At 44.0% G+C, this 144,179-nt stretch overlaps 1 protein-coding gene across 1 annotated transcript; it reads left to right on the forward strand.

The window, feature by feature from the left end:
• The first annotated feature begins 31,680 nt into the window (after nt 1–31,680).
• On the forward strand, nt 31,681–91,736 carry LOC149467492 (uncharacterized). The gene is made up of 6 exons (XM_089671603.1): nt 31,681–32,588; nt 61,650–61,741; nt 64,272–64,340; nt 78,497–78,551; nt 89,574–89,610; nt 91,072–91,736. Exons 1-6 carry the CDS (start codon nt 31,931–31,933, stop codon nt 91,094–91,096), a joined length of 936 nt encoding a protein of 311 aa, XP_089527729.1. The 5' UTR covers nt 31,681–31,930; the 3' UTR covers nt 91,097–91,736.
• The last annotated feature ends 52,443 nt before the right edge of the window (nt 91,737–144,179 follow it).

Here is a 144,179-nt window from a genome sequence, read left to right on the forward strand (position 1 = left end):
AGCTACCTCAGAGATCTTGCGCCACACCAAGGAGAGGACTGGGAAAGCCCAGAATGTATGCATCAGAGTACCGGCAAGGCCACAGCCCCGGAAGCATAGGTGGGATGTCCCTTGATACAGGGCATGTAGTCTAGATGGGGTATAATACCATCTGGTTAATACCTTGAGGGCTGTCTCACAGACAGAGAGAGATCTAGAGCTCTTACGTATGTTATCCACCATGGAATCCCAATCTTCCTCCGAAAAGGTGATACCACTATCAGCTTCCCATTTTTGTTTATTTTGAGGGGATGTGGGAAATGAACTAACCAGGAATTGGTGATTCAAATCAGAAATAAGACCCTTGCCCCTGGGAGAGTCACGGCTAATGCGTTCGAAGAACGAAATCGGAGATGAAGGTATAAGGCCAAAATGTGAATTAAAAAAATGTCTAATCTGTCGATAATGATAATATTCCTGAAGCGGGATATCAAAAAGTATACGTAGCATCTCAAAGGTGATATAAGATCTTCCTCTTTGAAAGTCAGATAACTTGATAAAAGATCTATCGTACCACCAACGGAACGCCTGTGGAGAGGAAAATGCCGTAATAACATTCGGGTCACCAAAAAATGATGCACCTGGAGAGACAGAGGAGACCAGATTTAATTTAAGTTTATATCGGGACCAAAGCATCAATGATTTGGCAACAATGGAATTATGAATACATAATGAGCGGGGGGGATTTTGGACCACAATATGCCACGGGATCGGGGAATTAATAGTCGCCCATTTTGATAATTGTGCAAAATGGGCCGACAGGTAGCAAAGCCAAAAATTGGGAAGACCGAGGCCTCCCGTCCGTTGCGACCTCTATAGTCAGTAATAAAGGAAAAATAAAAAAAGGGTTCAAAAATCAACTCGCCAGCCAGCTTGCCAACAATAAAATTAACCTGTCTAACAGTATGCGTTAAAAACAGGGGTTTAGTTAGCACACATTTGCAAATACATACGTGAGCCACATCACGGCACCCTGATATTCTGTGGTCCTAACTCTACAAATTTGAGAGTCTCCATAGTAGAGGAACATGCATTTAAAGGATAGACCAAGGGCAAGTGCACATATAGGGAGCCCACCCCTCTTAAAGGTACAGGAGTGCAAAGAACACCCAGCATATAGCACAATGGCAGCCAGGGCGCCCAGTGCACTCACTCATCTTAAAAACAACAGTAAACTAAAATAAAACATGGCACTCGCCGCGGTATAGAACCGATGAAGTAAAGCAGGGACGTATGTTACTCCAGATAAAATTATTAATCATCCATTGAAAGCGATCTAGGAACGTTTTTCGAGACAGGGATTGGGAGTGCTCTAAATAGATAAAGTAATTTAGGCAAGATATTCATTTTGACTGCCGTGACTCTGCCCAAGAATGAGATAACCATGCCAGATCATCAATAGAGTAAAGAGGCGTGACACACGTGGTGGGTAATTTGCAGCAAATATTTTTGAGTATCTGGGAGTAAGGTTAATACCTAAGTAGGAAATCCGATCTGTGGCCCAACAAAATGGAAAAAATTACGGAGAGATGCACTCAGGGAATCAGGAACATTGATAGGCATAACTACTGATTTAGTAAGATTTACCATAAGACCTGACACTATAGCAAAGTCATTCAGTACTGTGCATAAGTTAGGCAATGATCTTAACGGTTTAGTAAGGCAAAGCATAACATCATCAGCATACATGCATATTCTAAAATGTGAAACCAATATGGTAACCAGAGATATCCAAATGTGATCTTATTGCAATTGCCAAGAGTTCCAATACTAGCACAAATAATAAGGGCAAAAGAGGACAACCCTGACGGGTGCCCCTGCCCAGTGTAAAAAAATCAGAGTTGCAGCCTGGAAGCCTTATTCTTGTTTTGGGGGAGTCGTACAAGGCATGTACGCCAGACAGAAACTCGTCACTAGAGCCCATCCTCTGCAGCAATGAAAACAAATAGGGCCAGAGGACACTATCAAAGGCCTTGTTAATGTCCAGGCTCAGCAACAACACTTCTTTAGAATGCAAATTGATATCCTGAATAACATTTAATGGGAGACGAATGTTATCAGTGATAAGTCTGTCTGGGATAAATCCCGATTGGTCCAGAGAGACCAAAGAGGAGATAATAGGGACCAACCTATCTGCCAGAATGCGGCTGAATATTTACAAGTCATTGTTCATTACCGAGATTGGTCTATAATTTTGAGGTAGATGATGGTCTTTTAGTGGTTTAGGTAATAGAGACATGCTAGCCAACAGCATCTCCTCGGGAAACCTACCTCCCTGCAAAACAACATTAAATAAAGACATTAAAAAGGGAGCTAATGTAAGGGCAAAATGTTTATGATAACTGACAGTAAACCCATCAGGGCCCGGTGCTGTAGAAGTTTTTAGTGTGCTAATCGCACGGGTTATTTCCTCCAAAGTGCATGGGGCATTGAGAGAGGATATATGAGAGGGTGTGAGAGCAAGGAGGGGTATAGAATCTAGCCATGAGCAGTTTGGGGAAACGGAAGTTGATTGAGGGGGAGACACTGCCGAATTTAGTACGTAACTTATAGATGTGTGGGGTCGTATAGAATGGTTTAATTTCCATGCGAACATAGTAGACGCTGAGTTACTATGTAATAAAAAGGAGGCCTTCAACCAGCGTAGAGCTTTTTCAGTTTTCTGGGAAAGTAAAGCATTCAATTCTAAACACTTTTGTGATAACTTTTTGTTAAGGAGAGATAGATTACCAACATGAGTTCTATAATGTGCTTCTAATTCTCAGGTAAGTTTCTGAATTTGTTTCTACCGTTCTCTATTTCTAGAAGAAGCCATGGAAATAAGGCAGCCCCTCAGGACCGCCTTATGGGCTACCACAGTGTGGCCAGAGAGATATCGGGAGTTGTGTTTGACTGAAAGTATTCCTGAATGGAAGTAACTACCTCCTGGCGGGAGTTAGTATCCGTGAGCTTAGAGTCGTTAAGTCTCCAGGAGTAGGGGGTAGGTGCTAATCCTATAAATGTGATGGATAGCGCTATAATATTGTGATCCGACCAGGGGCTTAAATGGATGTAAGCTTTCCTAGAGTTAGCTAGCAGGATGGGGGAACAGTAGATATAATCTAGTCTAGCATAAGAGTCATGTGGTTGGGAGTAAAATGAATAATCTCTAGCTCCTACATTATGTGCCGTCCAGGAGTCCACCAGATGGAGTGTATCCAATTTTTCGGTAAGGGATTTTGGGAAAGCTTGAGAGGATGGTGATAACGAGCATCACTCTAAAAGGGGGTTAGCTACCAAATTAAAATCGCCTCCCACCAGTAAATGGGGTAGAAACCCATCAAGAATTTTGAAAAAACGGGAAAAAAAGGATGGTTGCACCGAATTTGGTGCATAGACATTAGCGATCGTGAGTTCATGACCCGAGAGGGTGCCTTTAATAATGATAAATCTGCTCTCAGGGTCGCAATAAACATGTTGAACATCGAAGGGAAATGAGTTGTGTAAAAAAATGGCCACGCCTCTACTTTTAGTAAGGCCCTGTTTGTAAGATCTATGAAAATATATCTGGTGTTTAGCGGCTGCAAAATGGGATTCCTGTAGTAAAATAATTTTTGCCCCTAGGCGTTTATATTGAAGGAAGGCAGTTTTGCGCTTATTTGGTGAGTTGAAACCCTGGACATTATGTGAAATACACTGGATTTCCATGGCAAAAAAGAATCATATCATTACAGTATTGTATGCATTTGAAAGCTTTCCCATATAGTTTGTCTAAACAGGGGAACATACAGATCCACATCAGACAAGGCTAAATCTGCCAGTATCAATTTATGGAGCATCCAAGCCCCAATATGGGGGCTGGGCCATCCACAAACTGGTGTATAAGCAACATCATGTACCAAAATTGCAAAGAAATAGAAACATAAAACAATAGAATTGGAGCTTTAAGAGCTCCGACAACTAAAGGAAATGCTGTGGATCAGGTGGGCTAACTGACATACCTGAAAAGACATAAGAATCAAACATCAAAGGGCCAATGGGGCCCAAACTCTGCCGTCATGAAACACAGGGAATGGAGCGCCCACCCCACAACTGATGCGGTGACATCTCTGGCCATGCTAGGCAGCAGGGTGGGGTCACGTGTCCAAGAGTTTTAAAACATTAGCATACGGGCGGTAAAATAAAGGTCTGAAGACCTCTGTTGATCTTTTGCTCCACCAGATAGATGAAGAGGAAATCAAACATAATAAATGTATGAGTATGAAGAGATCTCAGCATTGACCAAAAAGCCATCCAAAGGGTGTATGACATACAAATGAGCAGAGATGGAGTATGCCAAATGGGGGATACCCAAGGAGTGGACGGTGGACGTTGAGGTGAGGGAGCGTCCGCCAGGCCTAATTTTGCCAGGATTTCTTGGCCTTCAGAAAGAGATGTAGATACATATGTGCTACCATTGTGTGGGACTATCAGCTTAAAGGGGAAACCCCATTTGTAGCGGATACGAGCTGAAAAAAGGGTAGATGTGATTTCCTTAATTTTTCTACGTTTCTCCAACGTGGCCGGAGAGACATCCGGAAATATTTGCAATGTTGAACTTTCAAAAGTGATCATTGAAGTATTGCGAGCAGCCCTGAGTATATCTTCTTTGGTCAGGAAATCTTTCATACACAGGACAATGTCGCGAGGCGTTTTATGAGTAGAAGTTTTGGGCGCAGAGCTCTATGGATGCGATCACAAACGAAGGACCCAGTATCGTGGTCCGGGAGGAGGGACCTAAATAACTTGGTTGTGGCCTGTGAAAGGTCAGTCACAGTCTCTGGTTCGGTTCACAGTTCACTGGGGCTTCTTCTGCCATTAGAACTGTGGTGGCTCCAGCTGTGGGTGGTTCTTCTAGCCCTGATTCTGAGGCCGTTGGGGGGGATGCGGCTGTTGAGGGTCCTGGGGCTCACGGCGGGGACAAAGCAGTGCTGGGGTTTGATGGGGTGCGTTTGGCAGATGCGGCCAAATGCAAGGTCTATGTGTGCTTTGAGGGGCCCTTGGGGGCTCATCTGAAGCAAGAGGTGAAGGAGCGCATTTGGGGGGGTGGATATGTGGAGATCTTTTCTTTGTTGCTGTTGGAGAAATGCAACTTGGACAAAGTGCGGCCGGATAAGAGTAAGAGGGTAGAGGAGGAAAAACAGCGGTACCGTTTGATCCCCCACACTTTCTCTAATTGGCTTCAGGCTTTTTCCATTCTGGCGAGCGTTATTGGCGAGCGGACGCCAGAACATTGTTCCCCTCTTTTTTGTTACTTGGATGCTATCGGCGAAGTGCAGCGGGTTTATGGGGGCATTGCGTGGTTGCGTTATGACGAGCAGTTTCTGCAACAGAAGGCAGATCGGCCGTCTTTGCTTTGGGACCACAAGGATATAGGTTTGTGGATGAAACTGATGATGCCTGTGCGGACCACAGCTCATCCTTTTTCCGGGGGGGCCAAAGGTGCATCTTCTGGTGCGCATCCGGCCGCGCATAGAAAAGGATACTGCTGGCAATTCAACAGGGGATCGTGCAAGTTTGGATCTAGCTGCCGATTCCGTCGCGAGTGCTCGGGCTGTGGGAGGTTCCATTCCTTGTCCCGGTGTTATAAACAGGGAAGGGGGAGGGGTGGTGACACTGGAAAAAGGGATGACGCCGGTGAGAGTAGGAAGGATGGTACCGTTTTTAAAGCAGTACCCTGATCGGGCAGCGGTTGCTTGTTGCAGCGGGGTTTTGCGAAGGGTTTTTTGATCCCATGTGCGTTGGCAGTTGTTCTTCCCGCGGCGGATAATTTAAGATTGGAGTGGCTGCATCCTTGCTAAACTGGACAAGGAGGTGTCCTTGGGTCACATGGCTGGCCCGTTTGTTTGCCCGCCGATGTCTGATCTGGTCATTTCGCCATTGGGTGTTGTTCCTAAAAAAGAGCCCAATAAATATAGACTAATCCATCACCTAAAGTGAATGATCCCCCTGCGCTCCACAGATACAAAAATGAATAAACAATACCAGTGCCAGCCACTATCACCTCTTCCTTATACCACAGAAAATTGCATACTGATCAATAGTGGTGAAGCGCTATGCTCAATATCATATAAAGTGCAATATATAATACATAAAATAATAAATAAATACCACTATAGTAGGTGTGCAACCCTATGAGCTATGTGCCACAAACCACAAATAAATGTATGTAAACTTAAATAAATTAAATATAAGTGCAAAAAAAATGATTAAATAATGCAAATAAATAATGAATATACAGTGATTACGTGTTATAAAATCACACTTGAGATATTGTGCAAATACTCATTGGTATTTTTGATAAACCAATCTAGCAAATGACTAAACCAATAAAGTGAAATATACAGTGATGTGTCACTTAATCTATTCACACAAAAGTGACAGGTGCTAAAATATATAAAAATATAAAAAATACATAAAGTAATCAATCCACAATAAAGTGACAAGTGCTCCAAATATATATGAAACAATATACACAAAAACAGTCCACAAAAAAGTGCAAGCCAGTATGTGCAAATATTATTGTGCAAAACGTGCTTCACTTCTCCACTCCACGCTTGATATGTGCTCAGGTGACACTCTAGTGTACCTATCCTTAAATGGCTAGAGTGCCTCCTCACCTCCTTAACTTGACCCCTAGGGACCACTGCTCATTTTGATAATAGGAAATTCCACTCCTGGAGGGGTCTTTACCACCTGGCTCCACTGGCTTCATTGGGTCCACATAGACAGTACTGGTACTCCTCTAAAGTTGTGATCAGCATAGTAGGACTCACATATGTGTGGTAAATACTAAGGCCATAGAAGGATACACAAAGAAGACATCCATAGTGTAATACAGTTTAATCTCAGTGTAAAAAAAACGCCAAAAATGCACACTCACATGTAATCTGGTACAGCCCAGCGGTTTCCCATGTGTTATGGGTGTACTTGAGAGACGTTGGGTGTATAAAGATGGCGTCTTAGCCGGAACCGGAAGTGTGTCACCGCTCTCTGACCGGAAATACGTCACCGTGATCTACGGGTTACTCCACGATAGTCACGAGGCTTCCTCAGGATAGTGCGATTGGTGACAAGGGCTTCTATTTATAATAGGATGTTAATTAGACCTAGAGGCGTGTACTTCATCTCCATCTTGTTGTGGTCTATAGTTCAACCTGGCGGCCATCACCTGTCGCATCCGAGAGGGGGTTCGGTCAATGATGCGATTGACCCGGATTTGTGTTCTGTTTCATACACTTCTTTCGATGCAGTGGTCTCGTGGGTGCAGCGGTTTGGTCGGGGTTCCTTGTTGGCAAAAAACGATATTGAGGCGGCGTTTCGCCTCTTGCCGGTACATCCCAGCTGTCTCCGTCTGTTAGGTTGCAAATGCCGCGGGCGCATTTTTGTGGATCATTGTTTGCCTATGGGTTGTGCCATTTCTTGTTCCCTGTTCGAGACATTTAGCTCCTTTTTGGAATGGGCGGTGAGGGATGTTTCTGGGCTTGCATCCGTCATCCATTATTTGGATGATTTCTTGTGCGTTGGCCCCCCGCGGAAGTTCCATCTGTGCGTCGCTACTGAGCACAGTGCAGCATGTGTTCGAATATTTTGGCATTCCCTTGGCTCCGGATAAGACGGTGGGTCCGCATACGGAGTTGTGTTTTTTGGGCATTATTATTGATACGAAGGCCATGGAATGTCATTTGCCTCTAGATAAGTTGTAGGAGCTCTGGGGGTTGGTAAATGCGGTGGGCAAGTGCAGAAAAATTCGACTTTGCGATTTGCAGTCCTTATTGGGTAGGTTGAATTTTGCTTGCCGCATCATGCCCATGGGGCGTGTATTTTCCAGGTGCTTGGCGGCTGCCACGCTTCACAGGGTCCAGCTGAATAGTGAGCTGCGGGATGACTTGGGGGTGTGGAGGTCGTTTCTCGATTCCTACAATGGCAGATCACTGTGGTTGGATGCGGCTGTGTCCAACTTTGATTTGGAATTGTTTATGGATGCGGCGGGCTCTACTGGTTTTGGGGCTTATTTTCAGGGTCAGTGGTGCGCGGGTTCCGTGGCCATTGCAATGGAGGGAGGCGGGTTTGTTGCGCAATCTCATGTTACTGGAGCTTTTTCCGATTGTTTTGGCCATTTTTTTGTGGGGTCCTGTTTTCCAGAATAAACAGATTAGTTTTCATTGTGACAATTTGAGTGTGGTCCATGCCATTAACAATGTCTCAGCCTCCTCTACGCCTGTGGTTCGTTTGCTTCGGCGCTTGGTTCTGGACTGTTTACGTCTTAATTGTTTTGTTTCGGCTGTTCATGTTCCGGGTGTGGATAACTCAATGGCTGATGCTCTGTCTCGTTTCAGTGGGACAGATTCCGTTGGCTTGCACCGGAGGCGGAGCAGCGTGGTATCTCTTGCCCGGATCATTTGTGGAGCGTCGCCTTGCCTATTCTGCAGCCTTGATTCGAAAATCGGTTTGCAAGTCCACTTGGGCCTTTTACAAAAAGGTTTAGCGGGAATGGCTGGATCTGGTGAGTGAGGTTTGGTGTGGGTCCAGGGTGGATGATGCTCGGTGCCTCCTGCTTTATTTCATCGGTCGGAATTTTGAAACTGGTGTTTCTGCATCTTTGATGTCCTGGAAGCTGGCGGGGTTGGCTTTCCGATTGAAATTGGCAGGCCGCTGTGATGTTACCAAAGATTTCCTTTTTTAGCAGGCTATGTGGGGTTATCGGAAAGGCCATTCAATTCCTGATGCTAGGTGGCCTGTTTCTTTTGAGGTTCTGCATGGGGTGGTGGGCCAGTTGGATGGTCTTTGTTCCTCGTTGTACGAGGCTACTTTGTTTCGGGCGGCATTTGTGCTAGCCTTTTTTGGTGCTTTTCGAGTTGGGGAGCTGGTTAGTCGGAACACGCGGGGTGAGGGTGGTTTGGCAGTTGATGATGTGGTCTTGCGGGGTGGTGGGTTACATATTTTTCTGTGCAGGTCAATAATGGATCGATTGGGTCGGGGCACTTGGGTGGAGTTGTCTGAGATTCCAGAGTCCCGGATTTGTCCTGTTCAGGCCGTTCAGGGATTTCTAGGGTTGAGACCCGCTCTACCTGGGGTTTTCTTTTTGCATGCGAATGGGACGGCTTTGTCTCGTCTCCAATTTGGGGCAGTGTTTAAATGGTGTTTACAGTCAGTGGGATTGGGTGCGGAGCACAACTTGTCCCATTCTTTTCGCATTGGGGCGGCTACGGAAGCTGCCCGGTGGGGTTTGGGTGATCACGTCGTTCGGCGCATTGGGCGTTGGGATTTGGCTAGGTTCCGGTTATATGTGCGTCCTCAGCTATTGTGATGGGTGGGTGCTCTGTTGGTTGGTTTGTGTTTTTTGTCTTTACGGTACCTGTCTTTTTCTGTTCTTGTTGTTTTGTTTGTGTTTTGGGAGGGGTTGTTGAGGGTGTTTTTACCTCCTCCCCTCCACCTTTTTGTTTCTTTGCAGGTTCCGCGTCTGTTTGGTGTGGATCCTGGGACATTCTTACATCTTTTGGGGGGCTAAGCGAGCGGCAGTCCGGGAGTAGGGTCAGCAATTGGGTTTTGATAGGAGTGAGACCAGGCTTTGTTGGCTTGATGTGCCTGGGATGTTGTGGTCCCGGGTAGTACCTGAGATCCATCGTTATTACCGGTTAGACTGCCCTCCGGATGTTCTGGTGTTGCATGTGGGCGGTAATGACCTTGGGTTGCTCTCTATGCGTGAGGTGATCTGGGACACTAAATTTGATTTTTTGCGCCTTCGGTCCTTTTTTCCGCAGACTGTTATGGTCTGGTCTGACATGATGGCCCAAGCTGCTTGGCGACAGGCCCGTTCGGTCGAAAAACTTAACAAGGCCCGGATTAAGGTCAACAGGGAGGTGGCGCTTTTTTTGTGTGGAATGGTGGCCTTGCAGTCCGTCACCGTGAGTTGGAGGAGGAGTCCTGGCGGTATTTGCAGGGGGATGGAGTGCATCTCAATGCTGTAGGCATTGATTTGTGGTCATTAGGCCTCTAGGATGGTATCCAGCGGGCATTGCGTGTGTGGCGGGCTACACGAATTTAAGGGTTCACACTCTTGTGCTGCGGCAGGGGTTGCTGGGTCTTTGAAGGCGGTGCTGGAGTGACAAGTTGGTGGATTATGGGTTGGGCCCATCGTAGGTATGGGTGTCCCTTCCCAATTATAAGGTCATGTTGGTAAGGTGGGAGGTCATTGGCTGTATCTGGGACTACGTAACTGTAGTATTGTCCCCGAGGCGGTGTTGTAGCTGCTGGGGGGCCTTTTTGTTGGGCATCAGATACAGCTGAGTTATTGATGTGAGTAACAGTGCCTTCGAAGACCTTGGACCGGTTGTGATTGTTAATGTCAGTTATTATTATTTGATTGTACCAGAAGAAGTGTTATGTAAGAGTTATGTTAAATAAATGGGCTGCTATGTCCGGTTTTTCACCAAAAGGAGAGTTGCGTGGTTATTTAGGTGGGGGAGGTTGAAGGGCGGTGGTTGTTTTATGGTTTAGGTGGTAAGTACTAGCCTCAATGTTCTGCATGTCCCTCATTCATGCACTCTTCAATGTGTTTTATACACATTGCAGACTCCTGCATATAATCTGCATATTTTACTAGTGTTGTGATGTGAACAGGGAACATAGAGAACAATTGATTTTGTTGTGCCCTTGCAGAAAGCATGCAGAAAAACTGACACCTCTGTACCATGGAGGCCTTACTGCTGTGTGCCAGCTCTACTTTCTCAGCATATCACAGCTTGTCAGATCCAGGAAAAAATCTCATCCCCATGATGCAAAATAACTTTCTATATTTAACACTAGCTAAATCCCCAGTCACACTGGATGCGAATTGGCATGCGATTTGTATGCCATACGACTTGCAAATTGAATGTTAGATTCCTGGCACGGGTCAGAATGTAACTGCTCTCAACCAAACTGCCAAACCATCAAATGGCTAGTGTCATAACTGGTCACATGTGCAAGACAATGGCAGCTGAAAATCAAAAATAGGCTAAAATGGCAGCTTCCTTAGCTAAACAAACATAGTTATATAGTTAGTCTGGCTGAAAAAAGACAAAAGTCCATCCAGTTATACATCCATGCATCCAACATAGGAGGGTTTAGTTCCACTTTAAGTTTTGAACAGTTTTGAGAGCGTCAGGTCTGCATATTAGCTGCTGCTTCATCCATTGCAGGTAATATTGATGAGCAAACAAGGCAAAGCTTGGTTCGCAGGAGTTTTGGCAAACCTATGATAAAATATGCTACGCCTGACTATAGCAAGGATCCCTCTTGAATTCTTTTGAAGCTAAATTTGGTTATTTCTGGCCTTTTACTTATATTAAATGGCAGCATCAACCCACCTTTGGGGGCACTATCGAGCACTCTCTCTGGGTCCCCTCTTGGGTGCAGTAAGCCCCACCCACAAACAGGGAATGGGTAACTTTGAGAAGCTGCCTAACAGATTTTTGAAAAAATAAAACTTTTGGGGACAGATTTATTCAATAGTATCAGCTTCAGGAGTTTAATACTCATTGCTGATCTAGTACAGGTTCATTTTAATAATGTGAAATGGTCAACTGTGTTTAGGGACAGGTAAATTATTTCTTCTGTTACAAAACAAACCTGCTACTCTAAATCAACCTTCTGAAAGCACACTGGTCACAGGACAGCCCACCAATTTGATTGCATACTGGGCAGGCTGAGGCCAGTGGTCCCCCTTGACTCCTAGTATTCAAAAGTGGTTATCCGTTCTAAGGGTGTTAACATCTGCCCTTGACCAAAGGTAATCATTGATCATATGGGTTAAGCACTGCATGTGACTGCTGACAGCAGCCTGCCAGAGCTAGGGCTTCATGCACACAGGATGTTTTGCAAACTCTCCTAGAAGCCTTTCCTCCTGGCAGCAGCGTTTTGGCAGAAAAAACGCCTGACGTTTATAATACTGTGTTATACTTTTGGACGTGTTTAGATGCGTTTGCAGGCATCAAGCGTTAATTCATTTCATTGGTCAGAATGTTAATTTATTCTGCTTATTGAAATGAATGAATGCTCAAGCATTAAACGTGCCTAGAGTTAACACTCATTTGATTGTGTGTAGGTGCATTTACAAGCGTTAAGCATTTTTTCTGCCAAAACTCTGCTACTCCTGGATGCACTGGCAGTGGGGTTTTTTTTATTTCTGCCTGTAAGAGCCCCTGATACTAAATGCTGCTAAAAGTCTATGTGTGGATGGACACAGGTTAACATGCAGGGGAGCTTAGAGACAGAAAAAAAAAAATGCCAGACACCCCTAGAAGCAGCTGCAAAAATGTCCAGTGTGCATAAGACTTTAAGCAGCCACAGACACTGCTGGTCCTCATTTCACAAACCTGATGATCTTAAGTATGTTGGCTATGAAGGGGATCCTGCTACTAACTGGAAATTATTTGAAGAGGTTCCTCTACCGCACTTCCAGATGGCTTATGTTTTTGCTTCCTCTGTGATGGCATGCAAGCACTGGCATTTTCCCCATGTAGAGTGGCCAACCAGTATTGGTGCCTCTTCTTGCTGGCCCAAATCCTGAGGTACAGGCACTGCAGCATAAATGAGCCCATTTGCCATGAATTTCTGCTGGGAGAAGAACTCCAGTCTTTGATACAACAATATCCTCAACTATCTCACCCCAGCCACCTAAAACTCTAGGTGTTTTGGAAGGGGTAAAACTTACCAATGAAAACCTACCCCAGGTTGTCCTCCTTCTTAGTGTTGGCACCACAAACATTTTTTTCCGAAATATATCAATAGTAAAAAGGTTATGAAAGAACATATAGGCCTCATAAAAGATTGTCGCAAATGACAAGGAAAAGAGGTATAAATTAATTTTTTTTCTCTTTAGTTTTTACAGATGAAAATAAAGGGTTTGATAGTCTTACCAGTGATAGTATGATGCTTCACAGAAGATACCTCTGTGGTTGATTGAAAACCAGGTACAATGGAGACTAGAGAAACTTAATGTGAACAAATCACCAGGTCCAGATGTCTTACATCCATGAGTCCTTAGGAAATGTATAGCCAAGCAGCTACTTCCACTTGGTAAAGATGCCTCACTGGCTGGAGTGGTACCAAATGACTGGTGCAAAGAAAATGTGGTACCAACTTACAAAAAAGAATCAAGATGTATACCAGAAAACTACATACAGACCAGTCAACCTAACATGAATAGTATGTAAGGTATTTGAGGGAATGGTAAGGGAACCTATACTGAAATTTGCCTGTGATAATGGTATGATAAATGACAACCAGCATGGATTTATGAAAGACTGTCCTCGTCACACCAACCAGTTATCACTCTATGAAGAAGTACATGAAATTGAATTGTGGAAGTCCAATGGACCTAGTATATCTAGATTTTGCTAAGGCATTTGATACTGTAACTAATAAATGTTAAATCTATAAAATAGGGTCTGTGGAAGCTGATGAAACTGTATGCACATCGATAAAAAACTGGATATATGAATGGGTACAGAGATTGGTGATAAATGGCTTAATCTCTGAATGGTCCAAAGTTGTACTTGGTGTGCCCAATGCTATTCAATTTGTTTATTATTGATATAGGAGGTTGGAATCAAAAGCGCAGTTTTAATGCTTGCTGATAATACCAAATTATGCAAGGAAAAAACTTTTGCACAGGATATAGAATAATTATAGGATGACCTTGATAACATAGGGGTTTAGTTGTGTAAAGTAGAAAGACAGCGCTGGGCCCGCAGGTACACTCCACTGGTATTGTTATCTTAAGGAATTAATGTTGGTGTAAATGATCTGGTTTCCCCGGTTTGTAGTGTATTGTAAGAAGAGTTAAAATTGAAGCGCCACACCACTGTTAAGAGGTCCAGATACAATCATGAGACAGTAAAAAAAAATAGAGTAGTATAATAAAAATATTAATAATAATTATATAAAAAAATATTAAATATAATAATAAGGGTAGTCAGTAGTACTGTTATTATTATTAGTATTATTATTATTATCTTTAACATTTTTAATATTATTGTTTTTATTATACTACCCTCTTTTTTTGTTTTTTAAATGCCTCGCGATTGCACAAATCGGATTGTATAATGTATGGTTCCTTTTATACACATACACATTTTGAGCATTTTTATTAAATTTTTTAAAAAAAAATTTTTCTTCTCTTTAATTTTAGATTAGGCCAACATATCAACCATAATATACCATTTTAATAATAATTATAGTTATTATTATTACTATTTTTTTAATACTCTCATTATGATTGACTGTTTGAAGTATGACCCCTTTGAAGGGACATTGTACTGATGTCAGATTGAAATGAAAATCTTATGTTTTTTCTAGCCCTGATGAAGGGGGCACTTGGACCCCTGAAATGCGTTGGTTACTTCTCAAATTATACCCGTGACTTTTTATGGAATAAAGATGTGGAACTTTTAACAGTGGTGTGGCTGTTAAATTTCAACTCTTCTTACAACATAGGGGGCTTAGGCAGCTACATGGTATGCCAAAAATACACATGCAAAATACAAATTAGGATGGAGATCCTTGGGAGAATCTGGATCTGGAAAAGAATTCAGAGTTGCTTGTAGATCACAGACATGCAATAGCATGCTATGCCAATCCACAGCTAACACAGTTAGCAAAGTACTCTCATTCGTCAAATGGGCATATATTCAGGAGATAAATCAATAATTCTACCTCTTTAAAAAAAACATTGGTTTGGCCTCATCTTGAATATGAAGTTCAGTTTTGGTGACCAAGACTGATTACATAGATTACAGTTATTCACTATGGGAAAGGGGGGGGGGATGATTATACTGTAAAAATATATCAAACTTGACTACAGTAACTGTAATAAACAGGTTGCTCTAAGGTCCCTGAAGTGGAGACAATTTGAGGTTAGAAGGTTTAACTTTAGATTTCAAAAAGGGTTTTTTACTGTTAGAGCAGTGAAAATATGACACTCCCTCTTCCAAGAAGTAGTACTAGCTGAGAGTGCTGACAACTTCAAAAAACATTTTAGATGTCTTCCTCTGGAAGCAGGATAATACAGGGCTATGGGGATTGACAATACAAATCACATACACATACAGTACATACACATAGGTTGAACTGGATGTTGCTGTGCTCTAATGGTGTGTGGTGGCATTCACTGTGCAAGGCAGCTAAACATATTGTACAGTAGATGCCAATGCACAATAGCATACCACAATACATATACTATGCATTGTGGTGTGCTGTGTTGCCAAAAAAAATTATGTCCATTTTTCTGTTCATTGCATTGCTTTCACAGCCGAACATAAGGCATGTTAATGCACATCAAAAACAAAAATTCCCAGCCAGCCTGCAACAAACCAAATTGATCCTCTGTAACAGTTCATGTTAAAACAAAGGGTTTAGTAGCACACATTTGCAAATACAGTTGTGCTCAAAAGTTTGCATACCCTGGCAGAAATTATGAAATGTTGACATTGATATTGAAAATAAGACTGATCATGCCAAAAAATGTCTTTTATTTAAGGATAATAGTGATCATATGAAGCCATGTATTATCACATAGTTGTTTGGCTCCTTTTTAAATCATAATAACAGAAATCACCTAAATAGCCCTGATCAAAAGTTTCCATACCCTGGGATGTTGGCCTTAGTACAGACACACAAGGTGACACACACAGGTTAAAAGGGCAATGAAAGGTTTATTTCCCACATCTGTGGCTTTTTAAATTGCAATTATTGTCTCTGTATAAATAGTCAATGAGTTTGTTAGCTCTCACGTGGATGCACTGAGCAGGCTCGATACTGAGCCATGGGGAGAAGAAAAGAAGTGTCAAAAGACCTGTGTAACAGGGTAATAGAACTTTATAAAGATGGAAAAGGATATAAAAAGATATCCAAAGCTTTGAATATGCTAGTCAGTACTGTTCAATCACTTATTAAGAAGTGGAAAACTCAATGATCCCTTGATACCAAGGTCAGGTAGACCAAGAAAAACTGCAGCCACAATTGCCAGAAGAATTGTTCGCAATACAAAGAAGAATCCACAGGTAACCTCAGGAGAAATATAGGCTGCTCTGGAAAAAGATGATGCAGTTGTTTCAAGGAGCACAATACAATGATACTTGAACAAACATGAGCTGCACAGTCAAATTGCCAGAAAGAAGGCTTTACTGCACCAATGTCACAAAAAAGCCCAATTACAATATGCCTGACAACACCTTTACATGCCTTACAGCTTCTGGCACACTGTAACCTGGAGTGACGAGACCAAAAAAGAGCTTTTTGGTCACAATCATTAGTGCTATGTTTGGAGAAGGGTCAAGCATGCTTTTTTTTTTGTAATAACAATTTTTATTGATTTTCAAAAATATACAAACAGTATGTTTAAGAAAAAAAAAGGATAAAAAAAGAAAACAAGCAAAACAGAAAGGTACATCGATGGCAAAACTGCGTAAGGACAGGACCAACAAAAACATAAAATAACAGTGTGAAGGTTATCAGGACCTTACATTTTGGGCCGGCATAGAGGAAATGAAGGTATCCCATGGGAGCCAAATCATCTCAAACACAGCAAACGAACAATTATATAGTGCAGTCAAGTATTCCATCTGTCTAACATCAGCAATAAGTTTGTACAGAATCGACATTGAAGGAGGGGTAGAAGACAACCAACACATAGGAATGCTTCTCCTAGCCGCGGTCAGAACATGTACAGCAAGTTTTCCAGATGGTTTAGGTAGACCCGGAAATGGTAGACCTAGCAAAAAATGTAGTGGATCAAGAGGGAGAGAGGTACGCATTAGTGATTGTAACAGGGAGAGAACATCTTTCCAGAAAGGAGTAATGGAGCTGCATGTCCAAAAGATATGATAGAGAGAACCCTGGTCTCCACCACAGCGCCAGCAGGCAGGAGAAGCATTCGGATTATAAGCATGAAGAACTTCAGGTGTTTTTTACCATAACATCATGAGCTTGTATATATTTTCCTTAAAAACCACACAAACAGAAGATCTAGATGCATTTTCCCAAATTTTCTTCCACGTTAATAGATCAATATCACATTGTACGAATTGAGACCACCTACGCATGTAAAGGTGAGTGTCATTGGATAAGGAGGGGGCATCTAGATGTAGTTTATATGTATTAGAAATAATACCCCTTTGGTGGGGACCCTGCATACATAAACGTTCAAAGGAAGTAGGCTTCCCCAGGGTTAATGAGGGTGATAAGGTGGAAAAGAAGTGGCGTATTTGAAGGTAAATATATAGGTGCTGAGAAGGTAGAAGAGCTTTTTTCTGGAGATCTGGGAATGAGTGTAACTTACGAGTCACCGGGTGTACCAAGTGACGCAATTGAAAAAGGTTAGCTACTACCCAAAGAGACATCCGGGACATGGCCATATTATCTGGAAGATTAGGGTTATGGAGGATATTTATCAGTGGGGAGCAATCAGAGGCCAGTGTAAATTTAGCCTTACATTTCTGCCAAACAGCCAGAGAAAAGTGCATGGGACCAAGGAGTAGGTGGCGAAAAGAAGAGACATCCACTGCTGAGGTCGACCAAAGGAGGGAGCATGGATGAGCCGGAGACAATTGTAAAGATTCGATCTCAGCCCATGTGTTGGGAGGATAGTGAGTAGACCATGACATGAGAAAACGAAGATGAGTTGCATAGTAGTATGTTATTATATCCGGTGCCCCCAAGCCCCCCCTAGAACGCGGAGAAAGCAAAACAGAACGTGCAATCCTGTGCCGCTTGTTGTGCCAAATAAAATGCAGGAAAGACTTCTGGAGGGAGTGAAGTTTGGACATAGGAACGGGAACGGGAAGAGTCGCAAACAGGTATAACAGTTTGGGTAACACGGTCATTTTTAGTACGTTAATGCATCCGAGAAAAGAAATGGGCAGGGCATCCCAGTGTTTCAGAGAGCGAGAAATTGCTATAAATAATGGGGGGAAATTGGCCTCGTATATGGATTGGTAAGAGGAAGTCAGATTAGTACCTATATATTTTAAAGAGTGGTGCACCACCGGTAGGGAAAGGCTTCCTGAAGCGAGGATAAAACGCCAGAAGGGACATGTATCGGGAGTGCCTCAGTTTTAGACGTGTTAATTTTGTAGCCAGATATGGCCCCAAATTGTTTCAAGGTCTTATGCAAAATTGGTAGGGAGGTATGGGGACTCGCAAGCGTGAGGAGGATGTCATCAGCAAACAGCGATAATTTGTATTCATGGTTATGGGATCGTATCCCGCGAATATCCGGATTCGACCTGATGGCGATGGCTAATGGTTCCAGACAAAGAATGAACAGTAAAGGAGAGAGTGGGCAACCCTGACGTGTACCATTTGACATCTGAAAGGGGAGTGAAAAAAAAGAGGCTAATCTGACCTGCGAAAAGGGGGAAGAATAAAGGGCCTTCAAGGCTGCTACAAATTGACCCCTGAAACCAAATCTTTCCAAGACCATGAACATGTAAGGCCAACTTAAACGGTCAAAAGCTTTTTGAGCATCTAAACTTAATAATATAGCGGGAGTGGAGGATCGGTTAACCAAGTCAACCAGATCAATGGATCGCCTGGTGTTATCTGCAGCGTGTCTGGCAGGTACAAAGCCCACTTGGTCCCTATGTATGAGTTTGGAAATAATTCCAGACAGTCGGTTGGCCAAGATTTTAGTAAAAATCTTGTAATCGGAATTAAGTAGGGCAATGGGGCGGTAGTTGTCTACAATAGAGTGATCTTTATCGGGTTTGGGAATAACCGAGATATATGCTCGGGAGAATTCAGTCTGGGGTGTGACCCCCTTGAAAAGATCTCGATAAAAGGAGAGGAGATGAGGAGCCAGGATACCAATAAAAGATTTATAGTAGGAGTAGGGCAATCCGTCCAGTCCCGGGGCTTTACGAGAGGGAAGATGTTTAATTGTGTCAAACAATTCCTCTGGCGTAATATCAGCGTTAAGGGTGGCAATGTCTGAGGGTGAAAGACTCGGAAGTGACAGGGGGTCAAAAAAATTATCAAAAGATAACTGTGTGAGGGGCGGGTGAAGGTCTGGGGTCAAACAGTTATAAAGATTCTTATAGTATGAGCCAAAAAGGGATGCCATGACCTGAGGACATAGGTAGGGCTTCCATTCGGTTGGATTAAAAGATCAGGCATCGTGGAAGGAGACTGAGCTTTGAGTCGATTGACTAACATACGATGAGGTTTGTTGGAAAATTCGTAAAATTTTTGCTTAACCCATAGGAGGGATTGCGCAGACTTACTAGAGTCAAGAGTTTTAATTCGGTCATGTAGAGATGTTACCTTCTGGAGCCCAGAAATGGACGGCTTGGCCAACAACCGTCGTTCTACTAAAGATAGTTGATGGATAAGAGAAGCCCTAGCACTCTCTGAGGGTTTTTTTAAACGAGAACCCATAGAAATACAGAGTCCTCGAAATACCGCCTTATGGGCCTCCCATAGGGTTGAGGAAGAAGCTACGGAGCCAACATTGTGGGTGAAATAGGTATCAAGTCCCCGTGACAGTTCATCCCTAAGATGTTCTGTGGAAAGAAAGGTCTCATTAAGGCGCCAATGACATGGTTTGGGTATAATAGGTGGGAAAAAAAGGTTTAAAGTCAGAGAGGCATGGTCAGACCAGGTAATGGGGTTGATTTCAGAGGAGACCAGGAGTGGAAGAAGTGGGGCAGAGATAAAAAAAATGATCTAGGGGGGAAAAACTACGGTGAGGGGTGGAGTAGAAAGTAAATTGTTTATGGAGGGGGTGTTTAATCCGCCAAGCGTCGAAGAGACGATGCTCCCTTATCAGTCTACGGAAAGATTTTGAAGAGGAGCACTGCCGCTTCGAGGGTGTGGACTCGAAAAGAACTTTCCTGTCTTTATGGGGGAAAAAAAACAAATTGAAATCACCCCCAACAATCACATGCGAAATGGAAAAGGAATCTAAGTTGGCGAGTGTTTGTGAAAGAAATTGCAATTGACCCGAATTTGGGGCGTATAGATTCAACAAAACAAGGGGAGTGTCACCAAGCATACATTCCAAAATAATAAAGCGACCCTGTTGGTCAACCCTGGAGGAAACAACCCGAAGGGAGCAGTGTGACCTAATCAAAATTGCCACCCCAGCCTTTCCGGAAGGATCAAAGGCCGAATAGGCTTGGGAAAAAAATCTCGAGGCAAAACGGAAGGAGCCAGTTGATTTGAAATGGGTCTCCTGGACAAAAATAATGTCTGTTCCTGAGGATCGAAATTCCCGCAAAGCCATCCAACGTTTTTGAATGGAATTGAGACCCTTGACGTTATATGACAAAAACCTCAAACCCATTATAAAATAATAATGAAATAAGCACATGTATTAGCATGAGAAATGAATAATATACCATCGATGTAAAAGAATGGAGAACAAAAAACATTAAACTAACACAAGAAAGGACAAACACAGTAGTTGACATAAGTATCCGCAAGGATATAAACTTGGGAGCATCAATTTGGCCCAAGTCATCTAGGCCTATGGCTAGACAAAATCGGGAGCAACACGACAACCAAGACATCAGGAAGATCGCCAAACCCGGGCAGAAAAAACAAAAGTGAAAAAAAAAACACCCAACAATGGTTCGGCCGGCCAGAAATGAAAAACCTGTAGAAAAAAACATGTATAAACCAAGAGGGAAGGATCAGCACCGAATTCACATCGGAGAATCACCCCAGGGAGTCATCAGACAGGCGGATCAGTTGTCCGAGGATGTCGTGGACGTTGTGGGGTACGTGAGAGCCTCCTCCGGCCTCTGAGGACTGGAGTCCAGATCTTGTTGGGGGTGGCAGATGGACGGGCTGGAGTGGGTGGCAGAGGGGTCACGTCATCTGACAAAGGTGGAAGTCCCAGGCACTTTAAAAAAGAATCCGCCTCATGAAGATCACGGAGCACAACTTGAGTATTGTCCCTAGTTACGATCAGCCTGCAGGAGAACCCCCACCGATAAAGGACACGGTGTTGCTGAAGGTGTGAGGTGCTCGGCTTCAGAGCTCGCCGCTTGGCCAGGGTAATCGGGGACAGATCGCAAAAGAGTTGGAGTCTGTCACCTTTAAATTCCAGAGATGGCTTGTGGCGAACTGCTGATAATAAGGCTTCCTTGCTTTGAAAAAAATGGAAGCGAACAATGACGTCGCGAGGTCTGGTGCCTTCAACAGGTTTTGAAGGAGCGATGAGCCCTGTCCATATGCCAATCAGCTTCTGGAACCAAGGGAGCAGTTGCGGTGAAAAAGGATAATAGGTGACGGTGTAGTTGTGCATCAACAATAGATTCGGACATACCGCGTATACGGATATTTTGGCGCCGTTCCCTGTTTTCTAAATCCTCTTGTTGGAGCTGCATTTGGGACATGGAATGTTTCAAATACGCGTTGTCCTCTTCCAGAACATGAACGTATTGCACCAAATCATCAAACTCATTTTCCAATTTATCCGCGCGGTCACCAATCTGCGCTATTCCCCTCTGAGATCCAACGCCAGTTTTCCAATTTCAGTGGAAATGGATGCGGTGATATTGCGTAAGAATATTTGCAATTTATCATCTAGCGCTGAAATTGTGAGAGATGATGATGTGACGGCCTGCTGGGAAATCTGGGTGGAGGGGTGTTGATTCCCTGAGGCAGGGTGAACTATTGCCCCCCAGTTATAATCTGGGGATCATGATCCTCCATCTGGGGCTGGATCAGAGCAGAGGCAGGCAGAGGAGCTGTGATGCTGGAAGATGCAGTACCCTCCGTGACCACCGGGGGTCCGGGATCGCTCCCTGGGTTCCTGGACATGCCAGATGCCGGGGATTGCGGCCTGGATAAGAGCCGCCGGAGCAATGACGGCCGCGGATCCTGTGGCTGTGGGGAGGGGGGCTTCCAGCGCCCTATCTTCCCCATAGAGGACTCGTTCTTGTGCCGTGCCGGGTGCAGAGGGTGTATGACTCACCCGGAGCTGAAGGAAGGCAGTGGAGCGTGGCGGGTGAGTCCGTGCTGGCCGGGGATGAGCGGAGCTCAGGAACTACACAGCCGCCATCGTCCCTGGTCGCGCATGCGCCCCCCAAGCATGCTTTATGCGACAAGAATACCATCCCACTGTGAAGCATGATGGTGGCTTAGCTCACTGATGTTTTGTGGGTGTGAGAGATCTAAAAGGCACAGGGAATATTGTGAAAATTGGCAAGATGAATGCAGTATCTTATTAAAAAATACTGTCAGGCAATTTGCATTTTTCTGCATGAAATCTACGCATGGGATGCTCTTGCTCTTTCCAGGATGATAATGACCCTAAGCACAAGACCAAGTTGACCCTCCAGTGGTTACAGCAGAAAAAGGTAAAGGTTCTGGAACGGCCATCATAGTCTCCTGACCTGAATATCATCGACCGTTTGGGGAGATCCCAAACGTGCAGGTCATGCAAGACAACCAAAGACTTTGCATGACCTGGAGGCATTTTGCTAAGATAAATGGGCAGCTATACCACCTGCAAAAATTCAGGGACCTCAGAGACAACGTTTACAAAAAGACTGCATGCTGTCATTGATGCTAAAGAGGGCAATACACAATATTAAGAAATAATGGTATGCAGGGATCAATTCATTTGTTTACTTGTTGCCATGTTTTTTTTTTATGATTTTGCCATTCTGTTATTACCTACAGCTGAATATGAATCCCATAAGAAACAAAAGAAATGTGTTTTGCCTGCTCACTTATGCTTTCTTTAAAAACCTACTGTATACATTCTCCATGGTTATGCAAACCTTTGAGCACAACTGTATGCTCCTTTGATGTATTCCATAGAGGGTGCAGGTCAGGTCAGGAGTCTGCCCTGATTTCATGTAATACGCAGAAAAAGGAGAAACGAAATCTCAGCCACCACACACAATTCAAGCCTGGCGTTTGATAAGTGATAGCAGCCTCAGCCTAACTGACCATGCCCCCAACATGTTCTGCCCTGCCCATGGCTGAGGCTGCTGTCAGCTATCACATGCCAGGCTTGTATGTTGTGCAATGGCTGAGATTTTTTTTTATCTCCTTGTTGTGCAATTTGGTAATACTGAAATGTGTGTTACAGAACTGTGAATTTTATTAGCATACGTTAAGGTACATATGAATCTCAACAATCATACTGGAAGATTGTTGTTCTCGTTTAAATTTACTATTAGAGATGAGCGAATTATTCAAAAATTCGATTCGGCTGATTTGCCGAATTTGAGGAAGAAATTCGATTCGATGCGAATTAATTCGCTACGAATTTAACTTATTAAAAGGGTTTCTAGGCTTCAGAGAGCCTTTAAATTAGTGCAGAACACTGTACCTTTAATTTAAATGCCCTTGGAGATGAGGAAGGAGAAGGAGAAGGATGAGAAGAAGGAGAAGGATGAGAAGAAGGAGAAGGAGAAGGATGAGAAGCAGGAGAAGGAGAAGGATGAGAAGCAGGAGAAGGAGAAGGATGAGAAGAAGGAGAAGGATGAGAAGAAGGAGAAGGATGAGAAGAAGGAGAAGGAAACAAATAGATACAATGTTTCAACCGCTGTATGGAGGGAATGTCACAGAACTGTCAGAAATAGGCTATTTCTGACAGTTCTCTGACATTCACTCCATACAGCGGTTGAAACATAGCCTATGTTTCAACCGCTGTATCTATCTGCAGAGCTCCGCTAAGTGTATCTGCAGAGCTCCGCTATTTCTGACAGTTCTGTGACATTCCCTCCATACAGCGGTTGAAACATTGTATCTATTTGTTTCCATTTATGGAAACAAATAGATACAATGTTTCAACCGCTGTATGGAGGGAATGTCACAGAACTGTCAGAAATTGTCAGGGCTCCCAGGTATGACCAGAGGTGTGTGACTGAAGCAGGGAAACGCAGACCTCAGATATGTTATAAACAATATAATTTATTAACACTAACAGTACAAACATAAACGCAGTGCAATACTAAAACATAATACGGTGCAAACAAACCAAACCAAACCACCCACAGATAACAGTATATACAAGCAAGCGTCGTCAGGCAGGCCGGGTCAATATCAATTGGGCAGGTAGGTACAGGGGGAGCAAGCGGAGAATGGTCGGGGTCACAGGCCAGGTTCAGCAGGTAGCAAGCAGCATAGTACAGAGGGTCAGGCAGAGGGATGGTCCGGGTCACAAGCCAGGGATCAGAACAGGTAGCAAGCAGCGTAGTACAGAGGGTCAGACAGAGGGAGAGGGACAGAAACAGGATGCAGGACAGATACAGGGCCCAGGACAAACACAACACCAAGGCAGAGTCTGCAAGTCTGGCCATCCCTTAAATACCCCAGTATCATCAGTTCCAGGTGTTAGCTGGCTGAAAGGTTGAGTCTCTGATTGCTGGGAGCACCCGCTGGCCAGCCCTGGTACTGCAGATCAAAAGGCAGGTGAGTCCCACCATTGCTGGCCAGTCCATTCCTAACAGTACCCCCCCCTCAAGGAGCGGCCTCAGGACGCTCCAAACAGTCCTAGCTGGGCAAAATGTTCCACCGCCCGGGTCTGGCAACTGGCGGGATATCAAAGACTGGCACACCGGGCAGGACTCCGGGCAGCGGCACACCGGGCTGGACTCCGGGCAGCGGCACACCGGGCAGAGGCACATCGGGCAGAGGCACATCGGGCAGGACTCCGGGCAGAGGCACATCGGGCAGGACTCCGGGCAGAGGCACATCGGGCAGGACTCCGGGCAGAGGCACATCGGGCAGGACTCCGGGCAGAGGCACATCGGGCAGGACTCCGGGCAGAGGCACATCGGGCAGGACTCCGGGCAGAGGCACATCGGGCAGGACTCCAGGCAGAGGCACATCGGATTACCAGGCGGAGCAGCAGGCACCGGGCCCCCGGGCGGATCAGCAGGCACCGGGCCCCCGGGCGGGGCTACAGGCACCGGGCCCCCGGGCGGAGCGGCAGGCACCGGGCCCCCGGGCGGAGCGGCAGGCACCGGGCCCCCGGGCGGAGCGGCAGGCACCGGGCCCCCGGGCGGAGCGGCAGGCTCCGGGCCCCCGGGCGGGGCGACAGGCTCCGGGCCCCCGGGCGGGGCGACAGGCTCCGGGCCCCCGGGCGGGGCGACAGGCTCCGGGCCCCCGGGCGGGGCGACGGGCTCCGGGCCCCCGGGCGGGGCGGCGGGCACCGGGCCCCCGGGCGGGGCGGCGGGCACCGGGCCCCCGGGCGGGGCGGCGGGCACCGGGCCCCCAGACGGGGCGACGGGCACCGGGCCCCCAGGCGGGGCGACGGGCACCGGGCCCCCAGGAGGGGCGACGGGCACCGGGCCGCCAGGAGGGGCGACGGGCACCGGGCCGCCAGGAGGGGCGACGGGCATCGTGCCCCCAGGCGGGGCGACGGGCATCGTGCCCCCAGGCGGGGCGACGGGCATCGTGCCCCCAGGCGGGGCGACGGGCATCGTGCCCCCAGGCGGAGCGGCGGGCGCCGGACCTCCAGATGGAGCGACAGGTCTCGGGCCCTCAGGCGGAGCGGCGGGCGCCGGACCCCCAGGAGGAGCGACAGGTCTCGGGCCCTCAGGCGGAGCGGCGGGCGCCGGACCCCCAGGAGGAGCGACAGGTCTCGGGCCCTCAGGCGGAGCGACAGGCGCCGGACCCCCAGGCGGAGCGACAGGTCTCGGGCCCCCAGGCGGAGCGGCGGGCGCCGGACCTCCAGATGGAGCGACAGGTCTCGGGCCCTCAGGCGGAGCGGCGGGCGCCGGACCCCCAGGAGGAGCGACAGGTCTCGGGCCCTCAGGCGGAGCGGCGGGCGCCGGACCCCCAGGAGGAGCGACAGGTCTCGGGCCCTCAGGCGGAGCGACAGGCGCCGGACCCCCAGGCGGAGCGACAGGTCTCGGGCCCTCAGGTGGAGCGGCGGGCGCCGGACCCCCAGGAGGAGCGACAGGTCTCGGGCCCTCAGGCGGAGCGGCGGGCGCCGGACCCCCAGATGGAGCGACAGGTCTCGGGCCCTCAGGCGGAGCGGCGGGCGCCGGACCCCCAGATGGAGCGACAGGTCTCGGGCCCTCAGGCGGAGCGGCGGGCGCCGGACCCCCAGGCGGAGCGACAGGTCTCGGGCCCTCAGGCGGAGCGGCGGGCGCCGGACCCCCAGGAGGAGCGACAGGTCTCGGGCCCTCAGGCGGAGCGGCGGGCGCCGGACCCCCAGGAGGAGCGACAGGTCTCGGGCCCTCAGGCGGAGCGGCGGGCGCCGGACCCCCAGATGGAGCGACAGGTCTCGGGCCCTCAGGCGGAGCGGCGGGCGCCGGACCCCCAGGTGGAGCGACAGGTCTCGGGCCCTCAAGCGGAGTGGCAGGTGCCGGACCCCCAGGCGGAGCGACAGGTCTCGGGCCCTCAGGCGGAGCGACAGGTCTCGGGCCCCCAGGCGGGGCGGCGGGCGCCGGATCCCCAGGCGGAGCGGCGGGCGCTGGACCCCCAAGCGGAGCAACAGGTCTCGGGCCCCCAGGCGGAGCGGCGGGCACCGAGACACCAGGCACGACAGTGGGCTCCGAGTCAACTGGTATGACCGCAGGCACTGGGTCAGACATTGGATGGTCTGGCTGGACAGCGGGCATCGGGTCACCAGGCATCAGGTCATTTGGCTCGACAGCGGGCACCGCGTCATCTGGCAAGGCAGTGGGCTCCGAGTCAACTGGTATGACCGCGGGCACTGGGTCAGACATTGGATCGTCTGGCTGGACAGCGGGCATCGGGTCACCAGGCATCAGGTCATTTGGCTCGACCGCGGGCACCGCGTCATCTGGCAAGGCAGTGGGCTCCGAGTCAACTGGTATGACCGCGGGCACTGGGTCAGACATTGGATCGTCTGGCTGGACAGCGGGCATCGGGTCACCAGGCATCAGGTCATTTGGCTCGACAGCGGGCACCGCGTCATCTGGCAAGGCAGTGGTCTCCGAGTCAACAGGCACGACAGTGGGCACCGGGTCATCAGGTACCGGATTGTCTGGCTCGACAGCGGGCATCGGGTCATCAGGTATGACAGCGGACACTAGGTCACCAGGCATCAGGTCATTTGGCTTGCCAGCGGGCACCGCGTCATCTGGCAAGGCAGTGGGCACCGAGTCACCAGGTACGACAGCGGGCTCTGAGTCAATTGGCACGACAGCGGGCACCGGATCAGGTACCGGATCATCTGGATCAACAGCGGGCATCGAGTCAACTGGCCTAATAGGATCGTCAGGCTGGATCAGTTCATCATGCTGGGTAGAGGCATTAGGCCGAGTAGAGGCTTCAGGCCGAGTAGAGGCATCAGGCCGAGTAGAGGCATCAGGCCGAGTAGAGGCTTCAGGCTGAAGAGAGGCATCAGGCCGAGTACAGGCATCAGGCCGAGTAGAGGCTTCAGGCCGCGTAGAGGCTTCAGGCCGCGTAGAGGCTTCAGGCTGAGGAGAGGCTTCAGGCCGCGTAGAGGCTTCAGGCCGAGTACAGGCATCAGGCCGAGTACAGGCATCAGGCCGAGTAGAGGCTTCAGGCCGAGTAGAGGCATCAGGCTGCGTACAGGCATCAGTCTGAACCACGGAAGGCAGGCTCACCGGTTTGGATACTGGCAGGATGGTATTGGTTGGAAAGAATTTTTGCTTTTTTCTGGTTTTAACTACTGGAGCACTGCAAGTAAACGCAGGTCTGCAAACGAATGGAGCAGCTGGAGACAGAGAAGAACTGGAGGATGGAACAGGAGAGGGAGCAGTTGCTACAGAGGGCTTTTTTACAGGGTTAAAGGCAGGATAGGTGCAGCGAGTGGGAACAGGGTACTGACATGCGGTAGATAGCCAAGTATACTGGGCTGTAACTGGAGGAGCTGGTGGGAATACAGGAGTAGAGTTAGAAGCAGGACTGGGTCTTTGTAAGCTGACTGAGGCTGGGTGCAACAAATCTGTCCATGTCTGCAGTAGGGGTTGAACAAAGCTGAGCTTACACAAAGTCTGTCTGGTCAATGACTGCACTGCGTTTATACAATCTCTCAGTGTCTGTGGTGAACATGTGGAATAACGCTCCAGAAAGTAACCCACATCATCCTCTAATAACCACACCAGGGACTCTACCTGGTCTGCACTAAATGGTGGCAAAAATTCATCCCTGCATTCGGGGGAACCAGATGAAACCAACTCTGCACAAACCTCAATCAATGGCTGCACCTCAGAGAACACTGTGCCCTGATCTACTAGAACATGAGCGAGCCGTATACATTCTAGCAATTCATCCCGGGTATACTCCTTCAGAGTTTGATAAGCATACTCCCTGTCATCAAACACTAGCAGATATAAATACTCAACCTCCTCAAGATCCATCCTTCCCATCAACAAGCCAAGATGGCTTCCCTGTGCAGCCACTTCTGGTCAGGATTGGCCTTGGTGTAATGTCAGGGCTCCCAGGTATGACCAGAGGTGTGTGACTGAAGCAGGGAAACGCAGACCTCAGATATGTTATAAACAATATAATTTATTAACACTAACAGTACAAACATAAACGCAGTGCAATACTAAAACATAATACGGTGCAAACAAACCAAACCACCCACAGATAACAGTATATACAAGCAAGCGTCGTCAGGCAGGCCGGGTCAATATCAATTGGGCAGGTAGGTACAGGGGGAGCAAGCGGAGAATGGTCGGGGTCACAGGCCAGGTTCAGCAGGTAGCAAGCAGCATAGTACAGAGGGTCAGGCAGAGGGATGGTCCGGGTCACAAGCCAGGGATCAGAACAGGTAGCAAGCAGCGTAGTACAGAGGGTCAGACAGAGGGAGAGGGACAGAAACAGGATGCAGGACAGATACAGGGCCCAGGACAAACACAACACCAAGGCAGAGTCTGCAAGTCTGGCCATCCCTTAAATACCCCAGTATCATCAGTTCCAGGTGTTAGCTGGCTGAAAGGTTGAGTCTCTGATTGCTGGGAGCACCCGCTGGCCAGCCCTGGTACTGCAGATCAAAAGGCAGGTGAGTCCCACCATTGCTGGCCAGTCCATTCCTAACAGAAATAGCCTATTTCTGACAGTTCTGTGACATTCCCTCCATACAGCGGTTGAAACCGCTGTATGGAGTGAATGTCACAGAACTGTCAGAAATAGGCTATTTCTGACAGTTCTGTGACATTCACTCCATACAGCGGTTGAAACATTGTATCTATTTGTTTCCATTTATGGAAACAAATAGATACAATGTTTCAACCGCTGTATGGAGGGAATGTCACAGAACTGTCAGAAATAGCCTATTTCTGACAGTTCTGTGACATTCCCTCCATACAGCGGTTGAAACATTGTATCTATTTGTTTCCATAAATGGAAACAAATAGATACAATGTTTCAACCGTTGTATGGAGGGAATGTCACAGAACTGTCAGAAATAGCCTATTTCTGACAGTTCTGTGACATTCACTCCATACAGCGGTTTCAACCGCTGTATGGAGGGAATGTCACAGAACTGTCAGAAATAGCCTATTTCTGACAGTTCTGTGACATTCCCTCCATACAGCGGTTGAAACATTGTATCTATTTGTTTCCATTTATGAGGATGAGGATGAGGATGAAGAAGAAGAAGAAGAAGAAGAAGAAGAAGAAGTAGGATGAAAATAAGAAGAATTCCAAGCCGGCAAAAAGTGAATCTGCAGAGCTCCTCTAAGTGTATCTGCAGAATAGAGGAGCTCTGCAGATACACTTTTTGCCGGCTTGGAATTCTTCTTATTTTCATCCTACTTCTTCTTCTTCTTCTTCATCCTCATCCTCAGAAGAAGAAGAAGAGGATGAGGATGAGGATGAAGAGGAAGAAGAAGAAGAAGTAGGATGAAAATAAGAAGAATTCCAAGCCGGCAAAAAGTGTATCTGCAGAGCTCCTCTATTCTGCAGATACACTTAGAGGAGCTCTGCAGATACACTTTTTGCCGGCTTGGAATTCTTCTTATTTTCATCCTACTTCTTCTTCTTCTTCTTCATCCTCATCCTCAGAAGAAGAAGAAGAGGATGAGGATGAGGATGAAGAGGAAGAAGAAGAAGAAGAAGAAGTAGGATGAAAATAAGAAGAATTCCAAGCCGGCAAAAAGTGTATCTGCAGAGCTCCTCTATTCTGCAGATACACTTAGAGGAGCTCTGCAGATACACTTTTTGCCGGCTTGGAATTCTTCTTATTTTCATCCTACTTCTTCTTCTTCTTCTTCATCCTCATCCTCAGAAGAAGAAGAAGAGGATGAGGATGAGGATGAAGAGGAAGAAGAAGAAGAAGTAGGATGAAAATAAGAAGAATTCCAAGCCGGCAAAAAGTGTATCTGCAGAGCTCCTCTATTCTGCAGATACACTTAGAGGAGCTCTGCAGATACACTTTTTGCAGGCTTGGAATTCTTCTTATTTTCATCCTACTTCTTCTTCTTCTTCTTCTTCTTCATCCTCATCCTCAGAAGAAGAAGAAGAGGATGAGGATGAGGATGAAGAGGAAGAAGAAGAAGAAGAAGAAGTAGGATGAAAATAAGAAGAATTCCAAGCCGGCAAAAAGTGTATCTGCAGAGCTCCTCTATTCTGCAGATACACTTAGAGGAGCTCTGCAGATACACTTTTTGCCGGCTTGGAATTCTTCTTATTTTCATCCTACTTCTTCTTCTTCTTCTTCTTCATCCTCATCCTCATCCTCTTCTTCTTCTTCTGAGGATGAGGATGAAGAAGAAGAAGAAGAAGAAGTAGGATGAAAATAAGAAGAATTCCAAACCGGCAAAAAGTGTATCTGCAGAGCTCCGCTAAGTGTATCTGCAGAGCTCCTCTATTTCTGACAGTTCTCTGACTTTCACATTTACAGCGGTTGAAACATTGTATCTGTTTCCGAATAAAAACATCTGTATCCTAAATGGAAACAAATAGATACAATGTTTCAACCGCTGTACATGTGAAGGAACTGTCAGAGAACTGTCAGAAATAGTGGAGCTCTCTGCAGGGACACTTTTGCCGGCTGATCGGGAAAAATCCGATTCACGCACCCGAAGTAGGCTAATATTCGGATTCGACGCGAATTGAATTTTTCCTGAAATTCGAATCGAATTCCACTTCGCCTGGTTCGATTCGCTCATCTCTATTTACTATGTACCATGTTTATGGTGTTCTGTATGTTTATATTGAAATTATAGTTTTGTCTCCAAATTATCACTAAACTCTTTTAACTAATTAGGCTCTTCACATCTCTCACTCGTTCCATATAACACAGACATTCACACATATACAGAGAGAGAGAAAGTAACAGACAGAAATGCATATGGGTATGACGTCATGTAGAAAGCCTCAAAAGTTCTGAGCATTATTATTAGCTACTAAATTATTATTTAGAAGAGGTTGAAAGGGGTGGTCACAATCAGGATGTTCTTGTGACAATGAAAAGCCCTAGTAGAGACTGATAAGACCTAAGAATAGCTGTCCAATTGAGGTGTCTCTGAGTTACTAGCAAGTTTTCTCAGGGCTGTCTTCAGTGACCTTTTGCACTGTGTGGATCACAAATATGGTCATGAAGGGATATGTGCCATCATCTCTTTCTATATTAGCGGCCTTGAAGAGCTGAAAAAAAGTCCCTTCCTCTGCAGCTATTGGTTCAGAGACAGAAAGTTTATTTTGTACATCTGCTGCTATCAATCAACCAGCCTTGTGCACAGGTCTCTTTTCACAGAGCACTTTTCTTCTTCATCGTTGCTGTTCCCGAGTGACTTCTTGCTTGTCATCTCCCACCCAAGAAATCTTTTTACTGGATTATTTTACTGTGAACTTATTGTTCAAGCTTGGAAGCTGGTTGCATCTATTCTTCATCTTGTGATCTTGTGGATCAAGTCAAAAGACGCAGTGAGTCTGCTGCTGTACAGATCCAAGTCTTCACTACTCTTCTTGTACCAGGATGGCCTCACAAAAAGTGTGGCTGTTGTGCCTTCTGGTCACAGTTATTTGCTCGTTCCAGGCCAATTTATTGCCTGGGGTACATGGACAAGCTGTAGGCCAAGATCATGCTGATGATGATGATGATGATGATAATGATCATGTAACTCATGATGGAGATGACAAAGATGACGATGATGACGACGATGATGATGACGATGATGATGATGATAAAGATGATGATGATGACGATGATAAAGATGATGATGATGACGATGATGAAGACGATGATGACGACGATGATGACGACGATGATGATGATGACGACGATGATGACGACGATGACGACGACGATGATGATGACGACGACGATGATGATGACGACGATGATGATGACGACGACGACGATGATGATGATGATGACGACGACGACGATGATAAAGATGATGATGATAAAGATGATGATGACGACGATGATGATGATGATGATGACGACGACGATGATGACAACGATGACGACGATGATCAAATTGTAAAAAAACATGATGATGATGATGATGACGACGACGACGATGATGATGACGACGATGATGACGACGATGATGATGATGATGACGACGATGATGACCAAGCAAAACATCAGGAAGATGACGATGATGATGATGATAATGATGATGAAGGTAACTAAGACTAAAGTATTTCATACTTTACACAAACCAAACACTAGGGATCATCTCTCAAATGTATTTGCTCACTCTAGTAGAAAAATAGCTTCAATATTTTTCTACATTGAAAAAAACAAAAGAAATCATTCAGTGAAGTGTTAATTGTGTACTAGCAGCATTACCTCACAGGCTTTATTTAACCTATGGCTGCTGGCATGAACGGGATACCTAAATTCAGTTTGCATTGAGCCTTTGCTGCTGTGTGCTGTGTCCTTTCCTGCTTTCATTAATTGCAAACTTTCACTGGGACATTGAATTGGACTGGACTGAATTTCTGAATTACTGGAAGGAACTTGCTTGAGTCCTGGTAACAAAGTTGGGATCCCACAAATAACTTTAATATTCTATTTTTGGGTTACAATAATTTTATGAAAGAATGAATCTGACAATGAAGTTCAGATAGAATCAGGAAATCAATTTAAATATATCTGATTCACCATCTCCCTTCTAACTTGTGCTATCAAAATGATTTGACTGTAAAAATATGGTTTTATTGGCATTTTTCATCTACTATCTACCCTCTGGTCTTAGGTTTTTGGCTGTTTAATGATAACTAGAAAGGTCATTGGGTATTCAACTTTTGAAAAGAAGAGGTTAACCCTGGTGCAGATTGTGATGTTGTTTGTATGGTCGCGAGTATTTTTTTACTGTTCTTGTTGCCTGGAGTTATATATCATATTCCTACATCTTTCATGTGCGAATGCTTGTAATATTTTTCAAACCTGCTCATGGTTTTAAACACAGGATATTATCACACAAGAAATTATTTGTATAAACCCATTTATGCTCATGTTTAGCCCCTTTATAGCTGACTCCCAAAATTCAAGCCATAGGGAACCTTTCAGGAAAGAATAACGGCGCTGCAATTGCTGACTCATTTTTGATGGTGCAAATGTTATCATTATTTTTTAAAATAATTTCTTAAATAAATACCTAGTGAGTCCTGATTCGGAACAAGCATGTGCCAGTGCAGTATTAGGATGCCTGAAATACACCTGCTTGTTCCAGGTCACTGATTTACAAAGTATTGATGAAAAGATAAGGATAGTAGATGGGTAGCCTGCACATTCAAAAATCACCAATAGTGGCTCCAATATTTCAATCTTGATAGATTTGTTTTAAAGTGTATATCAAACCAAAAACTTTTTTTCTTTTTGTTTTGGATAACGTTGGGAAGAACTGGAACCTCTGTTGGGTTTTTACTGCCCCATTAGAAAAGTTTAACTTCACTTCTTGTCCTGCTGACAACAGTACCACTAGACCAGAAGTAAGGCAAAATATGCAACAGGGACATTGATTCATTTTGAATACCGTAAGGAAAGGCAAGACCTCTCTACTTCTTTCTGCATCCCCAATCAGGAGATTCGCCCTCTCCAACTTTCTACTCATTCAGCAGAAAGCGATGATTAATCCAGTTCCTTGAAACAAGAGGTGAGAAAGAAATCTACCAATGGGGACAATGACAACTGTCTAATGGGAATTCCCTTACTTTGGGTAGATTTCCTCTCAGTTCCTGTTATGACACTGGGTTGAAGGAAATGTCCCTAAATAAAAAAAAAAAGGACAGAGGTTTTAACTACCCCCTACTCCAAAACTAAAGCTAACCTTTGGCTATATATACATTTTAGATATGTGTGAGTCTTTTTTAGCTTTTAGTAGCATGAAAGTAACTGCTTAATGACTGTTTCTCACTCTGCAACATACTAATTTCAGTGTTTTGCAAATGAGGCAAATATAACAAGTAGTAAAGCTACTCCATGTTAAATGTTACAATTTAAAGTTCCCGTTGGTGTGAGTGCCATCCTAAACCATCCATTCAATGTGTACATACAAGAAGGCTCTTGCACTACATAGTTGTTAAGAAATCTAGAGGACATTGAAAACAGATTGAACAATCAGATTGTAGGAATTGAGTACACCTATATTTGTTTTCGGAGGGAGGAAACATCCACTGTTACAGGTCCTTGAGGACCCAAATCACTTTGTTGTTTGGCAGGACTTCATACAGGGGCGTTGCCTGGCTGTAAGTCTGACCTGGTTTCAATACTGTCTAAGTAACAGACCAGAAATAAGAATGTAGAGTATAAAGGTTGGAGAAAAGTACAATGTACTTTTGCATACTTGTTCCAGTTGAGCAACCCAAAGTACTGAAGCAAGAGGCTTGACAACCAGCATTTTCAGAAGGTGTGATCAGCATTGGCAGCCTCCATGTTTCTTGTGTTAGGGTCTATGTGACTTACTTGTTTCAAATGGATTTTGCTTTTCCATAAAAGTTAACGGAGATGAAATATTAATTTGAAACAGGTCACATGCAGGTCAAAATTAGGTCTAATGCAGGCCCAATGCCCCCTCAATGAATTATGAATCTCAGAAAGTGATGTCAAACCCATGCCATCTGCACAAGCTCAGAGCATTACAACACAGGATTTCCTATACATGTATATGGGTTTAAATAACTTATAAACGTACAGCATAAGGTATCATACATCTGTACTTTTTTATAATTTTTTGCTATTTTAGTGCCTTGTAAAATATGATGTGGTGCCTAAATTTCAAACCAAAGTAATTCCAAAATCTATCAGCATAGGGCCATCATAATGGCCTGTACACAGGATAAGAAAATAGTGATAATACATACGCATAGTGATAATACAGTAGTATTATCACTATGCGAAATGACTAGTAATTTAGCAATAACATTATTTATATTCTGTTTTGTACTTTATATGATACAACACTGTAAAGCTAATACTTTCTCTCAATGTATTCTGGATAATCTTGGGATACGATAGCTTTTATAACAATTCTTACCTGAGTTTATTCAACCAAACGCATATCACTTAGATTAAACAGAATATCGTGTTGATACCTATAATAATCTTCCTTTCCTGATACTTAAACATGGCAGCATACTATTGGTAGTAGCTTTGTCCTCTACCACCCTTAGGCAAGCACCCTAAAGCCTAGTATACACTATGAGAAAATCCGAAGAATGATCATCCAATTTTCCACAATAGTGCATATCGTGATGTAGGTGGAATGGTATTGACTTCTTGACCTACAAAGGCAAACTTAGCTATGTACTAGTGTATTAGAAAAAAAAGTTCTTTGCTTCTGATCATGTGTGTTTTTTTATATTCATTTATTTGTGTATGAGTAGTGTACACATTAACTGAAATTCAGATATTGTGTTCACGTACAATGAACATTTTACAGCTTGCACCCTCGTTTTTTGTCACCTGTAAAGTCAGAATCAGCTGTTGAAAGCACTATACTAATGGTCAGAATCAGTGATTGTTCCTCATACAGAAATTTTATTACGATTTTCTTATCCTGTGTACAGGCCATTATGATGGCCCTATGCTGATAGATTTTTAGGATATTGTATTATAACAGCCACCGGATTGGATGCAACTGCCGATTGGCCAACAACTTTCTGTTCAATCAAAGGAAATTGAACAGAGGCCAACAAGACTACCAATGAGCTTAATTTTCCAAGGTTTATCAGGAGCTATATGAAACTCAGACAGCGTATGGCCAGATTTATTCTTGTACCAGATACTGCCCTATTAAGTACGGAACACAATATGCTGCTATGTTTGGGAGCCAGGATAGGAAAATTACGGTAGATATTTAAACACGTTTCTGTTTTCCTGTGGCCAACATGAAAATATACATCTCATAGAAGAGGAAATTATACTTTTAGTGAGAGGGTGCTTGTGTTACAGTTTTATTTATAGCCATCCCTGGTCCTGTGAGTAGGTAGAGGGTAGAGCTACTAACAAATGAATACTGCCATGCTGGCTTAGGAAAAACGGGCTAACATATATACATTCTATGGCGATTTTGAGATTTTGGGTTTGGCACTTATTTACTATATATAAACCATTGAAAGAGATTAGGATCAAACTACAAAGTGACACAAAAGTATGATTAAATCTAAAGCCAAGCACTAAAATATCATATACGCTATAGCATGTTAAAGTAATTTCAAAAGGCGTTCTCAATATTTTTAAGTCTGCGACTTTCTTTAAAATAACAGCTGGTGATTCTGCCATGAAGGAATTTCTTCAGGCACTTCCCATTGGTAACATTCTCTCACTGCCTACCAGTTGTGCCCCTGATTTGTCACTTTGTCATTTGCTCCCCTGGTGGGGGCTACTAGCCATGCTGATGCACATTGTGCAAGCATAGTCCACTGTTGTCACTATCAGGAAGCTAATTCAGAATAAAGTTCTGTAGCTGCCACTGGAGCGAGTGTATGCAGACAGGAAATGTCTAAAAAAGATGTTTGCAATTACTTCCAGTTTTTAGCCAGGCACCAGATTGACCTAAAACTGTACCTGTAGCCAAACCCTTGAGCTCTGGTAAAGCTGAAGTTTATTAATTTTTTATTTAACAAAACCAGGAACAGTACTTACAATGAATGAAAAGTGTCCTATATGCTGGCCAGCTATGCCCACCCTTTCCATCCCCCTCCTCCATTCATAAAAGCCGTACTAATACTTCCTGCAATGAAAACTGCTCTTTGAATGGAGGATGCAGATTCCTATTCATCCTCCGATCCTCCATTTATACAGCACCTTTCATTGTGGGATGACAGGCCATCCTTTATGAATGGAGTAGGGAGACTGAAAGGGTGGATATGAGTACCTATGACAGGTCCAACAGATTGTATTAACCCCCACAGCACCAGTAGATCACAGCTGCAGAAGTATCTGGTTTCAGAGGAATGAAGGTTTCAATGAACATAGCAACCACCAGCACAAGGGACAATTTGTATTCATTTTAAGTGCTGATTTGAAAAAACAAATCACTAGCCATAAGCTTTAAAATACAGTGCATTTTGCAGGTGCCTGCACTCCCCATACCTGAAATGTGGACTGGCTTTCAGGTATAGTTAGGCATCATGTCACCCTTTGGGTTAGACCAGCATGGGCAATTATAGTGACCTAACCATGCCACTAAATCTCTACAATTAACTGCTAAGAGTAGTGATTGATCACTACACATAGGATGCAATCTATGATGTAAGTTGCAAAATCAGTATGATTATCAGACTTAGGTGAGCCATACACACCTAAACAAGATGAATTAAATAGCATGGATGGAGGAGTCTTCCCTGACAGCTAATGTATGCTGATAGCTGCTGCTTACATGGCTGTCAGAATACCCAAATAGTGACCATGTTTGATTGACTGCAATCACTGTTCAGCTGAGAATTTTCTCTCAATTTTCAGATCAAAATTTAGCAAGCTGGGTGGTGCTGACAGTCATGTATGAGCAGCATTACTTGCACAGAACTCACATTAAGGTTGTTTTGCTAAAACTGGAGAGTGAAAAATCTGGTCTAGTTGTGCATAGTAGCCAACCAGTTTCTAACTTCAGCTTGTTCAATTAGACTTTGACAAAAAAATCTGGAAGCTGATTCCTTCTCTATTCAGAGCTGCACTAGATTTTGCACTCTCCACTTTTAGTAAATCAATTCCATTTTGTGCAACTAATCACTTCTGCATTCACGTGAGGCCCCTTACACATGAGGAGGACTTCGCTTTGTTCAACCGGGATCAGTCAGATGAGATGATGCTCTATGGGTAGTTGGAGGTTAACAGCCCGGCTGTCTGTTTACACCCAACTGCCCTCCAATCCATCCATCCTTTTGTTTTTTTTAGTGGATTGGATTGGAGGTAGGCGGGTTTAAACGGACAAAACTCTGTTTACACCTGCCACTCCATAGAGGTAAATGGAGGGTCCGATTGGGCCTGCCTGAAAATCTGATGGGCAGGACAGTTTGGACCAATCATGTGAAATGAACCTTATGTAACATACATCATAGAGAACAATTTGTTTTTTCTATTTATCATATGCAGTGCAGTCAAACAGAACTAAATGCATCTCCAAATTTATATAAAACTTCTCAAAAACTTGTCAAAATCTACAGAATTTCTACCCACTTTTTTCTGAGTCACTATTTTTTTGTCCTGTTCACTATTTTGGTAAATAATGACAAAATGTCGAAATTTCTTTAGAGATTTTCTGCTTTTAAACCTGAACAAGTGTTATACATGTTTTTAGATGTAGAGAAAGGGGTGATCATGATGAATGATGACAAAATGTAAAGCCAAATTACTTTAAAAAGCCTTTTTTTTTTAGTTTAAACCATGGAAAAGAAAGGAGTGCCAGAATAAAATCGAAGAAGAATCCATGATAATTTTATTGTTGATTAGTTGATAAAAAAATTCATACAAAAATGTCACTTTGCCAGTAAAAATTCTATTTTACCAGTTTATACCAATACACTGCATTAGAGTACACAAAAAAAGTTAGGCAGACAGCATTTTATTGCACTGTGGGGACATTTCAACGTTCAGTATTGCATGTTTTTCATGCATTGAATTAAAAAGCCAATTCATTTTAATTGGGCTGCAGCGCACCCAAAATGGCACATGCTACTTCTTTATCAACACACATAGGTGTGGTGCATTACAACACACATACACTGCAGTCTGTTTTTTTAGAACATTGGAGTGCTATTCAAATTAGCAGTACATAATTTGCTATACTTTTATGATAAAGGACAATAGGATGCACTTCTATAGTGCCCTACTACAATGCACCAGTGAGCATCAACCCTGAATGGCTGCCATATTTGATTTACATTTTCACAAGGAGTGGTTTAATCTTGTAGTCAAGCTTCCTGCAAGAAACCCATATCCTGTCCATTTAAGTGTTTGCCTTTGACTAATAGCCAACAACTGCAGTGAGAACTTGAGAATCCGGTGGTTAACCTACTGTCTGAAATGGATCTGCAGATCTGTCCTATTAATAGTCCACGTATAAATGAGCCACTTAACTTGTCTGCCTGTAGCCGCTACATTTGTGCTATACAATAATATGCTTAGTACATCAACCATGTTCCTGCATTAGAAGCATACATGAAAACAAGGACAAAGCTGCAGAAAACCATAGGTTCACACTTTTGTATTTTTGCCTGATGCAAGTTCCATTGAATTCAATGGAGAATATCAAAACACGTGTCAACATGGATTGTCATGCATGTTAAAGTGCACGTCAATGCACATCATCATACATCATAATGCACATGAATGCAAGTTGTTGTACATTGATGTGCAATGTAAGCATCTATTAAAACACAAAGCAACGCACGCTAACATGTGTTTTGATGTGTTTCCTTTGGTTTTAATGGAAAATGCAATGGTCATAAAATTGCCAATATGCAAATGTCTGATTCCAGCAAAGGGGGATTGGATCATAATTAAAGGACCATGAAAAGATAAATTATACATTTTTAAAAGGGTTTATGGCTATGCAAATAAGTTGGAATAGCATTCATTAATGATTATGTGAGGGATTTTAATGATATTTATAATCGTATATACTAGAACAATTTTATTAAACACTGAAGTTTTTCCATCCAGTCATCTAGCCTTATTGAAGGAAACTATCAATTACTTTTGTTAGTGCTTCCTATAGCCTAAAGTGGCAGATAACTAGGATCATATCATCATCTTAAGTGTTAGTATTGGAAATGACCAAACAGCCATCAATCACATTCAAATCTGCAGAGTACACTGACAATTACTATAACAGTTTTGAATCTGGTTCATGTGCTAAGGTATAAACTACATAGCAAAATTACAAAATTAAATATTTTTTTTTTTTGTGTGAATAAGGATACCTTTACATACAAATTTGTGAATGTTAATAGCAGCTCTTTTACACAATGTAACTTTTCATTTTGTGTTGTTTTCTTATTAAATATATACTCCGTATAATCCGTAGATTATTGCATTAAGGGTAAATGCTGGTCAGTAAAAACACACCTGAGCTTCTTATCTTCTGGGACTCCAGCAGTGGAATGTCTTCAATTTACAATTTGTCCCAATCCCCACCATGGAGTCTTACTCCTCTTGCTGTTATAGTCCAGCACTCAGAATGAGATTCTTCTACATGGTAGTGCAGGAGCAGAGATCCCATTGCTGAAGTCCTTTATTGATGTAAGAAGTTGGTGACTAATTTGGTTTGATTGCACCAACCCAGCACTGGACCAATGCTATTGCTTTATGCGAAAAAAAAAAAAGTTGGGCAATGGATTAGACTTTTAAAAACTGGTTTCTGGTTTTCATTGAAGTGTGTACAGTCCTCTTTGGAAGAGAATGGGTTAACTTGATTCAGCTTGTGTTTCTGTGTGTGCTTATTTTAAAGTGGAAATATGGTCACAGCGCAGTGCAGCTGTTGCAGCAAATCTCTCTGGCCATTTCAATAAATGCTTCAACTGAGTAACACATTGTCCAGCCTTTTTAATTGTGTAACATGTGCCTATGAACAAGGTGTTCATCTTACTCTGATGTAAATTACTAAATTCTAAAATCATTTGGCCAGATGCAGTCAAACGTTTTTAGATGCAGTTCAAATGCAAGAAAATTGATGTCTTTTAATAAGCCTAGTTCACACCACTGCGGTGCTTTCATGTGCATGGAAAAAGTACAGCAGCATGCTGCATTTTTTCCTCGTGAACGCACAAAAGATGCATGTAAATGCAACTCAGTAAAAAAAAAAGCAAAAAAAAATGCACTGCAATGCATTAGAAACAGAAAGACTGCAGTACAATTTAGCCCTTTTAAAAGCAAACCAAAATGCATTCACTTACATATTAAAATTAACAATTTGTGCACACTTACATTGGTCCAGTTTGTCTTGATATAAGTATCCATATTTGATATCTAAAGGGCCACTGGGGATGCTGTAAATAACCATAGTAGTCTGTGCTACATACAATGAGGGGTGCGATCTTCTGTGTTCTGTGCAAGCATGCTTCCCCTCTGCACGTTGAACACAGGGGGTCATTTGCTCAGCAACTCTACCAATCATAGAACACCTATTTTTTTTTTTTACAATGAATACAAGGCACTCTCTAATTTGAACAATATAGAGAAGAAGGCCGGAGGTGTCAAGATCTCCACCGCATTGAATTTTCTCTGTGCAATATATAAGGTGTCCTATGAATAGTGGAGGTGCTGAGTGAGAGACCCTCTTGTGTTCAGTGTGCAGACGGGAAGCTTCTTGCACAGAACTCAGAAGATCACAGCTTTTTCTGTATGTAGCCCAGACTACCACAATGATTTACAGCAGACCTCCGGATATCAAATATGCATACTTACATCTAGCTGAGCTGGTACAATGTAGGTATTAAAAAATATAATCCCTGGAGTTCAGCTTTAAGCATTCTAGGACATCTCTCACCTATGTGAAACACATCCATGGTGAAATGTATCATTCGCTTGGTAGGCCTGTGTGTATGAGCAACCGAGCCAAGGATACAACTTTTTCCTGTAAGTTATTACCATATAGTTTATTCATATCATTGGTAGACATGCATTTCCTTCATATAATTTTAATTACTCATTGCCACAATATTTTGTTATTTTAGTTAGGAAAATTAATATCAGTAATACGCTGCTCATGGCTGAAGAGAACCCCTCTTGATATTTCTGCCTTTTGGTTGGTTTTGTGGGATTTTGTTTGTGAAACTAAAAAGGACAAATCCATTTCATATGTCATTGAGGATACTGCATTAATGAATTGCAGGGAAAGAACATACTTTAGGGTTATTTTTAACTACTGCTTGCATATGGCAAGTCGATACAACATTTTGTCTGTGGGTGTTCAGAGCCTCTCTTGAGTGATGTGGCTTGCTAGAGGAGCAATATGAAGGAACAGAACTGCAGGGTCAAACATGCCAGGCACTGCAGTTTATGTTTGTTCAAATGCGGCAGAGCATAAAACACAAGTTTGTACTTGGATCTTCACTTTATTGCAATGAACATATTTTTCAGTCACTACACATCATGAACTCATTACCTGTGGCATCTGAATACTATGGAAACCACCATAGGACTAGCCATTTTTTAATAATCCTCTCAGCTGTTGGATTTCTTTTTTTGTGCATAAATTGGACCCCATCCCCCTAAAGCTATCCTGTGCAAAAGTGATACTTGCTTGGTCATGTGATCCTAAGAACTATACTGTTAGTAGAATGGCTAATAACATGGTCAGTCATGCTGGGTAAGTATACAGAGTTTATCCAGATGAAAAGGTCCTCTAGGTTTGGGGTTGGTCAAAATTAGTCACAACCTTTAAGGCTGAACTCCAGAAAAATAAAAATTCTTTCTTGCAGTGGGGCGGCACCAACACTAGTAGCTCAAAATAAGAGTTTCAGTGACAATAATAATAATAATAGGCATAATCATATTTTATATTGTGACAATTGTCAGTGCTCCTGAACACAATTACTCTATAACCCAAATACAAATGTCTTTAAACTGTGGCTTGCAGAACTACAAACTACAAATGTCTTGTCTTTTTTTAGCTGAGATGACACTGAGATTTTTTTTTACAGCTTTTAGGAAGACTGTTAGGCATACTGGGTTATTTTAGAGTGCTGGCCTGGCCAAGCTGATTGCAGGATACTTCTTGCTCAACAGGAAAAGCAGGGAGGAGTTGTGCCTAATGACAATGCTAAAGACTCCTCTTGTGGGTTTGATGTCAGCTCTTCTAGATTGAAGACTTAAAGCGGAGTTCCAGTTGAATTTAAAAAAAAAAATAAAGGTCAGCAGCTACAAAAACTGTAGCTGCTGACTTTTAAAATAAAGACACTTACTTGTCCCTTGGTCCAGCGGTGTCCTCACCGGCCTTCTCTCCCCAGCACTGGCATTTTCAGTGTGAGCACCCGGCTGTGACAGCTTCAAAGCCGGGTGCCCACTGCGCATCCATGAGTAGTGCTTTGTGAATGGACTCGTAGTCTTGTGGGACCTGTCACGTGCCCCAGAAGACTACGGGAGGGAGAGGGGAGGACAGCTTTTGATCTCCCTAGGCAATCACATCAGAAGTGGGAGCGGGTACCTGTCAATTTTGGGTACCCGCTCCCCAAAAGGTGCCAATCCTTAATGGGGAACAGGCGACAAAGCCTTAAAGCAGAACTTCCCCTCTTGGGTGGAGCTCCACTTTATCAGGGGGACAGTGTCAGTGTAAACTACTGCCTCTCTAACCTTTAATGACACAATACTGGATCTGTGTTATCTTCACATGTATTCAATGTGTAATTTGCTTCAATTTGCTCCATTAGTGTCCCTAACAGGGCCCCTCTTCTATCCCTAGACAGCACAGCAGCTATATGGGCTACTGTGGCTATTATAATGCCACTGTCTAGCTTAGGGCAAGTACATTTCTGACTACTGCCTCACTATTGGTTCCTAAGCAGCAATGCACTGCATAGGTGTTACTCAGGGCATGGGTCCTGCATTTTTTTGGGGGGGTGTCCTGGGTGACGAGGTTATGATCTCCCCCCTTTTTTCAACGTAACTTCTGCACTCTGTTATTGACTCCTGTTATTAACTTCTGCACTCTGTGAGCTACACCCTCCTGACCCCTGCATTATTTGCAATACAGACTCCTGATGCCTGCACCCTGTGTGTTACACATTCCTTACCCCTGCTCTCTATGTGTTACATACTTCTGCCCTGGCACTATATACTATGCTGTAAATCTAATTCTCCTGACCACTGCACTATATACACTATGCTGTACATTTCATACTCCCGACCCTTGCACTCTGTATATTACATACTTCTGACCCTGCACTATATACACTATGCTGTACATTTCACACCCCTGATCCATGCACTCTGTACATTACATACTCCTGGCCAAGGTTTGTGTTCTTTCAGCAGTTGCTGGTTGCTAAGAAGCCACTGGCTATTTTAATAATATTCTTCTTTAAGGTAGGCTATGTGCAAAAAAGTTTAATTTTTCAAAAATATTTGTGCTGGGGCTTTTACATGTCTATGAGACTGAGTGCAATTTGATCGCACCCACTATTTCAAGCATTATGCACACCTTCTTATTCCTCTCCCTGGGTACACAAGTATGCCCCTAGCATTTTACAGTCCTGAGGAATCGAGAAAGGAAGGAGTCCAAGTCTTATTAAAGCACTCTATCTTTCATGGGCTAAAGGTGCTCCAGAACATGTTAAGAAGTATGCGCAGGTACTAGATAGAGCCTGAGATACATTTCCTTTGCAGCTTCACTGTTTTTATGTTGGGTACACATACTTAGCTTTTCTGTTCATCCCAGTGGGCTGAAAAAATGAAAGATCATTATACCAATACAAGCGACGTTGGTGCGGTGATCTCCCCTGCTGTATCTTTATATTCTGACATGGAGATCCCCCCCCCAAAGAATACAATGATCAGTGCTTGCAGCCATTGGCTGCAAGCGCTGATCTGATGCAGGTCTACAGAAGTTGCCTAAAACACTGCCTTCAGAGGAGAAGGAATAAAACCTGTGTCGAGTTTGTATTCATAATGAGATTATGTATGAGGGACACTACAAAAGGAATTCAGGAAGAATTTCTGACATGAAAAAGTCTGCTTTTATTTTCAAAGTGTGGCATATACCAACACATCTTAGGGCAGAAAGGTGTCCCTTTCATCAGGGCTACAAACAGCAGCTGCTGAATCCCTCAGCCATGCATAAACTTACAAAAATGAAATCTACAATGTAGCAACCTTGTAAAAGACTTGTGACATCTCTGAAGATATCTAAGCCTAAAACTGTACATAGACATTAGAGAGTCGACAACAATACAGGGGTCATCTGACCTACGTTCAGTATTTCTTCTAGCTATTGATTTTTCTAAATATGAATGGTCACACTGGGAGATTCACTTCTGAAACAAAACAGGCTCATACACTCAGGGATTTATAACCTGTCTTTTCCTCCTCCTTCTTTCCTCCTGATCCTGCAATCAGCCGTCAGTAGCTGTATCTGTGGGTGCCCCATAGTTATTAGATTGTCACCCATCCAGAATGAAAAGAGCTAGATCAGAATCTTATCCAGCATCTGTTGTCTTCTTTAGGGTGGTTGGATCATGCCTTTACATTTGACCAATTCTAAGGTCTATGGCCAACTTTTCTATCCAGAGGCACAACTAGAATCATCAGGGCCCGGTGCAAGAAACAATGGAGGTCCCCCTGGACCCTCTTCTAGGGTCCTAATCACTGATCCCAGGGACCTTTATTTCTGTCATAGGGCCTTTTCTGCAGCAGGCCCCCTTCATGCCATCTTTGCTTCCCCCAGAGTGGCAGAATGCCAGGGTCCGGTTACAAGTAGGACTTTTGCAACCCTGGTAGTTCCACCACTGGTGTCAGTAATTATTTATTTTTTGTTTTTTTGTTTGTTTTTTTTTAACCATATTATTTTGTTATACAATTTAAATTCTTTTATTACAATTTTTTAATTATTATTTTTTACAATTGTTTTAGGAGCTTTGGTGATATATCAAAACAGACCTCTGATGTTCCACCTTTGAGACAGAGAAAGGAGATTGAGGAAACAGCCCTCTCCATCCCTGCAGCCTCAGCAGCACAAAATTAATGGACAGGAATAGCTCTGTACAGGGCTGAACTAACAGTTCAGTCACAAACTGTAGCATAGTAAACACAGTTTCACAGTGATCACACAGTGAACGGTACCGACTCTGTCCATCTAGAAAAGGAAGGGGCCAGTAAATTACATATTTACTGGCCCCTTTGCCACTCTCCATCCTGAAAGCATCCCAGTGGGATGAGGCGAGAGGTGAAATTCGGCAGTGCTGCAGGGACAAGGGGGGCCCACAGAGGCCTAGAGGCAGCAGGACCTGGATAAGAGGGGTGGTGGGGGCGGCATTAAGAGACACAGATCCCCATTTACCTTCTGCAGCTGATGAATGCCTGCGGGAGGGAGAGGAGGAGAAACAGGCTTTCATTGCAGGTGTATACATGGGGTGAGTTGGCGCAAAATTAGATGTCCATAATTAGGTTCATAGTCCCACAGGGGGAGAAAGGTAAAAAAGGGCACAATGGAGGGGATGGGAAGAGGGAGAGGGTGACAAGGCCTACTTGGTGGATCCATTAGAAAGACTACGGAGGACCACAAAACGGTTAGTACCTCAAGGCAGCCTCCAAAGTAGAGCAGAAGCAGAGTTCCAATGTCACATGTAAAAAAGGAATGAAAGAATGAAATAAGACTGAGTGCAGACTGTTAATATTTAATTGTAAACAATGGTGTAAATGAACACTCACATTTTAAAAAGATAGATTAAGGCACATCTGTAGTCCAATGCAATGGTATCCGGGAGCGGTTAGCATGTGCTGCAGGTGATTGGCGTCATTGGAAGTGAAGTAACGACATTTTGGAGCATGGTCACTGACCAGAAGGCATAGTCCTTTATCAAGCTGTATGAAGTTTTGAAGAGAGATCCCCTCTTCCTCAGAACCAGTCCAAAGAGGATCTCCCTTCAAAACGCATCAACCATTCTTCTAGAGCAGGAGTGTCAAACTGGTGGCCCTTCAGCTGTTGCAAAACTACAAGTCCCATCATGCCTCTACCTTTGGAAGTCATGCTTGTAACTGTCAATCTTGCAATGCCTCATAGGACTTGTAGTTTGTCAACAGCTGGAGGGCCGCCAGTTTGACAACTGTGTTCTAGAGCCTTCCTCCATTTGGGACTCGCACAGGACTCAGTATTGGATATAACATGCTTGTGATTTTTGGTGTTTTGTGAGTATACATCTGTTTTATCCTTCAATAAACACGTTGTTGCTGAGGTAAATATGCAAGGCTGGTGCGCCTTCTTTTATTATTACTTTGCAGCAGTGATCTACTATTACCAGGAATATAATGAGCTAATATTTAAATTATATGTACAGCCATTATAAGATTACTATTCCCCAACAAAGATGGAAAGTCAGTATAGAATTAAGGCCAGCAAGGAGTTAGTACTACATGGCTGAGCAAATAAACCATTACACTAATGTTAATATCAGCCTATTGCAAAAGACATGTAGGACTCAAAGACACATCCCCATGTGCAAATTACTCTTAGAGATTAAGTGAAGCCAAAATAAAAAACACAAAAATCAGTACAAGGGACATAATTTACAGTCAGTAGGATGTGTCTCTTGTGATGATGCCTCTTCTCTTTAGTGAAATCCTCCTCCATTGATGACCTTTCCCCACCCCTGTAATCTTCCTGTGTAGTGAGAATAAATAGAACTCATCAAGATCACCCGCTATGCCCACCCTTTTCACCCATACATAGAAACTTACAACAGCATCTATGAATGGAAAGCGATCTATGAATGGGGGAGGTGGATCTTTCAATCATCTGCCCATTCTCCATTCATAGATTGCCTTCATTCATTCATCTATTGAGAAGCTATAGTATGCAATTACATTTCCAGGTCAGAAAGTAAATTATCCCTATTGTGTTGCAGCTGACAAAGTGTGTAGATCACTATCCTTTCCCATTGGCATCTTTTATTACCGATTACAAGAACAAGAGTTGCACATATATGTATGTCTATATTTGCAACATTTGCCTTTGTATCTATGAAAGTGGCTTTGTATAAAAGTGTCTTTGAGTGATCAAGCCTTGTAAAAGTGATTATTTTGGATATTATTGGGTTATCCATTAACAATTCAAATGCTTCTTAGCATTTTCCTCATGAGCCCAATTTGAATAAGGCTAGCTATACTCTTATAGATTTCTCCCCTTTATACACACAGACTGCCTGAATACCCAAACTGTGTCTGCATTCAATATTTTAAATTTTCGCTGACAGGGTGCTGACAGGGAGTTATGGTTGATTCAGCTGGAATCGGCTAAAATTTGAGCCATGTATGGCTAGCTTAACCACTTCCACACCACCCTATAGCAGAAATACTGCTACAGGTCGGCACAGCTGCTCAAAATCACATATACTGTATATATGGGATTTTGCATTTCCACGGCCTCGGCTGTCAATCACCGAGTCCCAGCCGTTGATTCCCCTCTGGCACCCTGGGATCTCAGAGTATTACTGAAGGGGGAGAGACCTGTATGTAAACAATACAGATCTCTCCCCTGTCAGCTCCTGCACACTGCTTTGTATTGCTTTGCATAGCAGAGCAATACAAAGCAGTGTGCTTACAGTGTAAAGCAGACACAGCCCACATAGTAAAACAGCACACAGTTAACCCTTTGATCACCCCAGATGTTAACCCCTTCCTGCCCAGTGTCATTAGTACAGTTTCAGTGCTTTTTATTAGCACTGATCACTGTATTGGTGTCACTTGGGATGTCAGTGACAGTTAGTCAGTTCACCCCAGTGTCAGAATGTGTGCCACAGTCCTGCAGTCCCGCTATAAGTCACTGATGGCTGCCATTACTAGTAAAAACAAAAATTAAAAATTCAAGTATATATACCACCATTTGTAAACACTATAACTTTCACATAAATTAATTAATTTACATGTATTGGGATTTCTTTTAGCAAAGACATGTAGCACAATACATTTTGGCCTAAATTTATGACAAAATTTGATTTTTAAAACTTCTTTACTGGGCACATTTAAGAGCAAAATGTCAAATATAGTTTTTTTTTCAAAATTGTTTTTGTTTATAGCACAAAAAATAAAAAGGCAATCAAATACCACCAAAAGAAAGCTCTATAAGTGGGGAAAAAATGACGTACATTTAATTTGAGTGCAGCGTTGCATGACTGTGCAAATGTCAGTTAAATTAACACAGCGCTGTATCGCAAAAAATGGCCTGGTCAGGAAGGGGAGTAAATCTTCAGGAGGGCAAGTGGTTAAAGTGGCGTTCAAGTGAAAAAAGTTAGTAAATAAAAGTTAGCAGCTACAAAAACTGTAGCTGCTGACTTTTAAAAACAGCCACTCACCTGTCCCTTGATCCCATGGTGTCCACCCCGCAGCCCCTTTCCTGTGTTCCTGGTGCCGGCATCTTAAGGGTGGACACCCAGCTGTGACAGCCTGGTGCTCACTGCGCATGCGCAAGTAGCGCTGCGCTTTGTGTATGGTCCCGTAGTCTTCTGGGACATGTCACATGTCCTGAAAGACTACAGGGAGGGAGGGGGAAGGACAACTTCCATTTCCAATCACCTAGGTGATGGCAGTGGAAATGGGAGTGGGTACATTTCAATTTCAGGTACCAGCTCCCCAAAGGTGCCAATCCTTAACGGGGAGTGGGGGACAAGTCCTTAAAGTGAAACTTCCCCTTTTGGGTGGAGCTCCGCTTTAAGTTTACTGTTTATGTTCCCCTTTGCAGGAAATAAGCATTTCTTTAGCAGTATAAACCCTAATAAGTGTATATTATTTAATCTGTGTCAAAGTTATACCCTAAAAGCTATGAAGAGTGTCATAGACATGTCAGAAGTCTCCTGTTCATGCAGCAAGTGATGCAACTTGCAACAGACTCATGTAACTGTCAACATGGCACCACCTGCCTGGAGTTTGCATGTTCTCCCTGTACCTGCGCAGGTTTCCTCCAGGTACTCCGGTTTCCTCCCACACTCCAAAGACATGCTGGTAGGTTAATTGGCTCCTGTCTAAATTGGCCCTAGTATGTGTATGAATGTAAGTTAGGGACTTTAGATTGCACACCCCTTGAGCGTTAGGGACTGATGTGAATGTACAATACAATATAAATGTAAAGCGCTACGTAAATTGACAGCACTATATAAGTAACTGAAATAAATAAGGTGTATATTAATCTGTTGCTGAATTGCCTCTGACAGTATTTTATACCAGAAAGAATTTTGTCTGTCACACAATGTCACACACAACATGAAAGAGATTGCAGCCATAGCCCCAGAATGTAAAAATGTTGCACGTAAGAACAACTTAGATTTATCGCATGCTAGAAATAGCAAGAAAAATGTCACATGGTTTTATGCATTTGGAGCAGGACTTTCTAATACACCCATAGTATCAGAAAAGTGTTGCAACTACTTTATTGAGTTGCCCCCATGGTGTCTACAAACAATGGTATATACCTTTTGAAATTTATGGGCCTTGATGTTTGTATTACCTATTATTGCCACCCTCCTTTTTTTTGAAAAGCAGACAACCCAAGGTATTTGCTTAGAAGCACACTGAGTCTCTATTGTTGCCACATGTGTTTTTGAAAATTTTTACAAAGATATCATTTTAACAAGTTATTTCTCACACATAACATGGCAATTTTTAGAACTGCACCCCAAAAGTATTAACCTACTCCTCCTACTCCATATGTGGAAGCACCACATATGTAAGACTTTTTTATTGACAAGTTACATGGTGGGCTGAAAATCCAAGGATCACCTTCAGGCTTTCAAGAGGCATAAATTATTCATCTAATTTCCTGACTGCTTATTACATTTTTGGAGTGCCTGGAATGCAAGGACAACACAAGCAATCCCCAAAAGACATCATTTTGGAAAATAGATAACCCAAGATATTTGTTAGGAGGCATGGCGAGTCTTTTGAAGATTTTATTTTTTGGTACAAGTTTTCAAAAAAAGATGACATTAAATGGAAATTGATTTTTTTTTGCTAAGTTTTCATTATAACAAGTTATTACTCGCATGCAGCATGAACATTCGCAGAACTACATCCCAAATGGATTCTGTCATTCCTCTTGAGTATGGAGATACCACACGTGTGTGGCTTTTTTGCGGACTACCAGTATAAGGGAACACAAATTCAAGGAGCACCTTCAGGATTTCAAGGGGCATAAATTACACATATGATTTCCTACTGCCCATAACATTCGGTAGGGCCTGGAGTGCAAAGATGAACAAAGACACTGGACACAGCTGTTTATTAACCCTTAGCGCAACATAAGCAATAGCAATATTGCATTAGCAGAAAATATACAAGATACAGTTTGCACTATACATTCATTGTTGACGTTAAATACACCTGGAAGATAAAAATATTTAAAAAGGCATTTTATGCCATTCTATTCTAAATTCTATGCATTTACATAATCTAAATTTTGCTAACCTTTACTTTTCTTTTCTAACATTATTATTAAAATAGTATACAATATAAATAGATTAGATATACTCTATAAAAGGGGATAAAATATATAAAATAATATTACTAAAAGAGGGTATTGATCTGTATTGATCTTATGTGTGTGGTTATTAGACATGTGCGATTTGTTTGGGTATAAATAGAAAATATAATCATTATTTGGAGATCTGGAGGTAAAATATTCTCCAAATCACAAGAATAACGAATTTCGACTAACTCAAGATAAATGATAAAGAAACAACAAAATTAATTTGTTTCATTTGGATGTTTGAAGCATCTGAAATAATGTGAACATAACGAATGATCTGAATTGGTTTGGATCCATTTAGTTTTTCTTTTGCATTAAATAACATTTTTCATTGTTATAAAAAATTAAGATATGAAATGGAAACATATTGCAATAAATGCAGTAAGGTATAAAAGTGAAATAAGATGATGATTCTTACTTATTGCATTTGGGTTGGAACTTGGAGGTGGGTCCATCATAACCTCCGAATCATAACATAATGAATTAATCCTAAATTAATTTCCTAAATTAATTTTGTTCCATTTGTTCTTTCGGATACATCTTGTTTTTATTCTGCATTAACATTTTTTATTATTATAAAAAAAATTAGTACATTCTGTTTTTCTTTGTGGGTTGGACTAGCAGAAATGACTCAGAGTGGATAAGTAATCTCTTGAAACAACAAATTAACATGTTAAAACGAATATAGCCAATCTTCCAAAATTTACTAAACTAACAAAAATAAAAAAAATGTATTTGAATATAAGAAATTAATCTGAATACACGAAATGAATTCTGAAAACGAATCATACTAAAAAAAAAGAATACGACGAAAATATTAACTTAATGAATTTATTTGAAGCAAAACAAATCTTTTCATTGTTCAGATTTTAAAGTGGTTATAATTAGACAGTTAATAATCAGTTAATAGCCAAAGCCAGTAGATGGCAGTCCAAAATTGCTCATGCTAACGTACTCCATGTGAGTATAGATTACAAAAAGTAAATTAAAACTTTGTATCAATACAAAGGGAGAAAGAGAGAACAGTATGATAACATCAATATAAAAATGTATATATTTGTATATGACTGCAGTAAAAAAGGACTATGTAACAGGCAGGGGCGGACTGACAACTCATGGGGCCCCTGTGTCCTTTCCCAAACTCAAAAAAGCCTATGAAAAAGGTACCAGGGGCATCTCATGGGGCCCCCTGCTGACCCCGGGCCCTCGGGCAGTGCCCGAGTTTCCAAATGGTCAGTCCGCCCCTGGTAACAGGAAAAACAAACAGCACAATAAAATTAATTTATATCTAAATTATTAAAATTAATAAAATATGCAGTCTATAAGGACAATCAATTTAGTAACTCTTATATAGGTGTCCGTTTATGAACCAGCGTAAAAGATCGCTGCTCAGTTCTCCGGAATTCTCGGAGAACACAGTTCTCCTGTGAATGCTGTTTATGAAGCAGTTCTCCGAACGAAGGGAGAACGGTCTCCAAACGCTGGAGAACAGTCTACAAACTCTGGAAAACAGCTGATTTTACTATAATCTCTTGAGATTCCAGTAAAAGATCAGTTTACTAAGCAGAGGTAAATTATCTCTGCTTAGTTTGTGGTCCCTCTGATTCTCCAGCTCTGGGCTGGAGAATCTGGAGGGAGAACACAGATCTCCAGTGAAGGGCTGACATGATCTCCTGAGTGTCATAAACTGTGAATGACCAGAGAATAGCTGAGATCCCTTGAATCGCAGCTATTCTCTGTGTCATAAACGGACACCATAGTATGCACAATTTAATTAAATTATTGTACTCCTTTAGAGGCCATACTGTCAAGAGCAAAAATTCAATACATTTGTTAGGGTAGCTGAAATGGTCTCTATACCAAATAAAGTTAAACCTGCCCTGTTCTTACAGAGATCGGTTAAAAAATGTTGAGGGATACTATGATTTCATCTGTGCTGTTGAAAAGTCATCTGTACTCACAGAATCAGGTTTGAATGAATTGTTTAATATTGTAGTGGTTTCCCTCTTGGTATTGAAAATTCAATTGGCCAAGTATAAAAAATTGACAAGCTAAGCATAGAAGAAAAGTAGATTATTAGTAAAAAGCATCTTTTTAGGCAAAACTTTATTTAATTTGGGGTCTTGCAGAAATATGAGGCAATATTTAGTAAGCATTCGTTGTGTTGCATAGTGTTGATTGTTATACCTTGTCATAAAGGTGGCAGACTTGTTGTACTAGGTTAATCCTTTTTTTCTGGTGGTATTTTGAATGGGCAATTTGCATTTTTTTATAGGTCTATGTTCTTTTTTCCTATTTTTTTCTAAGATATTAGTTTTTAAAAGTAACTAAAAAGTAAGCAAGATATAACAAGGGAGTGAATAAGTTGCCTAGTGGTTTCAGAGGTTAAAAACGAGCGTATCTTGGAGATGTTGCAGAGGTGAAGTCTATAAGATTTGGACAGTGATTGGATTTGGGGCTGAAAGGACAGAGGGGAGTCTAGGATTACACCTAGTACCCTGACATGAGGGGAGGGACTGATGGTTGTATTACTAATCTTGATGGAGAAGTCAGGGGAGGGGGCATGGGCTGGAGGGAATAGTATGAGCTCTGTTTTGGAAAAATGTAGGGCTCATGTACACAGGGTGTTTGAAAAACTCTTCTGACCGCTGGAAACTGACTGCTAGAAAACATAGGTTAAAAATGTCAGTTTAGCCACGTTTACCTATCGCGGCTATGTGTGTTTGTGTTTAGAAGCGTTTTTAAAAGATAACCTGAGGAGACCCTCCCAAATGCCCAGAATGCACTGAAAAATAGTAAATTAACTATTTCACACATTTTGAGAGAAATAGAGAGAGCAGAAGCAGAGAGAGTAGTGTGTGTTGAGATGACCTGTCTTTTCTGGTTGTATTCACTATGGATCCCATCATGAGCATAATGCAGCATGTTCTGCCATTTTTTTTCCTTCACATGAAACCTGGAACTGACTGCACTGGTGTACTGGGTCCATTTGAATACATGGAAAATGCTGTGCATGCATGTTTGATGAAGAAAAAAGGCACCAGAGAGCATCTGGATATGCACCAGCCAAAAGAAGCGCATAAACGCATTTGACGTTTGAAACGCTAGTAAACTCTACTCTACAGCTATATTCTAACATTCTTGTGCACTTCTGCATGGATCAGTTTTCAGGTTTTATTCCTAAAGCTTAATTAAACAAGCTGAGATTAGAAGCTGATTGGCTACCATGCACAAGTGTACAAGATTCTGAGTGAAACCGCTTTAGTAAATCTACCACAGTTTTTGAAGGAAATTAGCAATAGTCAGCAATGTGTTCGTATTTTGAATTTGTTTTCGAATTCAGTTTAGTTTTTAAATTCGATTTGTTTCGAATTTCGAACAAAGTTTTGTTTTGTTAGTTTGGATTCTTTTAAATTCGTTACTATTGTAAATTTGTACACATCTGAATCTCTGAAAAACAAAAAATGTGTTTTTGATTTGGAGCACATGTCTAACTATAACAGTGATTTGTAGAATTGATCCATAAATGTAAAATAATTCTGTTCAAGTGCAAATTTTGTACAGTTAGATTATACTGGAATTATAATGAATTATTGTTCTGTTGAATGTAAAGAAAGTGACTGAGTGTCATGAGTCCAGCTTCATGTGGTATTGTGTATAATGAGTTCACATCCAGGGACAATCATAAATATCTTACCACTCAGTGCTAGTTTTTGAGTACATCCAATAAGTATGAAGAATCTTTGTTATAAATCAGTAATGAGGTAACTAGAGAATATATAAGGAAGTCATTCTGTGGGTTTTTTTGTGTATTTTGAAATAAAGTAGAAATATGGTACATTGTAACAATTCCTTCTAAGGAAGGCTCTCCCTGATGGGTTAAGGATTTTTGACTGATAGGCAGTTATAGTCAGATTGTGTAGGTCATGTTTGAATCCTGGCAGGGGGACTTTTTTTTTAAAGCAGATATGCAGTGGAATCTGAAAGTACTCACAAGTACCAAATAGTCTGAAATACCTTCTTTATCAGCTGGTCACTATTTACAGTATTTGATTTTCATTGAGTGTCCCTAGTGCTTGTAAATCCCCTATAGTTAAATTTTTGCTGTTTCTATTTCCTTTTTTACATTGATTATCTTCATTGCTATTTCAGTATTGCTACTGCTGCTATTATTATCTGTTAATGAACAGCTATGTCCAGTGTGTAATACAGTGTATATATATTGTATGATTTCCTGCTGCCACTGGGCTTGACAAAAGGGAAGTCTGTCACAGAAACCATGGTTATTGGAATTTGGCGTGATCACAGACTGCCAGGCTTCGGCTGCAGTGAGATTGGAGCTGCATCGTGAAGTGCTCTAATAGGCAAGCTGTCTGTATTCCCGATGTGTTGAAGAACATGAAGTGGAGGAACTGATCAGCCATCTGCAGAACCACTGGTCCTGGTTACTGCCCCCTCCTGCAGAGAACTTTGAGCCTGTGTACCTACGGGGTGTTTTAACTACTAAATGTGAGTACATTATGTTTTCATGAATAAAGAGTACCATTTGATATTGGTCCAGATATATGCGCTCTCTCCTTTTTCTACATTCAAAGGTTTACAAAAGGGCATTGCCTGTACTTTTGTCAAGAGAGCTTCAAGGAGGATTGGTACTTGAGGAATATGCTTTAGGGTACAATACATTGTGGAAGAATATCAAGATGGACTATTTGCATGGAACCAATCAGTTTTTTAACTACTTTCAACTGGATTTGTTCTACAGTATTGAAGATGTTTCACAGTGTATACAAGCAGCTACTTGAATTCTAATAAGTGACAGGAACATACTCAGAATATACAGTGGATATCTCAGTCACGTTTATTCGGTCACCATGGAATGTATCAAGGTAGATGTTGATTATCCAAGGACATGATGGGACGTGTGAAAGTTTATTGAACCACTAAGGTTCCATTCATAATCCCATCCCTTGGTACTATTAAATTCAGAAAAGGTATACGTTATTCAAGTTATATGACTGAAATGAACAGCGTGAACTTTTGTCAATACACTGAGGTATAGATTTTAAAATGGCATTTTATGTGAGTGACAGATGATGTTAAAGACCCCTAGCCTTGTTTGAGGATGGTTGTTCTCGGAAGAGCTTTAAAAGTTTGTGGCTAGTCAGACTGCGTTCAAGCAAAGACACAAGGCCATCAAACAGAGAGGGAAAGCAAACCACACAGAGTATCCCATATGTGACTGGAGTGTAAGAAAAACTCAAACATTGCATCCCTGTGTTTTTTTAAGCCCAGCAATACACTGAGACAGAATGTGTACATCCAGAAAGCCCAGCACCGAAACAAAAGCAAAATAGGTTGGTATGTGCAATCAAGTGTAGAAAGAAAGGAAAATACAAAGACCTGTACATTGGGAAGACAAAATAATCTCAACAAATGAATTGCCCAACAAAGGAGGTTAAATTCTACAGGTCAGGATTCAGCAGTATGTCCTAAATAAAATAGACATTGTTTGAAGAACAATGAGGTACACATTTTGGATAGAGGGGACACCTGGTTGTAAAAGAAGCCATCTACATCAATTTGAAAAAAACTTCACAATCTGTCATTCACATACAATACAGTTTTAAAATCCCAATGCTGGCGTTTTTACATCCGTTCAAACCTTCAGTCACTGTAAATCAAAGAGTTAACGATTTTCTGTGCCCTGTTGGAGTGGATGAGGAAAAGAGGTTGATTGGGTGTGAAGTTTCACCTTTGTCTGTATGAACTGGATGATATATGGTGAAGAGTGCCTTCATCATTACTATCCATGCAAAAAAGGAAACAAGCAGTGCCTCTCAGTCAAATATGGCCTATGGAATGTCAGCTCTATGGCTAGGTTCCTACTCACCCTTGTAAAACTTGGGTACTCTACAGCCAAAGAGCTGGTAACTGCTCATCAGCAACCTCTGCAAGGCGGAAGTATCAACTTCCAGGTCCTCGGTATCCAAACAATGCTTTTCAGGGTTCCACCCCTTTGTCAAGCCTCCAGAAATGGGTGCTCCTCCAATGTGTTATCTTTTTATTTTATCTATTTCTTTCAGTACAACAGGACTAGTACAAGTGGTGAATTATACACACAGGCATGCACATGCAAACACACACACTTGCTGGGGTGGTGACATTTTTGTATATGTGTTCCCATACTTGCATACCTGTGCCAATATTCTCAATGCACACATTGCTGGAATGAGCTTAAGGATAACGGGTGATGCAGCAACAGCCAGCTGGAAACTGGAAACATCACAGATCAATGTACATATTTGCCAGCACATTTTGTGATCACTTTTGAATAAAACCTTTGTACATTAGGGTCTGAGATTAAAAATACAGTTTCAGTCTTTGCAGATGACACCAAGCTTTGTAGTGGAATAACATCCTTACAGGATGTCTCCAACTTACAAGCCGACTTCAATGCACTGTTTATTTGGGCAACTATATGGAAAATGAGGTTTAATGTTGATAAATGTAAAGTTTTGCACTTGGAGGCTAAGAATATGCATGCATGCATGATACATACTAGGGGGAGTACAACTGGGGGAATCAATGGTGGAGAAGGATCTGGGAGTTCTGGTAGATCACAAGCTTAGTAATGGCATGCAATGCCAAGCTGCGATTTCTACAGCGAGCAAAATCCTCTCTTGTATTAAAAGAGGTATAGACTCCAGAGAGAGAGATATCATATTACCCCTGTACAAATCATTAGTAAGACCTCATCTGGAATATGCAGTTCAGTTTGGGGCACCAATTCACAAAAAGAATATTGGGGAACTGGAGAAAGTGCAGAGAAGGGCAACCAAACTGATAAGAGGCATGGAGGAGCTCAGCTATGAGGAAAGATTAAAATAATTAAATTTATTCTCTCTTGAGAAGAGGAGATTAAGGGGTATATGATCAAAATGTATAAATACATCAGTGGTTCATATAGTGAACTCGGCGTAGAGTTATTCAACCTAAGGTCATCACAGAGGACAAGGGAGCACTCTTTACGTCTGGAGGAAAAGAGATTTAATCTCCAAATACGGAAAGGTTTCTTCACAGTAAGACCTGTGAAAATGTGGAATAGAATCCCTCGAGAGTTGGTTCTGGCCAACTCAGTGGATTGCTTTAAAAAAAAGGCCTGGATTCTTTCCTAGATAGACATAATATAACTGGATACTAACACTTATAGGTAAAGTTGATCCAGGGAATATCCGATTGCCTCTTGGGGGATCAGGAAGGAGTGGGAACAACCTTTCTGCATCAGGAGAAAATGCACTGTAAGGTGGTTGGGAACAAAACCAGTGACAATGAAAGATGGATCTCATCAATGAATTTCCAGTATGATATTTTACTGGTAAAAAAGGCAGTAGGTAACTCAGCCTGTCCACTTGTGGCATAAATATCACTTTTAGATGTATTAACCCTTTAATATGGCTTTAGGTACATTTTAAAGCCCCACTCCAGGCTGGTGAAAAATGTATCCATGGAATGTGCCCACATCCCAACTGCTTCACCCTGCCCTTTCCCCCAACCATACTGCATGGGCTAAATGCTTATTTTGTCTATGGGATGGATAATAAGGTGAATTACTTATTCTCATAGGCTTCCTCTCCACTGTACAGCTGGTCTGTTGAAGCCCCTTCTTTGCTGTTTGACCATTCACAGGCTCACCTACAGTCATGCACTGTACGTGAGGCCCTTGCTGTCCTCACATATAGTCATGCACTGTATATGAGGACAGCAAGGGCCTGCCCACATCCTGGACGTATTGGAAAAATAGAAAGTTTGCCAGCTGCCAGGGAAGTAAGGAATAAGGTAAGCTTTTGTAGTACTTTCCAATAGCTCCAGACAAAACAAGCATTTTACCCATGCAGTTTAGGAGAACCCTTCACCATGGATTTGTTTTATATGAACCTGGAGATCAGTTTTAAAGAACAGTGACTAGGCAAAGTACATTCAAATATCTACCTACACTAAGTAAGCAGTAAATGTGCTTTAAAGAGACTCTGTTGCTGGGTTAGATTTTTTAACAAAGCAAAGCCTGCAAAGAGACTTTATAGTCACCTGTTCTGACGCCCCTTCCTTCAATATTTGCTCTGTTCATTGCTGCCTGAAAATTCTTAACATTCAACACTTTCAGGATTGTAAAATATCTGCATCCCCTGCAGTGCACTGTTTCCTTCTGCTAACCCCTGCTCTGGCCTCTGCTGGTCAGCGGAAGAAATACACAAGGCACAGCTGGGGACAAGGCATACAACTCACCTGAATATTTGGGGGCAATTACCCTGCAAGAGAGCAAAGATCAGAAAAATGAGCAATAGAGCCTCTTATTTTGCAGGACCTGCTTTTGTACAATTCAGACTCAGAAACAGAGTAATTTAAAACAAGTCCTTATTAACCTCTGTAGCTGCAGGCACTGTGGAGCTATTCACTTTAACTTTTATTTCAGGAGTATACAAGATAGAGGTATTAGTCAAATCATCAGACAGGGTAGCTCTAACATACACTTTAGGTACAGAATAGAGTTAACACTACAAACAGGGTCAGAAAGGCAAAGAATATGCATTTTGTATATATTCATGTTAAACAGATTATATAGCTATGCAAACAGGAGCTCAGAAGAGCAATTTCTCTGTTAGATAGTAAGAATGCTAGGTGGCAGCACTACACAGTCTCAGTGAAACACTATAGGAGCAAAATCACTGAGAGGAATTACAATTTCAGTAAACCATAAAGTAAAGAAGAAAAACATCTACTTGCACTTGGCCCCTGAACAGCATCTCTCCCAGAGGCTGGCTGAGTCTGGCAGTCCAGACAAGCAACTGGAGGAATCCAAGGACCAGTTCTATAGGCAAGTGGCTGAAAACACAGACAAATGGCTGTAGATTAACCCACTTGGGACCAGTGTTATTTTTGTCGACTAAATTAAAACTATTTTAGTAGAATAAAATACGACTAAAACTAAAACAATTCAGATGACTAAAATATGACTAAAACTAAAATGGCATTTTGTCCAAAAGGCTAAAATACGACTAAAACTAAAATGGCATTTTAGGTAAACGTCTATGTCTAAAACTAAATCGAAATTTGACATCAAAATAAACACTGCTTGAGACACAAGGGTTTATTTACTAAAGCTGGAGAGTGCAAAATCAGGCTCATTTCTGCATACAAACCAATCAGCTTCCAGGTTTTAATGCCAAAGCTTAATTGAACAAGCTGAGGTTAGAAGCTGATTGGTTTCAATGCAGACGTGCACCAGATTTTGCATTCTCCAGTTTTAGTAAATAAACCACACAGTACTTTGAAAGCAATTGCTTTCTGTCTGGGTCTTTCTTGAAAACTGCATGTTACTGATCTGCCTGGCTGCCTGAATCCTGGGGTTACTAGTGCAGGGCCATATATCTGGTGGCAAATTGCAAGCCCAACCAGTTCTGCCTCATTGGGTGTGGTCCCTCTGAGCACCCGAGGGCAGGAGACCAGGAAAATATTACCTAAGTGTGTCCAGAAATCCAAGGGCTTGTGGGTACTCCAGGGGGTCGTGGGGAGTGAAGTTAAAGGAGCCTGCATCCACATCTGGCCCTGGTGAGGAAAGGGGCACTCAGCTCCGTTCATTCTGTTCCCCCTTCCTAGCACTGATTTGTCAGTCTGCCAGCTTTATAATCTCTAACCTAAAAAGAGATCATATTCACTGAAAGAGAGGGAGAGTAGAATACTGACACCCAGCTTGGAGGACTATACTACATCTCTAGAGAACTTTCAGGATGGATTGCTCATAAAGAGTCTGCAATTTCAAAAATCCTTAAATGTAATCCACATGCAAAATTGTATTTTGCTTTGTAACAAATTTTCTATTTATGAATGGCCCTTAATATTCTAAAGCTTATCTTCACACTTGGTAAGTATTAGTTGTTTACAAATTTACCTCTAAACAAAAAAATCACACAGACAGACAACATTAAACAAAATAGTATACTTAATGTAATGTTGATTTTGTTTTAAATTTTTTTTTTGTTGCCACTTTGACTTTTTACTATTTTGCCATTAAAGATGATGATGACGATGACGACGATGATGATGATGATGATGACGATGATGAATACAAAGACGGTTCACTGTGCCACTACTGCTCATTCTGCAAGGTAAAGTATTTCATTTGCATATAAAAGGCCAGGTCAATCCAATTTCAAAAGGAAATTATTATAGTGAATTGTAACTGCAGACAAATATAAAAAATACCCTTTATTCTGATCATGTGTTTATTTAAAAAAATATATTTACTGTCCCAAAATTCCTGCACAACCAAAATCAAGCTGAGGATGAAAGGAAGTGCACTGTAGGACAATGAAGCTGTATTATGAGTTGTTGTTGTGCTGTCCACCTCATCTACAGATCATACTATTGTCTCTTTAGGCCAAGTCCAAGGACAGGCCACAAAGCTGGTTACACCTTCATATGCAGACTGCATCTTCTTTATCTCAAATTCATCTGGTAGTCATTTTTTAAATATAAATTCACTGCTCAGCACAAAAAGCTCAAGAATGAGTCAAAGTTGGCAAAGGTGCTGTGTGTAGATTCCCTGCAGCCCGCTAAAAGTCTTGTCTGCTCATTGAAAGTGCAGTCATGGAGATCCTCAGTGGGCTGCAGCGAAGGTGCTGCATGTTTGACAGCACTGCTTTTTTTTTAAATGTGAGAATTCTTTGTGGAGGTGCAGCTCATGCACCAAGAAAGGTGAGCTGCCTTCAGCAAAATGTTAATACAAGTTTTGTGCTGATTAATTTTATTCACACAAGTCCAACAGGTGCCTTTGCTACCTCTTCTAAATGCTTCAACAGATGATGTCATCTGTCTATGCTGCAACCAGCAGAGGAAGAGAGTAGTGCAAGTCACAGCACCTCCCCTGCCAGCTGAAGATACCGGTAGACCGATTCTCAGCGGAAGGCAGGGTTTAGTGTTTGTGTGGGTTTAGCAGTGATGCTTTAACCACTCTGGGCAGTAATAATAATTTTAAAGTGCATCATTTGCATACAGTGGCATGTACTATCCCACACTTTATAGACCTGTTGAGACATACACTGCCTTCCATTTGAGCACTTTTGTAGTTTTCTGTATCATGTGGAATGCTCATTGGTATGCATTAAAGCAGAATGGGCTTTTTTGTTTGTGTTTGTGCCTTATATAAAACAGCATTAGGGTCAGGTAAAAGAATAATGTAATCAGAATTCGGAAAATTTAAGTCACTGTTCAAATAATATGTCAGAATGCTGTTTTAATAATAACTCAGAATTCTGAGAGAATAGGGTTGATTTACTAGAGGCAAAAAAAATCTTTCAATGTGGTAAAATTTCACTAAGAAATTCACTAAGAATACTCAATGATGTGTACAGAAAATTTAAAAAAACAAAACCTTTTTTATGCTTGTAAATGATAGGATGATGGAAAGCACATAGCAAATTTTTTCTGAACATACGATTTACTTGTTTGTGCATGGTCAATGCACAGTTGCATGCACATATTCTTTAGTAAGAGTCAGAATTTTTTGTGTTACTTGGCCCTACTGTGCTTTTGTAGTACTTCTGCACTCCAACATAGACTAAAATTGAACTTCAATTGAACTTCAATTTACAGGAAAAATTCAGACATTTTTTGTATGTAGTGTAACACATTGTTACGGCAGAAACAGGTGCCACTAAAAACTATTGTGTATTCATTGCTTATGCATTTTCTTGTATTAAAAAAAATGATACAACAGTAAAATGTACTATAAAACTTTTGGTGGTGGCAAGTCAAGAAACATATTTATTCTAAGCGGGCTGGTCCAAAAAAGATGAGCTGCAAATAATGATGGTAGGGGTATGCAAATAGTGAGATTGGCTGAACAGAATTGTAAACCTTTGGTAGGCAAAAAAAGTTTCCATTAACATTTGTAACCTTGTAGTTAGATGTTTGGGTGGTCTTCTGCTTTAAAGTTTATTTTAAGAACTTAGTTCCAAAGAAAGGCTATAGTAACCATTCAAGTGCTGGCTGCAATTTTGAAAAGAATTTTGAAGGTGGGCTAAGGATAGATCCACAGACTGGAGTTTAGACTGAATAAAGGGATGTGACCAAAAAGGTTTGAGTGTGGTTACTGCTCAGTAAAGGTACTTGAAGTGCAACTCCATGCATAATGTCTAGTTTGGGCAATTCTGACACACACCTTCCCCTAAGTGGCCTGCAAATACCCATGCTAAAATGTTGGCAGAATGGCACACTTCAACGCAGGGGAGTAGGCCACTGTGGTATGACAGCCTAGTTGTTTTGTGCAATGCATGAGCCATTGCAACTTATTTTTTTAAATGGCGTTTCCCAGCTGGGAGAGCAGTCCACCCATAGGTAGAATGCTGCCATTAGAAATACACTTTGGGCGTGACAGAATACTGCACCTTTGCCTTCTAGGTGCACTTAGAATTACATGCACAAGAGCTAAATGTCCTGTATGGGTTGTAAAAAAAAGGAAGAAGAAAAAAGGGTTTGTGTGCTGGGACAGATTGCTTGCTGCATACTTACAGTATGTAACTGAATGGTAGATACTATATATATGTAGAGCCCAATTTGCATAGTATACAACACTTTAGGATGTGATCTGCATGAGGTACAGTGTCCCATTTTAAATAAATGTACTTTCATCCCCAGCACTGTGGTGACTGTGAGAAGTGTCCATGCAAAGAGAATGATAAGAGCGAGCACTGTAAAAACTGTGAGGTGAGTTTTCCTTATGTCTTGGGGCAGGACTGTATTTAGATATCATGATTCCTTTGTGTCAGTTGGCTTTGTTAGTACAAATCTAGGCTGGAATAAACTGCTAAAAGAAGCATGTTGTCTGTTTTAAATGCAGAGTTTTCAATTGTAGAAACCAACAAAAAGTAAAGAGCAATAAATGCATGATTCTTAGCTTTAGTTTTTAGGACTTGCTACAGAATCTTTAAGAGTTTTCACCCTTCTTCCCCCATCATAGTATGGTAACAGGAGTTATGTTCTAAAATTTGTGACCTGAACCAAACCTGTTAAACAGGTAAACATTTAAGGCTTTTTAAGTGAAGGTCAACAAAAATATGTTCAATACACTTCTCTAATACATGCACATTTCCCATGTTTTGTCCCTAGATTCTAATTGAAATCAAATGAGTTTGTGGGGGTTAGTTGTGTGGCAGATTTAAGAGAACGGGTGACACAACTTCTCCTTTAAGCATTTTTATATTAGGAGTCATCAGCGATTACAACAATGCATTATACCTTTTTCATAGTTTGACTCTGTACAGTATAGCACTTATAAACATCAGTCATAAAACAGTTCAAGAATGCAGGGCTAACATAGAGGAGGTTACGCAATGTGTGCATGTATCCATGAGGCTTTACAGTGGTGACTTGCCCCAGAATTGGCCAAGACCCGAAACCATAAATGCTCTCAGTGCCTGGTCCCTGTACTCCAGGCCTACTCCACAGATGTGTAGGAGTGTCCCTAAACCAACCCTACTCGACAGGAAACTGTCGCTAATTGTAGGCCTATCTCTCCCTCAGAAGCAGATCTCTATATATATAACTTCTCCATCTCAAAGATGGCTGCTCAAATCTCAAAGATGGCTGCCCAAAACTCTATAGAACACTGTGTACAACTAGACACAGGTTCCATCAAGATAGTGCCTGGAACCCATGAAAGAGGACACACTGTTGACAGAACAAAAGAAAAGAACTTTGTAGCGTTACCCCATAGAGGCTGCTGGTATTAACTGGTTCTTTCCTAAAAGTACAGAGGCTGCCAACCATGCAAGCACCGGTCTATTCACACCAGCTCCTATAACAAAGTCTAGGGGATTTCTTTTTAAGATTTATTGCGTGAAGAAACTTAACAGGAGAGAGATTAGTCATGGAATGCTTGAAAACGATTAGCACATAGCAATTAGAGGACAATGTTGGACAGTCTAAACCCTCATAGTTGAACTTTCTGAACAGACTAAGGTCTCACAGCTGAGAACCATAAGGAAAGTCTTCTTGGCATCTGGTTACCTTGCGCCTATGCATAACTGCTGGTAGCCAATGTGATTTCCAGAACACTGCACAGTCACGGGGATCAAGTTAGGGTCTTTACTCATAAGTTGCCATGACAGCTACCACCTTCTAGAATCCTCTGGTCCTAACTAGTGGGACAGTCCACCACAAGGGATCTGGTCTGGAGAAGATGTCCTGCAATCAGCTTTTAGGATGATCTATCCAGGCCCTCAGCCCTGACATCCCTGAGGCCTCTAGAACAGCCACAGTCCATGGGCTGCCTGAGGGCAGCAGCCCCTCAGGCTCTGGAACCCTCCCAGGGAGAAGGAACCCAGCTCTCCGATGCTTCACACTATTTATCACCTTTCCAGCCTCATTCTGGACATTCCTCTCCAGGGATTGGCTGGAGTATGGTAAATATTCAGGTTGACTATTTGCCTAAGCTCTAGAAGATTCTTCCAGAAGCAAGGGGAAGCAAGTAAACTCACAGCCTGAACCCTGAACAGACCAGGCCAACAATCACTACTCCCTTGATTACAGAAGGAGGATGCTAGAAATCACTACTATAACAGGGCAACAGGGAAACACAGATTAGTGTCTGTAGGGCCCCCGAAGGCCACAAAAAAAGTGCCAAAGCACAGCATATGACCTCCAATCCACAGGTCAGGCACTAAGGCTTTGATTCTACTTTAAAGGGGAGTTCCATTTGAAAAAAAAAAAGTCAGCAGCTACAAAAACTGTAGCTGCTGACTCTTAAAATAGTTGCTTACCTGTCCCTTGGTCCAGCGGTGTCCTCACCACAGCTGGTTTCATCAGCCATCTTCTCTCCCTGGTGCCGGCATCTTCAGTGTGAAGCCGCAAGCTGTCACAGCCAGGTGCCCACTGCGCATTCACGAGAAGCACTGCACTTTGTGAATGGCCCCGTAGTCTTGTGGGACCTGTCACGTGTCCCAGAAGACAAAGGGGATGGAGGGGGGAGGACAACTTCCACTTCTGATCGCCTTATGCGATCACAGCGGAAGTGGGAGTGGGTACCTGTCAAATTCGGGTACCTGCTCCCCAAAGGTGCCAATCCTTAATGGGGAACGGGGGACAAAGACTTAAAGCGGAACTTCCCCTTTTGGTTGGAGCTCCTCTTTAAGGAACTAAGGGCAGATGGAAACATCTGGTGGTAGAAAGTGACTAGAGGGAAACTTACTAGAGGGAAACAATGGGAGACATGCAAGCCCCTAGCTTCCTGTTTGAATTGATGAATCCGACTCTATTGCACTGAAATCTTGAGCAATGTTATCAGCCCTGTCCCAGTTTTTCTCTTCTGGACTACACAACACTTCCCCTTAAAGTATAACTAAAGACAAAACTTTTTTTTATTTGGATGGAGTGAAGGGGAATAAGAACACTTGTCAGTTTCTGTCTGTGCCCCCGTTAAGGAAATTTACCCTCTCTATTTGTCCTGTTTACCGTCATAATTGAAAGTGAAAGTAAAAGAAAATCCCAAATTTTGGGTTGTCCCCAGAAAAGCAATAGAGGGTTAATCTTCCAATGAGGACACCGTTTCTGGTGACCTGGGGGCCCCAAGGAATTCTTTTCATTAGCAGAGATTTCCTCTCACTTCCAGTTTGACTATGGGAAAGGAAGTGAAAGGAAATCTCCGCAACGGGACACAATTCATCGCAATGGTGAAAAAAAAAATCTGCCAGGTTATAATCCTTCCTTACTCTATCCAAAATGAAAAAAAAAGTTTTGCCTATAGTTCTATATTAAGTGTAAATAACATTCTTCCTGTAAAGATAATAATGGATACTTGTCTCTGCTGATACACACATTGCAGAAAGCTGCTCCAATGAAGTAAAATCTTCCTTTGAAGTCTCTAGAGATCAGCACATCCAGGACTCTCCTGCATGCCTCGCTGTATTCAGTGGATCCTCCCACCAAACCCTATATCAATACTCAGTGGGGTCAGTGGTCAGGACCACAGAGCACAGCAGGGGACCTGGAGGTTAACTGTCCCAGAAGTGTTCGCTTCTGAAGAGACTTCAGGGAACAATTTCTCTCTAATGGAGTGGTGTTCAATGAAGCAGACCGTTGGATCGGTATCTACTCTCTTCGTTACAGGGAGATCTATTTTTATGCATTTGGTTTATGTTATGGTGAAGAGGAAAGGGGAGGTGTTCTATAGTCCAGCAGGGAAGAACTGGAAGGGGCTGACAACATCATTGAGATTCCAGTAAAACATAGGTACTGTGTTGTCAGGCCACATATAAAATCAGGAGTACATTGGCTTACTAGAAAAAAAGTATATTTCTGTACTTCCAGTATTTTCAAAGGGATGAAACATGGGAAATGCACTGCAAAGATGTACTGAATATTTTTTTCTATTTTGCCAAGAGCTACATAAGTTGTTTTTTGGGGTTTTTTGTACAATTTTTGACTTTAGATGTAACCACTGAGACAATGTATTCAGTATGTAAGGTACAGATGCACCAGCCTAGCTGGTACTGCATATCAGTGCGAGAAAACATTGAAGGCTTATTCCATTGTGATAATATTGGTCATGCATGAAGCTATAATGGACAAAGCCTGTTGCCATTTCCTTTTGGTTTAATACGAGCCCAGGTATTTTCCCCTTTGGAAATGTAACCAAGGTTTGTATGGTGAGTTAACAGATTAACATGGAAACATGCGATGTACTGTATATAATCAACCACCAAATATATAGTGTATGGCAAATGAAAGCCACAGAAGCAAAACCCACATAATAGAAACATCCTTTCTTTTCAGAGAGATCTCTGAACCTCTAAACTCTTACTCTAAGAGTAAAATGTATAATAAAAAATCATCTAGGCTAGGGGTTTGGTTTTCTACCAGCATGAGTTTGGAGGTTTGGAGAATGAGGTATTTTGAAACAGGTCAACTGCTAGTGTTTATTGGAACTGAGTAATTGGGGGAAGGAGGGGGGAATTTTAGATGGGTCAGTGGAAGGTAATTTATGGGCTTTGGGTGTTTAGTCTGGGAATGATTATATATTGACCAATATTTGCTCAGGTTTGTTCAATTTTGCACAGAAGTGTTGCCTAGTCCAGGGATCTCCAAACTTTCTTAACAAAGGGCCAGTTTACTGTTCTTTAGACTATTGGGGGGGGGGGGGGCAGACTGTGGCCATTGGGAGTAGAATTTCTCCTGGTGTCAGTGAGAATAAATTTCTCTTTGGTATTAGGAGGAATAGTGCCCCATTGCTGGTGTTAGTGGGAGGAATAGTGTCCCATTGCTGGTGTCAGTGGAAGGAACAGTGTCTCATTGTTGGAGTCAGTGGAAAAAATAGTGCCCCATCGTTGGTGCCAGTGGGAGGAATAGTGCCCCATTGTTTGTGTTAGTTGGAGGAATAGTGCCCCATTGTTGGTGTTAGTGGGAGGGATATTGCCCCATCATTGGTGTTAGTTGGAGGAAAAGTGCCCCATTGTTGGTGTTAGTAGGAGGAATAGTGTCTAGTATCAATGGGAGGAAAAGTGCCCCAAGGGCCAGATAAAGGCAAGCAAAGAGCCACAGTTTGGAGACCACTGGCCTAGACCAATAAATTTGTTTGCTTACTCGAGTTTTCGGCCATTGCAATTCAGCATTAAGCATTTATTAAAGAATATGTAAACCCAAAATATCATATCCCTGATATGTGTTTGCTGTACCATGTTCTAATTGTATTGCTTCATTTGTGTGAAATATATGGTGTTTCTGCCAGTCCCTCTGATTCCCTATTAAAAACTTGACCTACCTAGGCATGAGAGCATAACATGGTCCATTTACCTAGGTGTGCTGAGAACTGAGCCTGCTCTCCTCTAATGATCAGACTTGTGCTGACAAGCACAGTCATTCACTGGTAAGCTCAGTGCACTGTTGCTTCTCCTCCCACAACTCTCTAAAATCATTAAGAAGCTGAGATAGGGTCTTTGATCACTCATATAAAAGAGAAAAAATAGGTATTTATATTTTTTTATATCTATACACAAATGTGTTGTCTTTTATTCCTATTTTAAACTGACTGGGTTGGTTTACAAGGAGAAGATGTACATATACAGTGCTCAGCATAAATAAGTACACCCCAACAGATTTGTCAGAAAACCTTTACTTTCCTTCAGAATCAGCCTTTTTGTATGGGACACTATACTACAAAATACTCCCACAAATGGGGGCCATTGATTGCAAACAAAATTTGTTAAAGGATAAGTTCACCTTCTGGACAAAAATAATAAATGCACATTTTTTGCAAGTAAAAAAATGTGCATTTATTATTTTTGTCCAAAGGAGCCTGGAAAGCATTGCACCAGCGATCAGTAGATCAGGAAGCTGCAATGAACTACCATGGTGCTCCACTGCGCTATGGTAGTTCATTGAAAATTACCACCCCACAGCTGCTAAGGCTGTCAGGACTTGCAGTTCATTCATTCACAGGATTCCATGAATGAATGATGCCGCCATGTAGGCAGAGTCCCGCACGGCTGCGCTGTTTTCAAATTTGACAGATAGTATGGGGAGAAGTTTCCCTGTACTATCTGTCAGAAGGAGGGAAGGGGGGGGGGTTTGGGGGAATGGCTGCAGCTATGGGAACATGTTACATGTTCCACCCTATAAACGGGTGGAACATGTAACATGTTTCAAAGATGAACTTATCCTTTAATTTGCACACATTCACTTAAGACCATGTTGCAAAAATGAATACACCCCAATGAAAGTCTTAGGAGCAAAGCTAAATTTTAGACAACAAAATCCTAATTAACAAGAATTCAACTACAGGTAGTCTAATTATTCATTAAACAGGTGTCCAGCAGACAGTTCATTATAAAAGAGTGTTACCCCCTTCCCATTTAATGCTGACAGCAATGGCACCACATGGAAGAGAAATGTCACAAGGCCTGAGAAAGAAAATAATTGCTTTACACAAGAAAGCTGAAGGCTACAAGATCAGCAAAGCTTTATCTATCAGTCAGAATACTGTAGCAAAAGCGATACAAACATTTAACAAAGATGGAACTGCAACCATCTCACAAAGATGTCCAAGCCATCCATGAAGGTTAACACCTCGATAGGAGCATCTTCTGATGATTTGAAGAAAAGAAAATTGCCATGCAAGTTCACTGCAGTTAGCTAAAGAAGTAGAAAGCCAAACTGGGGTGATTGTTTCCCCTGACACAATACGGTGTACACTGCAGAGGAATGGCATGCATGAGTGTCGTCCACTAAGAAAGCCTCTCCTAAAGCCAATGCACAAAAAGCCCACCTAGAATTTGCCTGGGCCCATGCTGAAAAAGAAGACAACTACTGGGACTCTGTACCCTGGAGTGACGAGACCAAGATAAATGTTTTTAAAGCTGGTGGCATCAAAACTGTATGGCGTCGCAAAGATGAGGAGTACAAAGAAAAATGCATGGTGCCTACAGTGAAACTTGGTGGTGGAGGCAGTGTACTTCTGTGGGGCATCATGAGTGCTGCTGGTGTCAGGAAGCTGCATTTCATTAATGGTATCATGAATTCACAGATGCACTGCTCTATATTGAAAGAGAAGTTGCTACAATTACTTCGAGCCCTTGGTCGTCGTGCACTTTTCCAAAATGACAAGGATCCAAAACACACATCTAAGGTCACTGTTGCAATTCTGAAGAATTACAGGGTGAAAGTATGTCTCCTGATCTGATCCCATTTAAAGACCTATGGGGAATTCTGAAGCGACAAGTTGAGCATCACTCTCCATCCAGCATCCGAGCTCTGAAAGAGGTCATTCTTGAAGAATGGAAAAAGATTCTGCAATATGTCATCAACTTGTTAATTCCATGCCTAGAAGACTTGGTGCTGTCCTTACAAATCCTCAATACTAGATGTAGTAGTTTTTGTTGTGGTGTGTATTAATTTTTGCATAAACAAAATTGAGTAAAACTGAAAATTTTGTAATCCAAGTTTTATTATTAACCTTACTTTCATGTAATGAGGTAAACAAATAATCTATAAAACTCAGTTTTGTCAAACGTTTAGAAATTGTTTTTGTGTTCATTGAAATATTGAATAAAATCGTACTTTTCAAACGGGGTGTTGTGACAGAGGTGTGTGTGGAATAGAACACACACGGAGAGCAGGAGTGCACACAAGGCTTTTATTGAAAGGCAGGGAAAGCAGAGTTCTGGTAGGCAAAGGAGTAAGTCCACAACATGGGGCTGGCACACAGCAGGGATAGCAGAGTGTCAGGGTCCTGTCCACGGCAGAAGTTCTGGAAGATCTGGCATTTCTGCCAGTAACCTGCATGGCCGCAGAAGCAGGCATCAGCCTCAGTTTGGTGCCAGATGGCCTTTATAAAGACGCTCATCACTTCCTCAAGTTGCTGGATGATCTCTAGCTCCCTGTGCCTTGTTCCTGTTTCCCATGATTGTGACTGTGATTTCCTGATAACGACTCGGCTTGCTCCTGGACCTATCAACTCTGCTTTACCCCTGATCTGACTTTGGCTGGGCTTACGGATACTCTCTCTCGCTCCTCTGTGTATGACCTCAGCTATCCCATCTGACTACGTCTGCTCTGATTCCCACCTGGTACCTGACCTTGGCTTGAACCGACTACCCAGTAAACATCTAAATCCCGGAAGGGCTTGCATACCACGCACAGGCTCCTCCTGTCTGCAGATCTATCTCCGTGCACCAGCTGTGCTTCTGAGTGGACCACCAACCAACACTCCTACAGGCGACCTGTGCAACTTTGGGCCTGACTCCCGCTGTCCCACTCTCAGGGGACTCCGGAACTTAGCTGCAAGGGAAGCCCTCTCTCCATTGGCCTCCATCACCGGGTACATGATAGTATCATCCAGCCAGTATGTCTGAGGCCGAGAGAGGCGCTTCCACACTAGAGGCCCTGTGCCAACAGATGACGGCACTTACCCTAGCAGTGAAGGATCTACAGCAAGGATACTTCCAGCTAGAAGGGCATCTTCACTTCCTCTCTACTTCTGCGGACCAGGATCCCTCCGCCAGTTCCAACCCAGTAGCCGCACCTGCCATTCAGTCTGCTGCCACCACTCCTGCTATAGTGTTACCACTAGATCCTTTGCAAATCGGCCTTCTCCGACCTGACCTAACTCCGGAAGAAAGGCTACACAGACAGCAAGGCAACCCCTGTCTTCACTGTGGGGCCACGGGCCACATCCTATGCAACTGCCCAGTACTACCAAGTAAGTCCAGCCAGCCCCATCCTTAGTACCTTCAGCTATTCGGGACTTTCATTGCAGGTGGCTGGAAGGGACCTCAAGTTGAGGGCAGTTGTTGACTCGGGAGCTTGTAGCTGTTTCTTAGACATCCAATTGGCCAAAGACTTACACATCCCTTTTCTGCCTAAGAAACAGAGACTTAACGTCTTGCGGATGGCACTACTCCGAGTTCTGGACCTGTTACCCAGAAAAATATTCCTATTCTTGCAACCACCGACTCCGGCTATCAGGAGTTTATTCATTTTGACATTATCAGATCCCCCATGTTTCCAGCCATCCTAGGAATACCCTGGTTGCAAGCCCACAACCCACAGATCAATTGGCCCAAGAAGGAAATCGTCTTTTCCTCAGAATATTGTCTACAACACTGTGGTGCCCCTGCTCTCACCAATTCTTCTGTATCTCTCTCAGTCCAACCTCCACCAGAGGCCAGTCAATCAGTTCCCTCTACCTACAATGACTTCCTTCATTTATTTGATAAGAAGAAGGCCGACACATTGCCTTCTCATCGGTCTTACGATTGCCCAGTTGAGTTACTCCCAGTGGCAGAAATACCATTTGGGTGAATTTTCCCATTGTCCGAACTTGAACTGGAAGCCCTCTGGCACTATCTAGATGAGAATCTCGCTAATGGATTCATCTGCCCCTCTTCCTCTCCTGCCGGGGCTGGTATTTTCTTTGTAGAAAAAAAGGAACAGTCTCTCAGAGCTTGCATTGACTACAGGGAACTTAATAAAATTACCATTAAAAACCAGTATCCTCTTCCTCTGGTGCCCAAGTTGTTTCAGAGATTTCGAACAGCCCGAGTGTTCATTAAATTGGACTTACGGGGGGCCTACAATTTAGTCCATATAAGAGAGGGCGATGAGTGGAAGACCGCCTTCAGAATACACTTCGGATATTTTGAGAACCTAGTGATGCAGTTTGAGCTATGTAATGTTCCTGCTACGTTTCAACACTTTATGAACGACATCTTTAGAAAGTACCTTGACCTTTATGTGATTGTCTACCTGGACGATATCCTGATTTTCTCCACCTCACTGGAACTCCATCTTGATCACATTAAGAAAGTGCTAAACACTCTAAGGATGTATGGCTTGTACGCCAAAGTGGAGAAGTGTGAGCTTGAGAACCAGTCCATCCAGTTACTGGGGATCATAATTTCCACCGAGGGAATCTCCATGGACCCTTAGAAAGTATCTACTATCCTGGATTGGCCTGCACCTTCAGACAGGAAAGGGGTCCAAAGATTTGTGGGTTCGCCAACTTCTATTGGAAATTTATTAAGGGCTTCTCCACAATCATTGCCCCTATTACTGAACTCACCCGCCAGCATACACGTTTTTGCTGGAGCCAGGAAGCTCAAAAAGCGTTTGAGCAATTAAAAGATCTATTCACCTCCGCTCCTGTGTTACAGCATCCAGAGCCAACACTCCCCTTCATCCTGGAGGTGGACGCATCCTGAAGTTGCTACAGGAGCCGTACTCTCCCAGCGCCAGGGCCCAAAGGCTCTGCTTCACCCAATAGCCTTTTGTTCTAGAAAACTGAGCCAAGCCAAAAGGAACTACGATGTGAGTGATAGGGAACTTTTACCGATTAAGATAGCCTTCGAAGAATGGAGATATCTCTTGGAAGGAGCCAGCCACCCAATTATGATTTTCACAGATCATAAAAAGCTGGAGTATCTAAGGTCTGCCAAGCGCCTAAGACCTCGACAGGCTAGATGGGCTTTATATTTCTCCAGGTTTAACTTCCACATAAGCTACCGCCTAGGATCCAAGAACGGGAAGGCAGATGTCCTTTCCCGCATGTTCCCGAACCCAGAGAAGCCTTCTCCCCCCAACACCATTTTAACGGTCCAAAATTTTTTGCTGATCCAACCCAGCCTAAAGTCTTAGATCAAGCAAGCCTCTGCACTATGCCTTGAACCCAAACAAGATTCACTTAGAAGGCAGGATGGTCTTCTTTGGCACAAGGATGAAATCTTTGTACCCCAAGAAGTGAGGTCTCAAGTTTTCAGGGCTTTCCATGACCATCAACTGGCTGGACACTTTGGAGTCCGTAAGACAATGGAACTAATCCAGTGATCTTTCTGGTGGCCCAACTTGAATCAAGACTGTAGAGCCTATGTGAACTCATGCACAGTGTGTCTACAGAACAAGGGAGACAAAGCCAATGCCTGGGGGTTGCTGAGGCCCCTGTCCATTCCTGATCATCCCTGTGAGATGGTCGCAATGGACTTCATTGTGGATTTGCCGCCCTCAGAGGGGTTTACTACCATTCTGGTAGTAGTGAATCGGCTATCCAAGATGGCCCACTTTTTACCAATTTTGGGTACTCCCTCGCCAGAGACTGCACTAACCTTCATCGAAGAGATTGTCAGGTTACATAGTCTGCCCAGTAATATCGTCTCAGAACCAGGGGTGCAGTTTACGTCCAGGTTCTGGAGAGCCCTCTGCAAGGCCCTGAAGGTGGAACTCTGCTTATTGTCCGCCTACCATCCCCAGAGTAACGGGCAAACGGAGCAAACGAACCAGACTTTGGAGCAATATTTATGGTACTTCTCTGCTTTTTCTTAGGATGATTGGGCATCCCTACTCCCATTGGCAGAATTTGCCTACAACAATTCAGTCCATTCTGCTACAAACCAGTCACCATTTTGGGCCAATTATGGATTCCACCCTTCCTTCATACCTGACACCATTCCTGAAGCTTTGGTATCCCCAGTACAGGACAGACTCTCCATGCTACAGAACAACTGTAAAGTCCTCCGAGAGTCTATACTGAAATCCCAGGCTGATTATAAGAAACACTACGACAGGAAACGGAGAGGAAACCTCCTCTGAAGATTGGAGACAAAGTTTGGCTATCAACTGCCAATCTAAAACTCCCATGCCCATCACGTAAGTTGGGTCCAAGGTACATTGGCCCTTTCTGGATCAAGAGGGAAATCAATCCAGTGGCGTTTGAACTGTTCCTTCGGGAATCATACAAGATCCACCCAGTTTTCCAAGTCTCCCTACTCAAGCCAGCTGATCCTAATCCTTTTCCAGAGAGAGTAGAACCACCTCTTCCGCCGATAACAGTTGGGGAGGAGATGGAATATGAGGTTGAAGCAATTCTGGACTGCAGAAGGCAGGGAAGACAAATCCAGTACCTGGTCAGATGGAAGGGGTACCCACCTGAAGAGAGTTTCTGGGAACCAAAGGGCAATGTACACGCCCCCAGGCTTCCCCAAGAATTTCGTTCCAGGTATCCTGAAAAGATGGCCCAGGAGGGCATCCGGAGGCTGCCCTTTAGGGAGGGGCACTGTCAGGGTCCTGTCCACGGCAGAAGTTCTGGAAGATCTGGCATTTCTGCCAGTACCCTGCATGACCGCAGAAGCAGGCATCAGCCTCAGTTTGGAGCCAGACGGCCTTTATAAGGAGGCTCATCACTTCCTCAAGTTGCTGGATGATCTCTAGCTCCACGTGCCTTGTTCCTGTTTCCTGTGATTGTGACCTGTGATTTCCTGATACCGACTCGGCTTGCTCCTGGACCTGTATACTCTGCTTTACCCCTGATCTGACCTCGGCTTGGCTTGCAGATACTCTCTCTCGCTCCTCTGTGTATGACCTTGGCTATCCCATCTGACTACGTCTACTCTGATTCCCACCTGGTACCTGACCTTGGCTTGAACCGACTACCCAGTAAACATCTAAATCCCGGAAGGGCTTGCATACCACGCACAGGCTCCTCCTGTCTGCAAACCTATCTCCATGTACCAGCTGTGCTTCTGAGTGGACCACCAACCAGCACTCCTACAGGCGACCTGTGCAACATTGGGCCTGACTCCCGCTGTCCCACTCTCAGGGGAGTCCAGAACTTAGCCGCAATGGAAACCCTCTCTCTATTGACCTCCATCACCAGGTACGTGATACAGAGTTCTGGCGGGCAAAGGGTTAAATCTGTAACACAGGGCTGAACACACTACAGGGATGGCAGGACTCTAGTAGACAAAGGCTTAAGTCCAGTACACAGGGCAAAAGGTTCCAGGCAGAATAGAGTTAGGTCCAGCACACAGGGAAAATGGTTCCAGGCAGAGCAGGGTTAAGTCCAGCACAGAGGGCAAAGAGCTCTGGGCAAAATAGGGTTAAATCCAGCACACAGGGCAAAAGGTTCTGGGAAGAATAGGGTTAGGTCCAGAATGCAGGGCAAAGAGTCCAGGCAGAGCAGGGTTAATCCAGCACACAGGGCAAGTCCACCTCAGGTCAGAGATCTGGGGAGGAGAGGGTTAAATCCAGCACACAGGGTACAGCCAGAGGTATGGTCTCCAGAACAGGGTTGTAGGGTCTGGCCACAGCTCAGAAGCACCCCAGTACAGGGAGGAGTACAGGAGGCACAGAGTTCACACACACAGCACAGCTGGCAGAGTTCTGGTAGGGAAAGGGTTAATACACACAAGGAACTGGGGACACAGCAGGGATGGAGAGTCCAGAGGGCAGAGGTCCTTCACCAACTCATGGATCCTCAGAGGTCTGTATGTCCTGGCCGCAGCTTCAAGACCACACAATCCACAGTTGACAAAAGAGCAGAGGGTAGAATGAAGCCCCAGTGTCCAGAAAGCCACACAGACAATGCAGAACTACAAGTACCAGCAGTGCAGAAAGTAAAGCACAGCCCATACTGAACTATCTGTCTCAGCAGTTCAATGCATCTTCTTGAGAGACCTGCAGCAGCCATGAGCTTCTCTGTCCATCACTGAAGTAAGCTCAGAACATTCTGACTCTTTCTGCCAGCATAGGGACATTATATTGTCCCTTCAATTCAACCAAACCTCAAGCACCTGGGGCCAACACATCTGACTTTTTCCAGCTGCAGGACACTGTGCTGTCTGTGATTCCTGCTGAGATCAACCTCATCTCCCACCCCCTGTGGGGCACAGGAACTCATAGATTTAATTAAGCAGACAAGCTGACAGCTTAACACACTGTTGAGTTCAACAAAACAACACAAAAATAAAATAATAGATCTGATCTCCATCACAGGTGTACTCATTTATGCTGAGCACTGTACTTTAAATACTTGTTGCATATATGATTGTATCAAATCATTAGAACAAATAGATTCTAAATTATTGTTAAAATTGTTTAACCACTGTGCTGTGCATTTAGTTTCTATGGTGCCATAGTTAGTTCTGACAGAATATTGGTACTTAAATGCATTCCTTTAGCTGTCTCTATTTTGGTAGCCAGCCCCATATTTACATTGAAAAAAGCTGTCATTTTTTAAAGTGAGCATGGATTTACACAAATATAGTAATGCTGGGGTTGGCTTAAAGTGAATCTTAAACACCATTATGTGGTGGCAGTCTTCACTTACATGACATTAATGTAGACACTGACACACTAAACTGTACTACAACTCTGGTAATTAATATGGTAATAAGCAGTAACCTATGGCAATCAAATGGAAATCATATTCACTGTTCATCTTAAGCTGAAGATAAGTGATTGCTGTGGTTTAACTCAGTTTGCATTTTCATTGTCATAACAAGTGGTTGCTGAGCAATGAAAAAAATGATACCTATGAATAAGTGCTGACCTTTTTACAGTGACAAATGTAGTTAATGCAAGTAAATCATCTTCTTTTGCAGTACTGCAAGTTTTGCTACGTGTGTCCAGTAATATGTGAGACAGCCTGCAAGCCTGGTAAGTCACAAGAAAGTTTACATGGTAACAGGGCTTTTTTCCCTCAGAGAATAGGTGCAAAACTCTCCCTTCTGAGTCACTTCTTTTCTCCGCACCCCCCCACCCACCTCCAAGCACCATCCCTTGGTTCCACCCCTACCCACCTTCCAATACTGTTCCTTTTAGAACAGACAGAGCAGAGCATTTGTTAATGATAACAAGAAAAGCAGTAAAATAGCTCCCCCAGAGCCAGCAACAATAGACCTCCCCAGCAACAATGGACCCCCCGCAACAAAATACCATCCTAGCAACAGTAGACCCCCAACATTAACAACAGATCTCTCATCAGTCAGCATCAATAGACTCTCTAGATAAATCAACAATAAAACCCCCATAAGCAACAACAGACCTCCCCAGCTCCAGAAGACTACCATGCAAAAAGAAAAATCCCTCCAGTAACAATAGATCCCCTGGCAGCAAGAGTCAATACATCTTCAAACACACCCCAGCGCCCCTTGTCATTACATACATTTAGTGCTGGAACTGAATTCTCCCATGTTCCCACAGAAAAAAAGCCCTGCATGGTAATAGTTACAGGATTTTACAGTTCTAATGTTCTGTGGAAAAGGACTTGTATTCAACAGAATACCTAAAGCCCATCCACACCACCCATGATGGTATAATGTGTGGTAAACACATGCTAGTTACATATTTTGGTGCATTTAATTTTAAATGGCACCCCAACATACCTCTGATGCATATGCAATATACTGTGCATACCATAACGCATGATGTTCTGTAAGGTGCACTGTGAAATAAATACAGCCTACACTATTTTTGTGTGATTTGACATGCTTTGCAGCCCATTCATTTTTTTATTTGTTCCATAATATTTTTATTTGAGAGTGAGTAAACAAAAAAAAAAAAACAACAGCAAAAAGAAAAACAAAACATAATACCAAAGCAGGTCTTCTATAAGGTACTGGCAATAGTATAAAAGTCCTCTTGAAAGTCCATGGGATGGCCTCTACCCAATAAAATCGGCCAGGAATGCAGGGTCTTATGCACAGTGCACATAAGTTGTTGCAGAGTTAAATCATAACAAAATTACAAGCCAATGGAAAGAGAAAACACATCGGTAGCATAGGAGAAGCAGTATTGGCTCAATCTGCAGATAAAACTGAGGAGACCCCAATGTCAGCAAGAACAGCGTACAAAATTGGAGTCCAGAGGAGACTTCTACAGGCCCATGATAGAGTTTAAAAAAAAAGGGGGGGAAAGGGGGGTGTCACAGAGCTTGTTCTCCCCCCACTTTATCCTTCTTGCCACTCCCCCCCCAGCGTCCCCTCACTCCGCTGCCGCCAGGAGTCTGCCCCCTGCTGAGACAGCATCCTTTCCATATGGCCGAGCACCAGCAAGTCTGCCTCCCCGCTGTGCCTGCATGTGGATTCGCCACATGCAGGCTCCACTCCTGTTGCCCCCTTCCTGTCTCCACGGGCATGGCATGATCCCGCTCTCCCACCAAAGACAAAGGCCATGCTCCCTGTGATGGCGTAGAGCAGGCAGGACCCACTGACATGGTAACCTAATGCCAAGTCCCAGATTACCACAGCAACAACAACATGCCCGCCTCCCCATATAATGCCAGAGCAAGCCCTGGTCTCTCGTTGTTTTTGTTGTTCCCCCCTGCCTACTGCTGTAGAAGGTGCTGGATTAACCCCATTGTGCCTGGACCTCTGCCCTGTGTTGGACTTAATCCTCTCTGCTCTGATCCGCAGCCTCTGTACTGGATTAAGCCCTTGTGCCTGGACCACTGCCCTGCATTGGACTTAACCCTCTCTGCCCTGATCCGCATCCTGTGTGCTGGATTAACCCCGCTGTGTCTGCAACTATGCCCTGTGTTGGACTTAGCCTAATTCTGCCCAAAACCCTTGCCCGTGGACTCCAACCCCTGCTGTGCCCCCGCCAATCTGTCCTATTGGGCCTCATGGACTATCGGCCCATATTGCCATCCTGAGAACCCTACTGTATTGCTGTGTATTGTGTTGTTCTGTGGACTAGCTGTTCTATTGTCTGCACCCCGATAAACTCCCCAATAAATGCCCTCGCGACGGGTTCCATGTGTACTCTCTCTCTCTCTGTGGTCCTAGTTCATTACAGGGGGGTCGGGTAAGTTGGGTGGTTGTCGTACTCAGTCGGGTGCCTGTGTACATCAGAGGATGAACAGTTCCCCCGCCAGCCCATTAATTTAAATGGCCTGCCTAATATTATTATACATTATTTATATAGCGCCAAAAGGTTTGCTCAGCGCTGTACATTATAGTGGGGGACAGTACATGAGACAATACAGTAACAAGACAAAACACGAGGGGTTCGAGGTGGAGACCAGGGAGCTAGAAAGTAGGAGGTCTTGTGAGGAGCGAAGATTACGGGTAGGGTGGTATTTGGGTATCAGGTCGGTGAGGTAGTTTGGGGCAGCGTTATGAATGGCTTTATATGTCAGTGTTAGTAGTTTGAATTTAATGCGTTGGGCAATCGGAAGCCAGTGGAGGGAATGACAGAGGGGGGTGGCAGAAGCGGAGCGGTTGGTGAGGTGGATGAGTCTGGCCGCTGAGTTCAGGATAGACTGAAGCGGGGATAGTCTGTGATGAGGTAGGCTGGTGAGGAGGGAGTTGCAGTAGTCAAGTCGTGATATAATAAGGGAGTGAAAGAGTTGTTTAGTAGTGTCTGGGGTTAGGAACGTACATATTTTGGAGATGTTGCGGACATGGGGTTGGAAGGACAGGTTTGAGTCAAGAGTGACACCTAGGACTTTGTCTTGCGGGGTGGGAATGATGGTGGCGTTGGTGGCATTGTTGGTCGTGATGGAGAGGGTGGGGAGTGGGGGGGGGCACGGGCTGGGGGGAAAATTAGGAGCTCGGTTTTGGAGAGGTTCAATTTGAGGGAATGGAGCGACATCCAGTCTGATATGTCGTTCAGTAGGTGGGTGATACGGGCGGAGACTGAGGGGGTGAGGTGAGGGGTGGAGAGGTAAATTTGCGTGTCATCGGTGTAGAGGTGGTAGTTGAAGCCGTGGGAGTGTATCAGTTTGCCTAGGGAGGAGGTGTAGATGGAGAAGAGAAGGGGCCCGAGGACAGAGCCTTGTGGGACCCCAAGAGAGAGGGGGAGGGAGGGGGAGGTGGTGGCATTATAGGCAATGCTGAAGGAGCATTGTGATAGATAGGAGGAGAGCCAGGAGAGAGCGGAGTCTCTGATGCCGAGGGAGTGTAGTTTTATAAGGAGGAGGGGGTGGTCAACTGTGTCGAAGGCCGCGGAAAGGTCGAGGAGTAAGAGGACTGATAAGTGGCCATAAGTTTTGGCGGTTAGCAGGTCATTAGTGATTTTGAGTAGGGCAGTTTCGGTGGAGTGTAGGGGACGGAAGCCAGACTGTAGTGGATCGAGGAGGTTGTTGCCAGTGAGGTGGGCGCTTAGGCGATTTTAGACTAAGCACTCAAGCAGCTTGGAAGTAAATGGCAGTAGGGAGATGGGTCTAAGGTTGTTCAGGTCGGTCGGGTCCTGGGAGGGTTTTTAAGTATGGGAGTGATGTGCGCGTGCTTTAGGGGGGAGGGGAATGCACCAATGGAGAGGGAGAGTTTGAAGATGTGGGTGAAGGAGCATAGGATGGAGGAGGAGGATTACCGGAGGAGTTGTATGGGGACAGGGTCAAGGGGGCAAGTGGTGAGGCGGGCTTCTGAGAAGACCTTAGTGACCTCCTCAGTGGTGAAGGAGCTGAGTGTTGGGGAGGATAAGGTGCAGGATGTTAGCTGTGGTGGGGGGCAGGGAGGTTGCGAGGTCAGAGGAGGGGAGAGTTGATGGGGTTATAGTGGGAGGGAGGCTAGGTGGGGAGGTAGGTTGAGCATTGGCAATGTCCTTACGGATTGCATCGATCTTATTTTGGAAGTGAGTGGCAATCTCATGGGCGGTGAGTGAGGTACTGGGTGGGGGTGGGGGGGGAGAGAGTAGGGAGTTGAAAGTGGAGAAGAGCCGGCGAGGACAGGTGGAGAGGGTGTTGATGAGGGTAACGAAGTAGGCTTGTTTGGCGGTGTGGAGGTGTAGGTGAGGAAGGCGGATTTGTAGAGGGAGAACGCTTGAGGGGATCTGGTTTTACGCCATAATCACTCCAGCGCACGACTGCGTCGTTTAAGATTTTTAGTGTGGTCGTTCTGCCAGGGTTGAAGCGGTCAGGGTCTAATGCTACGTGTGGTCAGGGGTGCTAAGAAGTCTAGGGCAGCTGATAGCGAGTTGTTGTATGCAGTAGTGGCCAGGTCAGGGCATGACAGTGGGAGGATACTGTCGTACAGACGGTCAGCTGCAGATTGGAGAGGGGCCAGCTTCAGGTTGCGGAGGTTACGGCTGGTGATGGTTTGAGGTTCGGGGGGGGGGGTGTTAGAGGACGGGGAGATGGAGAACATAATGAGGTTGTGGTCAGAGAGAGGGAAAGGGGTGTTTGTGAGGTTGTGGAGGATGCAGAGATGGGAGAAATCGAGGTCCAGGGTGTTCCCGTCGGTGTGGGTGGAGGACTGTGTGCACTGTGTTTGTGAAAAAGAAGAGGTTAAGTGGAGTAGTTGGGATGTAGCCGAGTTGTTGACATTGATAGGGATATTGAAGTCTCCAAGGATGATGGTGGGTAGCTCAGAGGAGAGGAAGAAGGGTAGCCAGGTGGAAAAGTCATCAAGGAAGCGGGATACGGGTCCAGGAGGCTGATAGATTACTACAATCCTTAGAGGGGTGGGGGAGAAGAGTCGGATGCAGTGGGCCTCGAAGGAGGAGAAGGATAGAGAGGGGGGGTTTGGGAGGACCTAGAAGGTGCTCAGCGGTGACAAGAGCATGCCGACCCCACCACCTCTACGGCCGCTCGGTCTGGGTGAATGGGACCAGACGAGACCTCCATAGGAGAGTGCCGCAGGGGAGGTGGAGTCAGTGGCTAATATTGTACTGCAACGCACCTCAACACATGAAAATAAGTTTAAATGCTGCGCAATAGGAAACATTTCTTCTTGCCCATAGCAACCAATCAGCTTTGAAATGTTATTTCTGTAGTTCAAGGGTTCAGCTAGGCAACAAGAAGTTCTTCAAATATTGAACACTTTTCACAGATCACCCTTTAAAGCCAACCTGTTCTTGCTCACTTAGTAACACATTCACTTAGTCATCTCCCCACCGAGCTCATCGGCCCATTGCAGGATCATGCTGCCCCTTCCTTTGATTGGCTCCAAAACCTCATTTTCTAGGGTGCTTTTAGTGGCTGAACTGGGTTCAATGTCTATGGTCTGGGGGTCTAAGAATCAGTATGTCCAGAGGAACTCCTGTTTCAGGTAATTAAAAACTTACCACTAATGAATGGTGACCTTTTCTCACTGACAGCAATAAATAGGGGCCCTTCACCCAAGCATGCCAACAGGGCCACCAACAACTTAATTTTCAACCAATCCATCAGGAATTGGCAGCACAGTGACTAAATGGTTAGCACTTCTACCTGGCAATACTAGGGTCGTCGGTTTGAATCCCAGCCACGGCACCACCTGCCTGGAGTTTGCATGTTCTCTCTGTGCTTGCGTGGGTTTCCTCCAGGTACTCAGGTTTCCTCCCACACTCCAAAGACATGCTGGTAGGTTAATTAGCTCCTGTCTAAATTGGCCTTAGTATGAATGTGAGTTAGGGATCTTAGATTGTACGCCCCTTGTGGGTTAGGGACTGATGTGAATGTACAATATACAGTGGGGCAAAAAAGTATTTAGTCAGCCACCAATTGTGCAAGTTCTCCCACTTAAAAAGATGAGAGAGGCCTGTAATTGGCATCATAGGTAGACCTCAACTATGAGAGACAAAATGCTTCTTTTGATATTGACCAAATACTTATTTTCCACCATAATTTGCAAATAAATTCTTTCCAAATCAGCCAATGTGATTGTCTGGATTTTTTTTCTCATTTCGTCTCTCATAGTTGAGGTCTACCTATGATGCCAATTACAGGCCTCTCTCATCTTTTTAAGTGGGAGAACTTGCACAATTGGTGGCTGACTAAATACTTTTTTGCCCCACTGTATATATGTGTAAAGCGCTGCGTAAATGGACAGCGCTATATAAGTACCTGAAATAAATAAATAAAATTCAAGCCATATAAGGCTAGCATAGCTCTTCCCTACTTGACCTAGGACTAATGACTAGCTGCTGCGCTTTGATATTCATTGCATGTCCCTGACTGCAACACAATACTATATAACGAGAAACCCTGCATTTGTGTACAATTTTAAGTTAACCTACCTTGATTGTTATTTTTTGTCGTCAAGGAAACAATTTCTGAGACCCCCAACCAGGCCTCTTTTTTCATGTATGCCTATGAGTGGGCAGGAAGTGAAGATGCATACAGGAATTTCTTATCATACTCTGCTTGTATCCAGGGCTGCTGTTAGAAGCCACGGGGCCCCATACAATCAACCTGACAGGGCCCCCTCGAAAAAAAAAAATGTTTTCTAATTGCTTCCATTGTGCCGATAACTCTCCCTGCCCACATTCAATTCACCCAGCTGCCTGGGCCCCCCTGATGGCCTGGGCCCTGTACAGGAGGAAAGGTGGTACTCCCTTATCCATGGCCCTGCCTGTATCAGCATTGGGGCTTTCATTTTTGCCATAGAGTCAGCATGTAAGAGGGCATACACCAACAAACTGCTCTATGGGTTCTCAGCAGCTCTGTCATGTCCTGCATACTAAACAGTCCTCTACAGGGCCAAGAAAGTCACTGATAATGCCTAGTGGGAATTTTAACACTTTCATAAATTGCCATTATCAGCAACAATACAACCACTAGCCATAAAAAATGTTGCAGTGAACATTTCAACTAAACAGAGCTGGCACTGTTGTACATGTTCATGTGTTCACGCATGAACACTTAGAATATAAACATTGATTCAAGAATTTTATGAACTTTATTGTAGCACTAAACATGCATCATAATTACTCCCATAAATATGAACTCCATTTGTTATCTCTTTCTCAGGTTGGGGTTTATTGCTGAAAATAACAGTTGACAAAGCTAAAGCGGCGTACATTTGCACCAAATATCAGCCTGTATTGGCCGGCATTTGGACTGTGTGTACACCTGCCTATCCAACAGAAGCCAGCCAAATGTCCGGCTTCTGTAAAATGGGCATGCTGGGAAATCAGCATTATATCAGTGCTGGAAGCCTATGGCTGCCAGCACTAACCAGTGTGTTCTGGCAGGGGGGCAGTCACCCTATCAGAACACAATAGCTCAGCGGGAGATCGCTGTAATAACATTGGATAGTTAGTACAGCGAGCTCCGCCCAAAATTGATAGTGTGTACTGAGCATTAGTCTAGGAGCACAAACACTTTTTCAGCACTGGGGCCCCTTTCTGACTTTGCCTGCCACTGACCTTCAGCTCTGCATCGTGGGATTAAAATGACACTAAAACAAGGTCATACTGTATGTAGGAACGTAGCCACCCTTTCATGCTTGCTCCCAAAATGGACTAGGAATTATTGACTGCGGACTATGGAATTTGTAGAGTGCATAGAGCACTATGACCGCAACTAACATGCGTTGCTCGTTCCAAACAAAGGAAAGTGTGTGTGTGTGTGTGTGGGGGGGGGGGACTTTATAAGTAGGCAGAAGCAATTTAATAAATAATAGATTACATGGCCATTAAGTAGTAGATGTGAATGGATGATTGTCAGTGAGTGAGGATGTTGTTTAGTGTCTCTTTAAGAGTCATGAATTTCACTCTGGTGGGTGAACAGCTTAGACCAATGTAAGCATACGTATCTCTTACCCAAGGAACTGTAGTCAAAGCTACTACAGTAATCTTCCAGGTGTCTGTGCCGGCTGCCCCAGTGCAAACTGATAGAGGGGGGGTTTGTTGGGTAGGTGTGGGGGGTTGGGCGGGCTGGGGTGCTCACCTGCTTGTCACTCACCCCTCCTCTAGACCTCATCCAATCAAAGAACACCTTGTATCAATTTTTTTTAAAATACAAGGCTTTTAAGAATGGCAGCAAGTTTGAGTGAGCACCCCTTGTGGACAATGTACGAAGGGAAAGCCACTTGGCACAGGACCTAGAATTTCACGCCGATCATTGTATTAGCCCCAAATACTACAGAGATTAGCAGCTTACACAACAGTCCATCGGGCAGGAATTATGCATACATACCTTGGTCCAAGTTGCCTATTGCAGCAGCCAGGTTCACAGTCCAGGTTTAAAATTGAATTAAGGATTCTGACTGGTTACTATGAGTAGAAAATTGGTTTTTTTTTATGGTTGTTTGTTTGTTTTTTTGCATGATTTTCATACATCAGTTCTTACAAAGCTTTATGTAGCAACACATTCAGCACACAGCCAGCCAAAGGCATGAAGGTAGCTAAAGCTGATGTGCATTTGATAACATGTGGTAACGTTTCCCTCTAGTGGCCATTCTGTTGTACAGCATATCAGCAACTATAGGTATCGCTTCTGTTCCATTGATGCCACAGTGCCTCTATTTCTTAGCTATACATGCTTCATGACTGCTCCTATGTTAGTAAAATTGAGTCATAATTTCCTGGCTTCTGAAGTGGAGGACTTTATGTGGAAACATAAATGATTAGACTGAAGTCTGGGTGTCAGTGGACAGACTGCAGTCTACTGCATGGATTTTGGCCAATCTGGGCAAAACTTTACAACATCTGTTAACGGTGCTGTCTTTGGTAACTCTAGTAAATACATGTCAGTAGCAAAGAAAATGTTGGCTAACGATGTAGACTTAATTGTGCAAAAGTCCACCCTTTTAGTATGATGCTAAACCTTAGTATACAAAAGTACCCAACAACTGGGGGTTCTGACACTGCAGTGCAGAAAGGAGCATACAAATAAAGTGTTGCACAATTCATCCAACACAATGATCCTCAAGGCACGTTAATCACAATACCTAGTGATATGGGAACTACACCCCACTAAGAGCTACTACTAAAGACCTTAGTGTGTTGTCAGTTTCAAATTTTGGATAATTTACTTTATTGCTTCTGGAGTCTGAGTTTGAGGAACAACAATTCACATGGTTTATTGTTGTTACAAATACTGTAATTTTACTGCATATGTTAAATACGTATTAATCTATACCAATTCATTTATATATAAAAAACTGGTTTATTGCATGCCAGAAAGATAAACTATGGACCCTAAATGTTTTCATTTATGTAGCGCTACCCCTGCTGGGGCCACTTGATAATGTTTGTCCCCAGTGGTTGCCCTGACCTTGCAAGCCTCCCGACACCTCAGACACTCTAGGTTCAGACATATTTCAACTATATAGAATAATAATGCAAGAGACACAATTCTTTAGTAACACCTCTGTATTAAACTTATTCAAAAGAGTAGGCCACAGAAATAATAGGTTTAGGATATACAACTCCAGTTAACACATAAAAGCAGAACACGTAAAATAGGAATAATCAATTAGCAACATTTAGCAGGTTAACAGTCATGAGTAGTAAGCTTCAACCATTTAATAGCAACACCAGCAGCAAAAGGAGGAAGAAAAGGATTATTAACTTATCAGCACCCTCCGGACAACCGGCGCCACAATGGGGAATGCAGAGAATTATGTAGATGTATACTCCTCTGTGAATAGATATACTGTAAGTACCCCCATTTAAATAGCAATGGCCTTAAAAGAGAACTAGAGATTGCAACTTGAGTCCTGTGATGTTTAAAGTTACTGATATGGTGGTATCCGATGTCTTTTGCTAGCTATGGTGGGGCCCATAAAATTAGTGAATACTGGTAATTCAATTAAGTTAAACAGATGGACTGTGGTACTGCTCAAAGCAAAGATCTCCTGGTACTGAAGTGTAACGGTGTCTGCATGCACTGTCTCTAGAGTAATGACAGAAAGAGGTTGGGCATCCGCCCGCTCACCAATCCTATGGACATCACGGCCTCCTAGGATTTCTTGCTCAAGGCTTTTTGCAGGGATGTATGGCGTTAGCACCTGACAGCCTGTCAGCGTGGCAAGCAGAGATATTTGTGTGTAGATCAGACAGTGACAGTCCCGATGCACAGATGCTGGTACAATCCCGGTGTGGCAATCGGTGTCACTGCTGTGCTGAACTGGTGTGCAGAGTCCTGCAGTAGTAGGCTAGCAATCTGTCTCTGTTTCTCAGCAGTGTTTAGCTCTGAATCCCGCACCAAGAGAAAGAGCCAATCCCTTGCTGTAGAATATATCTGCTTTCCCAGCATCCTCCTCATTCTTCAGCTCTCTGATAGTTGTAGTTCAATCAGCACTCAGGAATACGGGATGTATCAGCTAAAGGACTGTCAGAAAAACTGAATAGACTCTGCGAACAGGAAGTGATGTAGCAGTCCCATTACCGGGTACTAGGGGGAAAAGGATTAACCATAGTTTCATTTGTAAATGTTCCAGAATGGCATAATGATATAGCCGACACCTAGCTACATCTATATAGTACCAAAAAATATGCACCTCTATACAGATTACCACTCTGTAAACTGCTTTGGAGACAGGTGCTGAATAATCTAATAACCCTATGACTAGACATAAACATGACTAGACAAAAACTATGACATAAAGTTATACTGGGGACAGCCTATAGATGGAAGCCAACTCATTTTGCAATATTTTAGTTGTGGGAGAATACTGGGTGAACTAGAAGACACCAACATAAGGGGAGAACATATAAACCCCAAGGAGTGACCCTGGTGAGAATTGAACAAAGGACCCCTGGACTGCACATTGCCCATCAGAAGTAGTAGTCCATTATTACAAAAACAACCAGGCAGAATGTCTGCAGTTACTTTGAGGTATAACTTTGGCACATGAATATGATAACAATGGATAAATGTATGTTTGCCCTGTAAGATAAGTAAAGTTAGCATGGAACATCTTGTTTTCTGCAGCTCACTTCTACATCTACGCTTTCAAAATGACAAATTTCCTTTCTATGAAATCAGATGTATACTTATAATATATGTGATAATACTTTGTTTTCCAGGGAGCTACATAGATGAACTTTCAGGAGCAGTATATCAGTAAGTACATCTTTCAATTCCTGCAATGCTGGCTTTAATTTTTATTTTTTTATTTTTTTTGTGGATGAATTAGACATCAAAGCTTACTTAAAGGCTAAGTTCACCCTTAAAAAAATAATAAATGCACATATTTTTGCAGAACAAAAATGTGTATTATTTTTTTTTGGTTTACAGGAGCCTGCAAAGTATTACACCCACAATTAGTGGTGCAATGCCAGTTTCCTGTAAATACTTCCAGCTTAGGACTACAGTTGCCCCATGTTACGACTCTATCATGTAACATAGTGCAAATGGTGAACTTAGCCTTTATAAACTAATTTCAGATTTGCTATGACTTTAAATAGTTCATTTGGACCAAGTAGGTCAAAACAAACTATTTCCATTACTAACAGATGTGCCTGATGGGAGATTTGTAGAAATGGTATATAGCATCAGCTACGTAAAGTACAGTATAGTATACGTGTTTTACTGCATCAGTATGGGAACTAACCATCCTATTCTCAGAACAATATTCAAGTCAGGCAGAGCACTGCTCAGTCATTCATAGGAAGCCTTTTACTTTATGAATGAATACAAGAGCTTTCTCTGATTGGCTGATGTAGAGATCGTGACTTCATCCACCCGCCTCTCCTTGCTGTGGACTGCAATTTTTACATAGTCACTGCATTACGCTTAACGTGCAGACTTTATATAGTATGGCTGCAAAATGAATTGTTATATAAATCAGTGCAATTCCACATGTACCTAAAGCTACATATGGATGTTAGACCTTTGTAACCATATATATGAAATGTAAGCAAAACTTGAAATTAAAAAAACTCCCCACTACAGACATAATTTCCAACCAAGGGCATGCATCATGTACTGTTGATCATTGGTTTTCATGACTTTAAAAAGACTTATCAATTATTTCTTTAACAAATTCATGAAAGAAAGAAATCCTTTTTCAAGACAATATTTCCAAGATAAAGCCTAAAATATATTACCACTGAAGCAATAGCTGAAAGCCATTGGCTTTGCTGCTGTCAATCACAACCAGTGATCCAACAAGGAGAGAGCAGGGAGCGGGTCTGAGCCACGGTTCTATGTGTCTTATAGACACATAGAGTCAGCCTCTAGAGCAAGCACGCACCAGTGCCCCCATAGCAAGCAGCTTGCTATGGAAGGCACTGAATAAGGGGGAGGAGCCAAGAGCTTGGGCCCGTAAAGAAGAGGATCGGGGCTGCTCTGTGCAAAATCATTGCACACAGCAGGTAAATATGATCTTTTTTTTCTTTTAAAGCAGAACCTTTAATACCACTTTAAAAAGTACTTACTGTACTTTAATATACATATATAGTTGCTAAAGGTGTCTGATTTGTTCTTTGTTGCACTATGTATATTAACATAATATGATCTGTAGTATACAGACCCAGCAGTTGCACTAGACACAACTTATAATGCTGTCTTATCTTTATGCAGGACTGTTGCAAACATATTTGAATAGAAGAAAAATTTGAGCTTTTGGAACACAAAGCTGGGCACTGGACTCCATTTAAATTGGTAAACTTTCTATAACACAAAGACAATTTAAGCCATGGTTCGAACATAACATGGTTCATATCAAACACTGGCATTCAGCATTGTTCAAGCTGTAGAATATATCAACTCAATGTTGGACTCTACTGAATGCCAAGAAGTTGCCCCCTTAGCTAACAATTACCACCTTATTTGCTGTGCCTAAATCCTACAAGATCAACAACTCAATCTCCTAGCCCTGCATCTGCTTGTGACTTTTCAGAAATTACACTGGGATAAGACTAGAAAGACACCACTGAGACAGTGCAAGATTGGAATATCCAATGTTGTTTTCTGGCAGACATTAAACCAAGAGGATGCTAAATTTGCAAGTATCTCTTTGTCATGGATCAGTCATCATAGTCCATGGGCAATGGAGATGGACATTATTGATGCAGCCTACTTTAACCTCCCATATATAGTAGGAAAAAACATCATCTGTTTGGGGCAAATCCTGTCTGTTTTTCTTCTTGGAAGAATTAATTATAAAGACTATGTGTTTATTTATTTTGTGTAAGGAGTTAAAAGTCTCAAGTATTCCAAAAATAAATATTGTTCTATACTCTTAATTGGCTTCTAGTTGTTTTATTAACCATTTGAAGCATATCTTCCACACCATTTTCCTCTCCCCCTGCTTCTGCTCCCCTGAGGCAAATACTGGCAATTTCAGGCTGTAAAATGTTTGGGCTGTCAAAATGACAGGCAGGACTGATTATGTATCACATCACAGACGTGGCTTTCAAAATGCAGCCATTCCTGTGTAAAAATACTTGCAGATAGTCTGCAAGTGTCATTAAGTAAATACAATGTATTTGTACCTTGATCTGCATATGACAATAATTAAAGCAACCTTACAAGTAAAAATATATGTTAAATAAAATGTATTCCAATTAACTCCTCATTAAGTCTTCATTAGCTATAATTAGCCCTGATTTACCCCTTCCTCCGATAATTTCCTTAGGTTTTATTTTAACAGCTGTTTATTATGGTATGTTTATTGTATTGTAAGCTCAGCTCAGCTCTGAGTAGTACATTTTTAAATGTATTTCTTGAATGCAAGCAGTGTAAGTACCTATATGTGATCAGCAATAGCCTCTACAAGTCCCTGTATAGCAGGGCTGGAGTGTGAGAGCAAGAAGCAGCACACAGAGCTAACCATTTATTGTGCAGACAAGAACTATGCTGGTAAGAGCAGAGAGCATAGTGAGAGAGAGATGAGCACATCACTGTGTGGCTTCTACTTTCACTGTTCAATAACAGGCTTGGTTTGTACCAGGACAACCTGAAATCAGAGGAAGATAGTTGACTGCAGCAGAAATATCTTGTTTAAAAGTGAATATTGCAACAAAATATGGCTTTGTTATTTTCTTTTATTGGGCAATATTTTTTTTGAATTTGGTATTTTTGTATTTTACCAGTAATATTTAGGGGTCCATTTATCAATTTTCTTAAAATTCACACAACTTTCACTCAATTCTCATTGTTTTTAACAAAAGATTCAATTAGAATTTGTGAAAGTTGTGTGAATCTTGGGTGAAAACATTGATAAATAGACCTTTTAAAATCTTTTAGTGTTCATACATTTTTTCATTATACTTTTCAGTGTCACATTAAAAAAAATATGCAAAACTAAAAAACAAGCCTTTTTTCTCTGCAAATACATTTTCCATGCTTTCTACCAGAAATGTCATTTTAGTGTCTTGATAAAATGAGACAAATTACAGAATAAAATGCTTATTTTCTATCCACAATAACACTCATTTTAAAATGATTTTTTCATCTTTTTGACAATAGAATCCATAAAAAATAAAATAATTTTTGCAAGACAACACTAAAAGAAAGCCTTGTTTGTCCTGAAAAAGCAATGTATGTAATTTATTATGTTAAATTAGGGCAAATTTATCATTGAATAAACAGCCCATAGCAGAAATTAGCTGGAGGCAGAAGAGGTAGTATATTCTTAGATAAGGATATGGAATTTTATTTGGAAGGGTAGAGTGTAACTTTACTCAATACCTACATAATCAAAGCAATCAAAGGATAACAGGTGAATTCTCCTACCCACCTGACCACAAAGGAAAGGGCCCCTAGCACATCACACTCTTCCTCACTCAGAACACCCTCAACTCTATATCTTCCTCACCCACACCCCCCCCCCCAAAAACTCTTTTGCCCTCATCCATTACAAAACAATTAGGGCCCAATTAGACATAGGGTTTTTGGAGTTACAGCAAATTTCAGTAACTGGTGTGCAATATCACTATTTCAAGCAAAATGTACCCTACATGGCAGTCACACTCATGACCTTACATTTGCACAGCTGGCACTTTACCCCCTGTGACACTTCCAGAGATGCTTGTGATTGTACCCAAAAATCAGGGCCTAATCAGACAGAGGTTTTTTGCATTACATCATATTCCAAGTAGTTGTAGTGTGCAATATCACTGCATCAAGTTAAATATAGTCTACCTGGAATTTAAACGGATGACCTTACATTTGCACAATTGGCACTTTACACACTGCGCCACTTCCAAAGGTGTATGCAATGGCTCTCAAAAATAAGAGCCCAGGTTTTTTGCAGTAGCAACACATTTCAGTAGTTGTGTGTAGTAACTTCAAGCCAATATACTGTACCTTAAACAAGATTCAAACCCATGACCTCACTTTTGCAACTTACCTACTTCACCTCCACCAAATCTGTCTGTTACGGCACTTTTTTTGACACAAAGAACATCGGTGATGCAAACATAGGGATGTGGGTTCAAATCCCTTTTCTGTCATGCTAAATTTTTGGAGTTCCTGAGAAGGTTATGGAAAATAGAAGCTGGCTAACAGTTGGGTGCAGTGGAAAGTGGGGACGTCTGTAAATACAATAAATGGACTTGTCACGGTCCCCCCCTGCTCCCTCTCTCTTCCTCCCCCCACTCTGGATCCCTGCACCCCCCTTCCCCATTACATGCCCCTGCGCCCGCACGTAGCTCACATAAGTGGTGTGCTGGGCGCCAGAGAGCTACTCCTGCTGCAGACCCCACAGCTTCCCCTTGGCCGAATGCTAAAGAGTCTGCCTCCCTACTGTGCCCGTATTTGGATTCCCCACATGCAGGCCACCTGGATGCCACTGTGCGCCCCCCTCCCCTTGTCTCGGCGGGCACAGCGTGGTCCCAATGAGGGACAAATGCCACGTTCCCTGTGCGCAGTTGGATTGAGGGGACGGGGCTTGTCACCACAGGAACCCAACGCCAGGGTGGCCTTGCTTGGCAACCGGGGAGCATCCTGCTCCGGAGATAAATACTGGAGCAGGACCCAGGCACACAGATTCTCCCCCTGCTCGCAACTTAGTATGCTGTGAGAGGTCTTGTGCTGCGGCCAGACCCTACAGCCAAGCCGGACTTAACCCATTGCCTGCCAGAGCCTGCCTTCTGCTGTGTGCCTTCCAGACTTAACCCATTGCCTGCCAGAGCCTGCCTTCTTCTGTGTGCCTCCCGGACTTAACCCATTGCCTGCCAGAGCCTGCCTTCTGCTGTGTGCCTCCCGGACTTAACCCATTGCCTGCCAAAATCTGCCTTTTGCTGTGTGCCTCCCAGACTTAACCCATTGTCTGCCAGAGCCTGACTTCCGCTTTGTGCCAACCCGGACTTAATCCTTGCCAGCCAGAGCTCTGCCTCCCTGCTGTGTGCCAGCCTGGACTTAATCCTTGCCTGCCTCCCTGTTGTGGGCCCAGATGGTGCTATGGACTAACCCCCTTGTTGCCTATCGGAACTCAATGATCCTTGTCATGTGCCCCACCCTGTGGCACGGACTTAACTTTTGTTTTGCCAGAACCTTGCTATACTCATTGTGTGCCCTTCAAATCACTCAATAAAAGCCTTGTGTGTCCCACTGTTCTCCGCGTGTGTTCTGTCCCACCTACACCTCTGTCACAGGGTTGATTTACAAAAAGCATATACACTATTCACTTTGCAAGGGAAATTGCACTTTGTAAGGGGATTTTCCCCAGATCTTAGTGAATGAGGCAAAGCTCTGCTGACTTCCATCATTCAATCCCTCAGCTAGAACATGCAGTTCAGTTTGGGGCACAAGTTAACAAAAAGGATATCGGAGAACTAGAGAAAGTTCAGAGAAAGGCAATCAAACTGATAAGAGGCATGTTGAACCTCAACTATGAAGAAAGATTATTTGAATTTTATTTATTCTGTCTTGAGAAGAGACGTATCAGGGGGGATTTCATCACCATGTATAATTATATATGTGGTTCATATAGTGAACTTGATGCAAAGTTATTTATTTTGAGGTCATTCCAAAGGACAAGAGGGTACTCTTTATGCCTAGATGAAAAGAAGTTTAACCTCCATGGAAAGGTATCTTTATAAGAGCTGTGAAAATCGGGAATAGACTTCCTCAATTACTAGTTCTGACCAGCTCAGTTGATGGTTTTAAAAAAGATCTGAATGCATTCCTAAATGCACACAATGTAAATGTTTATTAACATATATAGGTAATAACATCAGAGACTGTCTGGGGGATATCTGATTGCTTTGGGGATTGGGAAATATTTTTTCCCCCACAAGAAAATCAAGTTGGACCCTGTATTATAGGGTCTTACTCTGAATCAACTTTGGTATAGGGTTCTGTATATAGAACTTTTTTTATTCATTTTTTATATAAGCTGAACTAGATGGTGTCTTTTTTTCAATCTGACCAACCATCTAAATGTCTAGTTGATATGGGAAGACTGTTTGACCCCATAGAGGTCATAGATGTAGGAGAGGTCATAGGGATTTACTCCACACGCTTCGGCGCTGTTTGACACTTGTCCATTACTGGGATGGATAATACAGTTTCTAGAAAAAAATGCCCCATACTATAATTCTCAGAGATCTTAATACATGTATATACAATATGTATATACCTTTATAAGTTGCTGAGCTCCAGGCTATCACTGGAGCCCTATTTCAAACCTGAAATTGAATCCTAACACATTGGAAAGAGACTATTGCATCTACTATTGGCTTATGAACTAATACAACTTGAAAAAATGCATAGCTGTGTAGACATAATACAAAACATTCAATATGATGTTGAGTAATGGGGTAGCTACTCCTGGGTTACCAACCACAGCTCTTTTTAAAGATCACCTTCTTCAAAATCTTCCCTTCTTTCACCCCTATATTGACATTGTTTTTGCATTTCTTGAAATTCTTATATCCAAGCTCTTGGTCTCCCCAACATCAGTCTCACTACCTATAAACCAACCAGCTTTATCCCTAAATGGTAAATTTTCTGGCTTTAACCTCCTCGGCGGTATGATTCTTTCCGATTTTTTGTGCTGAAAGCGGTACCATTTTTTTGCATGGAAATATGTCGTTTTTTATTGTAGGCTGTAATTTTTAGGAATAACTCACTGAAATCTGTACGAACAAGAGTCTAGTAAACATTCCGGATGTGATAAAACTTGAAACACGAAATCATAAATTATAATTTAATAAATAGTCATAAAAAATAATAATATAATAATAATAAATTTAATTCAATAATATAATCAAACCAAAAACACTGAAATTTGAAATACAGAGGCAAATTCGCACATCGCTGAGCAAAGTCGCAAAATCGTTTTCAGTATCTGACGACGAATTTCCCCACGAATCATCATCACTCAATTCTGCAAGTGGTTCTGATTTACTATCGGTGTTCTAAAACCGCTTTTGACGTAAAGGGACGCTTTTTGGACGCCATGGACTTTTCTAAGTTTCCAGGCAGAAAGAACAGTCAAAATACAGGCAGGGCACAGGACAAAGCAGTAGGGACAAAATATATGTGAAATGCATTGAAACAGCAATGACAGCAAAAATGACATTTTTTAAAAATGTCAAATTTCCCTCCGGTTCCGGCGCCCGTACGTCCCGACGTCACAGGGACCGGAACACGGAAGCCGGATGCCGGCATTGGCCGGAGGAGATGGCTGGGGACACTGCAGGGGACACATCACGGGAGCGAAGGACAAGGTAAGTTCTGCAGGGACCCCCTGAGCAACGCCGCATGGTAAGCCCGAGTGTAGCTCGGGGTTACCGCTCTTGGTACTCAAATTTTACCCCGAGCTACACTCTGGAAAATCGCTAAGGAGGTTAATGTTAAATGTTTCCGAAAACAAATCCTTTAGGAAAGATATTGCCCATGTATAATTAAGCTTTCCGAAATAAGTACACTACTTGGCACAATAAAATAATCATTTTATTCTTTCTACATGCCACTTAATTTGTAAACATTGCATTGTTTTTTTATGATTAAATATTTGCACTAGTTTGGGAGCAGGGTCGGACTGACCATTTTGAAACTCGGGCACTGCCCGAGGGCCCGGGGTCAGTAGGGGGCCCCATGAGATGCCCCTGGTACCTTTTTCATAGGCTTTTTTGAGTTTGGGCAAGGACACAGGGGCCCCATGATCCCATATTGCCCGGGGGCCCCATGAGTTGTCAGTCCGCCCCTGTTTGGGAGGATACACTTTTGAGATATATGTGATATAACCATAGTGTGAATCTAACCTAAAGCACTTTCCTCAACTTGGAAGGTGTGCAGGAACATGTACGTTATAGTGCCATATGGGGCTGATTACTAATGGAGAGTGCATCTGGTAATGTAGCACCAGAAAAAGATAAGCATAGAAAAATAAAAAAAATAAATTAACATATAACGTTTTCGAAAATATCAGCAGAAAACAAGTTTCCCTACAGCCTCCCCAGGAACATTGTCAGCTTGGTTCATCTATTCTTTATTCCCAGAAAATTGTAAAAACACATTTTGCACATTCAGCACATGTTTATGCTAAGATACTGTAAATTGTATGCTTTCTCCAGTGATCGTCCCTACAATGTTTATATCAGCACTTTGCTTAACAAGTATGCAAACTGAAATAGGACAAAACATATTTTCTGTACCCCTTGAATACATGTTGTAAGGGACCACCTGGCGGTACCTCTAGCAGTCCACTGGTCAGGTTTCCCCAGAGCGCGGAGTCTAAGTCCCGGGTCACTTGTTCACCAGGGCCCCTGATGGTGGGGATGGACTTGGAGCGTACCGAGACCAGGCCGCGGCTGCTGGGTATACCCACCAGTGGTAGAGGAGCTCGCCAGAGGTTCCTGCAGGGTGAGAGCCTGATGTGAGGAGGCCGGGAGATCCTGACGGGAAGGACGGATGGATGAGCAAGTGCAAAGTTAGACAAGCCGGGTCAGTAGCCATGGGGGCGGTGCGGTACAGAGCAGCGGGCAGAGAATGGTCGGGTCCCACGCCAGGTCAGCAACAAGAGGTCAGATCCACAAGGGGGCATCCAGGAGCGAAGTCAGGCAAGCCAAGGGTCAGGACAGGAGAAATCAGCAAGGTCAGGCGTAATCCTGTCAGCAACAATCACGAAACACAGGTACAGGAACAGGAATGCAGGGAGACCATACGGCAACCAGTGACAGCTCAGGGGGGATTTAAATACCGCGCCCTGTGCTGTCATTGGTGCCAGGCGCGCACCAGCAGACCCTAGTGCGCATGCACGAGCTCCGCCGCCGCAGCTGACCAGGACCTAGCGCCCGCATCCCCGAGCGAGACGGCTCACTGTGCCTGCGCCAGGACCAGCACCGCGGCGATCCCTGACACATGTTTTACTGTTTTATCCCTTTAAAGGATATGTACACTATGTTCACATCATACACTATTATTCTATAACATCAGCATTGTAATAGCAATCTGAACAATAGTTATTATTGGCGATCAAATATAAGCTTACATGAAAAATTTCCTTTAATGTTGTGAGTGCTGCCTTTCTGCTGGCCATCACTTTCCACAATTTTTTGGATTGCCTGCATGCTTTGCCTCTTCTCCTCTGCAATTTATATTCAATTTATCAGGACTACATATCCCATGGTACCTTGCTACCTGTAAACACAATATTATACCCAAGTTGGTTTTAAAATATAAAAGGTGGGGTTGCATCGAGTAAATAGATATCAAACATGTCAAGCCTTAGAATTGTGTGCTCCTGTGAATTTTCAGAAAACTATGGCATTCAAAATTCATCATAAGTGATGCTTTAGAGCCACTTGGATCATTTTACTTGAAAGCTTTCTCCACCTCTAAAAATCACCTCCAAGCTCTTGGCTGTAGCAAATGTGAGGGGTGTAGATCAGTGAGCGCTCTTACTAGAAAGGACGCTCAGGTCCGTTTTTTAGGGGAGGGGAGGGGAGAATTCGCAAATAAAGCGATTCCATAGGGGAAAGATAAGAGGAAAGAGAGTCAATGGACGTAATGAAAAAGAGAAGAATGTAGCCGGAAAGGGCATTTTTAACTTAAGCAATAGTGAACTTACTCAGCAAGAGTTAAACCTTTTGGATAAAGGCCTTAAATATGCCCCCAACAAGAAGTTGAATAAGTTCCAAGCATATATGGATATCCATAAGTTTGCCAGACAATTATCATTAAAGAGATATTTTTTAAATAATCCTATTATGCATAATAATACTGATAACTCCATCCACTCTAATATGTGCAATGCCTCCACTTATAATCCACCACTGCAGACACATTCATACGCGGGCCTTTTTAAAGAAATTGTTCTAAAGGATCTGGATGGTATATCGGTCAAACACCCTCCCACTTCTCCTTCAGCTAAGGCGATTAAATCACTCCTTGAAAGAAAGGATCTGGTCATCAGAGACGCAGATAAGGGAGGTGGTGTGGTCATATTGAACAAATCTGATTACATGACAGAGGTATATAATATACTCAATGATGCTTCCACCTACTCTTTATTACCCAGAGACGCTCTTTTGATTTATAAGCGCTCTTTAAAAGCTATTATTAAGAATGGTTATGATAGCAGAATCATTAACAAAAAAGAGAGATTTTTTATGTCCCTCAGCACCTAGACTTCCAGTTTCATATATTTTACCCAAAGTGCATAAGGATCCAGTCAAAGCTCCAGGACAACCAATTGTAAGCGGGATAGGCTCCCTCTGCTAGAAGTTGGGGGAATATATTGATTATTTCTTACATCCCCTGGTATCACAAACACCAGCCTATTTACGTGACACAAAGATGTTTCTGTAGCTCCCACCACATTTCTGGTCACAGCCGATGTGGCGTCACTCTATAGTAATATTAACCATAAGGACGGTATACAAGCAGCCAAATTCTACCTCACCACTAGCACTTTATCTTCATCCCAGAAAAACTTTATATTGGACTTACTACAATTCGCTATGAGCAAAAACTATTTTTGGTTCGATAAGAAATACTATTTACAAAACAAAGGTGTAGCCCATGGGGGCAAAATTTGCCCCCAGTCTTGCCAACATTTTTATGGCACGCTGGGAGGAGGATTTGATCTATGCCAGGGACTGGCCAGAACTTGTCCTGTATAAGAGATACATAGACGATATTTTTCTTCTTTAGGTTGGTGAGGAACAGGCACTGATCAATTTCTTTGGGACACTCAATAATAACAACCTTAATATTAACCTCACATACGCATACAGCACTCAAGAGATCAATTTACTGGACCTGACTCTGATTAACCACAATGGTAGGATTGTTACTAAATCTTTTTTTTTAAAAAACCGATCGTAACAGCTACATACCGATATAATATCTAATATCCCTAAAGGACAGTTTTTGAGGATCAGGAGAAATTGCACTGATCTAGATACTTATCACTCACAAGCTCTGATCCTCAAACAAAGATTTCAGGAAAAAGGTTATAACGAAAATACCTTGAATACTACACTAAATTTGGTGGCAGGTATGAATAGGAACGATATGCTTAAGGATAATGAAAGACAGGGACAAACCAGAATTTGCCCATTTGTCACCACTTTTTCAACACAGTATAGGGCCATCAGTAAGATTATTAACAAAAACTGGGGGATCCTTAAGACAGACCCAATATTATCCCAAATTTTACCAGACAAACCAGAAATCATATTCCGGAAGGTAACTGCTCTTAAAAACCAAATAGCACCCAATGTGGTCAATCCACCTCAAAGTATCTCTCTATTTTCTAACTTGAAAGGTTACTATCCATGCAACAAGTGTGTCATTTGTCAGTGCAATAACATAATAATCGTTTACATCCCATAAAACTGATAGATCTTACAATATTGACAAATTTATTTCATGCAATAGTCGATATGTGGTCTACATGCTCAATTGTCCCTGTCAGAGGCAATATATGGGACGCACTACTTGGAGATTGAGGGACAAACTCTGTGAACACGTATATAACATCAAAAGGTGTTTTAAAGAACATTCATTATCAAAACATTATAAACGTTTCCACAATAAAGATCCCTCTACACTTAAATTTGTAGGTATTGATATTGTGACACCTCATTGGAGGGGCACACACAAAAGAAGGGCTATGAATTAGGTACTTTATACCCCAATGGACATAACGTAGAGGTTGATGTTAATTGTTTTTTTTTGTATTAACAATTTTTATTGGTTTTCAAGTAAATCAAGTGTTAGAGAAAACAAAGGGAAAATAAAACAAGCAAAACATAGAAGTACATCGATGGCTAAGATTACATTTGGTCAGGACCAGTGGAGTCATATAGTAACAATGCAAAAAAAAAAAAAAAAAATGATGGTCTTACAATTTGGGCTGGCATAGAGGAAGAGAAGGTATCCCACGGGAGCCAAATCATCTCAAATACAGCAAACGAACCACTATGTGAAGCAGTCAAACACTCCATCTGTCTTACATCGGTAATAAGTTTATACAAAGTTTGCAATGAAGGTGGGTTAGAGGATAACCAACACATAGGAATACTTCTCCTGGCCGCTGTTAGCACATGTGCAGCAAGTTTTCTGGCCAGTTTAGATAGACCCGGGAATGGCAAGCCCAGCAAAAAATGCAGTGGGTCAAATGGGAGAGAAACTTGCAACAATGATTGCAACAAGGAGCGGACCTCTTCCCAAAAAGGAGCAATGGAGCTGCAGGTCCAAAAAATATGATAAAGAGAGCCAGAAGCGCTACTACAGCGCCAGCAGGCAGGAGAAGCACTCGGATTATAAACATGAAGAACTTCCGGGGTTTTGTACCACAACATCATAATCTTGTATATGTTTTCCTTAAAAACCACACAGAGGATTTAGATGCACTATCCCATATTTTCTTCCACGTTAATAAGTCAATATCACGTTGTATAAATTGAGACCACCTACGCATATAAAGGTGAGCGTCATTGGACAAAGGGGGGGCCTCCATAAGAATTTTATAGGTGCTAGAGACAATACCCCTTTGATGGGGACCTTCCATACATAGACGTTCGAAGGGGGTAGGTTTCCCCAAGCTCAATGAGGGTGATAGAGTAGAGAAAAAGTGGCGTATTTGAAGGTATACATATAGATGATGAGGGGGTAGAGAGGCTTTCCTCTGGAGATCCGAGAATGAATGTAACTTACGAGTCACCGGGTGTACCAGGTGACGTAGTTGAAAAAGGTTAGATACTACCCAAAGAGACATCCGGGACATGGCCATATTGTCTGGAAGATTAGGGTTATGAAGGATATTTGTCAGTGGGGAGCATTGAGAAGCCAATGTGAATTTAGCCTTACATTTCTGCCAAACAGTCAATGAAAAAAGCATGGGGCCTAGGAGTGAGTGGCGAAAAGAATGGACATCCACCGCCGAGGTCGACCAGAGAAGGGAACACAGATGAACTGGGGACAATTGTAAAGACTCGATCTCAGTCCATGTATTGGGAGGGTAGTGAATGGACCATGACAGAAGAAAGCGAAGGTGGGTTGCAAAATAGTAAGTTATTATATCTGGTGCTCCCAAGCCTCCCCTAGAACGTGGGGAAAGCAGAACAGAACGAGCAATCCTGTGCCGCCTGTTGTGCCAAATAAAATGTAAGAAAGATTTCTGAAGGGAGTGAAGCTTGGACATAGGAACGGGTACGGGGAGGGTTGCAAACAGATATAAAAGTTTGGGTAGTACGGTCATTTTTAAGACATTAATACGACCGAGGAAAGAGATAGGCAAGGCATCCCAGTGTTTCAGGGAGCGAGAAATTGCTATAAACAGTGGGGGGAAATTGGCCTCGTATATGGATTGGTAAGAGGAAGTAAGGTTGGTGCCTAAATATTTTAAAGAGTGGGTGCACCACCGGTAGGGAAAGGCTGCCTGAAGGGAGGAAAGAACAACAGGAGAAACATGTATTGGAAGTGCCTCAGTTTTGGACGTGTTGACCTTATAACCTGATAAAGCCCCAAATTGTTTCAAAATTTTGTGCAAAATCGGTAAAGAGGTGTGGGGACTCGTAAGTGTGAGGAGGATGTCATCTGCAAATAATGATAATTTGTACTCATGAGAATGGGATTGTATCCCCCGGATATCCGGATTCGACCTGATGGCAACAGCCAATGGCTCCAGACAGAGAATGAACAGCAGGGGAGAGAGTGGACATCCCTGACGAGTGCCATTTGACATCTGAAAGGGGGGTGAGAGAAAAGAAGCTAATCTGACCTGTGAGAAAGGGGATGAATAAAGGGCCTTCAAAGCTGCAACAAATGAACCCCTGAAACCAAATCGCTCCAAAACCATGAACATGTAAGGCCAGCTTAAACGGTCAAAGGCTTTTTGGGCATCCAAGCTCAATAACACAGTAGGGGTAGAGGAACGGTTGACCAGATCAACCAGATCAATAGATCTCCTGGTGTTATCCGCAGCCTGTCTGGCAGGTACAAAGCCCACCTGATCTCTGTGAATGAGCTTGGAAATAATACCGGATAGTCGATTGGCCAAGATTTTAGTAAAAATCTTATAATCGGAATTAAGTAGGGCAATAGGGCGATAGTTATCTACGATAGAGTGATCCTTATCAGGCTTAGGAATAACCGAGATATATGCACGGGAGAAGTCAGTCTGGGGTATGATTCCCTTAAATAGATCTCGGTAAAGGGATAGGAGATGAGGGGCCAGAGTACCAATAAAAGATTTATAGTAGGAGTAGGGCAGTCCGTCCGGTCCCGGGGCTTTACGAGAAGGGAGGTGTTTAATTGTATCCAATAATTCCTCTAGTGTAATATCCGCATTAAGAGCGTCAATGTCTGAGGACAATACTCTCGGAAGTAGCAAGGGGTCAAAAAAATTATCAAACGATGGTTGTGTGAGAGAAGGGTGAAGGTCCGGGGTTAAACAGTTATACAATTTCCCATAGAATGAGCCAAAAAGGGTTGCCATAGCCCGAGGATCATAAGTAGGGCATCCATCAGGCTGTATTAGAAGGTCGGGCATCGTGGAGGGGGACTGGGCTTTGAGACGGTTGACTAACATACGGTGTGGCTTGTTAAAAAATTCATAAAATTTCTGTCTAACCCAAAGGAGAGATTGTGCAGTCTTACTGGAGTCAAGGGCTTTAATTCGGTCACGTAGAAATGTTACCTCCTGAAGCCCTGAAATAGATGGCTTATTCAGTAACTGACGTTCCGCCAACAAGAGCTGTTGTATGAGAGAGGCCCTAGCACTCGCCGAGGACTTTTTTAAACGGGAACCCATGGAGATACAGAGTCCACGGAAAACCGACTTGTGGGCCTCCCACAGAGATGAGGAAGAAGTTACGGAACCGACATTAAAAGTAAAGTATGTATCGAGTCCCCGTGACAATTCATCCCTAAGATGGTCTGTGGAAAGAAATGTCTCATTAAGGCGCCAGTGACACGGTTTGGGCATAGCAGGGGGAAAAAAAAGATTTAAGGTCAAAGAGGCATGATCAGACCAAGTGATGGGATTGATTTCAGAGGAAACCAGAAGTGGGAGCAAAGAGGCAGAGATGAAAAAATGATCTAGGCGGGAATAACTACGGTGAGGGTTGGAGTAAAATGTAAATTGTTTATGAAGGGGGTGTTTAATCCGCCAAGCGTCAAAGAGACGATGCTCCCTAATCAATTTACGGAAAGATTTGGAAGAGGAGCATTGCCGCTTCGAGGGGGTGGACTCAAAAAGCACTTTCCTGTCTTTATGGGGGGAAACAATCAGATTAAAATCTCCCCCTACAATCACCTGCGAGGTAGTAATAGAGTCTAGATTAGCGAGCGTTTGGGATAGGAATTGCAGTTGACCTGTATTGGGAGCATATAAATTCAACAGAACAAGGGGAGTCTCGCCATGCATACACTCTAAAATAATAAAACGACCCTGATGGTCAACCTTGGAGGAAACAACCCGAAGGGAGCAGTGTGACCCAATAAGGATTGCCACCCCGGCCTTCCCAGAAGGATTAAAGGCCGAGTAGGCTTGGGGAAAAAATCTCGAGGCAAAACGAAAAGAGCCAGTTGATTTAAAATGGGTTTCTTGGACAAAAATAATGTCTGCTCCAGAGGATCGGAATTCCCTCAAAGCCATCCACCGTTTTTGAATGGAGTTGAGGCCCTTGACGTTATATGACAGAAACCTCAACGCCATTATGAAACAACGACAACTGACCTACATGTAATAGCATGAAAAATGAATGGAATACCATCAATGTAATATAGTGAAAAACAAAAAACATAAAACAGTTGAATAACACAGTACAGTGCAAAGTAATAGTATAAAAAACAAAAAACAGAGAACTAACACTAATAAGTATCCGCAAGGATATAAACTCGGGGATAACAATGGGACCCAAGTCGTCTAGGCCTATGGCTAGACAAAGTCGGGGGCAACACGACAACCAGGACATTGGAAAGATCGTCAAGCCCAGCCAGAAAAAAAAAAAAAAATCAACCCTGAAAAACACCCGACAATTTGGCCGGACAGATAAGGTAAACCTGTGGGAAAATTATGTAAAGACAAAAAGAACCAAAAACCCAGGAAGGAAGGTTCATCACCGGATTCAGAAGGGCGCCCCAGAGAATCGTCAAGCAGGTGGATCAGTTGACCGAGGAAGACGCGGACGTTGTGGGGTACGAGAAAGTCTCTTCCGACCTCTGCGAACTGGGGTCCAGATCTTGTTGGGGGTAGCGGATGGACGAGACGGAGTTGGTGGCAGTGGGGATACATCTTCAGACAGAGGTGGAAGTCCCAGGCGTTTTAAGAAGGAGTCCGCCTCATGAAGATCACGGAGCACAACTTGGGTATTGTCCCTAGTTACGATCAGCCGAAAGGGAAACCCCCAGCGGTAAGGGACACGGTGTTGTTGAAGATGTGTGGTGATCGGTTTCAGATCTCGTCGCTTAGCCAGTGTAATTGGGGACAGGTCGCAGAAGAGTTGGAGTCTGTCCCCCTGAAATTCCAGAGACGATTTATGGCGAACAGCAGAAAGTAGAGCTTCTTTGCTTTGAAAAAAATGAAAGCGAACAATAACGTCGCGAGATCTGGTGCCTTCAGCAGGTTTTGGGCCCAAGGAGCGGTGAGCCCTATCCATACGCCAATCTGCCTCTGGAACCAAGGGTGCAGTCGCGGTAAAAAAGGACAGAAGATGACGGTGCAACTGTGCGTCTGCAATAGACTCGGACATACCGCGGATACGGATATTTTGGCGCCGTTCCCTGTTTTCCAGATCCTCTTGCTGGAGCTGCATTTGGGACATGGAATGCTTCAGAGAAGCGTTATCCTCTTCCAGCACGTGGACGTATTGAACCAGATCATCAAACTCATTTTCCAGTCTGTCCGTGCGGTCTCCAATCTGGGCAATTTCCCCTCTAAGCTCCAAGGCCAGCTTTCCAATTTCAGCGGATATGGACGCGGTAATGTTGCGCAAAAAATTTTGTAGCTTGTCATCCAACGCTGACAATGTGAGGGAAGGTGACTGGGTGGCCTGTTGAGGTGCCAGGGTGGAAAGAGGATGCTTCTCTGAGGCAGAGTGCTCCGCAACCCTTGCAGTAGCATGCTGGGGCTCATAGTCCTCCAGCAGGGAGTGTGTCAGGGCAGAGGCTGGAGTGTCTGTGAGTGCAGTACCGTCTGCGACCACCGGGGGGCCGCGATCTCTCCCTGGGCTCTCAGTCATACCTGAGGCTGGGGATTGTGGCCTGGAGAGGAACCTCCGGAGCGGCGAGGGCCGCGGGTCACGTGGTTGCGGGGAGGGGGGCCTCCAGCGCCCTATCTTCCCCATCAAGCCTTCGCTCAGGTGTCGGGCCGGGTGCAGAGTACGGGTGACTCACCCGCAGCGGAAGAGGAGCGGAGGCAAGTGTCGGGTGAGTCTTCACTGGCCGGGATGAGCGGAGCTCACTTAAAGTGCGGCCGCCATCGTCCCTGGCCGCGCATGCCAGAAGAGATGTTAATTGTTTTATTGATAATAGTTAGATATAGTGATTTTACAACATTTATTTTTATTCCCATTATGTTTATATATACTTTTATTATGTCCTATGTATCATTATTATTTTATATTTTTATTACTTAGTGGGTATGTCATTCAGTTTTATTTTCTTTTATATGATTTTCATGCCTATCTGATTCTATGTTTTTAGCATATTCAGATATTGGTTTACTTTTTATATTTGTTTATTTTGACCTTTTCTTTTAATGACTTTTCATTTTACAATTTCTACTCTGTTATTTGCCCCCCCCCCTTTTTAATAATTTCAGGGGATGGCATTGTTGGATTTATATTGTTTATTATTGGAAGGTTGCTTTTAGTGTTTTGCCATGGATTTATTTATGACTTTTTATATAGCAGATACCTTAATTTTTCGTGCCTAAATTGATTGCTTAGGCTATACTCTGTTTTTAATTTGATACTTCTAATCCTTATCACCGGTTTTATGTATACCAGATATATCCATATAATATGAGTATGATCCACAGGTCACGCTATTTTAATATAAATATGCAGGGTTCACATATGATCCGCAGGTCACGCTATTTTAATACAAATATGCGGGGTTCACATATGCTGCTTTATCCAATTTCCATCTTGTTAAACCTGCGTGACTAATAGCCTGATGTTCCACCTGTTTTTTGGCTGATCCTAATTGATTTCAGCTCCTTGAGATGATTAAGCTGCTAGTCCCGAAATATCCATGGCAAAATGGCGCCCGCAAATCCATGGCAAAATGCGCCATCTACCATATAAATACAGATGGGGCACGTCATGGTGACATTGGCATCCCCCCTGAAGACGTGCGTGGCATAAAATGCGCAAGGAGGAGCCAATTACACTGTGACGTCACACCGCCAGAGCCTCGTGAAGGTCTGGTGGACATCTTTAATCTTGTATGGTTAGTCCTGTGTTTTTAACATACCGATGCATCGTTTTTAAACCTAATTTCTGGAATTGTTATCTTGGAATAAATACCTTTATTTTTTTTTTATTTAAATATTTTTTTTTTTTTCAAATATAGTACATATTTCATCATTATTCTCATAGAAAAACCATTTCCAGATCATAAATTACATTTCATACTAACTTTATTCCCATTACCGCCCCCCCCCATCTTTTCCCTCCTCCCCAAATAAGACCTCCCTCCCCCCATATAAACCCACTCACTCTGCATTGTTCTATTACCTCTTTTCCCAACTAGAATATAGAATATATAAGTACTTCCATCTCTCTCACACTGCTACTTCATATAATTCCCCATAAATTCTTCCCATTTTCTCCACTTCTTAGAGAATAACCCCATCTTGTCTTCTTGCATATAATACAATTTCTCCATCCTACATATCTGATTCGTTCTCTCCACCCAATCCACTATCTTCGGCACCTCTGATCTATGCCAGAACTTAGGTATTAGACCCTTCGCCGCATTCAAATAGCACCATATACCCGAGTCCTTGTATTTATTTACTGATAGCTCTGTACTATGTAGTAGACACACTTCTGGGTCCAGTCCTATCTTTATCCCAGAGATATTCTCAATTAGTTGAACCATTATCTCCCAAAAACCTTGGATCTTCGGGCACTCCCACCATATATGATATAGAGTGCCTAACTTTCCACATCCCCTCCAGCACTCTTGTGTATTTTACCCACATATCTTATACTCAACCTTCGGTGTAATGTGCCATCTCACTAAACACTTATAGTTTACCTCCACCTCTCTCATACTTATATTCTCGTGTATTAATCTATATATTTTCCTTTGTTTATCCTCATCTATCTCTATTCCCAAATCTCTTTCCCATTTTACTATATACATTGGTTTTGTGTATGTGTCTAACTCAGTGAGGATCTTATAAACTTTAGCCGTGGCCCGCCTCCCATCACCTCGTGTTTCCAACAACCTCTCAAACAAATTCCAATCCTTTCTCAATCTCAACAGTTTTGGAAGGTTTCTGTCAAAATGTTTTAATTGGTGATATCTCCACTCATCTATTTTAATGAAGAGTTCTCTTTCTTTTTTTAAATCCTTAAGTGTTCTCAATTCCTGTCCTTCCATGATATCTCTCAAGGAATAAATACCTTTAATACCTTACTACACTATGGACACTCTTTGTATGGCTCCCCTGTGGAGTGATTGATTTTCAGAGCCCATCAAAGTTTAAGATCCATCCCAGTATCCAGAGAGGGGAGTCTCTGTAAACTCAGGCTGCAACACCCATCCATCCCTTAAAGGGGACCTCTGGCTGTTTGGATTGTCGCAGTGCCCTGGAGTATTTGCTGTGTTGCTCGCCACTCAAAGGGAGGATAATCCATCACCTGGCTTACCTTTCCTTAAGAGGACCACTGGTTGTTTATTTATATGCACATTCCCATTGCGCATCTGGTGAGTGCATAATTTTACTACACCTACAAACACAAGCACTGAAGTATCGTTGGAATTGGCACCTTAGAGCACAGATTGTCACCTTATGAACTTTCATTATATACTCATTGTCACTTTATGAACTTGTATCACTCATTTTATTTAATTTTTTATTGGGTCATTTATACAGATATTTTTAGGATCATTTTAGTGCTGCACTTTTGATTTATGTAGAAAATGTGAGCTTGCTTTAACCCTTGAATATCAGGACGTTTATATGAGTACTTTAGTAGAGAAAGGGTTAAAAATCAAATCAATTTAAAATGCATTAATATATGTTGTCTTCCTATCACACAACACACTGTAGAGAGGAAATCTTTCTCCATAACCATAGTGGACTCTGCTATTGGGGCCACTTTGACTTCATGGCAGGTAGTATCTCTCTCAGCCTCTACAAGGGCTGCCTGAATGCCAGCACTCTTCTTTAGGAAAGTCTCACCACACATCCCTGGCTGATTTCTGGTTTCACTTTCTTTGTTTGGAAGTGTTGGGACTACAAATGGTGACGTCTCTTTCCACAGACCTGCTTTGGGGCCCCAATGTCCAGGCGATGCAGCAGCAATAAGCACAAAAATGTGGCCTGACACTCTCTGAAGACTTGACTTTTCCACCATTACTTGGGGTGACTGCAGACGCTTTAGAAACACAAACATGTCAGGTAAACAGAGACCTTTGCCTAGCCAGTCTGAACTTACAGACAAGCACTCTGACAAAGCACTGTCAGAAAGTCACAGCTCCCATCACACTCCAACAATAACAAAGACCAAGTGTTTTGTATTCACATCATTGTGTTGAGTAGGGAGCCATCTATTGGGCATTCTCTGCAATAGCAATCTATTTCAACCCTTAAACAGGAAGTTTCTCTCACACATCAGTCCAGTTCCAGTTTAGCTTCCAGGAGAACACCAGTGAAGGCTTCCTTCCTCTCTTTGATTACACATATTCCTATAAGTTCTTTCATTGTGTTCATCAAAGTCACATACATAGCTAGATCACATTTAGGCACTTATCTCACAACAATATAATGAGATTATTATTATATTATTATTATACAGTATTTATAAAGCGCCAATAGTTTGCTCAGCGCTGTACATTACAAAGGAGGACAGAACATGTGACAGAACAATAACAATACAATGCAAAACATGAGGGGATCGAGGGCCTTGCTCTTTCGAGCTTACAATCTAGGAGATTAACAGCTTCCCGTCCAACCTATAGCATAAATACTGCTACAGGGCAGCATGGGTGCGCAAAATCATGTATATATGTGTTTTTTGCAGTTCCAGTTAGGGGGCGCACGAGCCGCGTGCGCTCTACCTATGCCGCCATTTTCTGCCTCTGCTGTCAATTACCGGGTCCCGTCCAGTGATTACTTGCCAACACCAAGTGTTCGCTGAGTATTACCGACAGGGGAGAGAACTGTATGTAAACAACACAGTTCTTTTCCCTGTCAGCTCCTGCACACTACTTTGTATGGCTCTGCATAGCAGAGCCATACAAAGCAGTGTGCTTACAGTTGAAAACATGCACACAGCATACCTTGAAACAGCACGCAGCACACAGTTAACCCTTTGATCGCCAAACACGTTAACCCCTTCCTGCCCAGTGCCATTAGTACAGTGCCATTGCTTTTTATTAGCATTGGTCACTGTATTAATGTCACTGGGGATGTCAGTGACACCAAGTCAGTTACCCCCAGTGTCAGAATGCCTCCCGCAGTCCCGCTATAAGTTGCTGATCACTTTTACTAGTAAAAAAAAAAAAAATTTTAGCAAAGACTAAAATGTATTCTGTAGCAGAATACATTTTGTCCTAAATTTATGATGAAATTAGATTTTACAATTTTTTTATTTGACATAATAGCAAAAAGTAAAAAATGTTCGTTTTTTTTTTCAAAATTGTCGTTCGTTTTTTGTTTATAAGGCAAAAAAATAAAAATGCACAGGTGATCAAATACTACCAAAATAAAGCTCTATTTGTGGGAAAAAGGACATACATTTCATTTGGGTGTGGTGTTGCATTACCGCGCAATTGTCAGTTAAAGTAATGCAGTGCTGTAATGCAAAAAATGGCCTGGTCAGGAAGGGGGGGGGAATTCCTCCAAAGTGGTTAAAGCAGTAGTAAACACTGCTTGGTGACTTGTACCTACAGGTAAACTTATAAAACAAAGTGTATCTGTAGGTACAAGGAATATCACCTAAATTTGCAGCATTTTGGAAATTTTCACTATTTCTGCAGTCGGTGGCATCACTGGCACATGCACACTGCACTCTGAAGGGACACCATACTCAGTATGCCATCCCTTCAGAGCACTGTACCCCAACCTTGGCTCCTGTGGGAATGCCCTTGAGTGACCTCGTTGCAGCTTGGCCATCCATACAGCCAGAGCCCACAAACCCAGAAGGAAGACTGTGTGAAGATTGAAGCCCTGTCAGCACGCCACTGGAGGGCTTTGTTTTAAGGTACCGTATATACTCGAGTATAAGCCGAGTTTTTCAGCACATTTTTTGTGCTGAAAAACGGCCCCCTCGGCTTATACTCGAGTCAACGTCTGCCAGGGGGGGCACGAGGCTCCGTCAAGGGGGGCGCGTACAGGGGTGGGCAGAGGGCTGCTGTCTCTTACCTGGCTCCCACGATGATCCATCCAGGAATCGCTGCTCCTTCCGTCACTCCGGCCACTCCCTCACTCCTGCCGCTCGGCTCCGCCTCCTCACCGGTGATTGACCGCCAGAACTGTAGCTCAGGAAAGGTACACAGGCGGCCAATCACGGGCGAGGAGGCGGAGCCGAGCGGACCCGCGAAAATCGAGTGAGGGAAAAGCCGGTAAGTGTGCAGTGCAGAGGTGCTGCTGCAACCACATATGCTGGCTGCAGCAGCACCATACTGCAACAGGGGTCAGCAAGTGTCATTGGTGTCAGTGGGAGGAATAGTGCCGCATCATTGGTGTCACTGATACTAATGATGGGGCATTATTCCTCCCACTGACACCAACGATGGGGCACTATTCCTCCCACTGACACCAACGATGGGGCACTATTCCTCCCACTGATACTAATGATGGGGCATTATTCCTCCCACTGACACCAACGATGGGGCACTATTCCTCCCAGTGATACCAATGATGGGGCACTATTCCTCCCACTGACACCAATGATGGGGCACTATTCCTCCCACTGACAACAATGATGGGGCACTATTCCTCCCACTGATACCAATGATGGGGCACTATTCCTCCCACTGACACCAATGATGGGGCACTATTCCTCCCACTGACACCACCAATGATGGGGCACTATTCCTCCCACTGATACTAATGATGGGGCACTATTCCTCCCACTTTATTTTTTACATTGACTAGTAGGTGCCTCATTTCCCACCCTCGGCTTATACTCGAGTCAATAGTTTTTCCCAGTTTTTTGTGGTAAAATTAGGTACCTCGGTTTATATTCGGGTCGGCTTATACTCGAGTATATACGGTAAGTCTTTTTAATAATGTGCTAATATGTGATGCATACTACCTCATCATGCCCTTAAGTTTTTCAGTGTGTAGCAGCCCCCTGAAACACTTACCTGAGCCCCATCCTGATCCAGTGAAGTCCACAAGAGCCTCTGTTCTCTGGGGATTCTCACTCCTAATTGGCTGAGGCAATTAATCACAGCCATTGAGCCAATCAGGAGAGGGAGGGGACAAGGCAGAGCCATGGCTCTGTGTGTGAATGGAGACACAGAGCCATGACTCAGGAACGTGCCTGCTCGGGTGCCCCCATAGCAAGCTGCATGCTATGGGGGCACCCGACAGGAGGAAGGGGCCATGAGCACTGGCAGGGGACCCGAGAAGAGGAGAATCTGAGCTGCTCTGTGCAAAACCGCTGCACAGAGCAGGCAAGTATAGACATGTTTGTTATTAAAAAAAAAACAAACAAAACAAGACTTTAGTATCATTTTAACTTTCAGGTGAAAGATTTCCTTTTTTTGGCAGACTTTACTACTGCTTGAATGCAAAGCTGCAACTGTACTTTTATTGCAGTTTTACATTTCACATGGTATACATTATACTTATATATTCTTGTATTTTGCACTTTTTTATATGGGGTTCTCTAAAAGTAGCTGTCACAGGAGAGTTATACTTTTACCACATATTACAAACATCACTATAATAGAACATTGTATGTTTCTTTCCTTTCCAGTGAAACAATAGAGTATATCTGTTCTGTTTAGAAACAGATTGTGTAGGAGGAGAAAGTTTGGAAGTGAAAGAGAGAAAGGGAGCAGAAGACAGAAGACCTAGCATGATGTCCCCATCCTTGCATTGTCCCAGTAAATAGAAGGCAGCCTGCTTGGAGATCAGCTTTGCCTCCCACATCTCCCAGTCATTATTTCAGGCCATTGAACTTGGCATGTAACCTAGTGTGGAACAGCAGACTGGGGAATAATGAGGCGGACGGGCTCATGTGGTACTCTGAACACACTTTTGTTCTCAATTCTTCCAGGTCTTGCCTGTGTGTGGATGAGCCTTTTACGCACGCACCCGCCACCACAAGGTAGCGTGTCGCAAAACAGTTTGTGCAGCTGCTGGAGTGTGAAAACTAACTAAACTTGGAGGGTGTCAGCATATGTCTGGGGAGAAGGAAATGCAGAATCACAGCCATCAAGTTCTGCAAGTAGATGTGTAAAAGAAAAATACAAACAAACCACTAAATTACTGACACTTCACAAGTCTGTGATTAAAAAGCATATATTTTTAAAATTTATTTTCAGTGATTTTTGGTTCATTTTGTATCCTTTTTTGAACCTTTTCTTTTTCCAGGTGGACAATTATTTATTTTATGTAACAGCATTGCATACGTACAATCCTACACTTTTTGCATTGTGGGCAAAGTAACAGTTTTACTTTATTTACTTCATCGGGCATATGATTGAGAAATACCTGGTACTTCCAGGTATAGGGGAATATGACACACTTACCCCTGGCTTAGTGTTATGGAGGCCGATTTCTAGGATCAAGCACTGTCTTGTGTAAGGGGTGTGTATAGTCAATGTAAAGCATATCTACATTTTTAGAAAATGTAACGTATTACAGTCTAAAAAAATCTATGGTCACAGGCACACAATTTCATTATCCATTTCAATACCTGGGCACTCTTACCCATTTTCTGCCAATGCTAATTTTCAGCTTTCAGTGCTGTTGCACTTTGAATGACAATTGTGCTGTCATGCAACACTATCATTAAATTTTTATCATTTTTCTTGAGACATACAGAGCTTTCTTTTGGTGGTATTTATTGATCACTTTTTTTTTTATTTTTTACTAAATAAATAAAAAAACACCAACAATTTTGAAAAAAAATCTTTATTTCTGTTATAAAATCTTGCAAATAAGTAATTTTTCTTCTTCACTGATGTGCACTGATGAGGCTGCACTGATGGACACTGATAGACTGCACTGATGGACACTATTAAGCTGCAATGATGGGCACTGCTGGGGCTACAATGATATTAAATGGTTATTTAACATTAGCATTGTAAAAGAAATAAAAACAAAAGTTATATTTGACATTCCATTATACGTTTACATGATAAATCCCCTTTCATTTTGTAAGTGCTGCCTGTTTTCTGGCCTTCTCTTTCCACCACTACTTGGATTCCCTGTAAGCTTTGCAGCTTCTCTTCTGCTGTTAACTCTCAATTTCTAAGGACTATATATCCCATGGTACCTTGCTGCCTGCAAGCAGTAATTCCTATACTGACTCCACTTTCTGAAACTCCTCCTCTCAGCACCTTTATAGTTCAGAAGGCATGCTCTGTGAATTTTGTGACACAGCAGTGCCTAATCACAGGGCATAGTGAATAGTGTCACAAAAATCAAGGAAGTAAATGTGTAGAGATCTTCACAAAAGTAAGTTTACAAACTTCAAAATTGTTCACAATTATAAGAATAGGTTAGAAATAATTGAAATACGTTGTAGAAATAGCTTGGTTTAAATTTGTTTTTTTCCTTTATATTCACCTGGTAATCCTGCAAATACCAGAATTCTTTTCTTCTGGGTGGCTACACTCACTCCTTCGTTGTATTTGAAGGAAGCCATGGTTGCCACTGAGACTGAACTTCAAACATGTCTGCCTTTGTTCATCTCTATTACATTTGGGCTAATAAGATTATTAAAATATAATCTAGCATATACAGTTACTTACACAAACATTTTTGTAATTTAATGTTATGTTAAAGTAAAAATGACTTTTCAATCTGCAGTCTCTGTAAATTTCTGTAAAATTCAATCCAATATGGCAACCTGGAGACCATATTGTTGATGTACAGAATGTCCCCAGAAATGTTTTCTGATTGTGTGATTTGCTCAATAATTTTCCCAGAATATGCAAGTAACATTATAGCTGTGATGGATTTGGTAAAATGCCTATTTCGTTTCCTATTGAATATATATATATATATACGCTATTTCTATAAGTTTTATAAATATTTACTTTTATACTTTAATACATATGTTGTGTGAATATTTTCTGCCTGCTGGGCTTTGTGGTACTTTAAGAAATCCTTGCTTAAGAAATATTTGCTCACAGGAACAGACCCCCTCCCATCGTGTGATTTGGAAGACAAAAGAATGTTTTTCTCTTTTTAAGATAAGACTGAAGAAGATCACACCTATACCATGACGGAGATTGTTTTCGTGTAAAGTGACCAATCAAAGACTAATATAATGCTTATGCTGTTATCACGTGATGTTCGCATCATTTTTCATATATAAGCTCACGGTTTCATTTCAATAAATTAGAGAGAAGTTTTCACAGACCAAAGGTGTCAGTGTGAGTTTCTTTATGTGCGCACATTCCACAAGCTGGCCAGCGTCATAAATTTTGGACAGGAACAGATAAGCACTGGATGATTAAGTCCAAGACTAAAACAATTTGGTGCCAAGAAACCCGGGAACTGAATAATGAACCTGCAGCCAGCCGCCATGAAAAGGCGTTCGGTGTCAGTCAAACTGGACAGGCCGGAGAGCTTGATCACCTCTCGGAGCATGGTAAGATATATTTTGCTATCTTACCATTGCTTATCCTGTCTTTGTTGTTGATTCATACCTGTGCCTAGTACGGCTGCTAAAGGTCAATAAAGGCAGGTAACCTTGTATGCCTGGAGTTTATTTAAATATACCTGCATGTGCTTATCTGTTACCTGGGTCTCTGTTGTGTGTTTTTATGTATCAGTCTTGAGGTGGAAGAGGAGTGGACCTACTGAGGGTTTTGACACATAATTTCTCTGGGTGTGTGGTAACCTTGTGTGTTGACCACAACAGAGGAGGTGTCGGATATGCATCATGGTAGTGTGACAGCGGGTGCCGTAACTGTTTGTGTGGGTTACGATGAGTTACTCAGTGGTCTGTACTCAGAGCCCACCAAGATAGACTGCTATGTTATGTCCTAAATGTGTGTCTGTAAGCTAATGTTTGCCATTCATAACAGAAGGTTGGGGTTTGTTAAGGGTTAAGGAAAGTCTGGACAGCAGCCTGTGAAGTGTCTTAGATTCCTGTTAGGAAGGACAGAGAAGGGGGGAGGAGATGGGTCAGACGCTGATAAGACCCCTAGAAAGGAATGTTAGCATGTGACCTGGTTGCAGAGAGAGAAAAGGAAAAGTATGTGGAATTAAAGATAAGGAGGTATGGCGAAAAAAAAAAAAAAAAAAGAGAAGAAAGATGTCTTAGTTGACAAACATGTGCTTGAGGACAGCAAGAAGTTTGGTATAATGTAGCCGAAGTTATCCACAAAGAGTAGTGGACAGAACAGGTATTGCTACAGGGGAAAAAAAATAAAAAATAAACTGTTTATGTGTACCATTAATGTGTTAAAATATTGAAAAGGATTACTGGCATGTCATATTGTGAAGGAAGTGAAGCAGTTAAAGTTATAGTAAGTAGCGAAAGTTTGTAAGCTGAAGGTCAGGACTGGCATAAATCATTGTAGGAACAGAGAGGAATGTTATGTGATAAAGGTTTGCTGAACGTGACAGAAGTTTTGTACAGAACTGGAAAAGTGTTGTATAAAGAAGGATAGTTGGAAGAAATTCAAGAAAATGGCAATTGTATAATGTATTTGTATCACAAAATTGTAATTGGAAGTTTGCTAAAACCACCGCCCTATGTTGGAATGTGGGGTGGAGGAGGGAAGGGACAGCCCTGCCCTTTGTCTAACGCTTACTTTATGCCCACCACCCCAGCCCTGCCCAGTGCACTTCCTGATGGCAGCCATCTTGCTGCTCCTGCTTTGTCCCTTCCTGCCCAGTACACTTCCTGCTAGCAGCCATCTTGCTACACCTGTGTTGTCACTTCCTGCCCAGCCCAGTGCACTTCCGTTCGCCGGCCATCTTGGTACACCCGGAAGGCCTAAATAAGGCATATACCCAGTTCTCCCTGTTCTAAACCAGGATGGTTCCTACCACACTCCCGTTTTCCCCAATATGGAAGTGTCACCTTCACAAGCCGGATACATGAATGACAATGTATTCGAGTCGGATGATCAACAACCTCAAGCAGGAAGGATGCCGATAGGTATGACTCCCAAACCTATGTCAGATGTCCAATTGAATGACGATGCATCTGAATGGAGTGATCGACAGCTGCAAGCGACAAGGGCACCAATAGATTTGATTCCCAAACCCACGCACAGTGGAGTACAAACTAAACTGGAACAGTACACAAGACAACACCGACATTCAAGATTACCGGAAGGGGCACCGGTAATGTATGTCGCTTTTACCCCATCACAAGCAGCGGCCTTAGTGACGAGTCTGCCTGACCCAGAGAAACAGCCAATGCCCTTTTACCGCTGGGTAGTGCAGATACAAGAAACTTACTCAGCTGCTTGGAAAGACCTGCTCAGTCTATGCCAAATTAAAGCAGGACATGTTTTCTGGCCAGTTATGCAGATGGGCTTCAATGATGCCTGCCTGACAAGTGCTATTTCCTGTTCTTCAGGCGTGGAGTTTTGTGTCCAGCTCCACGACTAAACAAAGGAGAAATTGGCGGATCAGACTACCACAATTCAAGACATCACCCAAGATAAAGGGGAGTCTGTGGAAAAGTATTATGCCAGACTCATACAGGCCTTTGATGATCTGGGCTTCTCTCAATATGAAAAGGCACAAACACACATGCTCTCAACTGCTTTTGTCTCAGGGCTCAAAGAGGATATCAGGAAAGGTCTGATGGTGGCCCGCCCTGAATACCGCTCTATGAAGATGTCTGATGACTGTTGGTGGCCAGAGGCATAGAAAATAAAAAAGGAAAAAAACCAGCGCCCCTCATGGTGGTCAATGATGAAGATCCCACCTACACTCGTCCACCACCATTGCCAAATATCAGGGAAAGGATCACCTGTTATAACTGTGGGAAACGGGGACACTTTAGAAGAGAATGCAGAGCCCCAGGATATCCCAGATAAGACAGGGACCCCCGAGACGGGCAGCGTGAATATCAACCACCACGCCCCAACTCTCGTTAGGAAATGGGCAAACCCGTGTCACCCCTTATGGCAGTATTTTCAAACAAGACTGGGGGACCGTGTAGCTGTAATCCAGGATATTCCCCAACCTAAAGCAGCTAAACAACTGCATGCCTTTCTCGGACTCATATCCTACTGCAGGGCATGGATCCCTGATGCATCGGTCCGTATGCAACCATTTTATGATGCTCTCAAGTCTGTGCCATTTACCTTGTCAAGCAAGGCCATGGATAATTTTATTCTGCTGAAGCAAGCAATATCCACCGCTCCTGCCTTGGGACTTCCAGATTATGAGAAACCTTTCAAACTGTGTCAGAAAAGCAAGGCCACGTCACGGGGGTCCTAGCTCAAGAACATGGAGGGCAAACCAGACCCATTGGGTACTATTCTTGTCATTTGGATCCCGTAGCTAGGGGTGGTCCTTCATCTCTAAGAGCTGTCTTCTCTGCTCAAGCACTATTGGACAGAACTTCAGACCTCGTTTTACCACACCCCGTTTCTTCTGGCACCGCATGACATTGCTGCCATCCTGAATCAAGTACAACCCCGACACCTGTCCACGGCCAGACATCTACGGTTGCAAATCTCCCTCCTCATTCCTGACAATGTGACCCTCCAAAGGTGTCTCACTCTCAACCCAGCCACCCTTCTGCCATTTTTCGAGGGGGGGAGAAGAAGGTGAAGGTGAAGAAGGAGACCCCTGTACTACTCCACATGACTGCCTTGAAATGATGCATGGAAACCACACATCTCCCTACAGTGAGTGAAATTCCTCTGGAAAACCCTGACTACACACTTTTTGTGGATGGCTCCATATATGCAGATGAAGGAGGCAAGTACCACACAGGTTATGCTGTGACCTCGGAATTTGAAATTCTACAAGCAGGAGCATTACCACCAACTTTATCTGCCCAGGAAGCAGAGCTTCAAGCCCTCACTACAGCATGTAAAATGGCAGAAGGTAAAAGAGCCAATATTTACACAGACTCCAGATACGCCTTTGGGATGGCCCATGACTTTGGACCCATATGGAAGGCAAGAGGATTTATGACTGCGGCAGGTACATCCATAAGACATGGAGCAGCCATTGGATGACTGCTGGAAGCACTCCTTCTATCCATTCAAGTGGCTATTCTGAAGGTAAAAGTTCATGGGAAATTAAACTCTTCAGAAGCCAAAGGCAATAATCTGGCAGATTTGGCGGCAAAACGAGCGGCCATGGGACCACCAGAAATGGAAGGAGAGGTGACCGGAGAGTGGGAACCAATGTTCACCTTACAGACCTTACCTGTGGACAGAAACTACCTCAAGGAACTCCAAGAAGCAGCAAGTCAAGAAGAAAAAGAAAGCTGGAGATGGAGAGGAGCTATTTTCAAAGACGGTCTGTTTGAGTGCAAGAAGAGGCTTTGTTTACCCAAGAATATGTTTCCAGCTGTAGTCCAGTGGGCACACGGAGCAGCCCATCTGTCAAAGAGCCTCATGAACTCTGTCATCAACAAGTACGATATAGCGCCTGGAATCACCACATCGACGAACAATTTTTGCAGAACATGTGCCATCTGTGCAAAATGCAATCCGGGACGCACAGAGAAGACACCACAGAAACACTTGGCCAAACCCCTATACCCTTTTCAAAGGATACAAATTGATCATATCCAGATGCCAAAGAGTGGGCGGTTGAGTACACCCTAGTGGTGTTGGACATGTTTTCCAGTTGGCCAGAGGCCTTTGCTGTAACTAACAGGACTGCTAAAACAACTGTGAAGAAACTCCTCACTGAGGTTGTATGCAGATATGGGCTTCCAGAGGTGATAGAGAGTGACCAGGGCCCCGCTTTCACAGCTTCAGTAACCAAAGAAATATGGGCGGCATTAGGAGTCACTCTGGCGTTCCATGCCCCCTATCACCCCCAAAGTAGTGGGAAAATAGAAAGAATGCTAAAAGTAGCCCAAGAGACTGGCATGAGTTGGCCAGACAGTCTGCTTATTGCCCTATTTAGTGTCAGATACACACCAAGAGAGAACACTCCCTATCCCCTTATGAGATTTTGTTTAGCTCAGCCCCCATATTTGGTTGTTATTTTCCACAACAGTTGCAATTACAATTTGATGTGTTAACTGATTATGTGACTGTATTATCACGTGAATTAACCCGTATCCATGTCCAAGTGTTTTCTCCATTCCAGATTCTGAGTCAGATACAGGAACTCACAGCCTATTACCCGGAGATTGGGTATTAGTAAAGACATTTATGAGGAAACATTCCCTTGAGCCAAGATATGATGGTCCATTCCAAGTTCTGCTGACCACAGCCCCTTCTGACAAGGTGGCCAGGAAGAACACTTGGATACACGCCTCCCACTGCAAGAAAGTCCCGAACCCTGAGGGAAAGGCGTCATCTACACCATGACAACTATGTTGTATATCCTTTTTTTAATGAGTCTGACAGAGGCTCAACAGGTGGATATCACTGAAATAGGTGACACCACTATATTTTGGTACAACTCATCCAACACTCATGTAGCTATTTACACCTTTGATTTCTGTAGTACAGATCCCATGTGGTGCTATGACCGTAATCTATATGATCTTGACACAACGAGCATGTTCTGATAGTAGTGACCAGGTATACATATGTGTCATGGATGATTACTGGGGACCAAAAGATTAGAATAAGATTGGAAGGGATTTGGACTGGTGAGTATGCCCTTGTAAAGGCCATTATGCCTCTCCACATCCTAGCAGAGAATATCCCTGACCCAACACCTGGCCGTAGGAGGAAACAAAAAGCTCCTTCTGGTAGTTTTGACCCACATGTGTATATAGATGCCATTGGAGTCCCAAGGGGGGTGTCTAATAAATTTACAGCCAAAGACCAAGTAAAGCAGGTTTTGAATCCCTGATTCCCATGATAACTGTTAATAAAAATGTAGATTAGATAACTTACATATACTACAACCAACAGAGGTTTGTGAATTACACCAGGGATGCCCTTCAAGGAATCGTTGACCAGTTAGCCCCTACATCCTACATGACATTCCAGAATAGGATGGCTCTAGACATGATTTTAGCAGAAAAAGGAGGTGTCTGTAAAATGATAGAAGGAACCGGAACATGTTGTACATATATTCCTGACAATACTGGCCCGAATGGTAAGGTTACTCTGGGTATAAATAAATTGGAAGATCTGTCAGTGGAGCTGAAGAAGAACTCAGGTATCTCAGACCCGTGGGATCAATATTTTAGCTGGATGAGTGGGTGGAAAAAAGTGCTCGCCCAAATAGGGGTAACTGTACTAATAATTCTAGTTCTTTTAGCTCTGATTGTATGTTGTATTCTACCATTTGTAAAGAAGTTAATAAGCAAAGCTGTAGACAACAGAACACCTACCTTCCTGAACCAGGACCAAGAGGATCCCCATATGATGGATGAAGAAAAACCTTACACCCCATTACGGTCCCTCCCCACCAATAGTAATCTCACAATTTTGTAGGGATAGCATCTGACTTCCTTATGTACAAAGTCTGTGGCAAGGGAGGTGATGAAATAGTCATCACTTGTCTAACGTACAGCACAAAAGAGTTCCAAGGTACATAAGGACAGATGAGCTAGGCTTTATAGGGACAGAGTAAAATAGTCATTTTAAGGGGGGACTGTGATGGATTTGGTAAAATGCCTATTTCGTTTCCTATTGAATATATATATATATATACGCTATTTCTATAAGTTTTATAAATATTTACTTTTATACTTTAATACATATGTTGTGTGAATATTTTCTGCCTGCTGGGCTTTGTGGTACTTTAAGAAATTCTTGCTTAAGAAATATTTGCTCACAGGAACAGACCCCCTCCCATCGTGTGATTTGGAAGACAAAAGAATGTTTTTCTCTTTTTAAGATAAGACTGAAGAAGATCACACCTATACCATGACGGAGATTGTTTTCGTGTAAAGTGACCAATCAAAGACTAATATAATGCTTATGCTGTTATCACGTGATGTTCGCATCATTTTTCATATATAAGCTCACGGTTTCATTTCAATAAATTAGAGAGAAGTTTTCACAGACCAAAGGTGTCAGTGTGAGTTTCTTTATGTGCGCACATTCCACAAGCTGGCCAGCGTCATAAATTTTGGACAGGAACAGATAAGCACTGGATGATTAAGTCCAAGACTAAAACATAGCCACCCTCTGTAATAGGAATTATATTTTTGGTGAGATACTTGCTAAGGGTTAATTACTTCTAAAGGGATGCAAACACAGCAACTTTCCTCATTAGAACACTGCAAGTGCATCAGCTGATTATATTCAATATAGACACTTCCATTCAGGAATTAGTATTCCAAGGATATAGTGGAACATACAGCTTTTGCATCAAGTATAGGCAAAACTTTTTTTTTTTGTGGATGTAGTAAGCAAGGGTTGTAACTCCTGTCAGGTTTTTTTTTTTTATCTTTGTCCCATTGGTGATATTGTTTTCACTTTGTGTCCCATAGCCAAAACAGGAAGTTAGGGGAAATTCATCCAAAATGAGGAAATCTATTGTTGTCACCAAATTTACAGAACTAGTGTCCCCATTGGAAGAAATCCATTCAATTGCTGTTCTGGGGACAACCCAAAATTTGGGGTTTTCTTTTTCTTTCAGTGATAAGTAGAGATGAGCGAAGTATTCAAAAATTTGATTCGGCTGATTCGGCGAATTCGAGGAATAAATTTGATTCGAGTCGAATATATTCGCTGCGAATTTAACTTATAAAAAGGGTGTTTCTAGGCTTCAGAGAGCCTTTATATTAGTGCAGAACACTGTACCTTTCATTTAAATGCCCTTGGAGTCTGCTGGGGAAGAGAAATAATACTGTCAGTCAGTATGACATGCAGATGAGTGCCGTCGATCTTAGAATCACCGCACACTTCACTCATTTGGGCAGTCACGGGGCCAAAACCAGAGTGTGGAGCCACAGTGTGGCGGTGGAGGCAGCAGCAATGGGAGGCCATACAGCACCCTATGACAAAATGGAACCCACCAGCAGTGTGAGGAGACCTGAAAGTGGCACATGGCAGAGTGTGGCGATGGAGACAGCAGCAATGGGAGGCCGTACAGGGACCCATGAGACACTCTGGACCTGGCAGCAGCACGAGGAGGCGGTACGGGGGCCCATGGCAGATTACGGGCCTGGCAGCAGCAATGGGAGGCCCGTAATCTGCCAGCACCCTATGACAAAATGGAACCCACCAGCAGTGTGAGGAGACCTGAAAGTGGCACATGGCAGAGTGTGGCGATGGAGACAGCAGCAATGGGAGGCCGTACAGGGACCCATGAGACACTCTGGACCTGGCAGCAGCATGAGGAGGCGGTACAGGGGCCCATGACAGATTACGGGCCTGGCAGCAGCATGAGGAGTCGGTACGGGGGCCCATGGCAGATTATGGGCCTGGCAGCAGCAATGGGAGGCCCGTAATCTGCCAGCACCCTATGACAAAATGGAACCCACCAGCAGTGTGAGGAGACCTGAAAGTGGCACATGGCAGAGTGTGGCGATGGAGACAGCAGCAATGGGAGGCCGTACAGGGACCCATGAGACACTCTGGACCTGGCAGCAGCATGAGGAGGCGGTACAGGGGCCCATGACAGATTACGGGCCTGGCAGCAGCAATGGGAGGCCCGTAATCTGCCAGCACCCTATGACAAAATGGAACCCACCAGCAGTGTGAGGAGACCTGAAAGTGGCACATGGCAGAGTGTGGCGATGGAGACAGCAGCAATGGGAGGCCGTACAGGGACCCATGAGACACTCTGGACCTGGCAGCAGCATGAAGAGGCGGTACGGGGGCCCATGGCAGATTACGGCCCTGGCAGCAGCAATGGGAGGCCCGTAATCTGCCAGCACCCTATGACAAAATGGAACCCACCAGCAGTGTGAGGAGACCTGAAAGTGGCACATGGCAGAGTGTGGCGATGGAGACAGCAGCAATGGGAGGCCGTACAGGGACCCATGAGACACTCTGGACCTGGCAGCAGCAAGAGGAGGCGGTACAGGGGCCCATGGCAGAGTGGCGAAGCGTAAGCAGCTTAAATTGAAGGCCATACAGAGGCCTATGTTAAAAATAATAAGATGTTTGGGGCATGATTCATGGCGGATTTAGTCAGTTGTGTCAGGAACTGGTGGTTTGAAATCCAGACTAATCCACGCCTGATTCATTTTCACAAACGTGAGTCTCTCCACACTTTGGGTAGACAGTCGTGTCCTCCGCGGAGTTACAATACCTCCTGCCGCACTAAACACGCGCTCCGATGCCACGCTACTGGCCGGGCATGACAGCCTTTCAAGGGCAAATTCAGCTAGTTGGGGCCAAAGGTCAAGTTTCGTTGCCCAGTAGTCAAGGGGATTGTCTACCTCGGTTGGCAGGGTGCTGTCCAAGTAGGCCCAAGCCTGTTGTTTGAGGTCCTGCTCCAGGTCCACCTGATGCTGCTGCTGCTGCTGCTGTGGCTGGTTAGTAGTTTCCTCACTGCGCTGGTGAAGAAAGCTACTCATCATCGACTGCAGACTGAGGCAGCCGCTGCTGGTGGAGCTGCCACTGCTCCTACCACCCCACCCCTTCCCTGCTGCCATGGCAGCGGAACGCGAGCGCACAGGGCCCACAGTGTCTGAGGACGGACGTTGGCGCAGAAAGGCAGAGACCAACTGACTACATAGGTGGTTTTTATAGTACGTTATTTTGGCCTCCCTCTCAGCAGGTGTGAAAAAGGCCACCATTTTTGAACGGTAGCGAGGGTCCAACAAGGTGGACAGCCAAAAGTCATCCCTCTGTCTGATGGTTATTATTCGGCTGTCGCTACGCAAGCAACCGAGCATGCTATGGGCCATTTGTGCCAAGGAATGCGAGGGACTCCCTGCCTCCATCTCCACAGCATACTGCCACGGTGCGTGTGGGTCCTCTGTCTCCTCCTCCTCCTCTACCAGATGCTCCTGCTCCTCCACTCCTGTCCGCTGAGTGGAAAAACCACCCATTTCACTCAATAATTCCTGAGCACCAATGTCCTCCTCTACCTCCTCCTCTTCTTCCTGTCCTGCCCCCACAGGGGTCATGTGGCGTTGAGATCTGTGCGCCACGTCTACCGCACCCTGACCAGCCATTGTTAACAGCATTTGTTCCAGGACGTGCAACAGAGGAATGACGTAGTTCATCCCATAGTCCTGCCGACTCACGAATAGCGTGGCCTCCTCAAAGGGCCTGAGCAAGCGGCAGGTGTCACGCATGAGCTGCCAATGGCTGACATCTAAGTTACACAGGGGAGTACCTTTATCCGCTTGTAACATCAGGAAATCGGTGATGGCCTTTCGCTGTTCGTAAAGGCGGTTAACATATGTAGGGTTGAATTCCACCTTGTTGCAACGTCACAGCATGAGGAGTCGGTACGGGGGCCCATGGCAGATTACGGGCCTGGCAGCAGCAATGGGAGGCCCGTAATCTGCCAGCACCCTATGACAAAATGGAACCCACCAGCAGTGTGAGGAGACCTGAAAGTGGCACATGGCAGAGTGTGGCGATGGAGACAGCAGCAATGGGAGGCCGTACAGGGACCCATGACACACTCTGGACCTGGCAGCAGCATGAGGAGGCGGTACAGGGGCCCATGGCAGATTACGGGCCTGGCAGGAGCAATGGGAGGCCCGTAATCTGCCAGCACCCTATGACAAAATGGAACCCACCAGCAGTGTGAGGAGACCTGAAAGTGGCACATGGCAGAGTGTGGCGATGGAGACAGCAGCAATGGGAGGCCGTACAGGGACCCATGACACACTCTGGACCTGGCAGCAGCATGAGGAGGCGGTACAGGGGCCCATGACAGATTACGGGCCTGGCAGCAGCAATGGGAGGCCTGTAATCTGCCAGCACCCTATGACAAAATGGAACCCACCAGCAGTGTGAGGAGACCTGAAAGTGGCACATTGCAGAGTGTGGCGATGGAGACAGCAGCAATGGGAGGCCGTACAGGGACCCATGACAGATTACGGGCCTGGCAGCAGCATGAGGAGGCGGTACAGGGGCCCATGACAGATTACGGGCCTGGCAGCAGCAATGGGAGGCCTGTAATCTGCCAGCACCCTATGACAAAATGGAACCCACCAGCAGTGTGAGGAGAACTGAATGTGGCACATGGCAGAGTGTGGCGATGGAGACAGCAGCAATGGGAGGCCGTACAGGGACCCATGACAGATTACGGGCCTGGCAGCAGCATGAGGAGGCGGTACAGGGGCCCATGACAGATTACGGGCCTGGCAGCAGCATGAGGAGGCGGTACGGGGGCCCATGGCAGATTACGGGCCTGGCAGCAGTAATGGGAGGCCTGTAATCTGCCAGCACCCTATGACAAAATGGAACCCACCAGCAGTGTGAGGAGACCTGAAAGTGGCACATGGCAGAGTGTGGCGATGGAGACAGCAGCAATGGGAGGCCTTACAGGGACCCATGACAGATTACGGGCCTGGCAGCAGCATGAGGAGGCGGTACAGGGGCCCATGACAGATTACGGGCCTGGCAGCAGCAATGGGAGGCCCGTAATCTGCCAGCACCCTATGACAAAATGGAACCCACCAGCAGTGTGAGGAGACCTGAAAGTGGCACATGGCAGAGTGTGGCGATGGAGACAGCAGCAATGGGAGGCCGTACAGGGACCCATGACAGATTACGGGCCTGGCAGCAGCATGAGGAGGCGGTACAGGGGCCCATGACAGATTACGGGCCTGGCAGCAGCAATGGGAGGCCCGTAATCTGCCAGCACCCTATGACAAAATGGAACCCACCAGCAGTGTGAGGAGACCTGAAAGTGGCACATGGCAGAGTGTGGCGATGGAGACAGCAGCAATGGGAGGCCGTACAGGGACCCATGAGACACTCTGGACCTGGCAGCAGCATGAGGAGGCGGTACAGGGGCCCATGGCAGATTACAGGCCTGGCAGCAGCAATGGGAGGCCCGTAATCTGCCAGCACCCTATGACAAAATGGAACCCACCAGCAGTGTGAGGAGACCTGAAAGTGGCACATGGCAGAGTGTGGCGATGGAGACATGGGCCCCCTGGCCACGCTTGACTTTCTGGCCACATAGTCGACATACGGCTACGTTTACTTCCTCGGGCGGCTTGATGAAAAATTGCCACACCGCCGAGTAGGAAACTTTGCCCCCGCTACTCCTCACTGGCTGACTGCTACTTCCTCCGTGCACACCGGCACCACTACTGGCCGTGGTGGTAGGCTGCAGTGGAGCTGGTGCTCTACTCCGTGGCCGTTTGGCTCCACTGACACTGCTGCGACCCTGCTGCCTCCTGGGAAACCCACCGACTGTTTTGCTCGCTGCCAAGCTGGCACCCTCTTCTCCTGATGATGCGGAAGCAATAGCCTGATGACGACGAGGCTGCCAAGTGCGATCAGCCTCATCATCATCAATTAGGGTCTCCGCCTCACTACTAGCCCCCTCGGCTGCGTGTGGGTCAGGAGACAGACCTGTCTCTAGACCGGCTACCGAGCCACTCTCCTCGCCAGTACTTCTTCGCCTGGCTGCTGAAGAGGCGGATGTCTCCCCCCGTTCCTGACCGCCCTCTGTTAGCTCTTCCTCACTGTACAGTGGGGCTGAGCCCACAGCATGCGATACTTCGCTTGGTGAGGGAACACCAAAGGACAGGGGCAGGTAGAGGACACGTGATTTCAGTGGGCTTGCTCCCGGGCCATGCCAACTAACGGTTGTGTCTGATGTACCCACCAACCGTTGGCTGTAGGTGTCAGAGGTGACCTGGGAAGAGGAAGACGACCGAGCCAACCAATCGATGACGGCAGGGTTGTCGGTGGAGACACGACCGCTGGATGACACCGGGAGCACTGGCCTCTGGCTGCGACTAGTGCTGCCTCGACCCCTTCCTCTGCTGCCACGTCTGCTCGCTCCTGAAACATTGCCTCCTCTGCCACTCCTCTGCGTGTTGTCTGACATACTCTTTAATTCAACGATTCTGTGTCCCTGAGTAACGATTCTTTGTCCCTGAGTAACAATTCTGTGTCTGTCCCTGAGTAACAATTCTGTGTCCCTCAGTAACAATTCTGTGTCCCTCAGTAACAATTCTGTGTCTGTCCCTGAGTAACAATTCTGTGTCCCTCACTAACAATTCTGTGTCCCTCAGTAACAATTCTGTGTCCCTGAGTAACAATTCTGTGTCCCTCAGTAACAATTCTGTGTCCCTCAGTAACAATTCTGTGTCCCTCAGTAACAATTCTGTGTCTGTCCCTGAGTAACAATTCTGTGTCCCTGTCAGGAATCAAGGAGTGACCAGAAAGGTGTGGACTGACACAGGGAAACGCAGGTTTCAGGTATAGTATAATACAGGTTATTATTAGCCACCCAGATATATATATATAAACGCACAGTGAGCAAACTAACCTTCCACTAATCTTAGGAGGTGCAGGAACACAGGCGTAGTCAGGGCTGGAGAGGTGGAATGGTCAGGCCGGCCGTAGGGTTCTGTAACGACTGCCTGGTGGTACCTCTAGCGGTCCTCAGGGCAGGATTCCCCAGGGCGCGGAGTCTATGTCCCAGTCTGCTATTCACCAGGGCCCCTGATGGTGGGTATGGACTTGGAGCAGACAGGAACCAGGTCGCGGCCCCTGAGTACACCTGCTAGTGATAGAGGGATCCGCCAGAGGTATGTGCAGGTACGGCTGGATCCGTGCAGGATGGCAGAGTAGTGAGCGTGGTCAGACGGGCCAAGTCAGCAACGTGCGGGCAGCAAGGTATCAAAGGAGCAGGCAGAGAATGGTCAAGGTCACAAGCCGGGTTCAGTAACTCACGGACAGCGCAGTACAGAGGATCAGGCAGAAGGATGGTCAGGGATGAGCCAGTAGTCAGAACAGGAGACGGTCAACAGGAATCAGGATCAGGCAGGGTCGGCAACAAGGTATCTTCTCACAGGAACTAGGAACAGGATACAGGGGCTCATGGGAAAACATACACCAAGGCCCAGAGCACAGGCCTGGTCATGCCTTATATACACCTTTCTGTAATCAGCCGCAGGTTTGGCTGATTGTGAGCTTCTGGCTGCTAAGAGCACCCGCTGGTCAGCTCTGGTACTGCAGCCCACACGGCAGGAGAGTCCCACCACCAGTGCTGAGAGCACCCGCTGGTCAGCTCTGGTACTGCAGCCCACACGGCAGGAGAGTCCCACCACCAGTGCTGAGAGCACCCGCTGGTCAGCTCTGGTACTGCAGCCCACACGGCAGGAGAGTCCCACCACCAGTGCTGAGAGCACCCGCTGGTCAGCTCTGGTACTGCAGCCCACACGGCAGGAGAGTCCCACCACCAGTGCTGAATCCATTCCTGACAGTCCCTCAGTAACAATTCTGTGTCCCTCAGTAACAATTCTGTGTCCCTCAGTAACAATTCTGTGTCCCTCAGTAACAATTCTGTATCTGTCCCTGAGTAACAATTCTGTGTCCCTCAGTAACAATTCTGTGTCTGTCCCTGAGTAACAATTCTGTGTCCCTCAGTAACAATTCTGTGTCCCTCAGTAACAATTCTGTGTCTGTCCCTCAGTAACAATTCTGTGTCCCTAAGTAACAGTTCTGTGTCCCTGAGTAACAATTCTGTGTCCCTGAGTAACAGTTCTGTGTCCCTGAGTAACAATTCTGTGTCCCTGAGTAACAATTCTGTGTCCCTCAGTAACAATTTTGTGTCCCTCAGTAACAATTCTGTGTCCCTCAGTAACAATTCTGTGTCTGTCCCTGAGTAACAATTCTGTGTCCCTGAGTAACAATTCTGTGTCCCTCAGTAACAATTCTGTGTCCCTCAGTAACAATTCTGTGTCTGTCCCTGAGTAACAATTCTGTGTCCCTGAGTAACAATTCTGTGTCCCTGAGTAACAGTTCTGTGTCCCTGAGTAACAATTCTGTGTCCCTGAGTAACAATTCTGTGTCCCTCAGTAACAATTCTGTGTCCCTCAGTAACAATTCTGTGTCCCTCAGTAACAATTCTGTGTCTGTCCCTGAGTAACAATTCTGTGTCCCTCAGTAACAATTCTGTGTCCCTCAGTAACAATTCTGTGTCCCTCAGTAACAATTCTGTGTCCCTGAGTAACAGTTCTGTGTCCCTGAGTAACAATTCCGTGTCCCTGAGTAACAGTTCTGTGTCCCTCAGTAACAATTCTGTGTCCCTCAGTAACAATTCTGTGTCTGTCCCTGAGTAACAATTCTGTGTCCCTGAGTAACAATTCTGTGTCCCTGAGTAACAATTCTGTGTCCCTAAGTAACGATTCTGTGGCCCTAAAGTCTCTTTGGCCCTAACTCTGTCCCTAATACAGAGAGGTCTGTCTCTCTTGAATGACCGGAGGCTAATGGAGAATTCTAAGATGGCCGCAATTTATAGCTCGACCATTACACAGTGCTGGCTGGCTGGCTGCTGATTGGCTAATGCGATCACATGTCATGAATGAATGCATTATGGGTCAGCGCGCCTTGTCTGCGCGCCTTCCCAGAGATCCCCGCTCCGTCGCCACACATGTCGCCGCCATTTTTGGAAAATTTCGATTCGCGCATCCGAAGTCTGCTGTTCGAATTTTTCCTAATCTTCGAAACGAATTCCACTTCGCCAAGTTCGATTCACTCATCTCTAGTGATAATGGTAAACAGAGCAAATGAAGAGGACAAATCTCTCTAATGGGGGTGCAGAGAGCAATAAAAGCCTGACATATGTTCCAATTCCTCTCCACTATGAAAAACTAAAAAAAAAAAGTGTTCCATTTGGTTACAATTTAAGAACAGAGACAGGTAAGACTTTGCTACAAAGGTTGTTAAAATCTTAAAATTCTTTCAATGTACATAGATCCCCCAGAGGGGATTGTTTTTTTCTTAACAAAAGTGAAGCTACTCTTTAAGGGAGGCAGTTGGAGAGTGGTAAAAATGTGGCTCAGTTATGTGTTTTTACAGCCCCAACTGCAAGTGTAGAAGAGGCCTTAATGTCTGCATATTTAAACCACTGTTCCCTGCCAAAAGGAATTTTTTTGCTTTAGTAGATGTTCCCAAGGGCAATGCCCAACACTCCCATGTTATTTGTTTGAAAATTCCTTGCCTATTAGCCTAGAAAATAGCCAGAACTGATTTTTAACATTCAGCTCCTATTGTCTTCAATGCAGAACCACAGCCATCAAGTTCTACAAAAAGATGTGTAAAGTTAAAATACAAAGACTATTGTCTTCACTGGGGTTTGTATTTGGCACCCCAACTTCTGTAATGTTCAACAAACCAGCTTCGAACTGAATCGAAATACGTTCAGCTCTTCCTTAGTGTTTCAATGTGTTATCCTTCTGCTCCATGTTGTCCTCCATCAATAGGTACAGGAATTAAAAGACCCATTTAACATATAGTGCTCCAACATGACAGGCAATTTATGCACAGTTGCAGTATTTCCAGGGACAGTGGCAGCTATTTACTAAAACTGAAGATCTTGTGCAGCTATGTATAGAAACCAGTCAATTTCCAGGTTTTATTGCCAAAGATTAACTGAACAAGCTGAAGTTAGAAGCTAATTGGCTACCATGCACAGCTGCACCAGATTCTGCACTCTCCAGTTTTAGTATATCCGCACGGAATTGCATATGGTGCACTTCCTCAGAAACACAGCTGTCTACATGTTAGACCAGCCTTTTTCAACCAGGGTGCCTTCAGGCTCTTTCTGGGGTGCCTTGGCAATATGCCTAAAAATTGCCCAAAAATTGTATACAAGCCAGCAGGTGGATCAAGCCTGCCTTTTAGTACACAAAGCTACAGGTTTTCATTGAGCACTCTTATGACATTCTAGCTGCTGGCATCCTAACACCCAAAGATGTCATCAGTTGATACAGAGGATGTCGGATGCATGCACAGAATCCTTTTTTGCCCCTCTCTGTCAGCACTGGGGTCACATAATCAGTTGATACGGATGATGTCGGGTGCATGCACAGAATCCTTTTTTCCTGGGTTTAGTAACACTTTAACCACTTGCCCTCCTGAGGATTTACGCCCATTCCTGACCCGGCCATTTTTTGCGTTGCTGCACTGCGTTACTTTAACTGACAATTGTGCAGTCATGCAACACTGCACCCAAATGAAATTTATGTCCTTTTTTCCCACGAATTGAGCTTTCTTTCAGTGGTATTTGATCACCTGTGTATTTTTTATTTTTTTGCGCTATAAAAGGAAAAAAAAACATTTTGAGAAAAAAAACTATATTTTTGACTTTTTGCTATTAAACATGTCAAATAAATGAATGTAAAAAAATCATATTAGGCCAAAATGTATTCTGCTACGTCTTTGCTAAAAAAAAATCCCAATATGTGTAAATTAATTGGTTTACACAAAAGTTATAACGTTTAAAAATGGCAGTATAGATACTGGATTTTTTTAAAATGTTATTTTTACTAGTAATGGCGGCGATGAGTGACAGCAATAGTGGAACTACGGCGGGTATTCTGACACTTGGGGGAACTGACTTGGTGTCAGTGACACCAATTCAGTGATCAGTACTAAAAAAAAAAACACTGACACTGTACTAAAGGCAGTGGGCAGGAAGGGGTTAACATGATCAAAGGGTTAACTGTGTGCTGTTTTACTTGTGTCTGTGTGTGCACTTTACACTGTAATCACACTGCTTTGCATGGTTGTGCAGTGCATGAGCTGACAGGGAGGAGAACTGTATTGTTTACATACAGTTCTCTCTGTCGGAGATGCTCGGCAATCATCGGGCACTGGTGAGTAATCACCGACAGGGACCCGGTGATTGACAGCCATGGCTGCGAATGGTGCCCCCTACCCGGAAATGCAAAATCACTCATATATGCATGATTTATCGCACCCGTGCCGCCCTGTAGCAGTATATCTGCTATAGGGTGGTTGGGAAGCGGTTAACCATTCCTTGCTCTATTCAAAATTAAATTATAATGTTTTGGCTTTACATACACACCTTTTCCCCATTAATTCTCAAACCTGTATCACTAGGTGACAATGGTTTATTTATGCATTGCTAATGTTTTGGATTCTCAGATGGTATTTAATGTCTAACACTGTTGCTATTGTGTCACTGTAGTACTGACACAAAGTGGGTACAAGTAAAATGGTTAAAATGATCATTTAAAGTGTAGCCAGGTACTTGGCTATGATGAACAAGTTTGACAGTTGGCAGTAGCTCATTACACTATTACTGAACTGATATGTTTGTCTCATCGTCTGCCTCCTGCCAGCAGGGGAGCTGGAAAGTCAAGGAGCTCCATAGACTTTTATGTTGGCCGCAGTGGAATGTGGGAAATGAGGTTCAGGAAGGGAGCCATATTGTAGACTTCTATTGACCATGGAACTGCATTTCCCAGAGGGAGGATTCCCAGGTGGAGGGGAAAAGAGTTGCATTTCCAAGGTTGCAGAGGGCAAAGCTTTCTATTGCCATTAGGGAGCTCAGAGAGTGTGCACCACCACTATTGCATAACGGTGGCCTGAGCAGGATACAGAGTACTGAGTCCAGATGTGTGGACAGGCAGGGTCACTCAGGCTGCAGAGCAGAGAGTGGATTAACTGCTAAGTGCTGCCGGACCGTGAGCTGAAATATTGCTGGGACTGGTGAGCTGCTGCTGTGGAGATTTACTATTTTCTGCTAGAGAGACTGAGTCCTTTAGGAACTGACCATACAGCCATCTGGTAGCCCTATTGCTGCCTGCAGGCTTGACTGGGGCTATTCTCATGTGCACCAATGGTACAGCTGTGTTCCAACATTGTGACTTTCCTTGGTGGCCCTATGCAGATGATTAGGCACTTCCAGGTCCTTGGAGGCAGATGAGCGTGTTTTGAAGTCACTTCCGGTCTGGGGGAAAAGCCACACTTCCAAACAATGAGGACAACTTTTTATTTGCATATTTATAGGAATTGTATTGTTTTTGGGCATCTCGCTGCTTGTGCGATTTCCTTTTTTGGTCCATATATAGTTTTGTTACCTGTGTGCTGCTTTTGGGCCTAGGAGGACAAAGAGGCATATATTTGTGTCACTTCTGGTCCCAAGAGGAAACCACACCAGTGTAGTCATTTCTGACCTCCTGTCCCCGGATGTTTTGGGAGCCACCATAGAGATGGGGGGGGGCTATATTAAGCAGTGTGATGGCATGGCACTGGTCCTACTGAAGAAGCCCATAAAATTGGCAATACGGACCCACTCTGCAGAGAATGAGATGATCATTGTGGTATGATGGATGCACACTACAGTTTGATGTCCCTATGTTTTTTGACATGTTTATACCATAGCACTGAGAGTTCTTTTAAAAACTGAATGGACACAGCTGATCACCTGATATGGTAAACGGCCAATCAAGGTGGCCTTTTACCATGTGATCAACAGATCACCAATGACACAGCAGATTACTGGGTAAATACTGTTGCTGGTTATCGGCTGCACTTTCCTCACGCTGTCACAGTGTGAGGAAAGTACTGCCAATAACCGGCAATTGTCAGAAGAGTGATTGGCACTGATCATCAGGGCACTGATGATCAGTGCCCTGATAATCAGGGCCTAGCAGTGCCTCTCACCTGTGCCCTGCAGTGCTACCCACCTGTGCAAAGCAGTGCCACTCATCAGTGCTGCCCAGCATAGCCAGTTCAGCAATGCCACCTATTAGTGGCTCCTACCAGTGCCCACCAGTACTGCCTATCCGTGCCACCTCATCAGTGCCCATCAGTGCTGCCTATCCATGCCACTTCATCAGTGCCCATCAGTGCTGCCTATCAGTGCAGCCTTATCAACGCACATCAGTGAAGGAGAACAATTACCTGTTTGCTAAATTTTACAATAGAAACAAAGAAAAATGTTTTTTTTCTTCAAATTTTGTGGGTCTTTTTTTGTTTTTAGCGCAAAAAATAAAACCCCCAGCAATGATTAAATACCACCAAAAGAAATCTCTATTTGTGTGCAAAAATATTTCATATGGGTACAGTGTTGCATGACAGCGTAATTGTCAAAGTGCGAAAGTGCTGACAGCTGAAAATTGGCCTGGGCAGGAAGGCTGTATAAGTGCCTGGTAGGCAAGTGGCTAATGTCTAAACTGCTGGAAACAAAATAGAGTATACTCCTAAGTGAAAATGTCCAAATTGGGCCCAATTAGCCATTTTCCCTCCCCAGTATCATGTGACTCATTAGTGTTACAAGGTCTCAGGTGTGAATGGGGAGCAGGTGTGTTAAATTTGGTGTTATCGCTCTCACTCTCTCATACTGGTCACTGGAAGTTCAACATGGCACCTCATAGCAAAGAACTCTAAGGATCTGGAAAAATGCTCTACATAAAGATGGCCTAGGCTATGAGAAGATTGCCAAGACCCTGAAATTGAGCTGCAGCACAGTGGCCAAGACCATACAGTGGTTTAACAGGACAGGTTCCACTCAAAACAGGCCTCGCCATGGTCGATCAAAGAAGTTGAGTGCAGGTGCTCAGCGTCATATCCAGAGGTTGTCTTTGGGAAATAGACATATGAGTGCTGCCAGCATTGCTGCAGAGGTTGAAGGGGTGGGAGGTCAGCCTCTCAGTGTTCAGACCATACGCTGCACACTGCATCAAATTGGTCTGCATGGCTGTCGTCCCAGAAGGAAGCCTCTTTTAAAGATGATGCACAAGAAAGCCCGCAAAAAGTTTGCTGAAAACAAGCAGACTAAGGACATGGATTACTGGAACCATGACCTGTGGTCTGATGAGACCAAGATAAACATATTTGGTTTAGATGGTGTCAAGCGTGTGTGGCGGCAACCAGGTGAGGAGTACAAAGACAAGTGTGTCTTGCCTACAGTCAAGCATGGTGGTGGGAGTATCATGGTCTGGATTGCATGAGTGCTGCCGGCACTGGGGAGCTACAGTTTATTGAGGGAACCATGAATGCCAACATGTACTGTGACATACTGAAGCAGAGCATGATCCCCTCCCTTTGGAGACTGGGCCGCAGGGCAGTATCCCAACATGATAATGACCCCAAACACACCTCTAAGACGACCACTGCCTTGCTAAAGAAGCTGAGGGTAAAGGTAATGGACTGGCCAAGTATGTCTCCAGACCTAAACCCTATTGAGCATCTGTGGGGTTACCTCAAATGGAAGGTGGAGGAGCGCAAGGTCTCTAACATCCATCAGCTCATTCTCTGAAATACAATAAAAAAAGCACAAGGGGCACCTATTTAAGTGCAGTATAAATAATCACCTTTATTAAAATAGCCATGTGGTAACTAACATGGGCTCATATGCAATGCACTTGTCAGCAATGAATACTCATCACAGGAGCCAGTCCATCCAGGTAGACCCTTCAGCAGCGGTAGCAAGTGTGTAGTGAGAGGCTGGAGAGATCACTTGCTTGCCAGACCAGGAAGTGTGCTGAGCCACCATGGAGCATGGAACCGGAAGTAACATCACACCCTTAGATGTCCTTTCTCTCTTATGAAGAAGTAGCTGCTGGTTTCTGCATCTCCTTTCAACTCTCTTGTCACTTCTGCTCTCCTATTGTTTCCCCATGTCCTTTTTACTCTCTTATCACTGCCACCATCGTAAAGAATATGATGAAACAGAACTGCTTTCAGCTGGCCAAGTCAGTACGCCTTACATTAGCTGCATTCCCCACTCTACTCATTGCTGCTTCAGCGAATGGTGCACCTGACTTTCCTCATTAAAGGAGAAATACAGCTAAAGCTCTTTTGGCTGTACTTCTGTGGATCACAGGAGTGCAGTTTCTGACCCATTTTCAGCCAACAGTGGGCAGACATCATTCATCCGGTCCAGGTTGGGAAAAGATCCCGAAAGACCCCACCTAGAGTTGCAGAGGCAATGGACTGTGCAGGGGAGAAGCCTTTCTGTGGCTAGCAGGGAAGGTCTAATTATTCAGGATGACTGAATGGAGGATTGGTGAATATTACACTCATATCTGTCCTGAAGGAACACCAGGGTGACCAATGTTGACCACCTGCTGTTTATACATAAATGCTGAGAGAGCAAACATTATACTCCTTATACTGGGAGACCCGCTGTGTGACCTCAGGATGGGGAGCTCAGTACATTTTATATTGAGGAACCCCCTGTATGACCTGGGAATGGAGGCTCTGTACACCATGTAATGAGGAGCAAACTTTCTGCCCTGAGAATTGGGGTTCATTGTGCTCTACAATTGTGGGTCTCTTTTCTGCTCTAAGTGGGGGCTCTGTGTGGCTTTATAATGAGGGATCTGCTCTGTGACCTGAGGATGACCATGTACTCTGCACTTTATAATGGGGAACCCCATGTGTGCCTTGAGGAAGGGGGGCACTATCCATACCTCCTCTCACCCCCTCCCTAGCTCATCTACGCCCTCTCACTCCCTCTCTCTCACCCCTCCCCTCTCTTTCTCACCCCCCCCTCTCTTTCTCACTCCCCCTCTTTCTTTATCACCCCCCTCTCTCTCTCTCACCCCCCCTCTCTCCAAGTCTTTCTCTTTCACCCCCTCTCTCCAAGCCTCTCTCTCTCACCTTCTCCTTTACCCGCACTTTCTCACTCCCTCACCTCCCACTCCCTTTCACACCCCCTCTCTCTCACCCTTTCTTTCTCTCACTCCTTCCCCTTCTCACCTCCCTCTCCCCCCCTCTAACCCCCACTCCTCCCTCTCTCATCCCCACGCCGAAGGCCCAAACAAGGCAATTAACCCCTCAATCATCGGGAATCTATGTAGCCAGCCCCCATAAACCATACCCAATTTTTGCTGCAGTGTGCAGCACTTCTTTCTCTGTCATTAAAGCCCACATTATGACTTCTTTCATAAGACACTCCTGGTTGTGCCATAAAATGGCTGCCACGTGGCATGCATCTTTAAACCTTTCTAGGTACCCAGCAGCTACGACACACAGTTAGTGTGGGTCTGAGAAAGGGAACTCCGGCTAGTGTTCTGAAGAGCTTGTCCAATTGATGCTACTGCAAGGGACTTTGCTCAGTTGCAATTACTTCTAGACTGCCATAACGGTCCTGTTCCTGAGGAGCTCAGACCTGTAACTACTACTAATGCAAAAAGGGACTTTGCTCACTTCTAAGCTGCCTGGTGCTACATTTTAAAGAGACGTCTGTTATCTGCTGTCAGTCAGGACTTCAATGCTGCTCACTTTGGACATAAGTTCAGATCAGGGGCTGACTGACAACTTATGGGGCTCCCAGGCAATAGGAGATAATGGGACCCCCTGTGTCCCTGCCCACACTCAAGCCACACCCACACTCAAGCCCCACCTACATATTGCAGCTCAGCAGCAAGAGGGGACCTTTAAATATCTACCACAGCTTAGCCTGTCTGGATGTTCTTGGCTTCTTTCTGTAGAAGCTGCTGGGTACCTAGAAAGGTTTAAAGATGCATGCCACGTGGCAGCCATTTTATGGCACAACCAGGAGTGTCTTATGAAAGAAGTCATAATTTGGGCTTTAATGACAGAGAAAGAAGTGCTGCACACTGCAGCAAAAATTGGGTATGGTTTTTGGGGGCTGGCTACATAGATTCCCGATGATTGAGGGGTTAATTGCCTTGTTTGGGCCTTCGGCGTGGGGATGAGAGAGGGAGGGGAGAGGGAGGAGTGGGGGTTAGAGGGGGGGAGAGGGAGGTGAGAAGGGGAAGGAGTGAGAGAAAGAAAGGGTGAGAGAGAGGGGGTGTGAAAGGGAGTGGGAGGTGAGGGAGTGAGAAAGTGCGGGTAAAGGAGAAGGTGAGAGAGAGAGGCTTGGAGAGAGGGGGTGAAAGAGAAAGACTTGGAGAGAGGGGGGTGAGAGAGAGAGAGGGGGGTGAGAAAGAAAGAGGGGGAGTGAGAAAGAGAGAGGGGGGGGTGAGAAAGAGAGGGGAGGGGTGAGAGAGAGGGAGTGAGAGGGCGTAGATGAGCTAGGGAGGGGGTGAGAGGAGGTATGGATAGTGCCCCCCTTCCTCAAGGCACACATGGGGTTCCCCATTATAAAGTGCAGAGTACATGGTCATCCTCAGGTCACAGAGCGGATCCCTCATTATAAAGCCACACAGAGCCCCCACTTAGAGCAGAAAAGAGACCCACAATTGTAGAGCACAATGAACCCCAATTCTCAGGGCAGAAAGTTTGCTCCTCATTACATGGTGTACAGAGCCTCCATTCCCAGGTCATACAGGGGGTTCCTCAATATAAAATGTACTGAGCTCCCCATCCTGAGGTCACACAGCGGGTCTCCCAGTATAAGGAGTGCAGCCCCCATTCACATGACAGGGGATCCTTCATTATGAGTACACTGCCCCCACTCAGGACACACTGGGCCCCCATTATAAGAAATACAGCTCTCCCCCATACACACTGGGTCCCCCACATGTTCCATCGCTGTGCCCCCTCTGCACACATAGTCACCATGGATGGTATACAGGGCTCAGTGTAAATTATGACAGAGGGGCTCCTAGCTCTCACCCCCCCTCTCTCTCACCCCCCTCGTTCCACCATTCTCTAGGCAGCATATTGTACTTCCCACACAGCTTGGACTTCGGGAGGCGGCAGGTGCAGCACTGAGTGACAGGGCAGCAGACCAATCAGCTTTGGCTGCATTCAGACAAATCAGCAGCCAGATATCCTGCTGGGAGGCGGGACTATGACCATAGCTGCTTAGAAGGGGCTTTTGGCAGCGCTGTCCTCCTCACCGAGTAGAGATATAATGTGAGTGAGTCACGTGCACAACCTACCTGCCGGCGGCGCTGCTGAGCTCATGCCGACCCCACCCGCAGTCCTCTCGCTGGTTCGTGAAGTGTCCTCCTCCTCCTTCCAGGCTCTCTCAGCCTCTCTCTCCTCTCAGGATCAGGCCCAGAGTTGGTTTACTCCATCCATCCCGTCCTGTCCTCTCAGGATCCCCCCCTGGCCCTGGGCCCTCGGGCAGTGCCCGAGCACCCGATTGGTCAGTCCGCCCCTGGTTCAGATGTCCTGAATGTGAATAGTTCTAATCTTGGAGTATGCTACTACAATTCCTCATCCCTATCCCCAGTTCTACAATAAAATTCCACAAACAAACATCCCCTAGAATGGTCATTGAAGACAACGAGCCAAAGTGTGTGTGTGCGCCTTGATGCGGGGAGAAGCAAGGGGCACCTGGTGCAACACACAAGCGGCCCTCACGAGGGTAGCGCTATATGTCAGTATTTTGTTGAACCACCTTTTGCTTTAATTACAGCCTTTAGTCTGTTCGGATATGTCTCTAATAACTTTGCACATCTAGATTTTGCAATATTTGCCCACTCTTTGCAGAACTGCTCAAGTTCAGTTAAATTTGATGGTGACTGTTTAAGGACTACAGTCTTCAAGTCATTCCACAGATTTTCAATGGGGTTTAAGTCTGGGCTCTGACTAGGCCATGCAAGGACATTCATCTTTTTCTCCTTCAACCACTGTGTGGTAATTTTTGCTGTGTGCTTTGGGTCATTGTCATGTTGGAAGGTAAACTTTCTTCCCATTGACAACTTTCTGGCAGAGGGCAGCAGATTTTCCTCAAGAATTTGACGGTATTTGGCCCCATCCATTTTCCTTCTATCCTGACAAGTGCTTTAGTCCCTGCTGCAGAGAAACACCCTCATAACAGGATATTACCACCTCCATGCTTTACTGTAGGAATAGTGTTATTTGGATGGTGAGCTGTACTGGATTTCCACCAGACATACGTGTTGAGGCCGAATAATTCAATTTTAGTCTCATCTGAACATAACACCTCTTTCTATGTGGCTTTAGAATTTTCATGGTGCTTTTTTTGCAAAGCTCAGTTGTGACTGCATGTGGTATTTCTTGAGGAGTGGCTTTTTTTTCTTGCAACCCTCCCATACAGGCCACATTTGTGGAGAATTTCTGATATTGTTGTCACATGCACACGATGACCACTCTTTGTCATAAATTTCTGCAACTGCTTCAGAGTTGCTGTAGGCCTCTTGGTATCCTGTCTGGCCAGTTGCCTGCTCTTTCATCCAGTTTGGAGCAATGTCCTGATCCAGGGAGGGTCTGTGTTGTACCAAATACCTTCCACTTCTTCATAATAGACTTCACTGTGCTTCTACGCATTGATAAAGACTTTTAAATGTTTTTGTATCCATCTCCTGAATCGTGCCTGTCCACAACTTTATCCCATAGATCAGCGGTTCTCAACTTGGGGGTCGAACGACGCTTCCACAGGGGTCGCCTAAGACCATCGGAAAACACATATTTCCGATGGTCTTAGGAACCGAGACACCGCTCCTCGCCGCCGCCGCCGCCACCGCCGTCTCCAGGTGTGGGCGGGATGACATGCCGCCCCTGTCATCTGGACACACCTCGAGATCAATCCTCGCCTGTGATTGAATCACCGGCAAAGAGGTGGAGCTTGGAGAGGAGGAGCCGAGCGGCACCGCGAAGATCGAGCGAGTGAAGAGGAGAGCGGCCGGAGAAGGAAGACATCTGACAGGTAAGTGTTGGTACCATGGGAGAGGGAGGGAGGGAGGGAGCGAGCCCAGGGTGGAGCAGGGGTCTGCAAGGTAAGTATCATTGGTGTCAGTGGGAATAGTGCCCCATCATTGGTGTCACTAATACCAATGATGGGGCACTATTCCTCCCACTGACACCAACGATGGGACACTATTCCTCCCACTGACACCAATGATGGGGCACTATTCCTCCCACTGACACCAACGATGGGACACTATTCCTCCCACTGACACCAATGATGGGGCACTATTCCTCCCACTGACACCAACGATGGGACACTATTCCTCCCACTGACACCAACGATGGGGCACTATTCCTCCCACTGACACCAACGATGGGACACTATTCCCCCCACTGACACCAACGATGAGGCACGATTCCTCCCCCAAATGACACCAACGATGGGGCACGATTCCTCCCCCCACTGACACCAACGATGGGGCACGATTCCTCCCCCCAATGACACCAAGGATGGGGCACAATTCCTCCCCCCACTGACACCAAGGATGGGGCACTATTCCTCCCCCCACTGACACCAAGGATGGGGCACTATTCCTCCCCCCACTGACACCAAGGATGGGGCACTATTCCTCCCCCCACTGACACCAAGGATGGGGCACTATTCCTCCCCCCACTGACACCAAGGATGGGGCACTATTCCTCCCCCCACTGACACCAAGGATGGGGCACTATTCCTCCCACTGACACCAAGGATGGGGCACTATTCCTCCCACTGACACCAATGATGGGGCACTATTCCTCCCACTGACACCAATGATGGGACACTATTCCCCCCCACTGATACCAATGATGGGGCACTATTCCTCCCACTGACACCAATGATGGGGCACTATTCCTCCCACTGATACCAATGATGGGACACTATTCCCCCCCACTGATACCAATGATGGGGCACTATTCCTCCCACTGACACCAATGATGGGGCACTATTCCTCCCACTGACACCAATGATGGGACACTATTCCCCCCCACTGATACCAATGATGGGGCACTATTCCTCCCACTGACACCAATGATGGGGCACTATTCCTCCCACTGACACCAACGATGGGACACTATTCCTCCCACTGACACCAACGATGGGACACTATTCCTCCCACTGACACCAACGATGGGGCACTATTCCTCCCACTGACACCAACGATGGGACACTATTCCTCCCACTGACACCAACGATGGGGCACTATTCCTCCCACTAACACCAACGATGGGACACTATTCCCCCCACTGACACCAACGATGAGGCACGATTCCTCCCCCAAATGACACCAACGATGGGGCACGATTCCTCCCCCCAC

Source organism: Staurois parvus, unplaced genomic scaffold, assembly GCF_062004578.1.
Source record: "Staurois parvus isolate SC_StPar_1 unplaced genomic scaffold, SC_StPar_1.0 ptg000108l, whole genome shotgun sequence".
NCBI lineage: Eukaryota > Metazoa > Chordata > Amphibia > Anura > Ranidae > Staurois > Staurois parvus.

What these genes read in the sequence shown, in the direction of transcription:
- LOC149467492 (XM_089671603.1), top strand. Translation starts at nt 31,931, where the DNA reads ATGGCCTCACAAAAAGTGTGGCTGTTGTGCCTTCTGGTCACAGTTATT. An exon ending in ACTACTGCTCATTCTGCAAG is followed by an intron (nt 61,742 to 64,271) that starts GTAAAGTATTTC and finishes TTTCATCCCCAG; the next exon opens with CACTGTGGTGACTGTGAGAA. An exon ending in CTTTCAGGAGCAGTATATCA is followed by an intron (nt 89,611 to 91,071) that starts GTAAGTACATCT and finishes ATCTTTATGCAG; the next exon opens with GACTGTTGCAAACATATTTG.